Source organism: Citrus sinensis, chromosome 5 (genome assembly GCF_022201045.2).
Source record: "Citrus sinensis cultivar Valencia sweet orange chromosome 5, DVS_A1.0, whole genome shotgun sequence".
Taxonomy (NCBI): Eukaryota; Viridiplantae; Streptophyta; class Magnoliopsida; order Sapindales; family Rutaceae; genus Citrus; species Citrus sinensis.
The window spans coordinates 32653279-32782913 of NC_068560.1; the positions used below are offsets into that span (position 1 = coordinate 32653279).

A 129635-nucleotide genomic window follows, 5' to 3' on the forward strand; every position below is an offset into this window, starting at 1 on the left:
TTGAGCCATTAAAACGAAAAAAAAAAAAAAAAGGAAGAAAAAAAATCATCAAAAGCCATAAATTAAGTAGTATTGGAAATGTGTATTTAAAAGGCTGTAACTTTTCCGATGCACTTAAGTTGCCAAGTTTAAGCACCTTTTTCTTGGGTGGTTGTGAAATAACTGGGGGAAATATAAAGTTATCAGTTTTAATAACTAATTTAATGTGAATATAAATAAATGGTCGGGGGAGTGTTCCCTTTGAGTGGAACCTCATGTTGGGAACGAAATAGACCAGTAATGGACCAATGGCTGCAATTTTGTTTTCAAAGTTGGGACAGCTTAGCTTAGCCGGTACGGCCAGTAATCCAAGATGGGTACGCACGGCACACTTCTTTTGATCTTCAGGTTATTTTTTTTGCCCATCGCGAGTTGCCATCTCACGTGGACGTCAACACATCGTTCCCCTTCATTTATTATGTGATGTCGATATGGTCGATTATGGACAAAACAGACAATTCATATGTAAAATTACTGATAATATAATCTTAATACGGAGGAATTTATCCCTACGGTCTAGGTAGATGTTTCACAACATACGAAATTGAGTTTTACTTTTAATAATAATAATATGTGATGAATTATAATAAAATAATATTGTATTCCTAATGGTCGTCAATTTAACATCTACATATAAATGCTTGATTACTATTTTTTTTTTTTAAAAAAAAAAATGCATGTGGATTACTATAAAAAGTTCAAAAAATTATATTATGTTTTCATTTGATTTCGAGAAAACGTGTATTCATTTATTTGCATTCCTTTGTGCCAGTCACGTTTTTTTTTTTTAAATTTAATATCATGTCTCAACTAAAATTCATTGCACCATCTACAAATTTTAAATGATCAAGTCGTGACTACACGTAGAAGTCTGGTGCAACGCGAAATTCAAAACCGGCCTGCCTAATTATAGAATCGTTTACGTTTATGATTTAATTATCCAGTAGCATATACATTGATACCTGTCTTTTTGAAACAATAGGGACAGCATAATTAGGGTTTCAATTTCAATCTACTTTTTATTTTTCTTTTTTTGTCATTTATTTTTAGGGCATAATCTTCATTTGAGTTTGGTAGATAAAGTAAAATAATTATTGATTTGATATTTTATTAATTGAGAGGGAAGAGATTGTCCCCCTCCAAACGGAGCCTAATGTTGGGTACGATTGAGGCCCTTTCCCGACATATGGCCGCAACCCCAATTTAAGAAATTGAGACCGTTGACGGTTAGCTGCTTAATTGCTTATGCTGGTCACTATTTATTTTTATTTTTTTTTCCTGGGACTTCAGACATAATAAAAATGAGAGGTTGGTTGGTTACACGTTTCAAGACGTGCTTTAAACAACACTCCATGTTCCATGTTGAGCAACTCATTTTGTAACTTCTCCCACGGAGTTTTGCAAGAACACTCAACTCATTATTCCCCCATTTTTTTTAAAAAAAAGGAAAATAATTAATATTTGAAAGACACTGTCAAATAGACCAAATTAATGTTCCTCATTAATTTATAGATAAAAAAATAATTTATCCGAGACTAAATTACATAACAATAAAATGTAAAAATTGAAATTTTATGGGTTGATGAGTATGTAGAGGTTATTTTTAATAGATTTAACAGAAAACAAATTAAATAATAGTCAAATCAGGGACGTGGGTTTTTGTTTTTTAATTAAATTGTGGGTTTTTATAATTGTCAAAGTTAAGAATTTAAATTTTATGAGTTTACAAGCTATTTTTAATGGGACTACTTAACAGATTTAACGATGACTAATTATTAATCCAAATAATTTTCTCTTTAATTTTTTTTAAAATTATTTTCTTCAATAAGAACTTGAACACTCCAAGATTAGGAGGTGGATCCGCCTCTGTATGGATGGTAACAGCACATAAACATTGCTTTGATTTTAGGAGCAATAACAATGAAATATCTGCCTAGTAGTTCGATTTTGCTAGCTAGCTAAGCTTATTTGCCCACCAAATTACAACACACCATATTAATTGAATGGAGCCCAAACCACTGATAATTCTTTGATGAGAGTCTGGTTTGGGTGGATTTCAATGAGTTGTTTTTATTCATAAATGATATTATTAAAACAGACAATTAACTACTTGCATGTGTATAGTCCCCATCAATATTTAATCATTTTCATTATTATCAATATCACTCTTAGGTCCCGGCCATGATGTGCAAATCTACAATCGATTGGGAAACTTGCAAATAGAATTGATTTAGATACAAAAAGAGTTTTTTGGTGGAAATAAAGGACACTCGGCTCTTTTGCAACCTCTTCTATGATCCCCAACATAGAAAAATTCAACCAAGAATGTCAATCCTTAATGTCACAAAGAATATATAGTCGTAAAAATAAATAAATGGGTGCAATAATTAGTTAGAAAACAATTTTATTCATCACTGGCACAGTGTGGATCTCATAAAATGCATTTTACATATGCAATTCACGAATGAAAACCAAATCATAATGTACTCTGTAACTATACTTTGAAAAAAAAAAAAAAATTCTCTAACATGGACGTCCACATATTTTTAAAATAAGATTTTGAAACTTGTTATTATCGTCTAGTTATAATAAATTAATAAATATAACTAATTAATGACTGTGATTAACCTCAAATTTGTATTTTAAAACCTACAAATATCCACTCTTCACAAGGCATGAAGACTTTTGTTTTTTGGGAGGAACTTATGGGTGTGAAAGAGAAGAAAAACATGCATTACACAGAAACACGAACACAGAAAATGGGTGTTTTGAGAGGTGATTTTCATGAGAATAGCAAAAGCATTGAAATTAGGTAGCCGATACTTTGAAAATCAATGAAGGGTGACACTTTAAATAAATTCAATTAATACCTCACCTAAAAGTTAAAGATGATTCGCACCATCTGTTCTCTCAAAGGCATGAAAGTTGAAAATGTGCGTATCGATAGCTAGTAAAATTTTAGTTTAAAAATTAACATAAATTTCTGACCAATTTTCGGCAATCTTCTAGGAGTTATCTAATTTCGTACGTTAAATTCAAACCTTCTTCTGGCTCTTGAAATTAAGAGAAGTGACAATGCACGTACATGAACTACATCTTTTCGAACTATCTTTTCATTGTTGAATTAAAAAACAAAAAAAGCCTGCTAATTAATTAATCTAGACGTATTTAGAGTTAGTTAGCGTTAGTTTTCGTTGGAGACAAACTCCTCAATTAACCGACAATAATGTGTCAAATTGTCAAAGAGACAACATTTGTAGGATGCCACCAGGCAAAAATATGAGTCTGGCAAAATAAAAAGGGCAGTGGTAGGGTTAAGATTAATTGATCACTTGCTGTAAATTAAAACAGTGTGTGTCACGGTATTGTGTCTGCATGGCTCCAGATAGTACAGCAGAAATGAGCCGACGATAATGGATTTGTCACTTTTTATGGTAGCAGAAACGAACATGTTTGTTGTCGAATTAAAGGTTGGTTAGATGAGATTTTTAGGGCAGAGAATCAACGGGGATTTGTGGTACTGGTAATGTCGCATTAAGAAATGGGTCTCTCTTCTCTGTCTAATTATTGGATTGGATCGGAAGGCCACGTATTACACGAATATAAACTTTTTGTACAAATTATTAAATTAAGCAAATTGATCAATTACGAGATTACGTATAAGTTGGAGAGGATATTATGTGTTTTGGTTTGTAATCTATTAAGGTTTATTCAGTATTAAGATTAGGCAGTTGTATCTTTTAATATTTAACACTCTATTTTTTTTTAATAAATACAAACAGTAGTGACTTTTCTTTTTTTTTTTTTTGATGAAAGGAAATTTCATTAAACAAGAGAGTCAGTCAACAAAGGACATAACCATAGAGGTGGAACATCCCTCCACTCTTCAGGACCTGACATAGAACCCCCCACCCTATCTACACTGTGGACAGCGGCGTTCGCAGATCGACACGCAAAAGAGAATCTCACTTCTCCAATTAATTGAGTTATAACTCTACAATCCGCAATAATTAAATCAAATCTATTAGAACTAGCAAATTGAGAAATTAGAGCAGAATACACGTTTAAACAATCTATCTCAATAATAATATTAGATAACTGCAGATGCTTTATCCAACTAAGCACTTCACGGACAGCCAACGCTTCAGCCTCACGAGGGCGAAAAGAACCAGAGACCAGGGAAACTCTGACACTTTGTTGCAATAAAACCACCTCTTAGAGTCTCTAATCACCCCTCCAAAGCTAACAAACAGTAGTGACTTAGAAAATAAGATAATTTGATCACATACATGTACAACAAAAAAAATTATAATATCTTTATTATTTTAATTAAAATTATCAAAATTATTTTTATTACACACTACAACGTTAATTTCATAATTCTAATTTCTTTAACAATAATTGTGATTTAAAAGTTATAATAACTCAATACCAAATAAGACATAAGTCTCTGAATTTACATGGAACAAATTATATTCATATATTTGGGATGACAAGACACTTGAACTCATTCCTTATCAAATATCGCTAGCGGTTGCTCGCAAATATAGCTATTGTACATGTATTAATTGTTTTCAATTAATTACACACCAATTAATTGTAATAAAAGCTTAATATGTTCGAGTTCACGTATCGTTTCTTTGCATTGTGCCAATCCAAGAATTCAAGCATTTTTTAAATGAGTTAATGTCATATCTTCAAAATTCCAATTAATCTACTTGATCTTACATTCGCGATTAAAATGGTTGCTGATAGCCTGATACTAGGCTTGCTAGAATTTACGATTCAAGATTTGAAAATTGATAAAGCTTGCATTAAGATCATTTTATGGAATACACTATATTCTCATTCAAAATATTCAGATCCGAACAATTGTCGTATCTCACCCCATGTGCAACTCAAATATAATTAAATTCTCAATACACAAGCAAATCAAGATATTAATTAAATTCCCATAAATAAAAAGATATTAATTAAATTTAGTAATGCTACGTGCATGAAACGATCAGTCAAGAGGACTGCATGCACATCCCCGACCTCTGCATATGGAGATCACCATCTGATTCTCATAGATTTAATATTCTTTAATTAATTAATTCTATTTCATTTTAATAAATTGAACAAAGCTCAAAGCATCATTATTACAACCGGATATGTAAACGGGTCATTTAATAAACAAAACAAGAACTCGATTGAAGAGATCATTCATTCATTCAAACACAAACATGTCTGTCTGTCGCAGGCGGCCGATTCTGTCCGAAATAACATAAACAGAAATGTGACAGTTGGGTATCGTTTTGTTAATATAATAAATATTTGCTACAGTAAAAATATATATCTTAGCTTCTAACTTTTCAACGGTCCACAATTACAGACTGGAGCTTACTGTGCATGAATAAAAAAAATTGATTTAAATGGAAACTCTGTTTGCTCTGTACGATCTCTCATGTGATGTGGGTAAATGAGAGGATAGGGTTTGTATTTTTTACGCTTTTGAGGTATGCCAATGCCCACCTAGGCTTAGCTAGAAAAGTAGCAACGTATCCTCTTTACTGATATTAATTGCAGTACTACTTAGTGCCATAATTATCCAAGTCCTTATTAATTTTGAGAAACGTATGTTTCTAATTTTGTTAAATCTCTTGTTTGGTTAACGAGAAAGCAATGCATACAGTATGACAAAAGCTTTTTGTGATTAGGGTTTTGTTACTTGAGCCTGTGAGGACGGGATGGGGATACCTAAGAAGAAATATTATAGTTATTAATATATGTGGACAGTATTACGAGGGCCGCCAGACCATTTAAAGAAGACTGTTTATTCCTTAACATTAACCTATAATGGAGAAGACCCTATGTGTGTGTGTGTGTGTATCATTAGTGACATTTCATTAACCTCTGGAATATAGGATAAGTCATAAGTCAAATACTATAGAGCTTGTCTGGGAGAAATGAAAAGAAGAAATTTGACCAAAATAGATTATAACAACTAACAACAAATTAAAACTAAAAGGGATTTGATCATTTTTCACATTCATCAAGTCAACACCATAATTTAGTAAAAATTATATTTTACCACCAAGCATTTAAGTTATTAGTGCTTTACGCACCATTCTATTGATGTAGTTAAAAATTTACTGATGTCATAAGGGTAATTAAGAAATTTCACATTAAAGCCAAAACGCATCGTTCAATTGTGAAAGAGATATTATCATTTGTCCACTAAAATTTTTTTAATATATCAATTCAGCACTAAAATTTTTTAAACAAAACTACATTTTACCACTTAATATTTAAATTGCCATCACTTTACCATCAAACATTAACACAATAAAAAATTTGTGGATATTATAAGGGCATTCAAGGAATATCACCGTGAAGCAAAAACGTTAACACAATTGTTGAATGAGGAAGCATTAAATTTGGAATATTTGGTTGCCATTGCAGTGTTTGAATTAGCTTAGGTTTGCTGGTATTGAATGATATTATCAAAACTAAAGTGTTTGACTTGTATTACTTGGAATTTGATATTTGAATGCACAACAAAATGTTTATCTAATAAATTAAAAAAGTAGCCTTTTTTTAATATAATGGTAACTTTTCTAAAGTAATTTCTCTTATGTAATTTCTTTCTTTTGAAATGATAAAATTATCTTTTATACTCTAGGTTAAATATTTAATTATTTTCAACGTTTTTGTGGTAAAGTGATAACAACTAAAATATTAGGTGACAAAGTGTAGTTTTAGGAAATCTTAGTACTAAAATTAATACGTCATAAAACTTTTAGTGGACAAATGATAAATTTCATTTTTTTTTTGTAATTTCTTTCTTTTTAAAAGACAAAATCGTCTTCTGTGCTCCAAGATAAAAATGACTTTTAAGTCGTATTCGATAAATATTAACTTATTTTTAACGAAATTGTGATAAAGTACTAAGAGCATAAACATTTAGTGATAAAGTGCAGTTGTCAACAAATTATGGTACTGACTTAAGGTGTCAAAAAAATTTAATAGAAAAATGATAATATCCCAAACTATAATAACATGCAGGATTTCTTGTTTATGAAATGTGACGAGTTATGTGTTTTTTTTTATTGTTAAAGGGTAAGAATTGTGATTCCAATGGTAAATTATGCATCCATTTGAAATTAAGATTCGGAGTAGAGTTGACAAAACAAGACATGGGTTATGTTAATTTTATGCCATATTAAATATAGGTGGACTAAACACGACCTGTTTAATAATTAGGTCAAAATATTAAAATTTGAACCCGACTTAAAAAATGAAGGGTGACACAATACACTCATTTAATATTAAGATAATTGTGTCATCTAATATAATACAATCTAATATCCCGTTTAATACTTATTTAACACGATTTATATCAAACATTACACACCAATTTAACACAAATTGCACTATTTTATATCAAATAATATTATGTATTAATATTGCAAAATAAATGTATACTAAAATATAACATTTACATCATTAAAATTTTAAATCTATCTAGAAATTTTATAGAGGAACACCATATAAATGTTTAAAAAAAGGTAGCATTTGAGTTTGGATGACAGACTTTTGCAAATTATTTTAGAATTGAAAACATAAGTATACTTCAGTGTAAATATAAATTAATTTTGGTTAATTGTTTAATAGTAGTGTCTTAATCAAGTAAATGAATAAAGAAATTAAATTCTAATCCGACAAAAAATAATAATTATATTGAATCAAATCAAATTCATTTACTAATTGCATCAATTTTCATGATTCAAATTTATTTATTTATACCGTCTTTGTGTTTGATAAACAAAAAGTAATTAATTTGGTTAGCTCTAATTCAAGACAATAGGAGCAAACACTTTCCTCGTTAGTACTAAGTAGAAACCAAGTGGAGCGAACAGTTGACCTTAGTCCAAAATCAACGGTTAACTATAATTAAATGATGCAAGATGTAGGAGGAGGATTAAAGGGCAGTGGACCCACCAATCAGAGTGACAGAGGCGTGCCCAGGGTCTGAGTGAACAGACAATAGAAGGTCCCAAAAGAGAACAAGGTCAAAAAGAGAAACAAAATTCCACTGTTGAGAAAAGGGTTCGCTCTCCCAGTCCCAGCTGAGTGGGACTCCTCCTCACCCACGACAGGGCTACTGACTTTGACCTCTCCAGTACAATCCCGGCGCATTTTTCGAAGACTCATAGTAAATGACACGTTTACCCTCGTTGTAACTAGAATAACAGTTACTGCCATCTCGCCGGTGGGCCGTTACATTAGATTACCTCAAATTTGATGAATAAATATGTTTTTACTTTGCTTTTCTGTTTTACAAAGAGAAATAATAAAAAAAAAAATTGGGTAAAGAGGGCAAACAAAGTTGGGAAGAACAAGAAACTTTCTCTACTTTTCATGTATCAGCTCTAATCTGCCCAAATGCCCTCTGCAAAAAGCAAAGCAAAGGCCCCATTTTCATACAAGAGATAAAAAGAAGACAGTGTGTTCGAGAGATAGAGGCAGAGAGATCGCATTGAGATTGGGGCTTCTCTTCCAAGGAGATTCAAACATTTCTTTTTTGTCAAAATATCTCACAAAATTTTTTTATGAAATTCCATAACCTATCCCATCCTTTTTCTATAAGCTGTACACTTTCTTATTCAAAGTCTCCCCCCATTTTGAACTCTTTTTTTTTTACCCTCTCCTAGGGATTACATTTTCTCCGTTCCCTATACTTATCATTCAAATCTTGACAATTCACATTCCCAGGTACCCCACAAAATTTCACCTAAGAAATAAAATTAAAAAAAGGAAACCGAGAATTCAAATTTCCCTCCCTCCTTGGACTGTACAACCGCACCTGGCCTCCTCCCTTCAGCCTTATGGCTGATGCTCAAAATTCAGCCATGAACACCCCCAAAAAAAAGCCAACACCGAGCTTTCACACCACTCACAGTGGCTGCTTAAATCTGGCCAACAACATATTTGAAACCACAAACTGCAAAATTCCCAGAAATTTTCTCTACAAGGGTGTAGTCAAGATCACCTTGGCCAACTCTTCTTTTGATTCAACTGATGCAATCCTTATTCACAGACTCCGAACTGAAGGCTACCTGTCTTCTATGAAGATTCTTCCTATGAAATCACGGAACCTCTTTGAGTAGAGTTTGGGATCAACAGCTGAGATTGAAGTAGGATCAGCTTGCAATGATTTATATGCATGCTCTAATTTCTTGCTGATGTCATAGTCTTGCAATATGTCTATTATTCCGAAGTATAAGACCACCTCATAGATCTCACCACTGCGGGAAGGGGTCAAATGACTAACTCCACCCTGTGTGTATTGATCAAAGTCACTTCTTCTAGATTTCTGCTCTGCTCTTGCAGGCATATTTGCTCCTAATCTGATCAATGGTCTCCTGAAAAAAAACCCAAATTTCAATCTATTGCAGAACTTAATTCATCCACACAATATCAAAATTATTACATATAAATATTGCAAGGATTGCAGTTTTACAACCTATTTCAGTCCTCACGTCCTAAACATCTTGTTTACTTATCATTTTTCAACATAGGGAACAGTAGCAGATGTATCTGAACATTTTCTAATTCTTGCCACGTTGTCAATCATATTAAGGAAAAGGTAACAACAAAAACTGTTTCAATTTGAATTACTTCAGTCAGATAAATAATTATGACTGTCGTCTGTTAAAAAGGCAGAATTGCATCCCATTACATTCATGGCAACATAATTCACCAATCATTTTGTACAAGTAAAATCATGGGAAGCAACTATCAAGTTAAGCCTTATTAGTTCTTATCTAATAACATCACAAGGAGTCAGGGACCACATCCTGTACACACCCCACGACCAACTATTGCCTTCTGAATCACCCCCACAAAATCAGCAAGACAACCCAAGCCACTTTCAATTGTTCCAAAGGATATTATCAAAATCAAGTTATATATTATTGCCACCTTTCATGCAATCATAGCAGATTTAAAAAGTCCAACCAAACCATGTTTTTCCAGTTGTTAATATTTAAAGCAAAGGATTTCAAGTCCATGGGCATGTTTTCTTGATTATTTGATTCCCTAAAATAATAATTAAACTTTCAGATAAGCATTAATGGCTAGAAGTAAAGATGGAAAAAAGAAAAAACATACTGGCCAGATAAAATACGGTCCCTGTCCTGTAGCTCTGCCTCAAGGAAGCGACAGCCACGCATATACTTCTCATTTTGATAAGAATTCCTGTTGCCTGCAGAGAGGGATACAAAAATTAGACTCAACATCCACATTGCCGCAAAAGTTTAATTTGCCATAAGGTCCTTCAATTGAGAAAATACTGTGTTTATTTACCTGTACGCAAAACAAATGGCGACAACCCCATTTTGTCACCTGCAGTGTTGTCACGGAAGTGAAGGCCAACCAGAAGACTATAATCCATGATTTTCTCAGCCTCCAAGAACTCACAATCTCGTTCAATTTGCCTGAAAATTATTGAGATAACATTACAATAAATGTTATAATATTAAAAGAATAACCCATGGACATGCAAATGCCACCAAGCAGAAAAATGAAAATGAAGGGTCCACAAACTTACTTCATGAGTTCTTGGTACCAATTTCGTTGGAGGCGAAACACAAAATTGAGGTCCAAGTCCTTCAGGGTAGTGGTTTCATCAATCTCCTCTACAGGCTTATCTGTTGTGCGCCCATGTGAGGATCCTTTAAGGTCAAAACGTCGATGGATTCTATAATCCGAGCAGAACAAATTGCCCATAACAATGAAGCGGGTCTGATTTCCAAACACAAATGTTATCAGATGCATAGACCAATGAATCAGAACATACCTAAACAACTCAGCTTTATTATGCAACTTATACCTTCTGACCACCAATTGGCTTAACACAATGCACGCCATAGAATTTTGTCACAAGAGAATTCTCATACCGACAAACATGTTGGTAATAACTTGGAAGCATCCTCAGAAGCACCTGAAATCATAAAAACATTTTAAACCTAATCCAATTGGCTTACCTTGCAAATGTTTTATTAAGAAAGACCTAATCAACCAATTCCTAATTATGCCAATGAAATAAGATTTCACCAAATTTAAGATGGAAGTAGTCAAAGACAGAAGCAGCTAACCTTGACTTCTGATTTCTTCACTGTCTTTATCATAAATCTGTCATCCTGTGTAACATAAAAGAAGCTTCCACTCTTCCCAGGAGAAGAAAGCTCCCTAAGTGCATCATCTCCACAAATAGCTAACATGTAATTAGCAGGATCGACTTGGAATAGCTCCCTCAAATGTCTACAAACAGTTACCCCAAAATTCCAGTCACCAAAAATAGAATAACAAATGTAACAAAAATGCCACGGATAAGACATTCTAATCCTACTATTTTCAGCTAAAATATTTTAAGAATGCACATACACAGGCAATAAAACTAACGGTAAAACACGAATACTTAAAATCTTGGTCAAGCATTGAAAAAAGAAATACCTAAACACCATAGGACAATAGTCCTTCCAACGGAACTCAACTGACTGATGGGGCGGCGTAATCTTGGATCCCTCAGGCGCAAACCTCGTCCAGTATTTCTCCTTGGGATCAAAATCACTCGGCTTTAAGTCCCTCAATATTGAAGCATGCTTGCCAACCGAATACCTAACACAAGAAGACATCTCTTTGACATCAGAAACCAGAATGCTAAGAGAAAACACAAATCGATCAGAAATAACCAAAACAAAATCGTGAACATTACCTAATACCCAGCTGTAAATTTAGCATTAATTCATAATTCTTATGGCCTTTAGAAATTGTCTGGCCTGGTTTCTTCACTTCCCCATTAAAACAACAAGGACTCCTTCTAAATTGTCTAATCCCATCTCGATCAATATCAAACCCAAATCCCTCATAAATCATGGAAGCCTCCACATTATCAATAATATCACAAGTGATATCTCCAGCTTCGCCATCAGATTCCCAAATACAAATCCTAGGAAATATAATGTTCTTCTCGTTCAAGCTCGCCCTAGCTCCATCCACAGATGACCTTTTCCTCGACGTCACCACTAGATTCTGCTCTTTCCCATTACTACCATGGTAGTACGTTCCATTCAGCTGCTGTAACTTGACATCTTTGCTACTGATGTTCCAAGTTCCAATGTAGCAACTCCCGTCAGGCCACGTGAACACTCCGCTTCCCTTAGGAGTCCCGTTTTCCCACTGTCCCTCGTATTTATTTCCGTTTGCCCAGATCAACGTTCCTCTCCCGGAAATGACGCCGTTTTTCCACTCACCAACATATTCATTCCCGTTTTTCCAAACGTAACGCCCTTGTCCATCTTGTAGATTCTTCTTCCAACATCCTTCGTAAACGTCGCCGTTGGCGTAACGCTTCTCGCCGTACCCGTGCTTCCTATCGGAGCTCCACGCGCCACGGTATGTATCCCCATCGGATCCGGTGAAGGTCCCGAATCCTTCCATCCGACCCGACTTAAACTCGCCCTCGTAAGTCGCTCCCGACGGCCACGAGAACTTTCCTTTTCCCGACGCCTTGCCTCTCCGCCACTCGCCTTCATACATACAGCCATCCGTCCACAAATACTTGCCCGATCCGTGCGGCGCGTTACCAACGAAACTCCCTATGTACAGATCCCCGTTCGGTAGCGCCTTCTCTGTTACGACTCCCGTTCCTGTTCCTACTGTTCCCGTTCCGTTCGTCGAGCTCGTAGCCCGTCCGCTGATTTCCAAGGTCGGTGTAGCTATAGTCGTCGGTGTCACTCTTCGCGTGGCAGATTGGGATCGGCTGCGGCCGCCTACAGGCAGCGACGGTACAGCAGGTTTCAGGTCAGTGACAGTATGACCCTTGGTGTTATTAGTATTGTTATCCTCTTCGGCCTTTTTCTTCTTAATGTTACCGCAAACGGCGTCGTTCGGCTGCTCAACCAATATGGCTTCGTACATTTCTCCGTTCTCATATAACTCACACTCACTCTATTAGATTTCGTTTAAAACTTTTCACAGCATTTTTGCTTAGCGGCCGGAGAGAGCGAGCATTTTCCCGGCGATTTAGCTTCAGCTTGTCCTATTTTCTCTCTCTAAAAATTTCTTCTCTCTCTCTTTCTTTCTCTCTTTAGTGCTTTTGTGTTTAGGGAGAATAGGTGGGAATCCTACAAACACACAAGCCCAGCAACAGAAGAGAGAGAAACGAAGCTAAAAATACATAAATAAATAAAAAAACCGAAATTATTTTTTTTAATAAAATTGAACTAAATAAAGATAAGCGAGAAAAGAAAGAAAGGGGGAGAGAGAGTGAGTAAAAGAGCCGGCTTTTGCCTAGGGAACGTTGCTACGATGCAAGCAAGGCATGGTAATATACCCCCAACATGCCAGGTCAGCTTTATTTTTAATTTTTTTAATGACTAATATGCCCTCTTGTTGTCATCGTAATTCTTTTTGTTGGCGTTAAACTGTGCTGCTCAGTATATTCTCTCCGTTGCTCTCGTTATTGGTTTCATCGGTGACGTGACGGAATCACTAAGAACTCCGAGGGCATTGCTACGTAATTTTGCTATTATATTTTTCTACCCCCGTACATCCATTCTAAATACAAAAATGCCACTCTCCTTTTTTATCGTGCTTTTTGTTGGCTTGCGGTTGTGTTCCGCTGGGTCTATTCTATAGACTGCTGCTTGTTGCGGTGACTAGTCCAATGTGCAATGTTTGACGATTCTTTTTTTCTAATTTTTAATAAATCAGCTGCAGTGTATATTTTTTTTTCTTTAAGGCATTTGTACCACATCTCACGACCTTAATCATTAGATTATAATGTTAATGATATGAATCATATGAAGGACCAAATTAATAAGAGAGGTTACGCCGGTGAACTAAACTAGTCTTCAAATTATTCCATTAATTTTTTTTTTATTTCATACCAATTATTAAGCCTAAGCACATTAAACACAACATTCGTATCCTAGCTTAATGGGTTATTAATAATAATAATAATAATATGTGATTTGTTGAGGTTGTGTTTGATAACAACAACCGGAAGAGGATCTTGATTTTGTATTCAAACAATCCAATTTAATGAATTGTGGGTAGATTACATTCTATAATTGGGGTTTGGTGTCATGATTATTTAAAACCCAATCGGATCTCGATGGTGAAATACTTGCAAAAATGGGTAAAACGCCTTTTCAATCAGCGTCGAGTAGGGTTTGTTATATAATTATCATCATTGTTATTACTATTTTCTTTTTTGTTTCGAGTCTTAAATTTCAATCCACCAAATTATATTCTAAGATAAGCTGACAAAAAAAAAAAAGGGTAAATAAATAAAAACAATCTTTAATCATTCAATTCAAGCATTGGAAATGAATCATGGGGGCATATAGCATGGACCTATGTTATCTGAGGTGGCCCATCCACTTTTAAGATTTATCATTTATATTTTCGAAGAGGAGGATGACCTTAAAGCTAAAATTGGGAGTCCATATGAAAGGCTCAAAGATAAAGAAGCCATCGTTTTCATCGTCACTCGTCGCGGATTGCAATGAGTTCCGTTGCAAATTTGTTTTGATTATCCAACTGTTTATTCTCTCTTTTTTTTTGTTCTTTCTTTTTTTATTAGGTTTATCAAATTACCTACTTTCGCTAGAGCACAATCCACAGAATTTGGAAGTTGGAACGAGCACATGCTAATTGTGTAATTCTCTAATTTCTTTCACCGCCTCTCGCTTGTTAAACGACAAGATCCGTATTTAAGAGATAAAAATCACACTTATATAAAAATTACCTTTTATTATTATTATTATTTTTAAAGACCACTTACTCAATTGAGATATTTAATTTATTTTATCTTTTTAATTGAAAATAATAAAATTTAATAACTAACTACCACTTGCGTTTCAAATCAATAGAATTTCGTCATTTGAATCTTTTATTCATTTTCACTTATTATATAAACCAAACCCTTTCCCGTATAAATGGACTTCAAACCCTAAATTTTGTGTACCAATCAAAATGTCTTATTCATCAGCCAATTAGTAGGATATTATATGATATTATTTATAATTACAATAACATTTGTGTTTATTAGATTCCTCGTAGGCTAAAATACAAAATCTAAATCTCTGTGTAAATTTATGGGCTTTAAGAATGAGTTCTACTGACATTTGGTATTCGAGACACGCCACATATTAACTATGAGATCGGATCTGCCATGCTAAACATGTTACTAGAAATTGGTGTCACTTCATGGTTGTTGTTATGAACAAGCCTTGAGAGGGACAATTTATTCTTAGAAGACAAGATCTGAAAAATTACCCAACTAAAAATGATTGGCCATCTTGGATAGCAATTACAAAGCATGGTATAGATTTGTACAATTTACAGCGTTGGATTGTACACAGTACAAATCTAAATGAATAAGTAAGGGTATGAAATTGATATTACTAAGTAATGATTCGTGACAATTTGTTAAGGACAAGTACCTACCGCAATGACTCCATCAAATTAATTTACATTAATAATTTAACGTCAATTTAACTGCATAGTAGTGGTTATTTTTATATAATAAAAATAATAATATGCGCCATTAAGATGTTTCTAATGCCATAAATGAAATTATCTTGTAATAAAGATTCTACTTTTGCTTGAGCTTTTTAGCTTAGCGTGAAAGTTATTTCATGCGGGGTACGCTAGTTAAAACTTAAAACGTACTAATTTCTACATATAATCCTTAATTCACATATTAAATTCTTCAACTATGTACGAGTTGAGAGTTACGGCCACTGTGGCTACAGGAACTGCATTGGTGATAGAATGATTATGATACACAATGAATGATGTTGCACGATTTGGCCAAGATTTTACTCATTTCACCGACTCTTTTTAAAAGTTAATCAATAAATTCAATATCAAATTGACTTACCTTTGGTGACCCCTCTTATATTTATTAGTAAGGTGCGCTCCTCCTTCACGACCCATCCGGCCAGGTATGGAATTTAGATGCTTGCCTTCAACTAACGTATTAATCAAATACACCAATTAAAATAAATGATCACGTCAGGTCAAGAGATGAATCATCGCATATCCCCCCTATCATTCTGCTTATTTTTTTCATTTAATAACTTGTTATGGATTAAAAAAAAAAACTAAAAATTATTTAAATGATTGTTTACAAGATCTTAAAATATAATTAACTTCATTTCTCAATCATTCAAGGTCATACTAATTTAAAACACAATCAAATGATAATAATAAATATGATCGTGTGACAAATAAGAGAAAGATTGTATAGTTAAATCTCATTTTAAGTTAAAACATTTTATATCGTAGACCTATAATAATTGGGTCTTTATTTTAATTTCAACAACCACGCTCCTAAATAGATAACTTATTATGTTAATTGATAAGGTCGCATAAGATTAGTAATGTTTTCTTATGTAAATTGTAATTTAAGTGAGTTCTCGTAATAAAAGTTTTTTTTTTATTAAATGGCCATTTTGGTAATGTCAAGAACTTAATGTAATCAATCAATAGACAAAGATGATGTCCTAAGATCAAAATCCATGTGGAGAAGGACAATTAATTAATGGATTTCCCGGCATTGTCTTCTTCCATAATTTTGTTGTCAAACTTATAATAAAACCATAGCAATTAGATATTATTGATCCCCTATTCCTCACGACCGGATTAAAAAAACATTTCGATTGTGTGACAATGGTTATCCAATAACCTATGCTACCTTACCTTTCAATGCAAAATTAGAAAAACAAGTTTAGTTGGTGGATTGACCCATTGATATAATCTCCGTATTGTTTTTTCAATTATTAATATATATATATATATATATATATATTAGGACGAGATACCATAAGACCTTTGAATTTTGATTACGTAGTTCTATGATTATATTAAAAAATCGTGTCATTGAACTATTTGATGCACCAATTATTCGGTTAAGAAAATTATTTAAACTAATCAAGTTTATCAATTATCATTTCCTATCATAGAAGGTTATATATTTATAAAATCAACAATTATTATTGCAGAGAACCGTTGAATGTTGATATGCTTATTGTATTTTATTATTTATTTTAATATATCCATATTATTATATATATATATATATATATATATATTAAATTCAATTTTGTTTTGTTGGGTATTGTTTATGCTTCTAAGGAGTTCTCACGAATGAATACTGAACAGAGGCAATACAAACAGTCGCTTTCACAGTTGCACCGAGCGGCCTGAGCTGGCACGCTCGTGGGACCCACTCAACCAGGAGTTTTAGCTGTCCGTATGGCACGGCTGTGGGGTCACAAATACGGTGCGCTTAGGAACAGTTAGACGTGCGACAATGTCCCACCCCGCCCTGCCACCTCTCCGGTTCTAAAGGACTTATCCAAGCCCTCCACGTGTAACCTCAACAAATAAACCACCTGTATTTTCCCCCCCACGTTATAATAATTAGTATTCTAATCGTATTATATATTCGGTAACATAAACAACAAAAACTATGTAATAATAATAGTTGGACACAGAAGCTATTTACTGTAATAAAAAGAAAAATGGAGGAAAAAAAAAGGAAAGAAGAGAGGAGCAGTTAAGTTGGGGAACACGCCCAAAAATGGCTGCGGTGTCAGCTAAGAATGGAGCAGCAAGCATGTGAGAAATTTGAAAGACACACGGCAAAAATTGCGTTGGCGTGGCTTTGATTACATTACACAACAAACACAATAGCCAGCTTCTCTCTCTCTCTCTGGATTCTCGAATTTGAATGGTGAAGACGGAAGACAAGAGAAACATGCGCGTCGGTAGAGTCACGCGCGACGGGACAATATGCCTGCCTTGTCATGTTTTTTTACGGCATTAAATATTCTCTAATTTGTCCCTCACTCCCGTTTTGGCCCAAGAAATGTTTGTGATTGTGAAAAATATCAAGACCCCAAATGCCAAATATAAGTTTCATATTACACGTCAATTTTTTTTGTGAGGCCAGGCCAGGTGGGGTGGTGCATGTCGTATTGTGGATAATGGCCTTCAAGTCTTTGGCCGGTTTTAGGGTTTGAGTTTACAAGGAGAATATTAAAGCCAGACAGAGCTTGTAAATGAATTTTGTTTTTCTTTTTCTTTTTTTTTTAAAAGTCAAACAAGGTAGATACCAGATACAGCATACAGGTAAGCAGCTTAGTGCTGTGCCATTAATTTCTAGGTTTCAAGGAAGGAAATACTTGAAGAGTCTAGAAAATGTCCAGGTCTTTATTTATTCCAACGCAACGAATAAATGAAGAATCTTGTTAAGCTTAGGTTGTGCATATATATATAGATATTTTCAGTCCCAAATAAGGAAGGATCATCTCTTAATCATGTCCATTAATGAAAGCATACGGTTGATTTTTAGTTGATGATGACATTCATATGGTTGATTTTCTGGGTATAGGTATTGAAAGGGACTATGATGAGAATTTTACACAATGCTGTTTATAGATTCACGCTCTTTTTTTTTTTTTTGTAAATTATTGAGTACAAATTGGTTTAATAAATTTTGAGAATTACGCGACGATCGTACAGTAAAATTTGTATCCACACATTCTCCCCCCACCCAAAAAAAGGATATTAGATTGTGGCAATTGGAAATAATAGATTGACCATTGAGGGCCCTCTTAAATCAATCATTTATTAACCAAACAAGTGGACCTATTTCAGGCCCAAAATCCAAAACCCATTTAAGCCCAAATTTGAAGCCACCTGAAACTGCCGCTGACAGAGAACTCGGATCAGAGCAGAACAGAACAGAAAACAAAAACAGAACCTCTTTTTATTACGAGGCCTCAAACAAACTTCCCTGAATCGTGAGTAGGAACATTTTGTCTTGTAAAATAATTCAAGTAAAGCATAGGATCAAAACAATGTACTCAGAATGACAACTCACTGCTCACTTGAAAATTTGACAAAAGTCACTCTGTGCCCCTCATTTAATTATAAATTCGGTCTTTGGCGGAATGCCGATGCTGAATATTCCCTGCCAGCTTTACGCTTCCGTCTTATTAGTTCTTACTTGATAGAGTTTCAGTACCACTACTTCACGCTTTCTTTCTTTCTTTTATTTTTTTAATAAAGATGGGGATTCTTCATTTGTTTCAGTTTTCTCTTGATAGCTTTTAGCTAAAATAATAAAGAGTATTAAGAAGAGTTGATACTGTATTCGGGCTTCTTCTTTTGATGAGTTTATTACTCCACGCACCTGCTGCTACTTGATTGGCTAAAATTATCGGGAGTGGCTACTACAAGATTAGAGAGACATCAAGATATTTAATACTGATTTCGCAGCTTATTATTTGCTAGATGGAATGCATGTTACTATGATCACTTTTTTTTTTTTTTTTTTGGTTCATCATTTCTAAAATCTTTTTGTTGCACTCGTCGTTCTCAATTTGTTCGTGTAATGTTTTTTTATTCAAAAGCGGAACAAACAAATTTGTAATAGGTAAAAATTAAAAAAAAAAAAAAAGGCCTTGTACAGCATGCAACAAATGTATTCGATAATTGTATGAATTTTCTATTAAACGCTATCAATAATTTCATTTCACACGGGAGGATCGAGCTAAAGAAAAAGTGAATTTGAAACGTTTTATAGCATGGATTTGGAAACAGCAAAAGGGCAAGGCCATTTTATTATGCAGCGGGGGGGCAATGTCTAGTAGGTAACTTCAAAAGAAATGACTCAGCGAGCAGTCGCGTTTGCCTGAAGTTGCAATTACAAGATATAAATATAAAAAAAGAAATGGTCACAGCAATAAGCAAACAGCAGTCAAATCCGGACAAAAAGAACAAATGAAACGGAATATATCTCTATACTGGAAGATATTAGATATGGTGAAATGAAATCTCACAATATTTTACCCAAATATTTTGTCGTCTTATGCGATTGTTGGGCTGGGTTCAGCTGAGGTCATTTCAATGTAATTGAATGGTCAAGATTGATTGGACTGTTAGATCAGATTTTTTGGGGGGATTGAGGGGATGTTCATGGATTTGTTTAGCTCACCGCTCATCAATCCAACTATCAAAATCATTGCAGAAAAATAAAGTAGAAATGTACCTAGCAAACAACTAATGCGTAACTCGTGAGACCATCTTCTACTCTGCTTGTCAGAATATAAAAATAAACAATTCAGTTGCGTCAGTCACTCCACATGCCGCAAGCACTTTGGGACTTCAGGTTTTGAATGCAAACTTTGGAATTGCATTATCATAATTAAAAACTAAAAGAAATGGAAAGTGTGAATATCTCCACCGAAGAGGAACAAATATCGGCGGCCGATTAAACTTGCTGAGAAAATCGGGATGTAGTAGAAGGAGAATGAAGGCTGTAGAGAGTGAGAGGAAAGAAAGTAATGCTTAATATCTGTTAGTATCACAAGAATGACGCGATAAATCATTGCCAGGAGTTGCAGGTTTTGAGTTGAGAGATGGAAACATTTCTTTTACTATCGGCTAATCAATAAAAACTGGATAGACAGAGGGTATTTTTTTTTTTTTAAATCATTTTTTCTCTTCTAATTTTCTTACATGAATGATATGAGATAACTACAACTAGACAGCTTTCACTAGCAGTCCTCAGGGGACCACCCAAGGTAAAAAGAAAAATAGATGAAAAAGAATGGAGAAAACAAGACGAAAATATGTAAACTCAGTCCAACATCTGATCAGAAGGGATATGACCAAATATATCAGGACATAAGTTCCAATCTCCTGTTTCTCTCGCTTCCCAGTACCCGCCAATGTAGCGATATGTACCGGTTGCCCTATCCTTTGCAAACCATCTTGGCTTCCAGCCATTCTCTTGCATCTTCCGAGCCTGATATAAATTCAAAACAGTTATTCAACACCATCAGAATCTTATTAGCAACCGATGAGCAAGAAACAACGATACAAATTATCCAAGGCAGTAGACATATAAATTTGTAAGTTAAAGAGTCTACATGTATGTTAGGGACTAGACCATTGTCAAATTTTATAGTGGTCCCCTATTCTAGTTTTTCTCATTAGGCAACTGATAAGCATTTCCTTTGTAGCACCTATGTGTCTGCTTGGTGTATTATTTGCTGTTTCCCTTAAATAAACCAAAAAAGTGTTCTATTCATCTTGTTCTTGTTAATTCACTTTCCTGATGAGCTAACGGAAAATAGATGAAGGTCAGCCTCAAGAGGTGTCAAAATTTTGGGCACAGAAGTGGCCAGCACACTACGTCAATTAATGCAGTGAAACTATAGCGCAAGATTTACCTGCCGTTGTCGCTGCTCTAGCCGCAACTTTTCTGAATTTGCCATCTCATACTCCCCATTTTCCAAACACCTTTGGTCAGGTCTGAGCCTCGAATCTGTTGGAGGCAACTTTTCCTGCACAAAAATTTTATTATAAACCAATATATCCCAAAGAACTGTGAAATGCTAACACACATCCAGAAAGCACAATCCAAGCAGAATTGGGTACATAGTACATGTTTAATGATTTTACAATTCTTTGGGAATTCAAGAATTGCTACAAAACACAACCTTATAAACCATGCAAAGGATCTCTCTATCATATGTATTACAGTATTAGTGTGGCTGTACTTAGACAAGTTCGAGAACGTGAGCCATACAAAACATGCATGCAAATAATATGAACGTACCATGCAAGTATGTGAGAGACAAAGTGTGCATGTAGGAAAAATGCAATGATGCTGTCAAAATAATCACCTTCAGACCAGGGGTGACTTCATTCAATGTGATGGCAAAACGAGTGAAGTTATATCTGGTGGCATATTTGGGAGGCTTGCTCCGCTTCCAGAGCAGGCAAGCTTCTGATAAAGACTCAAGTTCTTTTCCCTTTCCAGAACATTCTCCAATCACGTAATGGATGCTCTCATCCCATTTTCCAAATAGGGTTGCCACTGTTTTTCCATTCCTGTCTTGAACTATGCCATGTACCTGGGGGGAAAAAAAAATTAAATTCATATGGTATGAAATGACAGTGCTCAATAACAATTAGAATAATTGACTGCAAATCAGAAATAATATTCTTGTGTTTTTCAGTATTTATTTATTTTATCTAAAATAAGCAATGAAGACTCTTCACACTTCTCTCTAAATTTCTTTACCTGTTACTATAATGTGTGATTTAGCACGAACAATGTAGCTCAGTCAAATGGACCTATGAAACTCGTATCAATCCATGTTGACCAAAACCATTATTACAACAGTTATGAAAACATTGTAAAATGCAAAATCGCACAGTGATGGCCTTAAGTCTAAGAAGGAAAAACCTGATGTGGATTTCTGTCAATGATAGACTGCTCTTTGAATTTCAGCTTACACGAGTACTCACGATTTCCCTCTATACGCATTGTACCATAGTGATCACAGTACAACTTTCCCAATATGAGATTATAGATTGATGAGGTAACCTGACAAAAAGAACATCCATGTCTAACTACCCTTCATCAAGAGTGAATGTTATTGGGGATTGATGGTAACATACCTTACTCCATTGGAAAACTTCTCCATCATCAAATTCCAAAGTTAAGACACCAACAGGGTCAAGCTGAATTGAACGACCCCAAAATTTGCTCTTGAGATTGCTATCTCCCCAAAATTTCCATCCTGTGCCCTGACAGTGACAGGCAACGATCATGGGATGATGACTGACCTGACACCAAAATAAAATGAGATCAGTTGCGTGATATATTTAGTATAAAAAGATGATAGACAAAATCATGAAGAAAATGCAGAAATATGTGGATAAACAGGTTATACACATGTGATCTCAGTGCAAAGCCAAGCGGAACACAAGAAGAAACTGCAATGGCACAGTTGATTGTATTCTTCCCAAGTCTTTATTTCACAATGCATTGGAAACAAAGCCAGTTTTTCATCTACGGGGTTATCTTCTTTAATTTTTCAATTGGGACTCCATTCAGAATAAGTGTCTCTAATCTCAGTGATTTGTTAATTTTAAAAACACTCATCACCTATTTTCTTGTTTTCATCTATCATATTTTTCCTTTGAGAATCCAACATTATGTTTTTCAGCGGATTCTCAATTATTCACCAAATTAGCTCATTTTTTTCAACTAATAATATTTAGGAAGCCTCTATCAGCAATGTTGAGGTATTCAGAATGATAAAAATCTTTTCTAATGGCACATATGAATGCAGATGACAAGAGAATAGAAGGTATAGATTGTATATTATTAACTTAATTTTGTGAAGACAAACCTTCTCTGAGAAAAATTGAAGGCCTTTATCAGGATAGTCGGCCTCATAAGTTTCCCCCAACAGCGGATTAAATGGTTTACAGATCCTTCCTTCAGTTGAAGCATAGCCGGATACAGCAAAGGCAGCCACATTTAAAATCCTCATCAAAGTATTACCCTGTAAAATTTCAAGAAAGCAAAAGTTCATGGAACTGCACCAAAGATCTAACTCGTCAAAGATGCTTATGACAGGCACACTCTAAAGAACACTGCAACAAGCCCATCTACCACAATGAAATCCAAGTTCAATACATATTAAGTATGAACAGAAGTCAGAGGCCTTGCAGAAATATGAGCCATGCAGCAATCTGTTGTTACTATTACATAATATAGAAGTATTTCCCGTATGATTGTATAATTGTATATACGTGCATGGGCGGGTGTGCATAGTGGTGCATGAGGGCAAGAGATCACTACCAAGGAAAACGACCAAATTTTTGAGTCAGGTACCTACCCTTTTCCCCCACTCATACGCCCGATCAATGAGATATGAATACTCCAATTCTTCAAAACATTTTTGTAGAGAAGAGAGAGGCTCATTGAAATATACAGGAAGACAAATTTTTGTGAGGTCCTTGCCAATGTTATCCTTGATCATTGCCCAAAGACTGACACCCTTCTCTTTTTCAACTGGGTCAGGCAATTTCTTACGTCGCTTAATGTAAGGATAGTTAGTTCCAACAAATCTGATAGAAGCATCAATGTCATTTTCAGATTCGACTATCTGAAGGCTTTCTTCATCTGAAGAGAAAGATGATGACCGGAAGTCAGATCCATTACTTTTAAGAGAACTTGATGACAGAAAGTCTCGAGTATCAAAGAAAGTATTTTCATCTTCATCTGTCTCGTCCTCTACACCATCAACTCTTTCATTGTCATCATCAGATTCAGTTGCACTGCCCTCTGCAGAAAGTAGGAAAAAAGAAAAACCAGTGAGTTTCAACAATACATATGGACAAAAAACTGAATATTTAATCTCTTAAGAATGGCTTGATGCTCCTCCCAATAAATGAAAAATGCAAAAGATTTAGCCATAGATTCTTTGCTAGTGACAATAATGAATAAGACAAAAAACCTTCTCAAGTGCAGTAAATTCAATAAAGAAATTTTCAAAGTTTATGGGCACCTCATTGGACTTTAAGATTGCAAAAGCAATTAGCAGGAGAATATATGGACCGAAACAAACTATAGAGGTTACTGAATAAACTTACCACTGAATTTGTCTTGCCTTAACGTAGAGGAAGCATCTTGATCAATCAACTGTCTCTGGCTCTCATCAACAACTGTATTCTCCAGATCAACCTTTTCTGTCTACAAAATACAATTTGAACAGCATTTTCAGAGGACCATGAAAAAGCTAATAGCAATGTCTTGTGCCTATGTAAAATTGAGATGTTTCTTAAGACAAGGGAAACTACAATTTGCACAAATTACTTAATTAATTGATGAAAATGAGAGAATAATTATTCAAAACAACTACTGCAGAAACGTTATTCTACAGTAAGGAAATCACCACGATGGGGTCTACAAGAATCTGAACCTTTCATTCATATGCAAGTCATATGGATTGCATGAAAACTGATCCAATTTTTAACATCAGTTGTCCTACCTGAAAATCTAAGAGAATCATTCGAATTTGATGGATTTTTATACACAAAGAGCGTCTTAATGGACCAAGATGCTCATACAACTGATTCTTTTCATCCTTAAAGAAAGTAGCATTGTTTTTCTTCACAGTTGGCTAAGGTCTAGAAAGTGAAAAAGTTTAGTAAGATAAAACTTGGCAAAATAAAACTGAGGACCAAATACATTTGCTAAGTGAAATATTTTGAGCAACACTTCAACACTCATCAAGGGTAGTTTTTCAAAAGTTTGGACACACATTAAAGTTTTAGATATAGATAAATATAACTGAAACCAAATAGATTATGCACAATTAGCTAACTCTGACAGGTTAAATGCAGAAAATCTTTTTTTATTTTTTAAACAAAGGTAAAAGATCACAACTAACCACCATGTATATATGCAAGTACACAACACCATATACTTATCCGGAGGTGTACCGTGCTAAACATAAAAATGGAGACTAAATTTCTTCCAGAAAGTCAGCCAGATTGTTAGTCTAAAACATCTGCTGGGTACCCCACTAGTATGTTGCAAGGATAATCCCATCAGATGGTAAAGGCATGTTTGGTTGTAATTATGAGGAAAGGAACCACAAAAGTTGCACTCTAAGCAGGCATGCATGAATAATAACCTGACTGAATATTGTATATCACTAAAATTCAATTGATCATCGACTTTGGAGAATCCATTTTTATGAGAATGATTTACCAAATCATTAACTGCTGCAACAAAACTCTCACAAAGTTAGTCCCTCTCCATTGACCTGCGCTCACAGAAAACCAACAAAACTGTAATACTGCCACTCTTCTTCCGCTGCATTACTCCTATTACCAAGAGCTGCACCCTTACACTCTCACCATCATCACTGCAGTTGCCATTATTTTTGCTGCCACCATAGCCATATTTCATCAACACAGTGAACACCAATCACTGAAATTTCTTCAACTCAGCATAACAACACTTTAATCTTAAACAAATTCCAGTTAGCGCCTCAACCAGATCACCTTCGCTCCAGTCATATCTCGTATGATGCTTACACATCATTAATCTTTTATAAACTCAACTTATTTCTTTTGTCTACTTTATGCCCTTCGGTCCCTCTTATAACAGTTAGCAATTGTTTAAGGATATATAAACTTTCTGTCAGATGATACTGCACTTGGTTATCAGTCAGCTATTGTTAGAGATGCTCCACTTCCTACGCACTCAGTTAAATGTTATCAACATTCATACAGTATAAAAGAAACATAAGAGAAAACATTAATGAGAGAATTAGATACTGAGAGCAAACATTTTATAAACATTGGAAAAAGAAATACTAACAGCAGCCTTCAATAAAACACAAACACTGAGTTCTAACTTGAAGTTATATGCTTCTTCTCATTCTAAGAGAGAATTGACGGTTTGCAGCAAAACCATAGGTCACATGAAATTTTCCAATAAACAAAATACAACAAAAATCGAGAGTTAACCAATTAGCCTTCTGCTTGTATGGCGTGCAAAGATTATAATTCCAAAGATTTTTTGTATTCCAAGAAAAAAATCGATTTTATTATGTCACTCTCTCATCTAGTGACTCAACGTGAAATCCTAAAAGTGGAAAAAGTGAGATAATACATTAACTGCCCCAACAAGAATTCCTACCCCAAGAACTAACAGCCTACATACAAAACTACAACAAACAAACTTAATTCACTAGCTTAACTTTTAATAAAAATCATTTTGCAACCGTAGGAGAATCCGAACAAATAGAGTTCCGAATTTGATTTCTAGTTTTCACTAAATGTACCTCTAACTGCCTTAACGTGTCAATTAGCAGCCACTGCTTCTGCTTAAGCAACAGCAGTTGGCTCTGCAGCGGCGCAAACTCGTTCCTCATAATCTGCTCGCTCTCCTGTATTACTTCCTCCCTTACTCCCTCTTCCGATAGGAGTTGCCTCAATTTCTCCGTCGACACTTGGATGCTGTCCATTGGAGCCATCAATTCGCTATTCGACATTCGCGGAAACATGTCTTTCACGGCCTGCAACGCCTCCATCCATGCAAATCGATCTTCCCGCGTTTCGGCCCGCAAATGCAGCCGTTTCGTGCCAGTAAATATCGAAAATCGTTTATCATCCGATTTGCTATCTCGGATTGATGAAACCTGTAAAATCCAGTACAACAAATGCTTAAAATTAAAAAAAATGAGAAGTTTTATTGATAAATAGTCAAATACGTACCTTGAGGTGGACTTCGCCGAAAGGCTTGCGGTTGAGAAGGCGTTGCGACGTCGTTTCCTTCTTATGTTTGCGTTTTGAGATAATTCTTGTGGACTCTTCGCCGATAACTTTGCAACCTCTCTCGGTCTCTTCACTAACAATGATCTTATCAGGTCCGTGGATTTTATAATACGACAAAACGCCGTCTTGCAAAACGAACCACCTTGGCCTCCAACCTTTCCCGTAATTCACCCACTTGTACAGCACTCCGGATATCCCATTCCCTACGATGTCGTTTATCTTCACATCCACCGGCTCTGCTCGCTGACTCAGCCTCGGTTCTGTATGATTGTTGTTATTCCCGTTATTACCGTTGCTGTGATTATGATGGTGGTGGTTCGCTTGGACGGTGGTGAATCGGACCGGCGGGTCAGGCCGGGTCGATGCTGTTACATTCGCTGAAGGAGGAGGAGGCATAGTGAATAAGTTGTCAGCGAAGGGATTATGAGGCGAGGGATTGTGATCAGATACTGCGGAGATGCAGCAGAAGGGATGCATAATCAAATCATTAACTACAAACAGACAGATCACAGGAATTGACGGTGTTAATACGGCGTCGGACCACGGTTGTGAACATGACGGTAGATTTCATGTTTTTTTTTAACTCTAGTTCCTCTTCTTCTTCCCCTTGCTATAATATTTTATTCAAAAGCGAGATTTCGTGGAATTGTCGGAATCTGTTTGGATAAATTAGGAGACGGTTATCGAATTTAACTGATGATTTTATTTACCATCAAAGAGATTTTATTCCGAGGAGTTCGGGAGAAGAAGAAAGAGATTGAGTGAACAAAAGAGATACGTATGTCCCGTGAGTTTTTGTCCGGTGACGGGTTTGTGTTTGAATTAAAACGACGATGGAATGGTTTTAATGTGAGCCGGCTTAAAATACAAGGCGGTTGTTGAGCGGTTTTATATGGTTTCCCAAATCTTAAATTATCGTTATCATTTATTAAGAAATGGGTTCTGTCTGGATGCGGAAGAGGATAAAGTTGGGGAGAGCCGCCGGCCGAGCGGAAGGGTGACAGCTGGAGAATAGAAGGGATGCTGATACGTGGAGATTATTTAGTGGTCGATATTGTTGACGCAAAGTTTGACTCTAGTTGGTTCTGTGCCGCCGAAAAGGGTCTGGACTTAACAGTTTACTGCTCTGATTGGATGTTAGAGGGATTTGATCACAGTGGTCCACGCAATTAGTGTGGTCCTCTTCCGTATGCAATCTTCTTCACCCTCTGCGATGCAATGTCCCAACTTCAGAGGAACAGAACTACAAGTAATTAATTAATCCAAAATTGATGTTTCAGCAAAAATTTAAAGCTGAAATAGTAAACTAAAATTATTTCTATAACATTTTATTTATTTATTTATTTATTTGAGAGAAAGATTTTCCTTTAAATTAATATCCTAAACTATGAGTGTAAATTGCTTACCAGATCAAACAGGGGATTAGTTTTTTATTACATGCAATATTTAAAAAAATTGCTGGCTTCTAGTTCTAGAATTGATTCTTTCAAACTCGCCATTCTTTTCTTTTAATTTCTTTTTGGCTTGAGCTTGCCAACTACTAATCAATCAAATACTTCGTCAAATCTAAGAAAAGAACCACAAAAAAGAAATCAAAAGGCTGATTACAAAACGAAAAGATGCCACCAATATTTGGAAAATCATGGTCCGTGAATTGGCTGGCGCTGGACCGAATGACCAAGAGAAAGTAGCACCGACTCACTGTCTCCCCATTTGCCCCAGGTCTTGACCGCACTGCACTACTTGCTGTGCGCTCCTAATTTGCTTTTAATCGTAATTGGCAAGCTGGCGAATCACGAATGTTAACGCATCTTCATCAATTAATTAATTGGACGGTAATGATTAATGCCACGTCAGATTTTCATAACGACCAGGAAGCTTCCTTAGTCGTTACCCCGTTAATTAATGCGTTAAATGCAGCCATTAGTTATTTACCCATTATTCGCTTGGTGGTACTACCAACCCAATTTATTAATTCAGTTGGTGAGAAACGAGAATTAAGATGGGTCCCGCGATCTCGAAGAGCTGACGTGACAAGGAAGAGAGAACGGATCGAAATTTTGGTTTGAAGTTTAAACAGAAGGGGAACAAAGTCTGCAGAACTTATGCGCATTACAGCGCAAGCCGATGGTACGACGTCGTGTAAAGTGAATTGTCACAATCCAAGGAAATCAGTTCTTGCACCGTGTCCCAGGTCCGTTTTCAGAGTTCCCCGTACCCGTGCTTATCCACGTGGTTGCTAGTTTGCTACTGCCTTAAGTGGATGCCGTTACCGTTGACGTTGACGTTGCGTTGAGTTCATATTGCTTCTCATACACACCAAAATTTGGATTGACAAAAAGAGTTGAAAAAGAGTTTGTTTACGTGGGAAACGGGTTATGCGAGAGCTTAGGTCCTCCAAATAAAAAGATCGATAGTTTGAATTTTGTAAAATAATAAACTCATTAGGGATTGTCAGGGGTATTACCGTCGTAGATCCTCTAGTTTTTAATTCAAAAATTCAAAGTAGTATGATAATAAATAAATAATAAGAAAGAAAAAAAAGAGTAAGATAAAATGATTTGAGGATATTATACTCCTCACCGCATATGCATATTTTTCATGTATACTTTTTAACTCCTTATTTTTGAGTGATAGTCTCTTTATATAAAAGAAATAATTTGAAATATAACTGAGTTAAGTAATTCATCTATTATCCTATAGGATTCGAGTTTGAAAATGATTAAAACTTGAATTGTTTATTCTTGTTTGGATTAGGGCATGTTATTAGATGTGGGTTTGTGGGCTCCGGTTTGGTAAAAATATGGGTATAACTATATAATGCGAAGTTGAAGAGAAAATGCTCATTATTGGACTATTGACTGTTTCCACTGTAACTTCTATTTAATAAATTTTCCTAACTTATATTTATAGTATCTTATAATTAGGTTTTTTTTTTATAGTACAAATATAAGTAATAGAGCACGAGAGATTAGTGGGCTAGTGGGTGAATATTAATCGGCTGTAGGAGGCCTCTTTCTAACGAGTATAAAACATGAAATTACAAATGAGGAAGTTGATGTCAATTCTCTCACTTATTTTTCAAACATGTTAAATGTATGGGTAAAAAGTTTGCTTTAGACCACACATAAGTATTCTCAAACTTTCGATCTCAATAATGAGTGAGGAAATACCAACAGCTCTATCAAGAAATGATTTTCAAAACATGTGAACACTAAGCAGTTACCTTATCGCATATATTTTCATATTAAAAATCAAGAGGAAGTCTTAAATCTAGTGCAAACTCTTTCATTTGTCGAACTTTGTTACATGTATCTCTCAACTAATTATGTGATGGCAAATGTACGATTGACCAAAATTCAATAGATGAGAAAGTTTTTTTTTTTAATAAATCAATTAATAAAATATACCAATATGGATGCAACATAAGAAGTTGTAAAATATGTTTGGAAAACTCTCAACACATTTTTAAAACCTAAATATTGTAATTGGTAGAATTTATTTATAATTACTAACCATAGACATGTAATGTTTTTATATTATAAATTTGATATAAGAATTCAATAATTATGATGTTCCATTTTGAATAAAAATTCCATACTTTAAAAAAAAAATGCTTATATCAACACTCAACCTATATTATAACCAAATCCTGAAGTGTAGCACTTTTGACTAACATGCCATGAAACTTCCACCAAATGTTAAAAAATAACTAGTCTATATGGATGGAATAGGTTGAAGTCAATTTTGCGCGTACCAAGTGATGAATTCCATTATTTGGTTCATTTGATTAGTTGCCTTATCTTGTTTTATTTTTTGAAATTATTAATTAAAAATTATTATAGGACTAGTAGTATGCGACATGCACAGTATCAATCCAGAGCAAAACAACAATGTTAAATAATCCCCCAGATCGAATCTTCCGTTGGCAAATTGGATTATACCTATATTTCCATTAATTTTATATCGTTTTAAAAAGTTTTTATTGGAGGAGTGGTCACCATTAGACTAGTACCTCGAATGAAGCCCGCCCTCTAAGCTAACATTGATGCCCACGAATAGAGATGACAAAATTTTTCATAAGTTTAGGGTCTTACGAGATTCCATTCTAAATGGATGAATTTTAAATAATTTTTACAGTGGGAAAGAGAGAAAAATAATATTTAAATTCTTAATAGAGTGTGATTTGGTTTTGTACTCTCCACCTCATCCCCACTCCAATCTCAATTATATAGAAATATTTTTTTTAATTTTTATTTATTAGTTTTTATTTTATCAATTACAATATTAGTTAATAAATTTTCTTTTTATTTTTACTTGATATAAATGGGTTATAACTAAAAGAAAACCCAACAATATAATTTTTATTCAACCTTAAAACATTGTTATGTTTTCTTTTCTCTCTCAAAATATTACTCTTTTCAAATATTTTTCAATTTTGATATCATTTCAAGATATTATTTCAAACATTTGGAGATTTTTTAAAATAATTTAAATACTTTATAATATGGTAATGATTTTATTTAAATCTTTAATTTTTAATTTATTGAAATCATGTATCTATATCCATTATAAAATAAATAAATGAGGAATAAGGTGGTGATAGGGAAATCACTCTCCGCCAATGGCGGATCTACACGTGGGCTAAATCTAGTCCATAAAAAATTGTTTATGCCCATTACTTTGTCATCAATTTAGTAAAATAATAGAGTGTTTATTTTATTTTCATATATGTCCCTAACTCAATTGCCCGTATGTTTTCATCAATTTAGTATAACAATAGAGTTTTTATTTTATATTCAAATATGTCCCTAACTCAATCACCCTTATGTTTTCATCAATTTTATATAATAATAGAGTTTTTATATTTTATTTACAAATATGTCCCTAATTCAATTATATTATTTTCAATTGAAATTAGTGACTTATTTTATAAAATGATTAAATTATATATTTATTGAATAGATTGAAAACATTAGGGAGCTAAAATTTTATTACCGGTTTAATTTATTTTACATAAACAACATATAGTAACAATTTTCAATATTTTCATAAAATTTTTATGTGAATTTTCATATTTTATTTATTAGTTATATTAAATAAGAGGATAAGTTAGAAAATAAGATTTGAGTATTTTACGAAGCTTTTGATAGAAGAATCATCAACACCCAGTTCTTTAAAGAGAGCCAGAGCACATGATAAAGAAACAACTACACCCAAATATGTTTTTGCTAAATTGAGTTTCATTTATTATTAAAACTTTTGACTAATAGTACTTTTGCAATTTTGAAATGATGAATAAATTTTAATTGTTTAATTTATTAAGTTTGGTAACTTAGTATTTCACTTCAAACATAAAGTTTAACTTGTAATTTTTAATTTATTAGAATTACATGTATTGATCTATTTTAATTTGAAATTCTTAACTGATTTTTTAATCCTTATATAATTACATGTTATTATAGGTTGCAATATCATATTCTATAATTGAAAATTAATGTTTTCATATTTGAGTTGCCTATTGTTTTCCATTCTTTTTTTATAATTATTTTTGTCTATAATACATATTTAGAGGGATAAGGTTCCTGGTGTTCCTCCTTATTTAATGTACTTCTTTCTATTTATAAATTTTTATGTTTGCTTCAAAATATAAATTTTTAAATTTAGCACGGGGTAATATTAAGTCATGGGTCTGCCTTTGCTCCTCACGCGGAGATTCTCCATCCCCACCCCATTAAACTTATTGGGAAATGAGGTGGTAAATGGAGACAAAATTTTTAATGGGGTGAGAAATGTGGTAGACCGCCCCATCGCCATCCTTATCTACCAGCGTATGAAACATTTCAAATGGTATTGATATATTTAAATAGTATATGAAAACAAAGGCAAGAACCAATAAAGTACTTGGAATTTCCTATTTAAAGATCCCAACATTCTCTTTTATTTATAGGCGCCATACCTTGCAATCGAATTCATGCTTGATTGAAATAGGAATCAACAAATGAGTACCAATTATATACAATGGTTACACACTTTCTAAAAGAAAATAATACAATGCACAATATTTTTATGACTTAGGTCTTATTTGGGATTGAGTATGAAACAGTTTGGTAAACACTAACTGCTGTAGCTTAAAAGTTATTTTGATATAATTTTTCTCTTGATAAAAAATCTATTACATCTTTTATAATTATATTAAAATTATTATTTAAAAATTATGTTTATTATATACTATTAATTTTTATTTTATAGTTACAATATTTTTCATAATAATTAGCTTAAAAAATATAGTAATTCAATTTTAAACAGGACCTTAATAATAAAATTCGATAACGGGACTCGTAACTACTCTTAAATTCTGCATGATTTATTATTAATTTATCATTTACCCTTTTATTCTGCTCTTCGTTAATGGATCAGACGGGGCACCACTTCAGCACGGGACTCGTCTTTGGTACCTCTGTAGAGTCTCTATACAACACGTGTCGGGAATTCGCTTTCTGTGGGTCAAAGGATAAACACAAACAAAGAAAAGAAGCGGACAATAGTACACTGGTCATTAACGTGGACCAGAGAAGGCAGATCACTGAGAAGGAGCTTCTGAAATGATGAGTTGCTTTGACCAAAACCCCAGTCAAAGTTTGCAGGAGCCGACGCCGATAACCATGGTGAACGCTGTGCTTGAACAGCAGTAGTAACAGAATCACGTTTTTACTGCTTAGGTTTGTACGCGCTATCGGCAATTACACGGTACTGTATCCGATTAAAATATTATTTTTATATTAACCCATGTTTAGCGGCAACTTAGTAATTAGATTGCACTGCATTAAAAAGATAGTTAATAGAGTTAAAGATATATAATATAAATTCATGGGGCTGTTCTTATTTTAGATATAAATTTTATTTTTATTTTTTAATAAATTATAATAATTTTAAATTTATTAAATATTATTTTAAATTTATATTTAAATAAAACTTTTAATTTAAATAATCATATAAGATAATAATAAATCTAAATAATTAATGAGTAAATGATAATACATTATTTTACTTTCATTACATAAAATCATATTAATTATTTTACTTTAAATATGTAAAAAAATTTAATTTTATTTAATCGTCGATAAAAATATTAAATTTAAATTAAATAATTATATTCAACATTAATAAATAAAAATAAGTTTATATAATTTTATATTATTATATGATGTAATATAATTTATAGTATATTATATAATTATATAGTATTATGTTTTCCGTATATTATATAATTATACAGCATTATGTTTTTCCAATATAATATTCCATTATACTATATTATAATATGATTATACTATATTATAGTAACTAATATATAGAAATAAGGCAAATATAATAATATTGATAACACAACATAATACTGTATTATTTTATTATATAATAATAGCATACTATTAAACAAATTTTATATTATAATTAATATTTTATTTAATACTTAATTTCAAAAATTAATAATAAAATCCTAAAATACTCTTAAGTTTAAATACTATTAATTTATTAATATAAAATAATATTATTTAATATAATACAATCTATATTATACTAAACATAGTATTGCATTACAACTTAATGTAATATATTATAATACAATACATCATAATATAATGTAGTTAATACAATATAATGCAATATAATATATCAAACACACCTTAAAGGAGCGCATTATCTTGTGGATCTAAATCTTAGATTTTTACCAAAAGATTGTGACCGATTGATCTAAATCTTAAAGTGTTTACGATTTCTTTAAAGCAAAATAGAATTATATCAAATTGCCAGCACATGTATAATTGTAGTGATTCACATAATACCCAAGGAATCATTGAACTTTCTTCAGTGACTAAAACTAACGAGTTTGTTGAATGGTTAAATTTGATATTTAGTATGATTCAAATACAACTAGTTTCATTATAGATTGACTATTTATTTTTAATAGCGTTCCATGATAAAACATTTTGAGATCGTTCTTTTTTGGATAGAAATAAAATTGAATTAAGCCATTGCAACAATTGAGAAACTTGGATAAAGTCATAAAACCAGAAAAAGTGGAGAGATGGAAACTAACAACAACAAAATTGTACACAAAAAAATAAATAAATTAGAAAGCTTATATTAGGTTTTGACGGATTTATAGAGTAAAATATAAAATTTCAAAATTTGAAAGTAGATTTATTGAGTATATGAGTTTCTTAGGTTCAAATAATCCTACTCACACAATAGTAACCATTTAAATTTAAAAAAAAAACGAAGATTATTTTATAATATGAATGAATATATTTATTTTGATGAATAAGAAATTTATCCGCATCTATTATGAAAATTCAACTCTTCTTGTAAAATTTGAGACTAAAAAAATATAATCCAAATAATAATAATAATAACAACGACGATGACTACCACGACAATGACCATACATAAAAACATTTGAACTGTCACATGCAAACTTGGGGGGTCAAAAAATTAGGAGGAAAAATCTAAATTTGTGGCCTAAGCTGGATCCTTGTGACAAATTTCCCAAAAGTATAGAAGCCGAAGTTATCAGTTGATGGTTAGTTGGCGGGTGCCGTGTGATGTGATTCTTGGCCCACACCTAATCAAAAAGCCAATTATTCTCAAAACAAATCTTTGCTTTTCCTACTGCCTCGCGGACGCAAAATAAAATCAAAAAGGTTGGGTTTTTCATCTTCCTCATTATTCAATTCACACTTGGTGATTTTGATTTCGGAAACAAGCCATTATTATCTCTATCACAACTGAGAATCTGGGATCCGCTTTGCGTTATTTTATTTTAATAGATTTATTTTCAATTCTTATTCAGGTATTTTTCATGGGGAAAAAAAAAAGTGTCTACTGAATTTAAGATTTATTTTCAATTTTTATAAAAAAAAAAAAAATGTGTCTACTGAATTTAAGAGAATCTAGATTCTAAAACTTGCGCACACTTCTAGACGCGTCTTTACCAGCAACGTGAGATCTGACAGTTTTCACTCGGACAATGCGAATGAAATATATGCTTCCGTAATCATTTGCAATCCGTTGGTGACTCAAGTCTTGCATCTTCTTTTTACTTTCTTAAAGTTAAAATCCACTCGTTAATAACTGTTTATGATTCTTTAATTTATTTTTTTATATATTAAAAAAAAAAAAAAAAAACTCCTTCACCTTCAGCACGTTGGTCCACCACGCATGGCAGCCATGTGATTATGCTAAGGATTTTTGACCGATCTCGTTCTTGGCTTTACTGTTCTTTCACTCTTTAATTAATTAAGAAATGATCAAATCATTAACCTTGCAGTACAAATCTTTTCAAAGCAGATGTATCAACGACTCCCGTCATTTTTGCTATCTCTCCCTCGTGATTAATTTAATGATTTGGATTCGGTTTCGTCACTTTTCTAGTCACATTTATGTACAGAAATTGCTACAGCTTAGAGAGTATCCAAGAGAAACTCTAATGACGCTAGAAATATTTAAACTCGGTCCTAATATGATAGAGTTGATAATAATAAGCACCAAAATCCAATCCCGCTTTTGGAAGACCACGTTCAATACGTAATTATTTATAGAATAATGATACAGTCACAAACTCTTGTACAAATTTATTTTGTATAAACTGACGTGACATTAATTCATTAGTTGAATGAAAATATAAATTAATAAAAACAAATCATGTGAGTCAAGTGATATTTAATTCAATCAATCTTATCATGCCACATCAGTTTGTACAAAATAAATTTGTACAAGAATTTGTGGTTGTATCATTACTCTTATTTATATGTGCATGTATATATTTCCCTCAATTTGCTACAGCTAATCACAAAAAAAGAAAAATAACTGACGAAACCTGAGACGAGATTAATATATAAAATTACTAGCACAAGTTTATGGGCGGTGTTAATTTGAGTTAAACAAAGATTTTGTCGTGGAACAACATTTATATATATATGTATAGAGTAATGCTACACATCCTAAATTTTTTTTCCCAAAAAATTATCCCAAATGATGTGTTATTTATCAATTAGTTGGTGAGATAATACAATTAATTCACTTGAATCTTGTAAAGAATTATCAACCACTCAATTAATGACACATCATTTGGGATAAAAAATTTGGGATGTGTAGCACTGCTCATATATATAAATTGATAATACAATGAATATATAATTGAATGAAGATAACACGATGAATATTTGTGTTCAAAGAAAAATATTATGTGAGTGGATCCCAATAAAATCATGTAAAAGGTCTTGGACTTCTTATAATATAATATTACAATCATGATTTTTTTTTAACATATTGATATATTATTACGATAAAAATGCTATTGATATTTATAATTAAAAATCAACCAGAACTTTTCTTAATAATTATATTATGGTACAATACGAAGTTCAACTCTCACTTAATATTAGAGAAATATCGAATCTCTCCCAAATATCGAGAAGACAAGTAAACCCTACCCAAAATTTATTTGGAGGAGAATTGAGTTTCAGCTATTGAACTTTGAGCGCATACGAGCCCACTGGCCAATAATGATTGATTAAATGAAAGCTTTACCATGCGCAAAAAAGCAGTTGGCTCCTCTCGATTGTGACAATGCCTGACGCGGTCACGTTACATTTACGCTCACAAGTCCAAACTCCAAAACAGCACGGCACAGAGTTTTCAACGTGCAACGAGCCAGAAACCTCGATGCAAATTGCAATGGGCGGGCTTACTTTGTACGTACTCCATGGCAATGGGCAGACAAAAACTGCAATCGAACAAGTGTTTTCCACATTTGGATGTATTGGGGGACCCTACAACGAAGGAGCCTTTTACAGAATAATTCCATTTTATGATGGAGATGGTGTCCGCCGATGGACCCCGGCCGGGCACCAACTCGAATTATACTTCGCTCATTGTTGAAAAGCTTTTGCATGCATGTGAATATTGTGGAGGCACGAATTTTCTTTTCCCCTTCCCACCTTTCGCCAAAACACAAATAGATAAAGACGCACGGACAGGCAAGCAGCAGAGGGTGTTTGTCATTCAGCAATTATATAATGGCAAACGGACGTATTCGCATCACAGTGTCAGTCAGTTTTTGTGAAAAACATATTAGCTTCCTTTAAATTTGAATTATTAATAGATAACAGTGACAGAATATCAATTATAGCTAGCAAAGGAAGACCAGATTTCCAACAAATGTTTGACTACCGTAAATATTCTCTCTCATTTCACAGATGTATTAAAAATGAAAAAAAATGAAAAGCATTATACAGAGGCCACAATTCATTAAATCTGAAGGAATTAAATAAAGGGTATAAAGTTTGACCAAGATTATAACTGATTTTGGGGGAAAAAAAGTAAGAAGGCACCAAAACGCTAGTAATTGAGAAGTTGAATAAGCGGTGGGACAAAAAAAAAAAAAACTAAATAAAATAACCTCTGGTCTTCACTGAACAAGTTGCGTGGCGGTGGCAAATTTCCACCAGGGGAAGGTACTCGGGTATCTTCTTTATTGAAGTTTTCTTCTGATCAGTCCTTTGAAGAAGTCTAAACTGTAGCCACATGAGAAACAATAGTACGATTATTTTTCATTTAGATCATATTCAAATTAAACAGACATTACATACGACCATTGCATCCGAAAGTAAAATAGTGTTATTATAAAGCTCCATTTTGCTTATGCAACCATAAAATTCAGAAGTCAAATGCAATGCAAATTCAATTTTGGAAGACTCCATTAAACAGCTTGTCTTCAGAAGTGAATGACTAAAAGCCTAAAGATTCAATAACTTTTTCCATCGATTGATGTCAATAAAACCTTAAAAATTTCAAGAGCCAATTGGGACTGAAAGGTGAAGCGAAAGCCCACGTCTAGCATCTTTAATTGACAGAGCGTGAGCATATGAGAAAGAGATATAGAGCAATCATTTGTCATCTTCCAGCACAGGGTTTGAATCTGTGGACCAATGAACCTTTCAGAGCATAATCTCCTGCTGGGCTCTTGCTCCAGCTCCTTTTAGATTTTACGATGATACATATGCAGATTTGGATTGTCATAACTATGCCCATATCATTATGCCGGCCTGTACTAATCCAAAGGTACTGACTTAGTGCCTTCCAGTGGTGTCATGGATACCCCAATTTTTTTGCTCTCTCAGTGGTACTTAGAACTCTTATCTCTCTTTGGATAATAGGTGGAACTTGCGAATAACAAATATGACAACCACAATTTTACCATAATTTCTTCATTGCTCATGGAATCAGTGCAAAATTTGTTTGCTATTACCCTACCTATTGCCATCAGGGTGAAGCTCGCACATTTGATTGTCATCTCCAATAGCTAACAAATACCCCGATGATGTCAACCCCTGCAGAAAGAGAATTGGAAAAAAAATACATTATATGCAGTTCTAGATCAACAGCATTACTCTATCTCCACTTATTTAGCATCCTAGCGATATGGAATGACAAACAAATTCTACATATTACTATTGGCACAAAAGTTGGCACAGAATATCATTTGCAATCTGCAAGCTTGCCGGTACTTCACATCAAGGATTTCCATGTATTTATGCCGATATAGAGAAAAACATCTATTATTAAATGAATGTCGTATTGTATTACCATAATAGCTTCAATACAGCAGTTGAAAAGAAAGAAAAAAAAAGGAAAAAAGGGGTGAAAGGGCACTTGTTGACTATGCATACTGTCCTGAAAAGCAGCTGCTTACAACCTTCCATACCTCAAGACAACTCGTTGCCTTGCTACCATACAGATTGTACAGTTCATAGACAACAGAAATGAGGAGAAACTGATGTAGACAAGCATTTTACTTGTTTCAGAAGAAAATTCCACATGGCATATTTTTTTGGGGAAAGGGAGAGAGGAGAGAGAGGGTGGGAACAAGCAGCTTTTCTTCTAAGAGACTAACTGAAAAGATCATAGATTCTCCCTGCATTAGTACTTTGCTGACCAAAATACAACAATGTTTTTATGGTAATTATTTCCATCAGAAACTAAAACTTGAACAAATAGGATTTGAAATATTTGACAATTAAGTCCCATTTTTCAAATTAAATAGACAATTCAAGATTTTTTCCTCAAATCCACGCAGTATGAATGTGAAAATATCAGCACTGGACATGCATCCACAACCAAATTACAGCAATGATCTTATCAGGAACCACTTATTGCAGCCATACCTGAATAGTCACCACATTTTCTACCACTTGGTCCTCATTTTTCTCCTGTACGATTACTCTCTGTCCGCTGCAGCACAAAAAACATAATCGGTACTCAATGAACAAGTATGACATATGCTTTCCTTAACAAAGGGACAATGCAACCAGAGAGTATGTGACTCCTCAATTTCTCACCCACCAACAGATAACTAGATAGGAACAGATCTCAGCTGCAGGCTTAACTTAAAGAAGCAGCCAGCTAAAGTGATTCAGAAAGCTCAACTTTAGTGACAGATCAGACAAGAAAGAATCAAGATTGAGCATTTTCATTCCTCATTATGGGTGAGGAAACTTTCTAATGGGTTTTCATACACTTGACTGCCATAAAAGGTTGAAAGCCAAAATTGTACTGACATGAACATGAAAACCTGCCAAAAAAACACTCATCTCTCAGTGATTTCTCTGCTTTACACAAATGCAAACAATAAGATTCAAACATGGCCTTTTGGATCATAAATGTGGACAAGTAAAAGTACCATCTATTTTTACAATTAATCCAGCGATAAGTTCCACAGATGTAAATGTGTCTGTAAACTCAGAACAGAATCATCAAAATATTCATGTCACCTGTGTAGCCAAGTCTTGTAATATAGCTCCTCGAGAGTTTGAAATCCTGCATGACATACAGCAAAGAAAATATCTATTAATCATTGGATATTTATTTTTGAGAATACAAATGCATTACTGCAAGTTGAAGCATTGATTCACCTTGATTTATAAAAGTATCATAAAAGGTCTCAAATTTATTAAAAAAGGCTGCAATAACATCTTCTCTTCGAAATTGGTAAGTAGAATCAGACAACTTTCTTAGAACTGCATTCAAGCATGTTGTTGGTTCCTCATTATTAACGTTCAAACCTATACCTGCATGAACAAGGGAAGATAGATTAAAATCTATCATTGACATATACCGAACATTTTCAAAAGCAACGGAACCAGAATAACCGTGAATAGGGATTCAACGAGAATAAAGCTCCGCAAGTTATGACTTCTGAAGCAAATATATTGAATTCAAATACTTTACTTTATCATCACTGAAAGGCAATCTACATTACCATCAAAAGAGAAGTCTATTTACCAATACTGACATTGAACTTCTTAGTTCTATAAGTTGAGGTGCACAAAATGCCTCCAACTTTAATCCCATTTAGGTACAGATCATTTGGCCACTTTATTTTAATGTCAAGACATGGTAGTCCCTGAAACAAACACGTTTTCAAAACAAGGAATCAATGGCTAAACCTTCAAATGTTAACAACGAACTTGCAACATAAATTTGTGTCATGAAAGGTGAAAGTATGGAAATGTAGAAAACAAAAAATAAAAATAAAAATGAAGAAACTCATAGTCATTCTTTCTTTATCATGCTCTCTAATTATTCCCTAAATCAAGGCCATCTATCGTCTTTGTCTCAGACACAAACCGTAACCATTGTGCAAAAACACTTACATCTCTGCTGCAAACATAGTTAATTGCCTCTGTTAATGCAAGGGATGCCACATATTGTAACAAAGGCACGACACGACCGTCCTCCATTTGTATGGTAAAAGAAAACATAAGGCAGCCCTTTGGAGACTCCCATGCATTCTTTGACCGACCTGCATGCAATACCATATCAATCAGTACATATTAGCCACATCATTAGTCAGGAAGATCACTCACAGCAACTTACACAGTAATAATTAAATGATTCACTCGGTTAATACACACCGGTTATTGACAATTTGACACAATAATTAACCTATCGTCCATACCTCGCCCTTTGAACTGAACATCAGCAACACAAACTGCACCAACTGGAAGCTCACAGAAGTTGCTGTTAAAAGAACTAAAATAATATCAAACTAGCAAGAAATGATACTGAACATTTTCATTGTTTTCAAATGCATAACTTAAAAAATAATCCAGTAAAAATAAAAATGTCGCGTTACTTACTGAGAAACGACGTCGTGCGTCGAAGGCAAACGTGGAGACCAAATCAGGAGCCGACCGAATCGATTAGTTGCAAGAGAATTCATGAACAATTCAACATCAAAAGACTCTTGCTTAACAATTTCTGATTGCAAGTGTATCGAGACTTCGCTATTATCAGGGAGTTTAAGGGTGCTATTACTCTTCAGTGATTCAGCAATTTCATTTTCAGCCAACGATTTCCCACTTAGTACCAGCATACAAGAAGAATTGCTATCCATGGCTGAAGGGGGGGGGGGGACAAAGTTTTGTTAATTCTTTTTTGTACGAGTAAATTAAAATAGAAAAAAGAAGAAAGCTTTAACATTCGAATTCAAACCTGCTGATGATGCAGAGAGACGGAAAGGCTTTGTATTTGCAGAAACGAGACTTCGTATAGAGGGGGAAGACGGATGAATTAACGGAGAGATTAAACGTAGGTGAGTGGTCGTGAATGGCATGAACTTAGCCGCTGTGTGAGCTTAATGAAAGCCGCCGAGTCGAAGCGGAATATATGCTCGAGTAGCTTAGGCGGATAAAACGATACGAGTCAGTATCACAAGCAGAGTCAATTTCTTACTGCGACAGACGACTTGGAAGCCGTAGATTTTCTAATGTATGCCACGTCACGCGTGGTGGACCGACTGTAAGGTCAAACGTTTCGGTGATCGAGCGGTTGTGACTGAATTATGTGAAACGCGCTGTGACCCGAGCATGTATATATCTATATAAAATTACTCGAACTTTAAAAGCTTGTCGTTTTAGTCTCCAGAGCTTACTGGACTCGCAGACAGTTTCGTGATTTTGTGCAACAATGGAGGAATTGCAGAGGGCTCTTCAAGACCGTGGCTTGACTGTCACCGGTTTACCAGAAAAAGGCCGCTGCCTCTATACCACCAAAGATTTTTATCCGGGTCTCTCATTTTATTGTATTTATTTTATCTTATTTTCACTGGGGAACTATTTTTGAATTGATTATGTTTAGCTTTCACGTCTCAGGAGAAGTGATTATAAGCCAAGAGCCTTATGTGTGCGTACCAAACAACTCGTCTTCTATCTCAAGGTGTGATGGATGTTTCGCTTCGAGTAATCTCAAGAAATGCTCAGCTTGTCAAGTTGTGTGGTACTGCGGAAGCAATTGCCAGGTACTTTCAATTGGGTCACCACGCATTGTCATTTCCAATCGTAAGTGTTTAGCGTCGCCGTGAAATATCAAGTTATCTTTGAGCTGAAATAATAGTGACTGTAATTAAATTCCAGAAATTGGACTGGAAGTTGCATCGCCTTGAATGCCAAGTTCTCTCTAGGCTCGACAAGGAGAAACGAAAATCAGTTACACCTTCTATACGTCTCATGCTGAAACTCTACCTTCGAAGAAAATTGCAAAATGATAATGTAACTAATTCCTCGGCTTGTTTCAACTAAGTTGCTTGGTTGATTTTGTGAGACTACTTTTACCAAGTTATTGGTTTGTTCGACTGCCAGGTTATCCCTTCTACCACCACAGACAACTATAGTTTAGTGGAGGCGTTGGTTGCTCGTATCCTTTTTGAATTAATTATTTGGTTCAATCAATTTGGTTTAGTGCTCTGTTTCAGTTACAACAAATCCCTAATGCCTGCTTTCGTTAACAATCTTTTTGGCAAAGACATGTCAGACATTGATGAGAAGCAACTGCTTTTATATGCTCAGATCGCCAACCTTGTCAACCTGATTCTTCAGTGGCCAGAGATTAGTATAAACGAGATTGCCGAAAACTTTTCCAAGGTATCTTGCCAAATTTATTGGTGTATATATATTATTAAGTGTAGTCAACCATAATTTCTTGAAGCACCCATAAATTCTTCTATGCCTTTATATCTAGATGCTAGAGAAATTCTCAAGCTTCTGATACCAAGCAGCTGTGCAATTGATTCGGGAATTTAATATTTAAACATCTCAGCTGCTTCAATTTGGCTGTGCAAAACATTAATAATGAAGATAAAAATTTAAAAATTAGGGTACTTGGAAACTTTTCCATAACTCAGGAAGGTGTTTAAATCATGCTGTTTACTGACTTTAAGGGTACGAAATTTAACTGCAATTTCTTTACCTTTGGGAATTGTGTAAATAGAAAGATAGACATCTAGGTGCAATCAGGTTACCAATTGATTTCTCATTATTTTGTTTATGAAAAGTATTTGTCATGTATCACATCATGGAAAAATGTCACAATTAAGATTCATCCTGTAGGAAAGCCTTGGTATCTGATGAATTGATACTGTTATCTGATCTATCAACTATCTGACACAGCTTGCTTGCAATGCACATACCATTTGCGACAGTGAACTAAGGCCCTTGGGGACCGGACTCTATCCTGTCATTTCTATTATTAATCATAGGTAAACTACTCAAGGAAAATATGTTTTTAATCCCTTAAGCTAGTGGTATCCTAAATGGTTCTAGTGTTGCAGCTGTTTGCCCAACGCTGTTTTAGTATTTGAGGGAAGGCTGGCTGTGGTGCGTGCAGTGCAGCATGTACCCAAAGGTGCAGAGGTGAGACATGATCTTTTTGGGTCATTTTGACATGTAGTACAAGAAAAAATACATTAACTAAATGCTTTGCTAGAATATCCCATATCATAAGGGTTAATAGATGATTACCTGGTTACCTGACATAACATATCCAAAAGTGATCTCCAAGTAGTGTTAATTGATTAGGAAAGTCTATTTAATGTGAAATGTAGGTGGTATAATGCTGCTTACTCTTCTTATTTCATGCGAAATCTGAATGTTATCTGTTCTGTTATATTCTGTTAGGTATTAATAAGTTATATAGAAACTGCTGGAAGCACTATGACTCGGCAAAAGGCACTAAAAGAACAGTACCTTTTTACTTGTACATGTCCTCGCTGCATTAAATTGGTACCTGTATTTTCATTTTAATTTGTTGCATTCTAGCTTTCATTCTGGATTTCCTCTGTTCCTCTCTCTCACAGCTGATTAATCGAGTTTATATATATATATATATTTTAAAGGGTCAGTTTGATGATATCCAAGAAAGTGCTATTCTAGAAGGTTACAGGTGCAAGGATGATGGCTGCAGTGGCTTCTTGCTTCGAGATTCTGGTAAGAAATAACTTTCAGTTTCATCATTGAGATGGCACTTGTGACTGATTCTTTCTTTTCTTTTTTTTTTGCGCTGCTTGAATCTGCAGATGACAAGGGATTTACATGCCAACAATGTGGCCTTGTTAGGAGTAAGGAAGAGATAAAAAAAATAGCAAGTGAAGTAAATATATTGTCAAAAAAAACTCTTGCATTAACATCCTGCGGCAGTATCCTTTTCTTTTTCTTTCCCCCATTCTGTTCCTGTAATATTTTTGCTTGAACTTTTTTTTTTCTTTTTTGGCTATCATTTGGATAAATATCCTTTCTTTCACAAGAGGAGCAATGACTATCTGTTTCTGTTATTTGTGAACAAATAGATCCTTGACTGACAACAGATCACCAGGAAGTTGTCTCTACATATAAGATGATTGAAAAACTCCAAAAGAAATTGTACCATCCCTTTTCAGTCAATTTGATGCAAACCCGGGAAAAACTTATAAAGGTACATTATGAATTAGTTTTTTTTTTTTTTTAAACCTCTCTAGAAAATTTGTTCTTTCATGATTGCCATTTCTTTTCAATCAGTAAGCATGCATCTCAGCCTTTCACATTTATGTTTGACTTAGTTAATCATTTAAAATGGTTTATCCTTGGTTTCGTCTGGATGCAATTTGTTAAGGTGTTATGGTGAGACAAGAAATGCTCTAATTGCTTCATTAGAAGAAAAATAGTCAGTACTTGGAAGGGTACATGGGTAAAGAAGTATAAATTGAACTACCATTCCTCTTCTTAGTCATTTGGGGCTGGATTTTCGAGACTAATAAGGATTTGTTGAGGTATGAGATCACATGAAATACTATTGAGATAAAACCGTTACATCCTCCTTCGGTTGGCATCCGAAATCAATCTACCCCAAAATCCAAATGTCCTTATAGATGAATCAACCAAATAACTTGTGTCACAATTTCATGACTTTTAGCAATGTATTTTGAGGTTAATGAATTTAGTAATGTCATATTATTTGTCTCTTCAGATACTGATGGAGCTGGAAGATTGGAAAGAAGCACTTGCATATTGCCGATTAACCATTCCAGTGTATCAAAGTATGTTGTGTTTTCAGCAAGCGAGTTTAAAGCCATCTATGAATGCTATTGTCTGCTACAGAATATCATGAAATTATAATAGGGAGCACAAATCTAGTTCAATGCATTCCTAAGTCCAAAATGCGTCTAAAATTTTACACTTAGGTTTTCTGTTCTACAATTGAGAATTTTGGATATTATTGCTACCAGAATCCTTAATTTTACTCTCTTTTGAATGCAGGGGTATATCCACAGTTCCATCCCTTGCTTGGGTTGCAGTATTATACCTGTGGGAAACTTGAATGGTTAGGATTGGGCTTTGCATTGTTCTTATTTCAACTCCCAAACTCCTTTTTATCCATCTCCATGTGCTAACCTGTTCTATCATCTGTTAAAGGTTTCTTGGTGACACAGAAAATGCAATCAAATCCATGACCGAGGCTGTGGAGATATTACGAATTACTCACGGGACAAATTCACCTTTCATGAAGGAACTCATTTTGAAGTTGGAGGAAGCACAGGCTGAAGCTTCTTATAAACTTTCATCCAAAGATGAGTAACAAATTCCATATCAGTCAGATTTTGTGGAACAAGACCTGCTACTGTTGCTACTGTGATTGTTACTGCCATGATAAATCCCTTACAAAAGGATGAGCTAACCCAGTAGATAAAGAATGTACAAGCTTTGCATGTGCATATTTATCTGAATTTGGCCCGCCACCATCCCAGAGTTGTTACAGTTTGTTTACACAATTGTTTTGAAGCCTGCACTGAAGACACAGAATTAGTGGAGTCCCGAACACTGAGCTTCTCCATTTCAGTTACTACGGTTGGATCTATTGTTTCCTTTTTATTGTTCATTTTAATTGATGAGAATTGTATTTAACTGTTCAACCAGAGTAGTATTAATATTTGTGGACGTCAGAGGGCTGCTGTACAAGTGTCTTTTCCTCCTCGCTTTCTGTTTAATTAATTTCCACTGCTGGGCAAGTTGGATTGCGTTCCTCATTCTTCAAGTAATGGCTAGATCATACGCCCTTAGATAAATAACTTTCTGTACTTACTGACACTGGTTAATATTTAGTGATCCTTGTATAACTGGAGTGAGAGGAAGAACATAAAGTGATTTGATATCCCGACTTTAATTCTTCAACAGCTTGTGGATACCGAATAGCCCTCACTTTCTGACCCATGACAGAAACCGAGGAGAAGTTTAGAATCGGTTTAGAAAACACATGATGGATTGATTGCTGATATAATGATATCAGACATGCATTCAGTTGTAAAGACTCCAGCAGAGAAAGCTTGGTCATTTATGGAGCATGGAAAAAAAGTATTGGTGTTTCCGTCCGATATGTCATTGCAATGAAAATTTGGTTTTGCTCCCAGGCCTGGATTTCACGGTTCTAAAGGTGAAATAAATTGGACAGGGTGCTTTCGTACATATACGCCCAAACTTGGACGAAAAAACATAATACTCAACAGCCAGCCAGTTCTCCAAGAGGGATGAAAGGCGCACAATTTGATTTTTGCTTTTACTCCCGAAGTCAAAAATCACAACAGAAATGATTACATTGTTATTTTACACAGGATGAAACAGGCTGCCGCTGATCAGAAAAATTCCTATTGCTAAAAACAGAACTTCGCAGTTGAAACACTCATAACACACTAATTTACACTCTCCAGTCTCTACTTATTCTCCCCAAGATTTGCTAGACGTTTCTGGAGTTCTAAGCAAAGCTTTGATAGTTTAAGAAGCAACTTACATTGCTGGTCTCGCAATGTTGACAACTGAGTTGTTGCCAGCATGACTGGATTCCTAATCAATTGACTCAGCTGACTGCATATTGCGGAAGCTTCATGATCACTGGCACTAGCTTCGGCTAGAAGTTGAAGCAGCTGATAGCTTTGGTCTTGAGATGACGATGGTTGTGTTGAGACTGGGGGAACAAGGAAAGGATGTTGAAGTAGCTGAGGAATCCTCCACCTTTCATTTCGATCCCATGCGAGGCACTTCTTCATAAGATCAAGAAGCCATGGATTGGGAACAGGTTCATAAGTTATTTCATGGTTAGGATCTGTGATAACTTTAAACTTCGCCCAGAAGGTTTTGTATTCCGAAAATGGGGTCCTCCCATATACCATTTGATAAAGGATGCAGCCAAGAGACCAAATATCTGAAGGCCGGCCACATTTTATAATATTTCCGTTTTCGTCACTCTCATTGCACATGAATGCTTCAGGAGACATGTAGCTCAGAGTACCTACCTGCAGCAATAGAATACTATCGAATCAAGCAGAGTAATAAAATCAGATATTTGATGTCAGCTAGAACTAGAAAGGTGTTGAAACATTCAGTGAATTATCCTCAACTCTTGCCAAAATACCAAGATAGAGATTATCAATACTAAACAAACAGAATGAAAGGCAGTGTTTGAAGTTCATGGCAGCATTCATCAGTCAAAATTGAGGCATGAACTGCATCATGTCATCTTGCATATAGTGACATTCTGAGGGAAAATAAGGAAAAGAATAATAAGAGCCATGAGTATTAATCACCTGTGAATCCCTTTGGATGTTGGTTGTATCACTCATAATGGCTTTGGCAATACCAAAATCAATTAGCTTCAGAGAACCTTTGACAAGTAGGAAATTTGCTGGCTTCAAATCGGAGTGGACAATACGTTCCTCATGGATGGTGTTGACAGCTTCAAGTATTTGCTACAAAATGTTTGAACACAAGTACGTCAGCCTTCTGCTTCTATCAGTGAAATTCAAGACTCAGAGAAAGGAATCTCTAAATTTAAGAGGCCCAACCCCTATATATATACATATATGCAGTTGTTTGTTAACCTCCTAGACACTAGGTTGAACACAGATAAACGTTGGGAAAAAAAATGCATCAAGTTAATAAAAGCTTATAAGAAAAACTTTATGTGAAAAGTGATATATGGAACCAGGAAACCAGGTTTCAAATTTAATAGAAGGGGGAAATCAAACTGACAACTTAAGTTGCAAGATATTTTCCATACAGTCCCTTTCATAGTCTTTAGAAAATAGTCATTGATTCACCCTTGAAAGATAATAAAACGTCTCTTTCCCTCCAAGATGAAAACAAAACAAAAATAGGAGGGGCAAACATCATTGTTTGCATTGAATAAATTAGCCAAAGTAAACCAGAAGGAAGTCATATAAGAGAACAGAAAATATATGAACAATTGATGTACACATAATTGGCAATAGCAAATTGAGCCATGGTCAAGCCAGAGGACCTGCCAGTAAAATCGAAGCCAGTTCTCATCCAAGGTCTGATTTGAGCCATCCATTTCCTTCCATTTCTGGGACAACATGTGAGCCAAATCAATTTCCCCGTATTCCAGTACCATGTATATATATCCGTCATCCTTGACTCTGCCATCTTTATTGTTCATGGAGCCATTCAAGACTTCACGAAGCAAAGCTTTCTCTGTCACCTAATACCAAGAGAGGATATCAGAAAGCCATTCACCAAATAAAACCTATGTCATGAATTCCAAAATTACAATTGCTCCAAATGGATCTGCACATTAATTATATACAGTAGTTTGGGTTGAACGTGAGTACCTCATAGTCTATTAGCTGTATGATATTGTTCTTTCCCTTCAACTTGTTTAAATACTCAATTTCCTGACAAAACCCATATGCAGTTGCATAATCACGACCTTTGAGCTTGATTTTCTTAAGTGCATAGATTGTGCAGTCTGATGAAATGACTTTGTGAACCTCACTGCTTCCTCCACTTCCTATCTTACCGAGCCTTTGATAGAGTTTTCCATTGACTTTAAAGAACAAGTCAGGATCATAATTCCGTTTACGAGGCGCAGATGCCCCTTTACTACTTACAGCCTTCTCCTGCTTTTCAGATTTAGAAGCCTCCAACTTCATGTCTGATGATGAGTTTTTTGACAATGGTGCCTGAGATTTCAGTTCTGGGCTATTACCTGTATGTTGACGCCCCTCCATTGATTTATGAGTAGAAGGATCATTTGGTATTCCACCTTCCTTCACCACACAGTCTTGTTGCTCCTTTGGCCATTCTTGTTTCTTAATTTCTGGTTTGGGGTCAATAACCGAAGTAGAAGCCTGTGGTGCCCTAACTGCCTGATCAACTGGAGTTTTGGTATCCTTTAGTGAAGAACATGATAGGTGTACCATATCTCCTCGGTTTGCAGGCTCAGGATTCCTACTGAAATCTTCCACAGGTTCTACAGCACCAAGAGTACTGCCTTCTTGATGAGAACGAGAACATTTGGTTGTAGAATTAAGCATGGGTGCTGAAGTAGAATGGATGTATGTTGAGGTAGGGCATGATGAGCCAACCATAGAAAACTGAGTAGCAGGCTGACCTAAAAAGTTTCTGAATTGGTGCAGCTGATCCTGGACAACAGTAGTTCTCTTTGCCAATGAAGAAGCACCATCAGGCCTCAAACTGATATCAGGTTCTGTGTTCCGAACTTGCTGAAGCTTTGAGTTATTATTGACAACAGTTGATACCTCTACTTGATTGCTTGCATCCCATTCCATTTCTGTCAATGCAAGTGAACCCATATGAGATGATAAATTCTCCATTCCAGTGGCCATTCGATCATCGGCCCCTGCATGTTGAAAAAAGACAATATATATTCGCAGAGCAGACTGACAAACTCAAGGATCATATAGATCACCTAAGTGCAGAAAACTTTTTCACCATGTCACAAAGAAAGCTGCCAAGGATAAAGCGAATCCCAAAAAGGGAAAAAAAAGAAAAGAAAAAGTTCTATAAACTGACAATTTAAACTTAAAGTAGCTGAGAAATTACCTTGACAACTGGTGCTGTTCCCAACTGAAAATCGAACTTTTCGCTGACCCTGATCATGTGGAGGCTCTAGATGGGCCAAAGTCAATGAATTATTTTCTTTACAACCAATAGTAAGTTTCGAATGATCTCTCTGTGCATCAAATGGGTTAAAATTCTCATCAAAGGTATTGGTCCTAGTGCCCAAAATTGAAGGTGGTGTAATGGATGCATCTTCTTGAGTTTCCGCAACAGCAGTCGCTGCTTCATTCTTAATCTGTGAAATTGGATCCTTCACTGCATGACCATGACTCAATGAAAACATATCTTTAGACTTATCTGTGTCCACATTAATATCCACATTCGTACCCAAGCACCTTGATGCTTCCCGTTTGGGAACTAATGAGCGTTTAGGCATTATACTATTTGACTGCATGCTACCTAATAATTCCTCACAGTTGACACAAGAAATAAATTAGGAAATGCCAAAAGCTATCAAATTCATAAAAATGATAATTCAATTTCAGAAAAGCCGTCTATTAAAAGCCTTCAATCCCCAAATTTCATAAATTTAACACTAATGACTAAACTGCTATATAAATTCAACGATACATACGACCCTAAATTTCAGCTTCTGAAATTACTAATACAATTAATAAACGGATTATTGAATCGACGAATAGGGAGAGAGAGGAGGCGTACCGAGAGGGCGGTGGCGCTTGAAGGCGGCTTGAACATGCCGGAAGAGGTCCGGCGGAGAAGATGAAGAAGTGAACGAAGACGAAGACGAAGATGACGTCGTGTCTGAAGTAACTGTCGGACGGAACCTTGACGATAGAGGTGGTGGGACCGGCAGACTAGCCTCCCTGTCCATTTGCGGATCTCAACCGCATTTCCGTCGAAGTGCAGTTTTAGGTTGTATAATGAAAAAAATAAAAAAAATAAAAGGAGGGAGCAGATTCAATTGGCAGAATTAGGGCTTCGATGATGAACGCTCAAATGAGCGAGTACTGGAACTGGGAGAGAGAGTGTTCGTACTCGAGCTCCAAGTAGCCATTCGCAAACCACAGCGTCTTTCTTCTTGCTCTTCACTGGAGAGAGATTTGGAATTTTGAATACCTTATTTCTGGCGCTCTTAATAGTTTTAATGGGGCCTGTTATTGGGCCTTTCCTTGAAAATTTGAAACTTTAGTTGGATTAGGCCTTTTGACACCCCCCTCAAACTTCTGAAATTACTTAAATAACATAGCACAAAATATTTTATTTTTTAATTGGGTGTAAATTCAATTAAGTATTTAGATAAATTATTTTTTTAACAAAATATTTTTACCTACCCATTTTATAATGCATATTTATATTTTGTTTTTAATAATTTTTTGAGAAAATTATAAGAGTTTAGAAATTTTATAGTAAAAAGAAAAAAATCAAGATAATCTTAATATTTTAATACTTGTGTACAATTTAAAAATAAAAAATTTTTAAGGTAAAATTTTATTGAAATGTGGTTAATTTTAATAAAATGGTTCATAATTTATCAATTAAACGGGGGTATTTTAGGAAATAGAGTAAGAAAGGGGTGTTATAAGAATTTTGTATCAGTTGTTAAAGCCTCCACTGCTTTTGTCATCCACCTGAATTTTCATCACTTTGGATATTTTGGTGTAATCAATAGACTAGTAGGGTGTCTACAGAGGTTTATCAATAGACTAGTAGGGTGTCTACGGAGGTTTTGCAAACATGAATTTTGGCATTGACAAGCCCATCGTTTCGTATGGGGCGCAGGCGTTAGGTATATTTCCGCTCGGTTTTACCAGGAGCCCATACGTATGTTGGATGCGTAACAGCAAAGGCTCTGCTGTTCCGTATATGTTAAAAATCTGTACACATGATACGATTTTGTAAGGTTATGTGAATAAATTTTAAGATCAGTTTTTTTTTTTTTAAAGCATGTTAGATTACGAAAGTAGATACCTCTTTGTACCTAATTATATATATATATATATATATATATATATATATAAGAAATTTAAGTTGTAACATAAAAATTAGGACTTAAACCTGTATCCTCATAGTTTTTACTTCGGTAAAGATATAATAGCTATAATAACTAAATAAATAATAAGATTGCCGACCCAATCACCTAATTTTTTTCATCTCAATCTTTGACACATTTGAAACAAAACACGAAATCATGAAAAAAAACCTTTTTTGACCCCAAAAAATTAAAAAAAAATTCATATGAGCCCAAACTACTCATAGTATCCCAAACTATGTACTAAATTTATATTTAATTTTCTTTGGCTGCTACTATACTTTTAAGTGGGGCATTAAATAGTGCCATTTGTCAGTACAAACCCTTTTCTTTTTCTTCCCCTTTAATTTAAACATGTTAATAAGCCGCTATATAACTTACATAATTTGTTCATTCAAAATTCAAATCATGCAACCTTATGCTTATAAAATTCAAGCCGATCGACAAATAGAGTTAATACGTTATAATATATTGATCTCGATCACTTCCTCATTTAAAGGAATACAAATAAAAGTATGTGGCACACTCAGCTTTACAATCCACTCATGTGGTTTTTTAATTTGATTGGTGAAAAAGTAATACAAAAAGCTTCCCAAACTTTATTTTTACAAGAGATAATAACGGTTACTGGAGAACTAAGTTTGTTTCATAAAGTACAAAATTTCAACACAGATGATGAACTTTCATAGCTTGTTTATGGATTTTTTTAATTATTATTATTTTTAAATAATTAAAAGTACAAAGCTTTATTCCATTAGCACGTGGGTCTCGCATAATTTTGATGCAAAAGGAATCAGGCAGGCTTTCCCCATAAGAAAGAGCCCATTATGGAGTAATTAGTGAGTCTCTACCTTGCTGTCGACGTGCGCACTATGCCCGAAAAATCCACCTTGGAACATTAACGGCCCAAGTTAACCCATGACTCGACCCGATTAAGCAATAATGATCGTGACCGTCCATTCCGTAGATAAGACCATGCACTGACCTTCTGAAATCTGAATATATTATCTGAGGCTGAATATATTAACTTTGACAATAAATCTCTGACGAGTATTTTAATTTATGGGACCATTAATATCTTGACCATTGATCCGTCTCTCAGGTAATTCTACGGTCGGATATTGATCGCTAAGATTCATGGACACAGCAGTAGATCCATTTCTATATATCAAACTTTTGTCCATATCAAAAGAGACCCCAAGAAGCTACAATTCTAGAATCACTTCTGAGAGGAGCTTCGGCTGCATAGTTGTCTTCAGTTCTTGTCTCTTTCAAGGCAGAGAAAATGATACCGTAAGTTAAAAAAAAAAAAAAAAAAAAGACCACCAAAAACATTTTTTCTGCGTAGCTGAAACATCGTTCAAGATTTATTTAACAATGGCAAAACCTAGAAACCAAAGAAAGCACTTGACGGAAATGCAGCAAAGCAAAAAGAACCAGCCACAGAAGTCAGAGAGGCCGCCACCTTCTTGGGCTGCTGTGAGAGGCATTTTCACTTGTAAAAATCTCCAAGCACCGCAGCAGCAGCAAAAGAAACCTGAGCAGCACCAGCAGCAAGAAAAGAAGCAGAAGCAAAAGCAGCAACAAGATCAAGCCACTGACGAAACAAGCAAGAAATGCAAGAAAATGAAGTGTTCAGGGTCATTATGCAGCAACACAAAGGTGATGCAGAGGCCAGAAGCTGCAGCTTCTCCAGAACTCCAAAGGAAAAGGGCTTCAATGGGTTCAAGTGGTAAGAATGAATCCTCAAGCAGATCCATGAAAACTCCTCTGTATGAACTCAATGGCGCCAATGGGGTTATTTCCTCTACCAATTCTTCACTTTCTGTGTCTTCAAATTCCTCCATTGCTGGTGGAGGATCGTTCAGAGGAATGCCATTTAGAAGACTTTCTGGCTGCTATGAGTGTAGAATGGTCGTTGACCCTGTTCTTGGATTTGCCAGAGACCCTTCTCTCAGAGGCAGTATTTGTTCTTGCCCTGAATGTGGTCAGATCTTCATGAAAGCTGAAACTTTGGAGCTTCATCAAGCTGTTAGACATGCAGGTACTTCACTATTATTACTTTTTCAATTTTCTTGTAATTTTGTCCTGTCTCCTATCCTTCCTAATTACAAAAAATTCTCAGTGTCTGAATTGGGTCCTGAGGACACAAGCAAGAACATTGTGGAAATCATATTCCAATCAAGCTGGCTAAAGAAACAAACACCCATTTGCAAGATCGACCGAATCCTGAAAGTCCACAACACTCAAAGAACCATAGCCAAGTTTGAAGAGTACAGAGACTCCATTAAGGCAAAGGCCACCAAGCTCCCAAAAAAGCACCCACGCTGCATAGCAGATGGCAATGAACTCCTTAGGTTTCACTGCACCACTTTCACATGTTCACTTGGCCTAAACGGATCCTCAAACTTGTGCAACTCAATACCACAATGCAATGTGTGTAGTATCATCAAGAATGGCTTCAAAGTTACACAAGAAACCAACAAAGGACTCCGTGGAAATGGCATTTTGACAACTGCAACAAGTGGGAAAGCTCATGATAAAGCTGGAGTTGAAGATGGGAGTGATGCAAGGGCAATGCTGGTGTGTAGGGTAATTGCGGGAAGAGTGAAGAAGAGCATGGAGGGTAACCTAGAAGAATATGATTCAGTGGCTGGTGCCATGGGCATGTACTCTAATTTGGATGAATTGTATGTGTTTAACCCTAAGGCTATATTGCCTTGTTTCGTTGTAATCTACAGTGGGTTCTAATAATTTGTTAAGTTTGTTAAAACATTTTGTTAATTAAGTTAATTACGTTTCTTGTTTCTTCTGGTTGTTTGATTCTGTAGAAACATACAAGAGCTTTGATTAGTTGCTTGTGTATGGGGAAAGCTTGATACAAAAACACCAGCAGCTTGAAGACACGGGATGGTGTGGCTAAACCGTGAATAATTAATTTGCGGGTCCAGTCCAGCTTCGAAATATCAACTTTATGAAGAATCAATTAAATTGTGACTCGCCGCGCTCGTTCACCCAATCCGAGACTTGGTATTAATTGCACGCATTGGGCATATAAATTGAGATGAGGATTCTAGTAATTAACATATATTTTCGTTTCGGTAAATGGTGCTCGTTTAAAAGCTGGGGAAAGGTGATAAAATATCATATATTATACCACCAAATGGATAAATTTATAAGACTATTTTCGAAATTACATTAAAAGTCACAAGTAAAATAATTTATTCTCACCTTTTCCAAAAGCTTCATTTTTTAAAAAAATTTAATAGATATTTTATTAAGACTGAAATCTATTCATATTAAAATTAAGAAAATAATTATTTTAGAGCTGTTATAAAATGAGAGAATAAATCACAAATACACATGTAAAGTAATAAATAATAAAAAATATATTATAATTTTGATCGTATAATTATAAAAACATGTTTTATATTAAAACAATTCTAACATAGTCTAACCCTAGAGTTAAAAGGTGAACTAAATCCAATAAATAAAGCATGGGTTGAAGGTCTGTTATGCAGGTCTATTAAACCTAACTTGAAAATTTGGGCCGAGATGAAGAGACGAGTTTATTGAGATTACTTTAAAAATGTACGTCAATTAAGATGAGACCTACTCTCATAAAATTAAGATTACACCGTCCTCAAAACCCAGGTGTACATGGAGGTGAGAAACGTCCAACTAATGATGACTTAATTAAAAGGGTAAAAAAAAAAAAGAGCTTATGAAAAAAATAGCACCTAAATGGCTTTGTGACATGTCCAGATCAATTATGTTACTCAGCAGAATCCGTTCTTCGCAGTACTAAACATCGCTGGAGTTAGATACTGAAACACTGAACTTGTATTACAAATGTTCTCTACTAGTTCTGAAAAATTATCAGGGGGTAGAGCCTATATAGAGACCATTTTTATTATTCTGCGGAAGTAGTAGTGGTACAGCGTGTGCAGTGTGCTGCCGTTTTGATCACTGGCCTTGTTTTGTAGCCTGTGGCGACGGTCGCGCCTGAGTTCTTGATGCGAGAGCACAATTCCTCCCCTAGATTTTGCCATCTATTTTGACTCTTGTTCTGTACTCATTACCTCATGATTTGTAGTGGTTTCTTGATCTTAGATACATTAAAAGTATAAGCATAATTCAGTATGGGCTTAAGAAGCACTGCTAATAGCCTAATACTATACTAATAAACAAATTCCACTCATTAATATTTTAAAGAACATGATTTATCGTGCACTAATCTTTTGGATTGAGACCACGTAAGCAAGGCCACGTAAACTTTCTTGTTAGGCCATGTAAATGTAACTGGTAATCACTGCTCTAGCATGATGAATGATGATGGGGCAGCTTTGGCGCCAAAAATTGTGTGGGCCGTAGGTAGTTTTTTTTATGCAGCTTTTGTGGCAATGCTGTTGGTTATTACAGTCGTTGAAAGGAGTAAAAAGAAAGAAAACACACACGCTTGAAAGAGGAAGTTCAGCTGCCCAAGCATCGCTCACTGTGAGGATTGTGGGGAAAGTGAGAGAGGAGTCTGTGTTCATGAAATGATTGAAGATGAAAGCAACGTAACAAGAGAAAGAATAATGTTTATAACTGAAGGGGAAAAAAATGCAACATAGCAAGTGCAATTACGGGTTATATTTTCTAAATTTCATAAAGAAGCGAAATAGTAATAGACCACGTAATGCCGTAAGTCCGGATTTTTACAAAATAAAGAAATGAAATAAAAAATTTGGTGATCTTATCTTTATCATAGATGTACCCAACTCTAGTAATCTATCTGTAAGACAGCCCACTGGCTGAGCTCAGACGCATGGCACACAGCAAGAGAGATGACAAAGTTGCTGGGCATGGGGCTATTTTTTGACTGACTACATGAACCTGGTGGAGCCTGGCCATTTTCTTGTTATTTGACATAATGACATGTCCCCGATTGCGGGGCTAATTGGCTAAAAGGCTGAGCCAAGGGTAACTGGTAACTGCTTAGAACCACCTTTACCTCATCGTCTACCACTACCTTGAAGGATCTTTCTTGTTGGGGACAATAGGATTAAACAAATGTGCATGCATTCGGAGGAGTATTAGGGCTTGCTTATAGATACCATTAAGCTCTAGCTTTTCGAAACGAAATGACAATAAGATTAGTTTGACCTCGCCCATTTTAGGGGCGGCCTAAGCGGCTAAGCCTAATGCCTGCCACTAGAAAACCAAGCATATAGTGCACACCATAAAAACCTAACAAAAAAATACATTTACCATAATTTCAGTTTGTAATTGTAATTAAATGTAGGGATGAAGCACTGTTTTACTCTTGCCCCATGATTGATTCGTACAGTGTCACTTTTCTAATCCCTCTCTACTACCTGCTCCGACAAAAGTTGAGTTGTGTAGGGAAGCCTTCAGAAGGAATCCTGAATTGAACCTGACTTGCCACTTGCCACTGAAAGAACACCATGTTTAAAACAATGGAACCGTGACAGAACAAAACAAAACCAAAAATAGACTTATACAAGTATAGCCGCTGTCAAACATATCAGCACACATGTAGAACTAGTAAAAAAATATGAGAGAAGTTGCTAACCTCCGTAAAATTGTTTTAGGTGTGTGATGAATGGATGATAGATCAGCTAAATGGAAGCGCCCTAAAGGCGCTGCTCTCCCCCATTCTAATTCTAACTCTCTTTTCTTGCAGGGTTCACTTTTCAAGTGGTCCTCTCTTTTTCTATTTTTTTCTAAATGCCTCGTGCTTGCCACAATGGATCCTGTTTGAAGACAGCAGGAAAATGAATCTCAGCAGCATCATTCAACAAGTAAATATTTGCAAATATATACATTCACACTCAAGACAATAAGAAACCATAACTCAGCACACGCCAAATGATCAGAGAAGAATAGGTATGGGAAACTAATGCCAAGAGCACAAATGAAAAAGTAAAATGAACAAATGTGGAAAACCATTTGCTTAAATTACTTTTATTTCCATTTTTCTTGAAATGTTCATAAAAGGTTTGCCTTTCCTGTATATAAAATTTCAACTTTGAGTGAAGGATAGAAATCAACATCAGATATAAAACGAAAGAAAGAAAGTCAGCATACCCACAAACTGAACGTGAGATCTTTTACAATTTTCAATAATTGAGATCCTCCAACTGTAATATATATCACAATTTTCCTGCATCTCCAAGTTTCATTACCATGTAGTACCTTGGCAGCTCAGAACGAAACAGTTCTGTGCATAATTATCAATGTGGATCCAATTAATTACAATATTTTGACAGGATCCAGTAAAATATATGATGAAACATAGGAAGAATTGTTAACTTGAAACCTCAATCCAGCTCATTCCAGCTTTTTTCTCGCCCAGTTTCTTACCAGCTTTTCTCACTTTGCTTAAACTATCCCACATTCCCAATGTAGCATAAACATTTGAAAGCATAACATATTTGGAAGGGTCTTCCGGTGATGTTGCAAGAAGTTGCTCAGCAATAATACTAACAAGTTTAGTATTATTGTGAGTTTCACAGGCCTTAAGCATGGAGGCCCATATGGTTTTATCGGGTTTAAATGGCATCTCAGCAATCAGTTGTTCTGCATCGTCGAAGCATCCAGCTTGACCAAGAAGATCAACCATGCAATAATAATGTTCTAAATGAGGTTCTAGTCCATATTCAGGTTTCATAGATGTAAATATGGTCCATGCCTCTTCAACCAAACCAGCATGCCTGCAGGCAGAAAGAACACCTAGAAAGGTGATTTCATTTGGCTTCAATCTGGATTGTATCATCTCTTGGAAATATGCAATAGCTTCTTTTGCTCTGCCATTCTGCCCACACCCTACAATGATCCCAGTCCAAGACACAACATCTCTTTCTGGCATAAATTTGAACAGAGCTAAACCATCGTCAATTTCACCACATTTTAAATACATATCAATAAGAGATGTTAGTGTAATGTCCTCTTTTTCAAACCCTCTCTTGACACAGAAAGCATGAACCTGCTTGCCCCTTCGAAGAGACGCTAAACATGAACAAACTTTCAGAACACTTGAAATAATAAATTGGTTTACATCCTGATTCGAGTTAATCATGTCTCTGAACAGCAAATAAGCTAATGAGTTCAGTCCATGTTTAGTACAGCCCATGATCAAACCAGACCAAGCTACAACATCTTTCTTGGGAAGCCTATGAAAAAGTTCCAATGCACTTTTAACATTCCCCAGTCTTGCATAAAGGTCAATGAGATTGCTTCCAACAATATAATCTAACTCATAACCGCTAGTGACAATCAAGCCATGTACTTGAAGTGCAAATCTAGAGTTAAAGTTGAGTAAGTTGATGCAGGCCTTCAGAGCACTAGTGAAAGTGTAAGAATCAATACACATACCAGAGCTATGGATGTGTGAAAGCAGAGTGATAGCTTCTTCATTCTGTTCGTTAAGAACATACCCAGAAATCATAGAATTCCAAAGTGCCACATTGCCATATGCAGAGGCAGCCCAACTTGAATATTGATCAAATAGCTTTCTTGCTTCACATAAAACATTACAATTTGAATACATATCAACCAATGCTGACAGGGTGAAACAACTACATTCAAAACCTGACTTAATAACATAACAATGAATTTGTTTTCCCATCTGCAACAAATTTTGATAACTGCATACTTTAAGACTACATGGTATCGTGAAGTCATCAAGCCTTAAATCTTCTTTGTGCATCATAACAACAAATTCCAAGGCTTGCAGACTTCCATTATCTGCAAAACCGGCAACTATAATATTCCAAGACACATCATTCCTTACGGGCATTTGATGAAACAAACTCACTGCTTCCTCCATTAAGCCCTTTTGACAACACCCTGAAATGATAGTGTTCCAAGAAGTGATATTCGCACTCGAAAGCTTATCAAAAACTTTCTTAGCATGACTTAAACTCCCACATTTCACATACATGTCCAAAAGGGTATTCATCAAAACCGTGTCGTACTCCAACTTCTCTCTAGTGATTCTTTCATGTATCAATCTACCCAGGTCAAGATCACCCGAAAGAGAACATGCTTTTAAAACTGCAGAGTACATAAACCCATTCGGCTCCACTGAACCATATTCTAACATGTGATTGTATAACCTGATAGCCCAGTTAGGTCTTTTGTTGCTTGTATATGCAGTAACCATGGTGGTCCATGAGACAATATTCTTGCGGGCCATTTCATCGAACAGTTTATGCGCATCATTTAAGGACGTGAAATCCGCATACATCGAGAGCAAATTGTTGCCGGTGAAGATATCTTGAGACAGCCCATATTTGATTATTCTACAGTGAAGTGACTTCCCTTGTTTGATAGATCGACGTTGGCCGCAGTGTCGCAAGGCTTCCACGATACGCCTTAAGTCCATGGTTGGCCATGAAGAGTAGGGAGCGCGTAGGTTGACATTAATATGGATGTTGAGGAGTTAGCTGGGTAATTGTTATATTATTAGTAATTACAATATTTTTTAACTTCAAAAACAAAGATGAATTTAGATATGCCTAATAAAATGGAGCAAGGGATTCTTGGGTGCACTTAAGGGGTTAAATATTTTATTACATGTTTGGCTACTTTGTTTGAATTGAATTAGAGAGAACTAAATTTAAATTTACTCCTCAAATCTTGGGATTAATAATCCCAATTTATAAGTGGGTTTAGATGGGATTAAAATAAGAGAAAAAAATTTATTCATATTTCTTTCATAAATAACAATATTTTTTATTTGTAACAAAAATTTAATTACTTAATTAATTATTTTATTCATGATTTACTTGAATTTATTTTTTATTTTGTTTTTATAGTCTAATTAAATTGGTACTTTTACTACAATAAAATTAACTATTTAATAATTTGTTATAATAATTGATTGTATTAAATTTAATAATCACCAATGTAATTTTAAAAATAATCATGGAAATTAATAATACAAGTAAATAATTGATTTTATATATACATTATTTGCTAACTTTTTGATAAAATAAAATAAATCTAAAATATCTGATAAAAATTAATTAAATAATTAAATAATTTTATTAATTTATATTTGTTTACTACAATTATGACTACCCAATAACTAATTTACTACATATTTAATGGTCTTGTTAATTACCTTTAAATTAATTTTAATTATTATTATTAAATATTCATAAATATTATTTTGTATTTAAATATAATTTAACATTGTCCAATCCGATATTATGCCAAACATAGTACAAGATATAATACAATTCAATTTAATCCAATCTAACTTAATCCAATCCTAATAATTAGTTCAATTCAATCTTGCATATGAAACGTAATCTTATGTCGTTAGATTGCTAGGGTAGTGAGGACGTGGGATGATGTGATTTAGATTTTTGAGCAATTGGGATAAAAGTCACAGTGGTCAAGGAAAAGTTCATGTGTAATAATAATTAGTTTCAATTCATCTATTTAACAACTACAAAAAGATTACAAGAAGCAAAACAAATGGTAAATCTGTTACTAGTAATAGGAATTTTGAGAAAATCTAGTCTGCTCAGCTAGTTTTAGTTATCAATAAATTTTGGAAAGATACAAGTAATTCTGTAATTAGGAAAAATTGCCACACCAAATATCAGGAAAAAGTTAAAAAGAAAGAAAAAGAAAGCGGGAACTTCAGACATAATAATCTATCGAACAAGACTATATTATTGGGGGGGATTGTGATTTGATTGGATTGGAGCCGGCAAGTTGATTTGATTTCCACTTTATACTTGAATTCTCAGTATTAACTTCTGCACAACACACCAAACAGTTCTTTTCGCAATCCAGCTCCTATATGCACAGCTTGCAGTTCAATTCTGGATCTTGTTAAACTTCAAACGTCACATAGAATAGCTTGGATACCTCTATGCAAGAAGCAAAATAATTACTTGGGATGAGGAATTCCGTGGACGATAAAAATTGGAAGACCAGCATCCATCCTGGATAATACTCAAACCTTCAAAACTATACAAGTATACCATTTGATATCTGCACCAGATGAAGGAAACTAGAAAAATCTCCAGATTGTTATCTTGCTGGCTGTGTCAATTGGAGTGTTGTATTATGTGATTGCTGGAGACACCGACATTCTGGCAAAGGGTATGTGTAAATGGAAGTTTTCCTATTGATTTTTCTAACTCTAGGTACCATAATTCCCTTGCGGTCATTTTCAGAGAGCATTATTTCCATCTGATCCTTGAATGTTACCCAGCTGCGAAACCAATCAACAGATATTTTATGAATCAGTGACCAATCAAAAATGTACTGGAATCTGCTGAAAGTCCAAAGATTTATAAACCGAGAAGTTGCAATTTCAATGCATTTGGACCCAAAACATTTCATGTTTCTGCACACTTTAAGACTCTCCTCACTTAACACCAATATTCTTTCAATCACCTATCAATTTACTTTATAATTAGTTAGATCAGTACAATCTATATACATATCTTATATTTCTCAAGTGGAGCGGTGCAATTTTTTATGCTCGTGGCACAAGGCCGTGTAAAATCAAAAGGTCCTTCATCAGGAATTTTTTTTGCTTCAACAAACAAGGAACTTGTTTCCATTTGCAACCTATTTTCTACAAAACTACTATCTGTTTAAACATTACTAAATCTCAAATAAGCAGATTTAGAATTTCAAGACCATCATACTGGGACAAATTCCAACATGTTATTCTAATGATGGGAAGAAAGATAAAAATACAAAGGAAAAATACCTGATATTCATGTCCTGAAATAGAAGAACAAGCTTGCGTTTATCAGGATTAATAGTCTTTGAGTGTCCATCAAAAAGGAATCTTCTATGGCCCATTAAAAAATGGGGAAAGTTCCCACCATGAGTTGTTACAAAAACTTCACTAAACAAACAAACAGTGTAGTCCAGAGCAGCCAGCCTTGAAGAATACCCCTGCCAACAATCATAAAACAGGATCAATGGTCTGCAATGGTCAGTAGGAAAATAAGCTGCTATAGTGCCATCTGAAAAATTAGTTGTGTCAGACACTCAGATTAATTGGAAATTTTTTCAAAGACATTCAGTTGACCCTCTCATTCACTCAGCAAACTAACTTGGAAAGCAAGACATACTAAAACTGAACAGAACCACAAACACTGAGTGGATATGGTCACTGTTTGATATTCCATTAGCTGTTGCAACATCTCTCCATTACAAATCAATAGTTTTACTTGAAATCATTATTATAGCATCAAGTCAAACATCTGGTCCAAGTACTAACACACCGGCTTCATATATTGACCACAATGCTCTACCAGAGATGAAGAAAGAATGGAAGTGAAGTCTCTGACAGGGGAAGGGCAAAATGAGATGGAATCAGCTGGAACTAGTAACCACATCTCTGGCTTTGAAACACAGGCTCTTAAAAATAGGGATAGGCAAGGGAATCATTTTCCAGACCTACAGAGTCGGGGTATGGCATGTCAAAATAATTCCATTGATAATAAATATATTGTACCGCAAGTCAATTAGCCAAATAACTGGATGCACTCTATTCAATACTCAAACAGGTTTATGGAGAGGGAGCAAGTATATTTACCTCAAAAGGAGCAAGTTCATCAGGTGTTGCAAGAGATTCCTTGGTATAAACAAGGGGAAACATCTTAAGTAATGAAGCCAAGTGTCTTTCTGCCTGGTAAATTTTTCCCGAGGCTAAATAAATTGAAGTATTATTATCAAATCCCATACCACGTAGCATCATCCCAACCTATGCTGACAAGAAAAACATTTTGAGAGAGTTTATTATCTGGACTATCTGTACAGGCTTGTACAGACAAATGTATATACAGTAAAAATGCATGCAGAATTAAGCATAAGACTGTTCTCCATTCTGGACTGCAGTAGAACCAAGACATCAGAAATAATTTAGATGGGAAGTAAAGAAAATTTGAATGGAAAGTGAATATGCAAAATCAAGTACCAACTCCATACAACATGCAGAGTAAATTTATTGTGTAGAAATAATACAACTCAAAAGAGGATTTTAATTTTAATCATCTTCTCTTGAGATTTTTCTCTATATAATATATACCTCTCTTCGTTTTAAATTAATGGCGATAGTATTTCTTGATCAGAACTATAGATCAAATTTTGTAAGGTACTTCCTCTACTCTTGTCGAATCTCAAACCATGTACTTATTAAAGATGCTACTAGAATAAGGTGAAGACCAAAAAAGACCTGTGGACACTGTAAGTAAAGCATGATAGCATTGGTTGTAAAGAATAAAAGTGAATAAACCAGACAGTCAGATGATGCTCACATCAGTATTCCAGATTCCAAAAGCAAAAAGGAGAGGTAGAATAATGAGGTACCTCCAAGGGGGTTAGAGGACATTTTCCATTTATTCGATTAAGACCAGGTAAGATGACACGATCTTTTCTCTTAAACTTCCCCTTCCACCATTTTTCTCGAAACATATCCATTTCCAATTTTTCAGCCTTTCCCCCATCATACAAACAGCATGAGAAGGCTACCATGTCCTAAAAGTGCACATGATTGTTAGACAAAGTACTCATAATTGTTATTGAATATTGAACATTATAAAATAACTAGTATAGATGTAACAAACAGTATGCATACCTCCTCAAACCGAAGGTGAATGGAAACATACTTTCCACCAGTCCCTGAACTCTTCTCAATCATTCGCTTAACTAGCTTTTCTGCCAGTGTTGATATTGGATCAGAGAACCTCAATGCTTTATAATTAGCCATGCATCTTAGCAATTGAATATGAGGTGGGACATTCATTGCCAATCTATTAGCAAATGGGGCAATGCGGATAACCCTGCACCAAATGTGACCAATAAGAAACAATCTAGAAATATCATTCAACAGGTTTTTGGTTGGGAATAAAGAGTTCCGGAAGGTTGGGATCATTCAGTAATTTGCTTGCTTTATTCTCAGCTCACAAATTTAACTGATTTTCGGGGATAAAAGTGAACCCATTTAGTTGAACATGAAGAAAATTTAATAAGGGAATTAATGACTCAGAACAAACCCTTGCTCTCGCAAAACAGGATAAACTTCTCCCATATAATAACTAGCAGGAGCCCAAGCTTGGACACGGAAGGTTGGAATATTAGTCATATTGTAATCATATCTTTCCATCAAAAGATCAGGTAACTCTCTAACCACCTTTATGTAGCCATCAAGTGTTGCTACAAAGTGATCTTCATCATATATATCTCCAAACTCACTGTCAAAGAAAATAAATTTTATGCTGTAAATGGGTGTATCTAAGGAAAAATACACTCCAGAAGAAAATCATATTAATTAATATAGGGGGAATAATATGCATATTATGAATTCTCCCTTCAGAGAACACCTAAATTCTTGCTAAAAATACATTGTAGATTGCATTTGTTTAAATGTTTAGTTGAACAGAAGGATGCTTGGCTAAACTAGACAATGAGAATATCAATATTTTGATCAAGGATCCTCATGCATTTGGCTGAGCAATTTAAAAAATAAGATCTCTGCAAGCTCTATATGAATAAAGTTTTGCTTGTAAAACAATCATAACATCTACACTATAGAAGAGTTCTCAGCCGTCAGCAGAGTCTATCCTCATGTCTCCATCACTTAACAATAACAATAGTAATTATATCAAAACTTGATCATAACTAACAAAACAAAAAATATTTTTTGGCTAAAAGTAAAAACATAATGAAACAGGAATATTAACAAAAAGATATCCAATATGTAAACCAGAATCTAGCACAAATATCCTTTTACTGAAGTTTGAGACAGAAACAAATAATGGCTCATTCGCTAACTACCTTGGATCCTTCCAAACACTGTTAAACTCAAAACGAGGGATGACAAGTATTGCATTTAAAAGTCCAGCTACAGCCACTGCATTGCAGATCTGCAAATGATAAAAAACTTTGAAGATACACTTAACGAGAAACAGAATCTATTAAGCATGTGAGTGTCTGTGTATTATGTTGTTATATTGTGAAACTATGGTAAATCCATTTGGTTTCTTGGAAGATGGATGAGAAATTTTGGGGAAAAAAAAGAAAAGGAAAATCTAGAACAAATAGCACAAAGATTAGTAATCAACATCAAAAGTAACAACTTACTGCAGAACGCTGTTGGTTAAGACCACCATTAGCTTCGACAATCAAGAAACCGCTAGGGCCAGGGGACTCTGAAATTTAATGGATATATATATATATATATAAGCTCTCAGCACCACTTCTATCAAACTATCAATTTTCATGGGAAGACCATGCCTTAACATGTTAAAGCAGACCTTAATCAGGATGAAAGATAAGAAATCACATTACCTTTTTCAATGCCGAAATATCTTCCAACAGTTGAATTCAGGCAAGGTTTCTGCACCTTCAGTCTCTTGTATTTCCATACAGAGGACAACTACAAGTAGAAACAGAGAGAATTTTAGCCTACTACTGAAACATCTTAATTTACGCCATAATATCCATTCATCAATCAACATATAATCACCAACTACATTTTGGTTCTCTACTTGATTATGAATATAAAGCCACATCTCTCAATTAACCCATTTGAGAGGAACTCAAATTCCCACTTTTAACCTAACAAACAAGAATGAGAAGCACCGATTTTTATCTAATTCTAAATTTCAAATTCAAGAAAAGCAAGGAAATTAATAGCTCGCTTTACTTTAGTCACATTAACCGTTAACAAATTTAATCCAGTCAAGAACTAAGTTTTCAATTTTAGTCTTTTAAATGCCAAAAATAAAGAAGTAAATTTCGAAAACATAAAATTTCATTCTCGGTGCTTTCTTTTCCTCACCATATTTTCTAAGCAAACAAACAGAAAAAAAATAAATAAATAAAGTGAGGAAAAGAGAAACGAACATCAATGGCTGACGAATTATCGGACTGAATTTGATCCCAAAGCTTCCCAAATATCTCGTGACTTCTGTAAACTGAACCTGGAACGGGAGTGTGGCCCACAAGTCCGGCAAACGGGCCCACGCACATGATGAGGCCCAAAACGTACAACAGACACAGCAGCACCAAATACCGGAGGTTTCGACGGAAAATAAAACTGACAGTGAGGGCGAAGCTATCACGGCGAAAGAACGAGAAAGACTTGGTTCGGAGCCGGCGTCGGCTATGGGAAATGCTAGCGTGACGACGCGGCGACGGAGGCGGACTCGGTGAGTTGCTGCCGCCGTTGCTACTCTCGCTACTATAACCGCCGCCTCCTCCGCCAGAGGCAGCGGCATTTGTATTCTGTTGGTGGTAGTAGGGCTTCGCTTTCATGTTTTTGTTAGTGGCCATGCAAGTCTCCACTATACACACTCTCTTTGTTGCATATGCTTTATGCGCGAAGGCTTAAAAAAGTGACCTGTTTGTTCTGATCTCGGGAGATTTTTTAACGGGCAACAGTGAAGAAAGAGAGAGAGGGACACAGAGCGTGGTGGCTTGGCTTGTAGCTATGAAGATGGCGTACGTTCCTTGTTCGTGCTGCCAGTGATATTTTATCATCCATAAATTTTATTTGGAGTCATAATATAGAGGTCCCTAACGTTTTGCTAAATTACTTATTAAAACAAAGTTTGCATCCTCTTATACAAACCTTTGCTTTTAAATTCTAGGGTTGATCAAGTGAGTGACAACACTTATTAGATCACTTATCTTAAATTTTATTTAAAAATAATTAATTAAATATTTAATTTAATGAGAATTCTATTGAAAATCTAAACTCAAAATTGACATGGACAAAAAGGTTGAATATAGTTTAATAACCTTTAAATTAATTCACATTAAATTTTTGTTCGTGATTAATTCAATATAATTCTCATTTTTTTGGTTAAATTTTATCTAAGTCATGCCTTAATTTCTCTATGATTTGTCAGTGAAAATAAAACCAATATTTTAAAAAATATATACATACATACATACATACATATAACAAACCGATTAATTTAACTCAATTTAGTTAATTATTAATCTCAATATATAACTATTAAATCATTGATAGTTAATTTTACTAATTTTTTAATAGAATCTATGCAATTTTTTTAATTTACTTCCATAACCAAATCTTATTTTAAAAGCATCCAAATTAACATCAGTAGATGCAAAAGGAGATCATATCCCTACGACCTTTACTATCGTTTTAAACTTCCTTACTTCCTATAAGAAAAGAAATGATGTCTTAAACTTAAAAAGATGTGTACTCTTGCTACACCTTTATACTAACTTGAGTTTCTCTTCCTTACCACAATCATATGTCTAATAAAGTAAGACTAACCAGTACTAGCAGAGATTTATTCCTCACTTGCTTATACTCATGAGGCCGTGAAGTGTCTTCAGTAGTGGGGAGATTTGAACCATCCACCGTAAACATAAGAAAAAGTATCAAGTATCAACCAATTCAATTGATAATATAGACTTGCATGAAAAGAATTATAATTTATACATGTAATTGTAATTTTTAAAAAATCAGGGCCTGAATGGCTTACTCCGATATTTTCTTTCCCGCGCTAAAAGCGTTTAACGTGTCTTAATTCTTATTTAACCACTACTCTGAAAAAGTCCAACAGACCACAAGGGTATCTTTGGTGTTTACAATTACAATTTTTTTTTTTTTTAGCTCAACCAATCAGCAACAATTTCTTAGCTGCACCTGTCCCCTACTCAAAAGCGAACGTGCTTCACGGACTAGAGTCTGGAGGGCAGAGCAAGTCCAATCGGCGCTTGGTCACTTAGCCGAGCTGCGCTGATCGGATCCTAATGATCTTAATCATAATCATGATTCCTTATTCAAAAGCACCAAATTGGAAAAGGAAAAGGAACAAAAGAGCACTTAGGAGATACCGTATTAAATTGGGTGCACTGATGACAAATCCTAAATTAAAATCCAAAACGGTGCACTTAACGGAGAATGGTTTTGCCAGATAAGCAAAGACGAGACGAGCGGCTACAGCCGGTCAGTGTCAGCAAAGTGCGTCGCCTCGGGCACTGCTGCGTGACCCCACTTCGAAATCACTAACGGACAATTTTATTGTAAAGATTAGACAATTTTACCCCCCCACGCATCTGACAATAACTTTTTCTGTGACCCGTTTTGGCACCATCCAATTTAATACACTTTGGAGTTTGCTAGCATGGATCCTTCTCATTTTTTATTTTTTTTTCATCTATTTGCTCACAACCAGGTCCACCACACTATTTTTATTTATTTATTGTATTTTATCTTAATTTTAACTTCATCTCATAATGGGTCCCTATGTTTTCATCAAGATAATAATTTATAACAATGTTGAGTAAATGTGGTTAGTTGAGGAAGAGCAACACCATAAAGACTAAAGTATAAAAATGTTGAAAGTTATGGAGCTAATGTACCTGAAGTGAATTTAAAGGCTTTAAGCCTTTTCAACGTTTTTTAATGCTCGAATAGAATTAATTCAACACCAAACGTAGATGATCCATTACTTCAAAAGACTTCTAAGTTTCTTTCATGGCAAAAGTCATGTGAATTTCCAATTATCAATTCGCATTCTTATACGTATGGGACTCTGCTAGTGGATAATTTATATTAAATAATGATTTCAAAATAATATATCATGATAATACATGTATAGCACACAAAAAGCTAAGCTCAAATCCTAAAACATTTTTATATAAGATTTGATGTAAACTAGTTTCAGTAATTATGTGATTGTAAATACCACTTATAGTATCTTGAGCAATAGCCTCACGTAATAAAAAAAATCGTAAAACATTTCATAATGACAACTAATTTTATTGAATTTCAATTTTGATAAAATAATAATATTAATAGAGATTTATTTTTTCTTTAATTTATTAATTATTAAGGTAACGATAGAATAAAATATTATGAGTGCAAATTGTAGAGTGAGAGGCTCTAACACAATTAGGTTGTGAAGAAATTAAAAATAAGATCTGTATAAGATTAAAAAAAAAAAAGAGTTGAAAGAGTTCATACCTTTATTTTTTCATCCAATAGAATTTTATTTCATTTACATATATATTTTTCTTAAAAAAATTGTGCTTGCATATATTAGAAAAAGGGATGAAAATGTGACAATGATTTTAATTGACAGTTAATAACCTACATGGTATGTTCCTCTAAATAACAAGAAATTGGAGGTCCAGTGGCAGTGAGCGACGCGAGAAAAGAGGAGGAGAGAGAGAAAACAAGCGCTGAAATCACATGGTGGGGACTGGGGACACAAGGATCTTTTGGTGTGGGTATGATGCCGAAAAATGACATAAAAAGGAGGGTCCCGAAATCTCCTCCGAGACACACGCTCCTTCCTCCCTTTCGGGTCGCATGTTCACTTGTTGTGGGTTGTGCTTTACAAGCTGAATTTCATAGTTTAGTCCCTTGCCAAAGAATGTTTGCTCTATTGTTATTGACTCACAGAGGGCATTTCTGACAAATAGACCCAACAATCTTCGTTATTATTTCATCCTAATCTCATTTCTACAACCAAATTCAAGGGATAAGCCTAGTTGTAATAACGTGCAAACTACCCAGATAAATTAAGCTAAGCCGTAATGTATGATTAAAAAATTACAGTTTTTTTTTTCAATTATTTTCTTTTCGTTTTGTGGGCAGTGGGCGCAAATGAAAAAAAAGAAAAAATGGTTTCTATATTAAGTTGAAGGTGTTCTTACGTCTCCAAGATTCTTCCATATAATGGGAGACTTGGGCACGTGCTATTTTCATATATTAAACGAAAACACTGAATTTGCAAATACCCACTTGGACAAGAGCACGACCTTTTTATCTTTCAACGTCTCACTCTATTATTATTATTATTATTTTTCTTTTCCCGAATTCCTCAAGTATCGAAGACCCAGAAGCAATACCCAAATCTTTCAAAGTGGCATTATTGGTGCAAACCCCATTAATAACACTAAAAATGTTGTGAAATAAAAGTTTTCCTCTAAATACGTAGAAGTCCTATTGATTTCCATTGAGAGTTGAGACGTGGCACTGTTTTCAGAAAACTAAGATCGAAGCATATGCTGCTTTTCTGGAAGTCGTTGTTACTTGCAGCTGGAAAACGAATAAGTTGTCTTTTTGTTTCTTCCACAAACTTTAGTAGGAGACGCATTAAGTAATGTGCCAATTTTGGATCAGAGAGATTCAAAGCTACTTTTGGTAGATGAAGTGCTAAATGAACTTGTCCCCACTAGATGAGAGGTTTGGCTACGTTATTGTTGGGCGGCGCATTACAGTTTCAAACTAGTGTGGGTTGCCTAAAAGACTCAGGTTAGGTCGGCAGTACAATAGTAATACAGCGGTGCAGATGGTTGGTAGATTTTTGGAGTCTTGAAAACGAGATTCTCAACCACAACCAGAATAATTGGCGAATCCCTTACCATTTATAGTTCGTATCATATAACAGAAGGATCAACGCATACATACAAATAAGTAAGAGATATCTGGGAGGAATATGACGGATGGTTCAGCAAAGCAAGTTAGTTACTGTAATGAGCTAAAAAAGCATGCAAAAGGTACCACTTTCCCTTTGCATTTCAAGATTGAAAGCAACTGCATTAAACTATCACGATGACCAACTGTTACGCTTAAGGCTTGCATCATGAAACTCCAGATTCAGTTAGTTCTGGTATTTGGTACTTAAACCAGGCAAACGTACTGCAATCAAAAGTCTCTGCCTGCTCAAAGCTTATTGACTGTGTCTTCAACCCATAAATAACATCTAATATGAGGCCCTAAATTGGCATTGTGAGTCATTCTATTATTTATTTATTGAAATGATTACGGTGGTCATTACAGAAATATTCATGCCTCATAGTTTCTTCCATTCTTTCAAAACTACAAATACTTTGCCTTTCACAACACAAGGATAATCTTTACCCAAGAAGTATGATGCATAAGATATAACTAATTAACTATGCCCCCAACATGATGAAAACTAAAGCAATGGATTCAAATTAATCCAGGTGAACCGGTCGCTTCACTCCAACAATGATGCAGCTCCCACCATCCTTGAAGCACCAACCCTGTCACGGGGAATCAACCGAAGCTCGGAACCATGTTTGAGGAAGACATTGCCTGACAAAACCAGTGAAATTTATGTTTCACACAACCTTATTACATTCAATATTCCAACTGTCCGAAGCTAGTGTCAATAAGCCTACACAAAGAGGAACTTCTAGCTCATGTAACGCACAATCTTTACCAATGAAGTAAAGGAATGCAATACTCAAACTAAAACTCCCCTGTATATAACAGCCTCTAAGTAAATCCTGCAGAAATGGCCAGTCCGTTTCCGTCCTAAGTGATGGTAAAAAATTGTTTAAATTTCATCCAGGCCTCATACTTCTTCTTCTGGGTTCCTGATGGAATACTATTATGAACTGAAATCAGATGCTAGCAGGGTGGGGATCTTTAATAGGCCCAGCAAATTTTTTAAATAAGTATGTATGAATTTGAGCATCTTAGGATAAGACTTTTTTATCACTTCAGCCACTTGGCTCCTGCAGTTTCTAACCTTGACATTTTAGCCCCACAACAGCAATGCTGGCTCCACCCTTGAATTCTAGGTTAAGGATAGAGGGAAATCAATCATATTTAACAGGTGAAGTTTACAAAACAAGCAGAAGCTATGCTAGTCATTGATAATTTTAGAGAACAGTCAACATGCTGAAAACAGATATAGTGACTGTGTCTGTAATCTAAACCTTGTTTCTTATAATGCTAATGCTTCAAATTTTGTAAAATACCTTATTAGTTAGGGCAGGGAGTGCACAAATGATAATCCAATAGAGTAAAGCTTAATACAAAAGAAACAAAATCAAGAAAAATAAATAAAATACCTGCACTTTGCTGAGGATTGATTCCCACACCATCTGCAAATTACAGACAATGAATTTTGAGTGAGATTGGTAGAAGAACCACAGTGAAAACATTTGAAAATCTCAAACTAAACAATTGAAAATCCATTTTTAATAATAATTACAGGTGTGCAAATCTTACCTTACTGAGTTTGATTACCTAGACTTGTAAAATGAAAATCTTCAGTTACTGGAGATAAAAAATAACTAGAATGTTTGTCTTGGTGACATCAATCGTGTTTATCTAGGTCACATCAATCGCAAAGGGTAACCAGAAAAAACCAAATAGACATCCTTGATCAAAATTTTCAAATGTCCATTATGTTTATATTCTCTTATGCTTTTCAGGGTTATCAGATGGAAGAATAGTATCATTGCAACAGATTTTTTATCCAAAAGAAGCTCCTCCCCCATATTACAGAAGACACACCGTAAATAGCCTTTGTTTCATATTACAAATGCCAAATAAAACACTAGCACCGGCAGATCAATTTCCTATTTGCAGGGGCCACATACCATCGATAAAATCACGCTAATGTATAAAACTTTACAGAAATTGAATAAAAACCAATCTACTGAACATCAAATCGACAACCTTGAACCCTAAGAAAGGGAAAAATATAATACGAGGAATCAGGAATCATTAACAACATGTAATCTCTATATTATTAACACATACAAAATAAAAGTAAATATAACTATGAATATCAATAGAATTAAAGTAATACAAAATAAGATTTACCGTTGGTGATGATAGCGCTAGTTTGAGGAGGGACTTTGAATTCCTCGGCTGCGAATTTCAAAACGGCGGTAAACGGAGCCGCTTCAGGAACGCTAAACCTGCGATTAAATTGAAAAACGAAAAAAAGTTTATGAAAATTGAGAGAATTAGTTTAAGAAACATACTTAGAATATTGTATGAATTTACGCACACTTTGAAGGGAAGCTTAGGATCGGAGGTGAGCGTAACCTTGAAGGAGACCTTTCCACCAGACGCCATTTTTTTTAAATTAGTATTTTTCTTTTTCAGATATTAATCAAGGGTTTTTTTGGCTTTCTATGGAGGAAGAAATAATTTAAATTTCTGAATTGCGTATTTATAGCGAACGAAAACGCAAAAACAGAAAATGCATTGGGCCTGCCTCTGCTCATCTTCGATTTTGGTCCAGCTCGGTCCATTAAGGATTAATAAAATTATGGACGAGTTCAACTATTAGCATCCCTTTAAATAACTTTTAAAACCCTTCAGGTATTTAAGAATATAACCAATATTCAAACTAGGGCAGAGCTATTGGCAACCCCCATAGCTTCCTTTAGAAACCCCGTTTCTGAGCACACACCTATGAAGCATGAACCACTTTCCAAAAACCCCTCTTTTTTTTTTTTGAGACGACCAAAACCCCTCATTAATTTCAAAATTGCTCTTATCTCTTTATTTTTTATTTCAATTACTGATTTTCACTTTTCATCTTTCCTTTTCCATTCTAAAGAAAAGGATCACAATTGCAATCGTTGTGCTCCTGACAGTGCTCCCACTCAAAAGTCATTGGCATAGATCCTAATTGAAATGATTGTACATTGAGAAATTCTTATTATTTAACTTGTCCAATCCCTTTTGATATCATATCATTCTATCAATGATTTGCTCAACCTTGACTTAAATATAGTTGATTCGTTACCACACAACTAGACTTATATGCTATCTTTTTTAATATAAAGAATAAAGAAAGATTAGTCAATAAATAAGATAGATAAAAGATTATTATATATAAAAAATAAATAAAATCAAGGCCAGAGAGAGAGAGAGAGAGAGCTATTTGGAAAAGAAGTAGAATGAGATTAGTTTTTGAATAAAAAAGGGTTCAAAACTATTTTGAAATTGCAATTTATTTTGGGTTGTGGGAAAAAAAAAACAGGTTATTTTAGGAAGTAAGAGGTGTGACAATAGTACCACTCTAAAATTTTATGCAAAAAAATAAAAATGAATTCTAATTAAACCCACACTTGAAACACAAACAATTACTATGCTTAAAACTCTAAACGCCCACAAACATGCAGATTTTTTTTTAATTTTATTTTCTTGTTCTTGACAACCTTTGACACCCATGTATCATCATCAACATTCTTTTCTTTCTTAAACCATAACTTAACTACATTTATTTTTTAAAAAAAATTAGACTGAGACGCAGTAATCATGCAAGGGAGGAAGTTGATCATAAAAAAGCTAAGATTTTTTTTTTCCCTGAATGGTAACTTCATTGAGAGCAAAAGAAAATTAACAAGTAAATGCTGAGGAAAAGTCCTTAAGTCAAAACGCATGCTGTTGCTAAGGAAAAAAAAAAAAACATGTTGAAGATTTTTTCATCTGGTTGCTTTCCACTTATGATGAGGGTTTTATTCGCAATTTCCAACTATACTAACAGAAAAAAATAAAATAAATCTAAATACTAAACAGTTCCCACCATTCTCATCACTCATTAAGTTTTTTCAAAATTAAGTTTTTTTTTTTTTTAGTTACATGCAAATCTAAAACACCAATCTAGACATTGATCGACATGGTTTAGTTTGTTAATTATATGATCATAAAGTAGTGGCTAATAGAGCGAAAAGAGAATAAGGTGAAAGGAAATCTAAAGAGGTATAATAAAGTAATAAGGAGAAAGAAAGAAAAATGTTGAAGGGGTTATTCAAGAATAAATCAGGGTTATTTTTTGAATTAAAGGGATTTCATGAGAAACTTTGTAATCTCTATACAATTTTAATAAGGTAAATAAAAAAATTAAAGGTATTTAAAGGAGTGACAATAGTCAAACTCATTATGAACGCAAAAAAAAAAAAAAAAAGTGTGTCAGAACACTTAAAGCCGTTATATTGAGATCCATTTATAAATTAAAAAAAAATCGTATATTTACTGTATAGGTATCCATCATTAATACAACGAGGTGCATAGGTGATAATCACTAAACTAAGAGTTATCTGCCTCATAATTAAAATATAGTTAAACCTCCAACATACAACAACTCAGCAGGTAATGTGGAGAATTGACAACCACCAAACTGAACAATATAGTTAGAAGTTGAAATAGAATTTAAATTTGGCTCTACTTAAAAACAGTTTTTACTTCTAGTCAAACTATAATAAGAATTCTACACTTAAAAAAAATTGGGAAATTTATTTGTTTTCTCCAATTGATTTGATAAATAGACAAGTAGCAATCAAATGACAATATAAACGACCATTTGACACTCGACAATTTATGACACAAATCCATGTTACGTACCACAAATTATTTGTATATTTAATACTACCGTCCGTGAGTTTATTAGTTTTAGTTAAAGTCCATCTGGGAGTGCCATGCTGTGGCAGCCGAGCAACAAACTTTGAATTTGGTTAGTATTTTTAAGTTATAATTTCTTTTTTTTTTATAATATAAACTCATGTATCCTCTTCGGCAGAAATCATAATCTTGAATTGCCTTCCCTCCTCTCTTATCAAGGTTTAAACCCAGTAATAAATGATTGCAATTGACATAATATGATTATATGGTTTTCATTGAGCGCCGAATCAATGCAAAGTTATATAGTTAACAAATTCATATTTACAACCACTTCGAACACGTATCTTGTGAAGAAACGGATACATTCTTCCCCAAGTTAAGAATTAAAAAAATTTCTTCGAACGTCAAAAACAAATTAAGATTTTCAAGAAACGATCCACAAGGCAACCATTATCATTATTCCAAGCATCGCCCGCCAAAGCACACCAGTCAACCCTTTCACGCCGTTCGATTTCGATCCGCTGCATACCAACTTGTTGTTGTGATACGTGCACACCGGCTGCTTCCTGTTATCAAAGAAACAAGCAAAGATCGTTCCATTAGCTAACACACTTCATATTCTAAGTTTTGAGCGTAAATTTAAAATGTCGATGGAGATAATTAATTGTTGCTCACTAACCTGGGGGAGCAAAAGGTGATTACATAATCAGTTCCCGCGCACGTAAAAATGCTAGTGGGATCATCATATGCATAGCTATAAGCCGTGGGGCAAGCGTCCTTGAACTTCTTGGAATAATATGTTGGTTGACATACTACGGGGTTGCCATAGACACCCCGGCAACAGTACTCATCGGTGTTGAACACGTCACACGCGCTCCGGCAGGCAACAGTCTTGCCTTTTGATTTTACGGAGAGCTCCGAGGGGCAGGTAAGCCTCAGGTCGCCGTCACAACCAGCAACGCTGCAGTTTCCCTTGCCATTTATAGGTTTAACGGACATTGGTAGGTTAAACCCATCAACAAGGCTAACATCGTAAAAATCAAGAGCGGAAAGGGTAAATTCGGCAAGTGTGGCCGGGGGTGCACCCGAGGCTGAGCATTTGAGGGACGTCCCACAGGCCCCGGTCAGGCATGAACCGTTACCGTTTTTATCAAACTTGCAGCCGCTTCGACCCCAAATCCGGCCGCTCCACCCGACCGGGGCGTTGAATACAATAGATTGGCCTGATTTTAGTGGAAAACCCCCGTTATTGAAGTTCTCACCTGGGGTAATCGCGGGCCAAATTGTTTCTTTGCAATCATTAACAATAGTGAAAACTCTTGCACTCTCGCCCATTCTTGCCCCTGCCAGTTCATCAAAATTACAATATTAGAGATTTCTCTCCATGTGGCAATAAGATAATTGCAGTACATTATGCAAAAAATAGTACCTGATGAGATTATGACTGAAATCATTACAAATGGCAAAAGGAAACTGAAACGTGAGGCCATATCTTTGTGTGAATCTTTCTTGCTGGGAGTTTGTGGGGTAGATAGAAACTGAAAGCAATGTATGCATATAAAGGGAAAAGAGGTTAAAGGAGAATACGTGTAGCCGGGGGAGATAGTAAAAAAATGAAAGCAGCATTGGAGACATTTCTTGGAGGGCTTTTTTGAGTTAGTGTGATTCTTTTCCTAATCCTTTCCAGTAAGTTTGTTCAGGTTCTATAAACTTTTTGTGCATCCGGCTTATTTACTTTCTTCCTTCAGTTGACACACTAGACCGACCGAATCTGCCTACTGACTCGAGGCTTGCTTTCTTCTCTTTTTTATTTTTATTTTTTTCTTCCAAGGAAAAGTTATTAAAACACAAGTTGGGCTCAGATAGCACAGTTCAAATTGTTAGAAAAAGCCCAAGCTTGGATCTAAAATTGCTTCAGCTTAAGTCCCAAAATTTTAGACAGGCTAAAGGAAATAGGCCTAAATTTTACGTTGTCATGGTGCTGTCTGGGGTCTTAGAAGTTCATGAATGGAAATGATCACGTGGGCCGCTTTCTAATCTTTTATTTGAGGGAGATTTGGATGTTGCTCATGAAAGACGTATTTATATAATTATATGATATCATTCACGAGCATGGCATGGCACCATCAGAATTCAGTTTTAATTTTTGCACGGCTGTTTTGGTTGAAAGCCATCTCGGATGACCCCATCCCTTATCATGGACACATAATTTTCTCAGCGTCCAAACAAGCTAAAGAATCCTCTCACGATCACATTGGAACTTGATAAAAATTGCTGTCTCTATAAAACCTAAACCAATTGGTCAAACTGTTGATCTCATTACCACTTGTGATCTTTAGGTGGCTCTTTGGTCCCCATTTTTTTTTTCCTTTTTAGACTTTTTTTTCTCGCAAAGAAAATAATGGTCTGTTATTCTCATAGTTGCACATGAAAGGTTAGGCCTATGAACTTTCGGACCTACCCACATGGACAAGTACCAATCACCTTATCAATTATTAGCTACTTCCCTAATTTCCATAAGGGCCACTGATGAAATGATTATAACCATCCGATTGACTTATGATCATTTCTAATTTTGTGATCGAACATGCTCATTATTGTATTAATTATAGGGGGATTCTCAATTTTCCTCTTGCTAAAATGAATATGATCACTCATCCTTTTTATTATTTTTCTAATTATTAATAATTTCATGACAACATAATTTTATGGTATTACTCTTATTTTCAAATACACTTTTATTTATATTTATTATAAATTAAACAAATCAATAAATAAAAAATTAAACACTAAAAATAAGAAATATATTGTCAATGTGAATAAAAAATTAATAATAAGATATTTTCTTGTATTTTTTTTGTTATTCTTTAACTTTTTTCTTATAATATATATATATATAATTTTTTATTCCCAAATAGATGATCAAACAAATGAGCTATTTACTCCGTTTTTCCTTTAAAGATTTGATGCTAGAAGGATTTTTGGATATTATAAAAATAATAGGGGGAGATATCAATCCGCCTTCAACGTATTGTATCATTCTGGAGCTCGAGTTTAAATTACCACGATAAACAGGTTATTTGCAAAATGAAGACATGATTCATGTTGCGTGATCGAAAGAATACATGTTTGGTTGAAAGCAATCAACATTTAAGCAGTGTATTATCATTAGCAAGCTGGCTTATTATTTGTTGTCTCACTCAGTTTCTGGTGCAAAAGCATATTATAAAGATAAAGTGGTGTTGAAACATAAATATTTACAGATGTAAAAGAAGAAGTGTTGTCTCTCTATATGGCTTATGGACTACAAAATTTAAAACAAATTTGTGCGAAGTTAAATTCATTATGGCTTACTAATGGACTTTTGGGCCAATGGGAAAAGTCTTGCACTTATAATGTTGAGTGCAAGAGTTTAAACTTCCATAAAAGTATTATGGAGATTAGTTTCAATTCTTCCTCAATTATCAACTAATTGAGTGGAGACATTCTTTCCCTTACGAAATGTGAGTGGAGTAGACATCCCTCGAATATTAGAGAGGACTTAGAGTATTTGAGATTTTGAGCAAGTGTTTCAGTGGGTTAATGTATGGGCGATGATCACAGTTATTTAATATGACTGTAAAAAAAAATTCATTATAGCTTATTGCATGAATTCGGGCCCCATCTCACTCAATTCACATATATGAAACTTGTTTGCTTTCGATGCTTTTTTTTAAATATATATATATATATATATATATATGCAAGCATTATTTTCGGATTCGTTGATCTATTTTACTTTCTGAATTCGGCCACCTAATGGTGACTCCACCATGCATCCCAGGTCATGATTGGTGATACTCTAAGCCAGAAAAGTGTTTTTACATAAGAAGAAAAAAAGGGCCTAATCAATTCTATCAACTTTTTATTTTTTATTTTTTATTTTTATTTTTTACTTTAATCATTTCTTTGACATTTTAAAGACCAAACATGTATAGATCTTTTTGTATAAGCCAGTTGGCACACGTGTGGTACTAATCATGTTTAGCACCAAGCCCACTCCTAAGTAATCATTCCCTTCATATCTAGACTCCCCAAAGACACTAGCACTCACATTCACATAGGCTAAACCTATAATTTTTTTAATTCGTCCTACAGTGTGGAATTAAAAAAAAAATCTTATTTTCTTACTTTTTTCCCTTTTAATTATAAATTATAAGTGGCTGTCAATTAGATTAGTTGAAAAAATCTCTTAAATAAAAATAAGAGATATAAGGAAATAAAAAAAATATAAATTATATAAATCTTTGTTTATGATGAATTATACATGCATGGCACATGAGTTCTTTGTTCTTTCAAAGAAATTAAAAAATAAAGTACCTGGTTCCCTGTTAAAATTAAATAAACAAAGCTGATGGCGGGCCACCCCGCTCGTGCGATCATGAGAACCTGGCCCATTACCCCCTGGCAAGCACACATAACCCAAGAACAGTGCAATATGAGTTCCACCCGCGGGTGACAGAGATTCATCACTTACCAATGCAAAAGCTACACACAGACCCACAAATAACTTTGAAAAGAGCAAGATGGTATGGTAAATGTAATATCTAAATATCTAATGTAACAGGTATGCCATCACATTCCTGAAGGAGACCATAGCTTGGTCCACACAAGGGTGACTCAATTATTGCTCACAAGTTTATAAAAGCAACATAACAAGCAAAGCGAGAACGTAAAAGAAGCATTTTATTTTATCTATTTATAGATTCTCAAATTGCTTCATTGATCCCCCAACTTAATTGATCGGTATATACTTATAAGTGCTATAGCAATGGCGTCAGAGAAAGTTGAGACTGTTGTAGCTGGAAACTACATTGAAATGGAAAGAGAAGAGGAGGATTCCAAGTCTTCCAAGAGCAAACTTTCAAGCTTCTTTTGGCATGGTGGTTCAGTTTATGATGCATGGTTTAGCTGTGCTTCTAACCAGGCAATTTTTTTTATTTTTAATAACAGCTTTCACTTATACTTTTTTAGTTTGGTTAATTTAGAAAATGATGCATTGTATTAAGTGTTTTGTACCTTTGTTTCAGGTCGCACAAGTGCTACTCACACTGCCATATTCATTTTCACAACTTGGGTTGTTATCTGGGATTCTACTTCAGCTGTTTTATGGGTTAATGGGAAGCTGGACTGCTTATCTTATAAGCATACTTTATGTTGAGTACAGAACTAGAAAGGAGAGAGAAAAGGTTGATTTCAGGAATCACGTAATTCAGGTAACGTTTGTGTTCAGATTTATCTTTAATACTATTATCGGGCACTTATCTATCGCTTTAAGCTTTTTGGATCAAGTAAAATATTACAGAGGAAAGGAGGAGGAACCAAAAAAAAAAAAAGGCGGCCCCTAGAAAAAATATTAAGTTTCGTTTTCAAATTTCTGTGCAGTGGTTTGAAGTTCTTGATGGGCTACTGGGGAAGCACTGGAGGAATATAGGCCTATTTTTCAACTGCACTTTTCTGCTATTTGGATCCGTAATCCAGTTAATCGCCTGTGCAAGGTAACCCTTAATAATATTAATACGATACTACACGTAGATCATTTACAAGTTGGTTAGATTGATTATAAAAATAAACTTGAGTAATATATTTTGTTAATTCTGGCTAATATAACATTCATTATTAATGCTGATGCAGCAACATATACTACATAAATGACAATTTGGACAAGAGAACTTGGACCTACATCTTTGGAGCATGTTGTGCGACAACTGTGTTCATCCCTTCATTCCATAATTACAGAATTTGGTCGTTTTTAGGCCTTATAATGACTTCCTTCACCGCATGGTATCTCACCATTGCTTCCCTTGTGCATGGACAGGTACATATATATTTTAATTACATTTCATAAGGTTTCAAATTTGGCCTTTATTTATTTTCCGTACCATATTGTTAATAATCTTTCAAATATGTAATAATTTGCAGGTTGAGGGAGTGAAGCACTCCGGCCCAACCAAAATGGTTCTCTATTTTACAGGAGCTACTAACATTCTCTACACCTTTGGCGGACATGCTGTCACAGTGTGAGAATCTACAATAATGTTACCAATCACATACAAATTAGCAAGTTAATGCACGTATGATTAATGAGAATAATTATCTTTGTATAGGGAGATCATGCATGCAATGTGGAAGCCACAAAAATTCAAGTCAATTTACTTGTTGGCAACACTTTATGTGTTAACTCTAACTTTACCATCAGCTTCTGCTGTATATTGGGCTTTTGGAGACATGCTTCTCACTCATTCCAATGCTTTTTCATTGCTCCCGAGGACTGGTTTCAGAGACACTGCTGTAATCCTCATGCTCATTCATCAGGTCAACTAACCGCAAGGGATTTTGTTAAAAATGTATTGCATAATTGGTCCTTATTATGTGAACTATTGTAATCAATTTGCAAGAATATAACGTTTTTGTTGTTTTTATATTTGCAGTTCATAACATTTGGATTTGCCTGCACTCCTCTATACTTTGTGTGGGAGAAATTCATTGGGGTGCATAACACAAAGAGCACCTTCAAGAGAGCTTTGGCCAGACTCCCAGTTGTGATCCCAATATGGTTCTTGGCAATCATCTTCCCTTTCTTTGGCCCCATCAACTCCACTGTTGGATCTCTTCTTGTTAGCTTCACTGTTTACATCATTCCTGCCTTAGCACATATGATCACTTTCGCTCCTGCTGCAGCCAGAGAGGTCAGCCTTTTTCGAATTCAATTACTATATACTAATTAACACTTGGATGTGATTATTCATATACATTACTAATTTAAGTCTATTAATTATTTGTATGTTCTTAATTTATCTACAGAATGCAGTAGAGAGGCCTCCAAAGTGTTTAGGAGGGTGGGCAGGATTGTACTCATTGAATATTTTTGTGGTGGTGTGGGTTTTAGTGGTGGGATTTGGGTTTGGAGGATGGGCAAGCATGCTCAATTTCATACAACAAGTTGATGCATTTGGATTATTTACCAAGTGCTATCAGTGTCCACCTCACAAGGTTTAAGAATTAATTAAGAAAAGTTTCCCATTTCCTAAATTGTTAACAGATTAAGATACATATGTAAGTGTGTAAAGAGATTGGCAATTTGGCATTTGTAACTCTTCTTTTTTTCTTTATCTTTTTCCCCCTTCTGGGATCTTTTTTTTTTTTAATTTGTTAGAGTACTTATTGTTGATGGTTTTCGGATTATAAGGTGTGATGGCAATTTCATGGCCACCCCTACACGGATCTGCAGTTGTGTGTTGGTTAATCTCTTTAAAAAAAATTAGTGCAAAATTCCCTTGCTTTTTGGTGGGATTTATATTTCTCTCTTCGTTTCCTTCTTCTAACATCACTCCAACTGTTCTATGAAGTGCATTCCATTATTTTATATAAGTTCTATTTGATTGTGTGGATTTTTCCCTTTTTTTTTTTATAGAAAAACACATACACTTATTACGTGTTTCATCAGAAAACTATTTTTAATTCATTTATGTTCAGTCACACGCATCTTTAAATTGAAGGCGGACAATCGGAAGAGCCAAACTGAAAGTGCCATTTACATGATGAACGTGACTGCCCGAACGACGACTTTAGCACCAAACATGAATGAAAACGACGATGCGAAAACAAATGTGCATATTAATGCCATCACTACTAGGCGGTTCTGCTGCTGTGCATGTCGGCCGCAAGGCCCTGTTGTGGTACTAGCTACCCATGGCCTTGTTGATTTTGATGGCATTTCAGATTTTCATTGCCATTTCTTTTTTCTTTTACAGGGCTCTTATCACATAACTCAAATTATTGGACGGTTGCCTAATCTGATGTGCTTCTCTTTGTACATATCTTAAAACGACAAATGCAAATGTTTATTTCGTGTTTGAAACAATTCGACCTTTTTCCCATTTGGCTTAAGTATTTGAATGAAACATAAATTATTGGTATTTCTTAACACTCCACCCCCAAAAAAAAATAAATAATAATAATAACATTCATTTTTTATCATTAAAAATGTTCGATGTAAAAATCTAGCATGGTTTAAGTAGAGTAATAAATTTATAGGATGTGATACGGATTTGCATTGTCACCTCGCCATTCTGACCCCCTTCGCCGAGTGAATCAAAAGGAAGGGGAGTGACAATGGTGAAAGTAATATGTGGGTCTATGAGCTTTGGTGTGCTTATAATGACATGCTATCTTCCTGGCTAATTAAAGTGACTTTGATTCATTTCTTCTGAAAAGAGAAATGGTCACAACATGGAGAAAAAGTTACAAAAGGCAATCAATACTCGATGCCCACTACTCATCTCCTTAAAGCCTCTTGCAACTCAAAAGCACTTTTTCACTTTTTCTAAGCTTAACAACTCCGAGAGAAAATCAACAGCTTCCAAAGAAGAGAGGCATGCATAAAGAGAGAGTGAAAGGATACGTTAAAGAGCTGAGGTTGGGTGCGAAACAGTGATTTAATATCGTGGTATATATGTAAGGACTTTAGTCTGACCAAAATGGTTGGCTAATCAACTGGATCAAAGTTAAACTGTGGGGTGAGTTTAGATTAACTTAAGAAAGTGCTTTTTTAAAAGATAAGCATTATTAGGCACTATCTGGCGTCTAGTCAATAGTCATTGTCCCGGGATTTTTAGTTTCAATTATATCTTCTTTCTTCAAGATCAATGAACCTGGCTAATGGCTATTGCTTTTGACCAATTATTCTGACCTTCCAAGATTAATGGGGACTCGAATCTACTAACTAGTTGCTGGGCAAAGCTTGGGCTTCTGGTCATGTTTTCTTTATTTGTCGTTTTGTCTAAGAAAACATTTTTTTTTCACAATAGTAATATTATATAATCAGCAAGAAATAACATGACAAGTGTAATGACCCTCATCATATTATTCTCAGCTAGTGTATGCTTGTGTGATTTAAATTTTTTTTTTATTTAGACATCCCAATTTGAATTTTAGGATAAATATGAAGTTGAAAAATTAATTTAAAATTTACCTACCCCATATTAAAAAAAAAAACTTATGTTAGCAATATTATAATCCAAAATTAATCGTTCTATCTCCTTCATAGTAAGTTAGATCTTTAATTAATTTCCTTTTAATGTTAAAAAAAATATTCTTGCAAAGAGATGGAAGACAGCTGAACCATTATGTTTTAACAAGCATAACTCCATCTCGCAATTCAAACCTCTGTAGTTTCTACTCGTTATATTTTGTTTTTGGATTTGTCTACCCTAATATACATCCAAGCTGAAATATACGACGGAAGATGGACCGAAGTGGGCCAGTCATCGCTCCGTTTTATTAGGGGCTATCAGGCATTTTTGCAAGCTCGTGAAGAAGGAATCAAATCTTGATCAAAATTTCCAAGCAAAATCAATCGGTGCCGATAAGGCACACGTGTGTGGGTCCTGTTGTGACTCAAATACCTTTTTGACATAAAGTCCCGACTTGACTCTGATGAACACCGAAACCACGGAGTGTCATCACGTGGTTGGAGGATTATGGGCATCGGCTTTTAGTCCACCTCGCGGCCTATGATCACCATCATTCTGTAATGCCAAAACGCGGCATCTTGGTAAACATGTTTACTATAATTTGATCTAATTTTCTTTATATTTCTATTATAATCTAAGACGAAATTCAATCAAATAAAAGATGTCATCAACCTGATCTGAAGTCTACTAGATTCCAACTTGCTAAAAGCCAGCTGCGTGGCCCATTCTGGCATGTAAATCGTCCTTTTCATCCATCTTTTTTCTTTTTTTCAGTGACCAATGAATCTACATCAGATAAAGATGCAGAGACATACAGAGTGAAGTCCGCAAGAGGAAACGGAGGTGACTGCAGAAGTGGGTGTTGGTCAAAACTCTAAAAAAGGGGTCCATGGAAGTTTCTCATATGATACATAAAGGCTGCCATTTTGCAATTTCTAAAGGAAATAAAGGCTGCCATTTCTAAAGTCCACTGAAATATTGCTTGATCAGGAATCAGGACTTGTCCCTGTCATTTTGACTGTGGTTCACCAGTGTTCTTACCTTTAGGGCGATTCTTTGGCGGGTTGCACTCTATTGTCCGTAGTCTGCACTGACTCCCCGAAGAAGCAATCTGAGCATCCATTATTCCCTAGTTAATGCCCCCATGGTACAAATGAGTACTAACATTACATTACCTATATGATACTACTGTTTACTCATTATGTTCTCACGTTTCCTATCACCAATTTCATAGCAAAGAAATTATTCAGAAAATAAGAATTACAGAACAAAGAATTAAAAAAATCATAAGAAAAGAGCATGATTAGGATCAAATTATGAGGAGCTGTATTTAGGTTTTGACAGAAATCTCTGAATAGAAAACAGAGTAAAGAAACCGCAGAGATATTATGTATCGTGGATGATCAAACTTAGTTACCATAAACATGCTGCATCGTGAGCCTCGTACTCCCAAGGCAATGTTAGCAAATAGCAATAAAAGGAAAGAAGTTAAGAACTTATTTTATTAGATGGCCACAGACAAGCACGAATTTTGAACCTACTATTCTGTCAAAAATCATGCATCTATTGATGCGAACTGAATTTTTTCTTTTGGTATAAGAGTACTCAGCCAAAGGCGTGTCACAGATGAATATAGTCTCATAATGGTTTACATCCTGAAAATTGAATTTCATTCACTACTAAATCGTTTACATCCTGAAAGTACAAGCAAAGAAGAACGATGATAAACTTGGTTGTCCTGATGAAATAGAACAAAAATGAATATGAGGTGATCTGGGATTGCTGCAGAGCCCAGGGTATAGCAAGGGCAAATCTCATTTCTTATTCTTCTTACTGTTTGGGATTTGGGATTCCTTTGACACAATATATACCAGCTTCTATGTTGGCAATGACAGTCAAATATGGGTGTCGAGCAACCTAGTAAATCGAGAAGCTAAGTAAGTCCAGGTTACACTGCATTAATATTGATCAGTTCTTTTATGCATTTCATACACTTCTAATCCCAACTCCTGAAACATGAAGCATAAGTTCACTTCATACACTCATTAATGATGAAACTAGATTGCTAGAGAGAAAGGGCGAATAGGCGTTCGATTCTGGTCAGTAAATTATAAAGTCTATTAATGCACACAATGAATCTATGAGAGATGGTTAAATAGTCCTGACCAGAGAACTAGCAGAAGCATTCAATTTTCCACAAGAAGATGACCTACATGATACACATTTTGACATTGAACTAGTGAAACCAAAATGATCACCCCAAGTAAAATAACAGTTGAAATTTAGAGGCATGAATCTCATTCCAGAGTTTAAATCCTGGAAATAAGTGAATGGAACCTCTCTCTTATTGCCCCAAAGTTTCTTCGTAAACAAATTTATAAATGCTAATTTGAAGAACTTGCCATTTAGAAGGCTACAGAATTAGATGGATTTAAGATGAGTGTATGTACTGCTTAGAAAAGCCTGATGACCGATGGAGTTTGCTCTTACATAAGCACAAATATCAATCATGAAACATGTCAAGTGAGGCAATGTAATTGCTGGTGTCTCTTGATAAGATCATACAAATAATCACTTCCAGCATACATGGTATAATTGGTATTCTGCATTCACTTATAAAACGTCAAGGGAAAAATATATTGTTAGACTGATGACTGATTGAATTGCGGCACAAAGTCTTAATTTTCAAATCGATAGCTGCTTTTTCCTTCCTTTAGGAACACAAATGATGGTGATTAGTCCAGACACAGTACTGTGTCACCCTAAGTTTCATATTTTCATTATTATAAATTCACTTTTAGGAGTATCAACTCCACTATTAAGAAGCCAACCTCCTATCTGTTACATGTTGCTAACAAGATTTAACTAATAGTAAATTAGGTGTAATTTTCAGTTCTCTTTTCGATAGTCAAACCAAAGCAGTCACTATAGAAGAAGAAAATCTAGATAGCAGTTAAAGACTGGCCACAAAACGAACCAACAGATACATCTCACATGCTAACGCTAAAAAGGAGAGCACAAGCAATCTTAGCCAGCCCAATGTCCGCCTCTCACCGGTTAGATGGTTACTAAACATGGATAAGGATGATGTGAATTCAAGGCCCACCAGAAATGAATGACTTGGTTCTTCTGCCTTAAGCAAGATAAATAGATAAGATGAGTCTAGGAATATGTTGGGACATTTTTGTCTGGCCATCAAAGCATTGAAGGCGATTGACACATTATATAGATGCAATATACAAGACCAGAAAAACTCTAAAATGAGTCTTAAGATCGCTCTATTTTCTTGACATTCGTATCTTCAGCAAATTGAATAAGAAACTAACTAAAAGAACAACCACAGTATTTCTAATTTTTACCGCAATGTTTCTATGTTCTATCCAATATAAATTTACACAAAATTTAATTATTGCAAGCATTTGATTTTAACATCTCTGTTTTAAGGACCATAAAATTGACGGATGTATATTTTTCCTTGTATGGACCAAATTCTACAAAGCAAAAAATGGAACATAAAATTAAAGGTGAGTAACAAAGAAGTAAGAATTACAATTGCAAGCAACAAATTTGCATAAGCAGCAAAATAACAAATATTATGCCTTTTCATTTCATAATGAACAAAAAGTAAAACAAGCAAATCAATTGATGGGAAAACAATTTTGAAAAAAATCACCCGCGTTAACACATAATTAACCAAGAACAAAAACGGAAACAATCTCACCGGGCACCTCTTTTTCCCTCTCATTTCTGTTAATAATTCGGGCAATCTCTCGCAAAATGCCCTTCCTCTCCACAATTATAACACCCTCCTCCGCCTCTTCCGCCGCCGTAACCCCGACCACCTCCGCGGCCACGGCTATAACATTCCCGAGCTATATGGCCAGTTCTTCCACAGTTAAAGCAAGCGCCACTGCCGGCACCGCCACCACTTCCAACTGACCGACCTCCTCTCCCACCTCTACCATAACCACCGCCTCTTCCCCTCCCGCCGTAAAATCCACCGCTTCTCCCGCCGCGACTTCCGAAACGGCGGGATCTGGAGGCGGCCTCCACGTCGACTGCTTTTGTGCGGCCGTCTTCTCCGACATCCACGGAAAACTCAACGGTTTGGCCTTCAGAGAGAGTCCTGAAACCCTCGGACTTGATTGAGGTCTGGTGGACAAAGAGATCCTCGCCGCCGTCTTCCGGAGCGATGAAACCGAAGCCTTTCTGTGCACTGAACCACTTTACCGTTCCGCTGGATCTCTGAACCTCAGCCATTGAGTGGAAGTTCTAGAAACCAAGTTCCTGCTTTTTCCAGAACGTTCTAGAAGATCAATGGCTGATTTGGGTGAGGTGTGAAATGAGATCCAGGTGTGTCAGAGCTGAGTGAGTGTGGTTTATTTGTTTTTTCAGTTCGTTGGGCGGGGACCAAACGAGTAGGAGATCGGACGGTGAGGAGGTCGTTACCTAAAGTCGTATATTGTATCTGACGGTTCATATATTTTGTTGATTTATCCGTTTCGAGGTTTGACTTCTTATTAGAGGAACAGTGGCGGGATTATCCCCTCGAGTACAAAATTTTGTGTGTCAGTGTGTGTGTGTATATAGCTGACAAAACCGAGTCGTGTCCGTGCCTCGTCAATTTCGCGGCGTCTCAAATTTATATAGACTCATTTAATAAATATATTAAAATATTAATATTTAAATTCAATATAAAAAATAAATAAATTATTTAATAACTCGTTTAATAGCTATATATTTAATAAATATTACACATTCCTCTAAACTATTTTATATTTATATTATTTAAAATTTAAATTATATATGTAAATAATATTATATATTGATATCATAAACTATATATGTGTATCAATATTTTACACACACTTATATTATTAAAATTTTAAATTTATAAAAAAAATTATAAATAAAACACTATGTATATGTCCATCAGCTCAAAAAAATTAAAAAAGGATAATCATGTCCAATATTTTAATTTGATGACAAAAACTTAAAAATTAATATAAAATATAAAATATAATTATGTCATTGTTCGGGTAAATGGGTCAAGAACTTTAATCCTAACCCAACATGAAAAAAAATGTCAACCTAAACCTGGTCAATTTAATAATTATGTCAAATTTGACTACTCATACTCATTTACTCATGTTGTATTTGTATCGGTTAATCAGATCATGTTAAATTTTGCTAGCTATATATATATAATGAATGTTATAGTATTGTTGCAAAGTCGCAAAGTCGCAAAGTCCTACGGTGTTATCTCAACTTTTTTATATCTTTAATTTTCGTGAGATTTGTTAACTAATAACTATCTCAAATTCAGTTAATTTGAAAAGCGCCTCCCAAATAATTTATTTTCATTTTTACTTTTGATGGGCAAATAATTTTTCTTTCTCAAACCATGCAATCAGGTTACATTATCATAAAAAAAAACTTTTCTAATTTAACTTTTTAAATATTTATTTGTTTACTTATATGGCAAATAGAAGGGTAAAAAGAGAAGTTATTTCTCAATACACTCTTCAAATAAAAATACGTATATATTATATTAATTAAAAATTTTATATAAAAGTAATAACAATTATAACACTCTTCTCTCTTTATGAATTAAGAGATAAAAATAATAATATAATACTAAATTAAAATCTCTAAAAAAATTTTCAAATAAGATTATTCAAATGAGATTATGTTTTTCTCTCTTCAATATTGAAGAGAAATAAATACTATCTCATTTGAAAAGTCTTTTATAACTGTTTTTGTTTATGTGATTGTTTAAATAAGAAGTAAATTAAATATCATTTGAAAAGCCTTTTGATGATTTTCTTAAACTTAACTTTTTAAAGGATAAAATAAATAAAATTTTATGTGTACTTGAGTTTATGGTATATATTTTTTCATCTATTATTCTTAGCGTATGTGTTAATATGGCATTTGAAAAGGCTATAAGTATTTTTTTTTCTTTTTTTTTTAGTTCATAAACAATTACCAAAGTTTTTTTTTGTGGTGTTTACAAAAAAAATAAAATAAAGGATGGGGCTATTTGAACCCACCAATTTACTCAATAAACCTATTTACTAAATAAGCCCACCTTTAAATTTTAAAATTTTAAATTTTACTCAATAAACCCACTAAAATACCTAATATACCCTTTCTAAACCCAGTTTTTATAATAATAGTGATTTTACTCATTAAACCCCTAATATTCATTTATAAACCCATTAGATTGGAAATTGATTATTAATTGAAAATTTAATAATCAATTTTGAGTGAATGGCCCTCGTTCAAGGACAAATGAATCAAAACATTCTAAATGGAGAAAATAGTTGTCATCATGAAATTATTTTTTTGAGTTATATTATATTGGTGAGAAAAAATCTTGTATGATGGAATAACGTGGTGACCCGCCTGCATAATATGAAGAATATTATATATATTTCTAACGAATACTATGAAATTGTTTTGTTTAAAAATTGTAGCCAATCCCTCTCTTAAAATGCAAGCATTCAAGTGTGCAAGGAAATTTTATGCAATAAGACGAAAAGTCAAAGAACAGCCAACTTTGTTCGTGATTCAAATAAAGGGAAAATTTGTCAACATAGTCTATCAATTTTGAAAGGAAAAGGGAAAAAAACAAAAATTAAATATAAAAAAAATCATAACTGTTCATGATTGTCAATATTATTTTGTTCCTCCATAAAATCAATATCCATCAAATCAATAACAACTAATTTTGTTACTCTGAATTAAATCACACGTGCCTATTTAACAAAATATATGGCTTGAGAGAAGAATCACATCTCTTGATTGATTAGAGTTTAATGAAAATTTGATTAGGGTTCTATAAAACTATGTTGAATATAAAGATGGGTTTAAAGAGTTAAAATTCAGTTTTTTGTAAAAATTATATTCTAGTGTCCATAACTGTAATTTAATTTAGGGGTATTTTAATGATAAAAAATTATTTTTAAAAATGGGTTTATTGAGTAAATTAGTGGGTTCAAATAGCCCCACCCTAAAATAAAATAGAGCTTTTGGGGTCTTTAAAAGCTATTTTGTCTCTACTTCGGAAAATTCAAATTTTAGATTTTTGGAGTAGAGATAAAATATTTTTTTTTATTTTGTATGAAATGTCAAAATTACCCTAACATAATTTCACTAATTTCATAATAACCTTATATGTATATATATATATATACACACCCTAAAAAAATAAAATGTTGAACCACCCACACCCATTTTTTTTGGGGCCATTTTTAATGCATGCCTCATGGTTATGCCTGTTTACTGGCCGAGTCTAGCGTTTTCTACGGTTTCTTCAATTATTGAGGAAACTAATGGGTCTTCGTTGTGGGATTTCATGACTCCTACTGTTACGTTTTACATGAAGATGATATGGAGTTGCTGTTTATGCTTTTGTGGCTATGAGGAGGCTTTGTTAGTTTGGAATGGGGCTGCTAGTTTCTTAAAGAATTTTTGGTAATTTAATTATACGAAAGCATTTTTAGAATTATAGAAACAAACAATCTAATAATTGGAAAAAAAATTAATTGAAAACTAAACATTTAACGACCTTCGTCAAAAATTTTACTCTAAATGCTTAACCAAATTGGACCTTAGCAAGCATACATTTACTTTTACAAAGATTGATTGAGATTCATGCAAGATGCAAATGCACAAGAAATGAGGGAAGCATCCAAAACTATCTTATAAAATAGATTAACTGCTTCTTAGTTAATTATTGAATTGTCTAAAAACATTAAATTGTCCGTAAATAGGCAGTTGCATAGGCGCAAGTAAGGACGACCAATCGTTCATAAAAGGAACATCATTTCGACATGTCGTTTTTACAACACCGAGTCCGCGTGATGACATGAAATGAAGAGAGGATCACACGATCTCCATGACTCCATCGTACCGCGTGATTTTATAATTTATCCTCCTCCTCCTCCGTTAGCCAATCACACCATCCCACGCGGCCTTGCTACGGAGATAGCCTATGCTTTTGGGCATTGACTTGTCGTATTGATTCAGTGGCTAATAGTTGGGAAGCAAGGCAAGAAATGACTTGACGAGCAAGCGAAGAAAGATTCAATGGTTCAACTTCTATGTTCTCCAGCTGCCATTCAAGTAGCATTCAAGAAAAAAAGAGAATATGCCTTCTCAGCCTCTCAACCTTTGATATTGTACTTTTACTGTTAGCAAGTCCATTGCACCACACCAGGAATAATAAATAAGACTCGTCGATGACTCGATAATACAATGTGCTTGGACTATTATCCTCTTTATTTTTATTTTTATTTTTAAAAGGAAATTTGACTACCGTTAGATGCAACGAGGAATCGAAGCAATTATATGCTTTGGTCTCTGCTTTCAGTATTCTTGTTGACATTAGGATTTCACATTATTATCGCCGAAGTCGTTTGCTATACCAACTACAACTCGTACGTTAGTCATATATTGCAGCGGCAAGTCGTCTACTAAAAAACCCGACGAACGCAGATAAAAGAAACAAGAGAAATATTATGTTCAGTCGAACTCTTGAGGCGAACAAGTGTACTTCTCTCTCTTCTAATTATCGCGGAAGGTACGTTGCTTGAAATTGTGGGGGTGCAACACGTATCCTTGCCCTGAATCCAGGCCCAGCGGCGCCGAAACGACCATAACTAACCTCCGCTCATTTTTAAATCGAACAAAACAAGAGAAACGCCGAAACAACAAAAACAAAGACAAAAAGAGTGCCGCTTTTTTTCAGATCTGCTTTTCGCTCCCGCGAACGCCATCGACTCCTCTTTCTATTTCGTTCAATCACCCTGAGAGTCACGGTTCGCAACCCTAGGATACGATCCTCATTTCCACACTTCGTCTTGGAATCAGCTGTTTTGCTCCGTCAACAACTTACGGAAGACTTTTTGGACGGTCGGCTCCTGGTAAGTACAAAATATGAATCTTCGTTCACATGCAAATATTCATTAATTATTTTAATTTTAGTCTTACTTTATATTTTGACTCCCCCCCCCCCCGGGCACCCATTTTTTTTTTATAATCGGGTTTTAATGTTTGCTTTTAACTTTTAGCTGCTGTTTTATTTGAATCATTCCGTCCGTAGCCGTGAAATTGCTCAACTTACATGTTTAATTATTGATTATTATAATGTGAAAAAGGCACCGAAAAGTTTCTTTGCTCACATATTGCTCATTTGTTTGTTTACGCGTTTGATTCTAAGGAGGCTTAGCTGACATCAAATCAAATTTGAAGTGGGCCTTGTATTTTTGTGTTGTGCGTACTGCGTATATATATATAGCTTAAATTCTGGAGGGCACATCTTAAATTCTGAAAAAAAATCTAAAAAGAAAAAAAAAAGTTGCTTTCATGTCTTTTCTACTTCTTATTTGCTACTGCTAAATGGTTTGATTTCTATAATGCCCATAGTGTGTTTTATTAACAGGAAAATATTAAAAAATATATTAAATGCTTCTTTCTCTCTTTCTCTCTTTTTTAATCTTTTACTTTTCTATTTTTCATGGTCTCACTATAGCTCTCAAAGGTATCATCCAGGCATCCATAAACTTGTTGATACGTTCACATGCTATGCTTGATACTTACAGTTTGTGGACTGCAATCAATCAGAGACATGGTTACCGTCCAGATATAATATAATAAAGGGGAAAACAGATTCTTTTTACCTGGACTACTGTCTTTTTTATTTAGTTATTTAAGAGGGGTTTTATTACGATATGTTTTATTTGTTAAACAGTTCCTCGCCAGCTTCTCTGTCACCACGTGGGTACATGTCTACTTGAAGAAAAATATTTCTTCCACTGTCGACAGCTACAGGAGTTTAACAACACAAATTTGCATTTACTTTGTTTTTCTTATTTCAATAGAAGTCCTCTTATTTTGTTATGATCCGTAATTATTTACTGAGTAAATTTGAATAGCATATTGTGTGTCAGATTGTAATCTCAAAAAAGAAAAAAGGAAATATGCTTTCAATAAAACTCTGGCAAGGTTTTTTCACTCCACTTTTGCCGTTCTGCTTTACTGTGGCCTTTTTAGTCTTTTTATGATGATTTTGTTGCCGTATAGTTTGGTCAATCTTGCACTTAAAAGAAAGAAACTATATTTACTGTTATAGTTGTACGTGTGAATGGTGATTGCTGACTTGGGAGGTCTAGGTACTTCTAATTTGTTCTGCTAAATTACCTAGACTGCATTTGCAAATTTCAGATTGGGTTTCCTTTACATATCATATAAAGCTACCTTTTTTTGTTTGACATTGTTTCCATCTTTTGTTTTTTTCTCTTTGGAATTTTATTATTTGGTTAAATATGAATGATAAGTCATTTCATCGCACTCACATAGTGAGTTAGAATTCTAATAAATATGAAGTTCTGGTAGTGCCGACAAGATTTACTGATTTAGCTAATTATTAGTGGCTTTATGGTTAAAGAGCTGTGGTCTACCACTAAAGTGATCTAAAATGGCTCGCATCTGAATCTATCCTAGATTTTCCTGTAGCAGCATACATACTTATTTGAGCTCTTGATTTGCTTGTAAACGAGAGGATCTTTTTTTATCATGCTCAATGAATTTCAAAACAGGGTCCGTGTAAGATGATTCATGATCAGCAGAAAGTCAATATGTGCCAAATGTTTTCTGAAATCCATGGCATCATTCATGAGGTCAACATAGTCTGCATGTAAACTATTTTAAAATTTGATAAGAAAAAAATTGAAGATATAGCTTTTGGTTCCTTATGTATGATGATTTCATTTATATGAGTCTCTGTCTGTCTTACATCACTTGGAGCAGACTTGGATGCAGATAACGGTTTTATGCTTGTATCCTTGAATTTTGAAGCTTGAATTTTCTGTTAAAAATATTTGTGCAGGTGGCATCACTTGTTCTTTTGCGTACATATGTACGTTTATCAAAAGAGGAGTGGTTGGGATTGGGAATCACTTACAGAACCTGCAAATAAATTGTTGTCATTATTAGCGTTTAAATCACTATTATTGCATATATTCTTGGTTTCTGAACCAACGCCATAACTTAATTGCAGTTGCCTCTGATAACTTGCAAAAAGCTCGTGGCCGGTGGAGTGGCATGGATCAAGGAACAACTCATGATTCTAAATTTAGAACAAGTGGATCATTCGGTCGGACAATCAGTGTAAGTTCTTCATTGAGGAGGCGCTCTTTAAGTTTATCCAGTGCCGTGGCCTCTCAAATTGATGATGAAATTGAAAGTGAGTCTGTTTCGGAAGCAGGCGATATTGGGGATCGAGCACTTCCGAGCAAGAGACACAGCGAGAGTGGAAGCCTATGCTTGTCTATTAATAATGTATTAGAGGATGGAATGGAATTTCCCATTCCAGAGAATAATCTATTGCAACATTCATCTCGTGATCCTGTGGCATTAAATACAGGCTCTGCTGTGACACCTTTGCCAGAGAAAATCGTATCTCCTATTTCCACCGAGCCATTAGTGTGTCCTGAGTACAAAAACCAAGTGAGCGTGGACCTGATATTTTCTCTTGATTTCTTAAGCATCACACGAGTAATTTAAATTTCACATTATAGATGGTGCTGTTTCTGGTCTGCATGGTGTTGGGTGATCATATTTATATCAGACTTGTTTATTTCCTATGCTTCACAAGTCACAGATAACTGAGGTGACTCATGCTTTTGCTTGCAGGAAAGCAAGAAAACACTGCCGGAGTCATTGGAGTATATATCATGTCTAGTCCATCTAGCTGTTTTTGGAATTCTAGGGGTAATCTACATGACCTTCATTTCCTGAAACGTTTACATTGGCAATTGACAATGCTTATTTCGGTTTTGACATGCAAAATTTTCATTAGCTTTTAACAGTAATTTTGCCTCTGTCTTCTGGTTTTGCATTGGCTTCCCTTTAGGAGTAACCTTACTGCAAATACCTTTTTCGGCACTAACTCTCTAAGAAAATTTTGGGTTTTTATTGTTCTTCTGTAGGAGGATATATATCGTTAGTCTTTTCAAATAAAATACAAAAAAAAAAAAAAAACCACATAATAATTCATTAGTTAAAAACAATGTGTAAAAAAGTGTTTTGCAGGTTTTATCAAGATATTTGCTTGAAAAGCTTTTTGGTCCTAGCGTTGCTGGTGTGACAAGTGACGGAAGCATTCTATACCTTGACCTTCCTTCTAATATGGTATTTCTTTCTCTCTCTCTCTCTCTCTCTCTCACCCACACACACACACAAACACAGAGAACTGGAGAAACATACTCATTGAGGTTACACTTGCTCTTGTCTGCAAATTTGACATTCCTGCCTCCTGTTTCCTTCCAATTTCAGTAATTTTAAACCTTCTATGTCCCATAATTTTGCTAAAAGAGACTTTAGGACTGATTAATGCAATGCTGTATGCATGTTTGGGTTTTGTTTGAAGATCAAGAAGTTCTGATTCGGATGAGGGACACCATGAAACCTCATGTGATCCAATCTTGTAAATAATAAAGGACGAATGCTTTTGGAATTAAAGGTGTTTTAATTCTTTCTTTTTCTAAAAAGAAAATGAGTGCTCATTCATGAGTTAGAAAATGACATCAGTTGCACTATTTGAAAATTAAGCAAAGCTTAGGTACTTTTTAAATATCGATTAAATTTGTTTCCGGAAGTTGGGACTTCTGGGCATTTGGATTTCACCCCAGCTAAATTAGCGTTGTGGTGGATTTGAAGTCATAGGCTTTGGATCTACCTACCACTCAAGAGGCTTTCTGCTTTTCAGATAGTAAGCATATTAGGTGAGCCTTCATAATTTGTTTCTTGCCACACCAACGCAACTGGTTATTGTACCAGTTTGCTTAAAGTAATAATCGGAATTTTTTAGTATGCCTGGAATAGGCTTTTGATGCTTTATAAATTGCCCTTTTTTATTTTATTTTGTTGTTTATAATCTTGTTGAAAAGTTTTCTTCTGATGCTAATTAATTCATATGCCTTTCAGGTTGGTTCTTTCTTGATGGGGTGGTGGGGTGTTGTTTTCAAAGGAGACATATCAAAAGTATCTGATTATTTGGTTATAGGGTTGAACACTGGCTACTTGGGAAGCCTCACGACTTTCAGTGGTTGGAATCAGAAAATGCTCGATCTCACTGTTGATGGCCATTGGGTTTTAGCTTTCCTCGGCTTTTTCATAGGTAATGAGGGTCACTTTCTAGTAAAAAAAAAATCCTCTAACATAGAGCTGCAAATAACGGGCTTTCAAATGAAAATTAACATGTTTCAGCTTCATTTTTTCTGCAGGTCTTGCTTTTCGTCCCGTTCTGATTTAATAACACTTTACTCACTGTCCTTATTTTTCCGTTATGATTCTTTGCAGGCTTGTTTCTTGCGTCCCATTCTATTATATTTGGGATTGAGACAGCCAAGGGTTTCAGGTGGCTTCTAAAAAGATATAGCACAAGCTCAGGCAAAGAAACACCAAAATCTGGCAGCAACTGGAAGGTGGACAGCTGCAAGCGTCACTTGGCAGTAATATTAGCATTGACGCTGCTCCTATGCGCTTTGTGGATTGTAAGTGCGGTGCTCTCAAAGGAAGAGTTCGATGGTGGTGGCAGGGCGGCTGAGCTGTGGCTTGGCTGCATTGTTGGGCCAATTGGCGTGTGGATCAGATGGTTCTTAGCACGACTCAACGGACGTGGATTAGGAAAAGCCGGTACTTTGAGATGGGTTCCGTTTGGTACTCTGATTGCCAACGTCTCAGCAGCTTGTGTCATGGCTGCTCTAGCTACAGTGAAGAAAGCGGTGGATACCAAGACTTGCAACACTGTGGCATCCGGAATTCAGTTTGGTTTGTTGGGTTGTTTGAGCACTGTTTCTACTTTTATGGCCGAATTCAATGCGATGAGAGAAAGCACGTCCCCTTGGAGAGCGTATGCGTATGCCTTAATCACAATACTTATCTCGTTTGGTCTGGGAATTCTGATATACTCTGTACCTGTTTGGACGAAGGGCTACAACTAAAAGCATGCTAAGGCCAGCATTATTAATTTTATGCTTAATTTTGTTGTGCTTGCTGCTGAAGACCAGTTTTGTGCCGGTTAGTTGGGTGAACTTGAGTCATGAGGGTTCGGTGCTCCGCGTACATCGGGGCAATATTATCCCGGGTTGAATTTGAAAACTGCCAAATCCTGCGGGTAGCCCGATAGAATTGCCCGATATTAGCAAAGAAATGTACAGAATTACAAAATATCGTTCCAGAACCGAGCTTTATTTTTTTATTATAATGTTGACGCCAAAATAGTAAATACAGATGAGTTGGTTAGTAACTCGATTTCAGATCCCTGCATCAGCATTAAATTTGTTTGGTGGGAAGTTATTGGTTGATCTCGAAGAAAATCCTCCGACTATGAGCAAAATATTCATGAGCATATAAACTTCAAGCTGATGATCACCAAGTACTTGAAATTACAGAGAATGGTCAGAGCCGCTGAAAGTTTTTCCGGCGTAAACCCTCAAACGCTCAAATCAGTTATTGAATTTACAGGAAAAACCAAATATGTGATTTCTAGTTTTTATGAATAAATATTCTTAAGTAAATGTAATAAAAGAATAAAATAAAAATTAAGAAATAAAGTTCCTCCCTTGGCGTGATTGTGGATTCATTCTCCTGGCCTGTTGGGTCACTAAACGTTCAAATTGGGTTTGCCCTGCCAACTCTCCATTTCACTCAAATAGTTTCTTTAGACGAACATTCAACATATATATAAATGTAGCTGTCAAAAAAAAGAAGAAGAAAAGACATATAAAATGTAAAACAGTCCATTTATTCCACCAAAATTCATTACAATATCAGTAAAATAATAATCAGTAGACCGCAGACAAGATCAACATATCAATTGTACAATTGCATAAACATTTGAAATCATCCGGACAATCGGGGAGAACACTAGTGTAGAAATAAACCGGTATAATGAGTGATTTCGCCAACGGCCAACTCGCGAGAGACTGACTCAATTATTCACCCTACACCGGCATAGTGATAGCAGGCTCCACCATCTCGTACCATCATACAGCAGAGATACGACAACCAATCATTTTACACTCAAAATGAATTGACAAAAAAAAAAATTCAAATTCACTCCAATTTCCTTTCGCACTCCCTCTCTAACAAATCCTCACACCAACATAATTTCCTTGGCACCAATGGAGTAGTAAATGGTCTCGAGGACAAGGAAGGACCAAAAGGAATAGCAAACGAAAAGAATCTCATTCTTTCAGTATTCAAAAAAGAATTAACCTTCTTTTTAAAAAATTGCTGCCACCACTGGTGTCTTCGAGTCACTTTGTTTCCGTATAACTCCTTGAAATCAAATCATATTTTCCTAGCCATAAACCTAATTATCAGCGTAATTACCACTGGTATTAAATTAATAGTAGTTAATTAATAAGAATTTCGTCTCCAATTACTCCAGTTAATTAATACTGTTTACTGGGGAATCTTGTTCAACTTGCAATAAGCATAGTCACTATATTCTTTGGTCTTGAATTTAGCAGGATTCTCTTCGTTAACGAGCTTAGGATGAGGCCCTACTTCTTGGTCCGGTGGTGGCTCTAAGAATACCGGCCAAGACATTCTTGTCTTGTCCTTGCTCACTGTCGTCCTGTGAAGCACGCTCTTGTACTTTCCATTGCTCAAAATCTGCCACATAAAAGTTTATAAAGACCAAAAAGGAAAAAAATTGTAAATTAACTATTCATGCTCTTGTAGGTATTTGGGAATTGATGATCTCGGTTTCCTTTGATCTCCCTCTATTCGATTATTGTCACGTGTACATTCACTCTTTCAATTATATAATTCGTCAGAAACTACATGCCACAAAAATTCTAATAAAATGGGTTTACAGACAAAGTATACCCTTTTTTTTTTTTTCATTTTCCTTTAAAAGACAAAGTACGAAAGCAAAAATGTACCTCCATTTGATCCCCAATGTGGATGACAAGGGCATTTGGGATGTACTTTACATCATACCAATGGCCATCTCTTGAAGCCTGAAGGCCCTGCACGTCGTTGGGCACAAGAAGGGTGATGGAGCTCATATCCGTATGAGCCACCACGCCAAGAGCAAGCTCCGGCTGCGGACACGGCGGATAGTAGTTTATCTTGAGAAGGTAAATCAAGTTGTCACCTCCCAGAGCTTCTTTCATATCATTTTCTTCTAACCCTAACCCTAACGAGAGACACTTCAGAAGCTTGTCTGCCACCCCATGCAGATATTTTCTATATTCCTCGTTAGCTTCCCTGACAATATTCAAAACCAATAAATAAATAAATAAATAACCTAAAGCCTGTAAGGCGTGACATTTGAATTATTAGAATGCGGTTAATATCATTTTACTATCTTTTCAATACTGTTGATTAAAGTTATATATTTATTCTAAAATTTGATCTTTCTGATGTATTCAAGTTCTAATTTGATCTAAATAGATGAAGATGAATTGTTTTATGACATATGGTATTGTAATTCCACGCATCATGTCATTGAAAAGTTATTTTTTTAATATTAAATTAGATTTAAACCTAATTGAAGTTGGAATCAGGAAAGCATCCTTTTAAATTTTCATATAGCTCCACGTACCTGTAAGAAGGAATGTTCTCAGGCCAAAACCGGTAGTCAATAGCAGAAGGAGGCCATATTTTGTGAAACAAATGATCAACCCAACCTTTCTTGCCTTCTAATTCTTTTTGAAGCTTTGAACCATATCCTTGTATATCCTTAGAATCAGGAGGCTTTGCATATTTCTCTTTCTCCTCTTGTGGAAGCTCAAAAAACATTTTTCCAACTTTTTGAAGCTCTCTTATAACCTCGCCAGGTATCCCATGATTCACAACCTGGAACATGCCCCACTGCTGGCTCGCATCAACGATCGAACGGTGGACCTTTTCCTGATCTGGGTCGTTGAGATCGATAACCGGAACCTCGAGAACAGCCCCATGGACGGTGGTAATCCCAGGTTGCTCATTCTCTGACCTAATGAACTGTTGAGGGATTGTGTCATTGTGCTTAAGAGCAACGTCTTGCACTCTCACCTCTCCCTCCATTCATATGCACAATTGATTTAATTTGTGCAACTCTGAAGTTTAAAAACACAAAAGGTGTCCCTTGAGTAATTTAGCTCTCTGTGGACAACACACGTATCTCTCTCTTTTTATGGAGTTAACGGAAAACCAAAATTTCTGGTGCCTAGCTAGAAAATAGGATGAGAAAGAATAATGAAGAATATGGACGTGATATTTTGTTCATTTTGATTTTTTTGATCATTTATCAACAGAATCTATTTATAGAAACAATAGGCTGATTTTTCTCTTGTATTTCGGAAATATTTTGTTTCTAGATACTCGTCGTTCGGATAAAAATAGTCAAGCTATCATCGAAGAACAACAACAAAAATGTCAATTTCGCCATGAGAGATAGTCAGTCTCTTGACTCTTGAGCGGCTGAGAATGTTATGTAAAAAAAAAAAGGACATGTTATTACAACAACTAAAGTAACCTTCTTTTATTTATTGATGGAAAAATATCCACCGTCCACCTGTTTTTTCTAACTTTTTCAAAAATACACAATTCTTTTTCTTTTTTTTTGCTGGAATCCACCTAGAATTACATTTTGTTTCACTTTTCCACTTCCGTTTGGAATCCGTTAAGAAAACTAACGGAAACTTAAAAAAATAACAATTTTACCCCCAAAACGAAAATTATAATTTCACCTTAAAAATGCTAAAAATAATCAGATTTAATGATAATTTTACTTTCTTTATTAACCAATAGGGAAAATATTTAGATTTAATTTGATTATTTTTGGCAATTTTAGGGTGAAATTATTATTTTCGTTTTGGGGAGTAAAATAGTCATTTTTTTAATTTTCTGTTAGTTTTCTTAACGGATTCCAAACGAAAGTGGAAAAGTGAAACAAAATGTAATTTTAGGTGGATTTCAGCAAAAAAAAAAAATTGTGTATTTTTTAAAAAATTAAAAAAAACAGATGGACGGTGAATATTTTCTCTTTATTTATTTATTTATTTATTTATCCATCTATCTTTTCCTCTTTCGTTTGTGTATTCCAAAGCTACCATTATCATACTTTTATTAAATCAGCTTGCAGCTTTTGATTTGTAATTTGTAAACATTTTTCAGCTCATCTGAAAATGTTCTTCAACGTTTTGGCTTGTTTCTTATTCTTTTCCTTCTATTTTCTTTCAGCTTCTGTAAAACGGACGATATGCGACTGCCGTTTTGTGTGAACTTTTGTCCTTTCTAGCAATTACGTTTGAACAAAAAATTGTATCTAAAATTATGTAATTATAGGTGTTCGTTAAGATTAAAGGTGGGATTCCCCTCCTCAATTAGGTGTTCGTTAAGATTAAAGGTGGGATTCCCCTCCTCAAAAAACAAAAGGGGGGGGATTGAATTCCTCAATCAAATAACCATATATCTTGCTTTATTAACCCAAAAATATTATACAGTGATGCTGATTTACAGAAAATCAAAGTTCAACTAGCATATTAAAGAGCTTCCATTCGTTTAACATTGAAGATTAAAATACAATATATCGGCTTTTAAAACTTCTACTGACGTGACAGTTTCAAAGTAAGCGTTTTCAGACCCGATGGTAAATGTGAAAGGAAAAGGAGCCACTCTTAGCCACCACAGCAGGAGCCACAGGCAGGTAAGGAGCCTAAAAGATAAGCAATTAAAATAGTAAGCAAATTAGGGAAACAGTGAGACATAAAAATATATCTGGAAATTCGAAGAACTGGAAATGTATTCAGGATTTTCAAACTCACTATGGTCATTGCCACGGACATCATTTAGCCCTCGCACATTGTCAAGTCCGCGGGATGGCCCACGTGGACCACCGCCACCATATGGTCCACTTCCTGGACCACCTGGGCCGCCATCCCATTTCTTACTAGAACGAGAGCCTTTTCTGTAATTATCAGACTTTTCCATCTACGGCACAAAGGACATTAAGAATAGAAGTTTTTAGACAAACTGCCATCTGTATTTCTGAAGAACATACATGCTAACAAGAAGGGAAAATCAAAACATTACCGAAAACATAGTTGCAAAAAATACGCGTATGAAATTGATAATGCTCCAGAAAAAATCAGTGATTGTACTGATACGCCATATCGATCGCTTGGATTTGACAACACCTAAACAAATATTCAGATGAGTTCAGAGTCAGCTATGCTCATACAAGTAGCAAGATGATGAACATCCCTGAAATCTGCCATAAGTTTGTTTCAATTTTAAGTACAGTCATTGCAGAAGACCAAGCAATTTCAGCATCCCAATTCTGCTTATAATCAAGCAACACACACAGAAACTCACAAACAAACAACACCAAGTAAAAAATGGAATCATAATGGAAGACACAGGGGCTTAGATCCCAATGTCAATAGTTAAATTGCATGATGCCCAGAAAATTAAGGCCAACAAGCTTTGACAAAATGGATGATTTATAATTATTACCCGTCAATCAAAATTTAATGAAATCACTTTCTGTTTCAGCAAGAAAGAGAATGTAGGGGATAAGAACTCCAAGTTGTCCAAAGGGGTTCGAAGAAAGTAAGCATCATATCCTACAAACAGATTTTCAATATACCAATTCCTGTGGACCTCAGAAAGAAAAAAACTACTTTACAATCAGGAGAAGAACACTTGATGGATAAAATTAAATTTGAAAACTGGGCATATCAAAAGGTAAAACAAAAAAGAAAAGAAGCATCAAAATAGGAATGTAACTAAAAGAAAAACAAAATCAATGCTTAATTTAAGCTCACTGCTAACTAGTGTTCCAGATTTCAAACAGAAAAATAGCTAAATAATCCTCAGATCGTTTCACAAGGAAGCCTGTTAATAATTAACTAAAAACTAAGCAACCAATAAGACATAAGTACATTGTGGTCAATGTTAGCGTTGACTATCATCATTGGATGAAACCATCAATCGGATCATGTTTACGGAAACGCTGATCCCTCAAAAACAAGCAATATATACAAAAAAATTTTACAAGTCAAAACACCATTCATTGACATTGACGATCAAAGAATAAGACAAAAGAGAAAAAGTAACACAGAAAACATTAATAGAATAATTAGCCAAGAATAGAACCCCTAAATTCGAATCTCTCACAGAACTCTAATCAACAAATTAACGATACAAAGGCGGGAAAATAATAGCCCTATATTCAGAACAGAACTTAGAATCTTAGATTGAAAACCCTAATTTATAGATCAGATGATCAAAATAAATTACAAAAATTTAAAAATCCAAATTAAAAAAATTAGAGAGTGTGTGTTCTGAGTCCTGACCTCGCTCGACGTAAGCCATGAGAGCTGCTGTTCCACGGTCTTCTCCGAATTAAGGAGGCGCAAACTTATTGAAATTTCTGGTCCTTTTTATCTCACTTGCGTGTTCGGGCGATTTTGGTTGGCTCATGAAAGTCGCATCTCAAAGTCGTTGGCTAGCGTGGCATGCTGTGATTCGACTTGTATAGAATTTTGTCCAATCGGCGTAAGTTCGAGAACCTGAATATTTAATTAGAGTTGATTTGTGGGCCTATTCTTAATCTGGTACGATTTTAATAGAAGCCCAACCCGACCCAATATGAAGGTGGAGTGGACTTGGCAATCCATCTGAGTTGTGACTTGTAGCCCTACCGAAATAGTGATTGATGCCATGCCTAGTTTCCTTGTTGAATACTAATTTTCAGCTTGGCTGTTAACGAGGAGACTGAAGGGAGCACCACCATAACATCGATTATTCAATATTTTACTCCTCGAAAGTCTTGAACATAATTCCTCTTCATTTCACATTTCAGAGGTCACATTATCTTCAACTACTCTGTTGTGGATTGCGACATAAAACTCTGGTTACAAAATAAGCAAAACCGAACAAGCTCGTTGAGCACATATATCACAAACTTCGAACTTCTTAAGGGTATTTGGAGAATGCCATTAGATTTCAAGTACCCAAACCAGCTATTGAGCCCTTCTGCTCCGATTTTTAGAGTAGGGACAGATGCCTTCTTCATGCTTGGCTTTGGCGATACTTCAATGAGATCATATGAGGCTAGGTTTTAAGCTTATGAGTTGGTAAGCCGAAGCTTCTTTACACAGTAGGTATACGCCAGGTCGTTCGTTAGTTAAAAGAGTAAAGGACTTGTCGTCTATACGTTATAGAACAAGATGTCATTTCATTACGGATCTACATGTCGTTATTTTAAGCAAAACACGACTTGCATTTACTAAGTAGCTAGATGTTACGTCATTTTAAAACCATATTTAGACGATTGTCATAACATATCAATCGACGCATACCTTTTCGAATGCCGTTTGTTATTTTAATACAGAAAATTATTATTCATTCGCGAACTGAGTAATTAGATGTTATGTCATTTTAAAATTATATTTAAATAACTTGTCATAAAAATTAAACATTGACGCATATTTGTTTTGAATGTTATCTTTTCCGTTCAAGATAAATGATGAGTTGATAACTTCTTGTTCATCGGTTTAAGATTTAAGATTTTAAGATTTAGGGTTTAAGGTTTTTAGGGTTTAAAATTTAAGGTTTGGGCACGACTTTGTCGATGTGGATTGTTTTAAGCCACTTATTTTATGCAACCTCTCGTGGCTTGTTTGCTTTACTCCCTTCCTCCTCTCCTCTGTTGTGAAAATTTATTTACTAAATATCATATGGAACTTTTGTTCCAGGATTTGAGCAATGGGAAATACAAGAGTGTTCTTCACAGTAATGTCGTGAACAAGGAACGTATGCCCATGTGTTGGGCAGTGTAATTTAAAGTAATAATAATAATAATAACATTGATTGATTGATTAATGAAGAAAAACTTACTGAGAAGCATCCAATGAATGCTAAAAAATAGTTTTAAAAAAAAAAACACAGAGAACACTAAAAACGATCAACACATTCTATCACGTATCCTTTTTAGAAATATTTTTCACAAGCTGATGTGGGAGCTTAGTCGCCCATCTTTCCATATGTTCACATGCTTCCCGTATCTTGCTTTCTTTTTCCCAGTCCCATATATCCTTCATACTTGAGTCTACGCCTCCTTGGTTCAGTTCGTCGAACCCTCCAAGTCCCTAGAAACAGAATTTTTAAACTCAAGAAGAATTTACAAAATATGCAGAAGTAATAGTGTAACATGAAGTAGAAAATTTCAAAGAAGAGAAAAAAATATCCACTTGGAGCCGCAAGGTCTGAGAATTTTGAATGCATGGTAAAAGAAGTTGATTAAAAATAGGATTTTTCAAATTGCTCCTGATACTAGAAAAACTATAATATTAGACAGAAGGGCAAAAAATTTTACCTTGGAGAAAGACAAAAGGTACAAAAGCCTATCTGCGTATTTTTTCCCATCATCACGTAGATCAAGCGGTTGTTTCAAAACCCAAAGCGCTGTTTCAATGTCAATAAAACCTGCTTCCACCATCCTTTTCAAAACTCTTGCTTGGAAGGTCTTCCCTCTATTAAAAATTGAGAAGTTAATACTTTAGTGTACAAAATTTTCCTTAAAAATAACAGAATCAGTAACTAACACAAAAGTAAAACCACATAAAAGTCATGAGCATCCAGCTCAGAAACTTTTGAAAACGCTTTAAAAGAGTCAAATCAGAAAATGACTTTTTTTTTTGGGGGGGAGGATGATCAAATTGAACAATATCAGCCCAGACAAACCTGCTACAGTCCTTGAGCGGTGATCGAAGATCTGGAGCAGGTATCATCCCTGCAAGCATTGCGGCCTCTGCCATACTCAGAAGAGATGGATGCTTTCCGAAATAGAAAATAGATGCTGATTCAATGCCATAGATACCATGGCCCCAGTATATCTGCAACATTCCATGACAACATCTGCAAATATTATTTGCACTTTACATCTTTTACTTTTTCACTCCCTCTGCATATTCTATAACCTAGACTTCATAAAATAACTTTGAAAATTTTTCTTAGCTCTGGGAATGAAACACATGATCCGAATTCAGAACCAATTATTCTTGATTCCTCTTCCCAGAGTCTAGAATATAAATGCACCTGTTATCATCTCCATACAAATATTCCTGCATCATTCTTCTTGATTAAGATGTCAAGAATGCATTTTAAGCTGACAAGTCTCTATCAAGAAATGTAGTTTGGTTAAATTCAGTTAAAAGGAAAAGAAAGCTCAGCATGGACACCCCTTACACAAGACATTAGGAGAGTGCTTGAGGAGGAAGCATATTTACCTTACTCACATACGAGCTCAATATTTCCCATTTTGATATTGCCCGCTCCAGAGCAAGTGCTAGCACCATCTCAACAATCTTTCTTGAAATAGTGCGTTCATTTTTTAGGAAAGTATTCTTGACAAGCTGCCATGTGGCTTGAAACATGTTAAGAAACCCAGAGAACTCCAATTGATAAAAAGCAAAACGTTTAAAAATCAACCAGAGGAAGAGAGAGAACTACGAATCAAGGTTCAAAAAATTTAGCAAAGTATTCTTGACAAGCTGCAATGTGGATTGAAACATCTTAAGAAACACAAAAAACTCCAATTGATAAAAAGCGAAACGTTTAAAAATCAACCAGAAGAAGAGAGAGAACTACAAAGCAAGGTTCATATTTCCTACAAAGCATGCAATGGTCAAGTCTTAGGCTAGCTGAAACAAAACTCTCCTTGAATCCCTAATAACAAATATTCCTAAGAAAAAAAAAATCAAAAATCAAGTGCAGGGGAAGAGGGAAGATTGGAGCCATCTCATCATTGCATAAGTTCTAGTAGCCAAAAATTAGAAAATCAACAACAGAAGATTTTTCTTTCCTGTCATCATGTGTCATAACTAGTGACATAGTGTTTATTTCAACCAGCACATTTACACTATTGTTTTACATTCAATTTTATGCTTTGAGTAAACTAATGTTAAGTCAACTAAAAGTGCATAAAAGAAAGATCAAGAACACAAGCCATAAAGTAGCAGTATTAATAGTTGAATTCCTATCAATGGCCAAAAAGACATAAAAAGCAAATAGATTGAGTTAAAAAGGAGCTATCACCAACAAAGCTGTTCGAGTCGATTTAGACAAAACAAACATTATATTTCTACTGTCCCTTTTGCCTTTCATGCTCTTGGACCTTCGTCTAGAACCAGAATCAGTATCATTCAACACCTATAAATAAAAATAAATGAGTATTGAAATTAACAGAAAAGCCTATTAACTACTAAGCTAGTTTCGCAGTATTCCTACTGGCAGCTTCTGATAATAAATCTCAGACCAATTCTCAGTTTTTGATATCCCACACTGCTAGCAATGGTGTTCCTGGACTGGTCAGTAGGTCCTCAAAAGAAGAAGTATGCAATATCCCACATCGCCAGGCTAGATTGATTTATAAGTCATGGGCCCTTCCTTTTTCTACTTGGTTGTTGGGCTCGGGCTGTTACAATTGGTACCAGAGCCGACTGCGACCTGATGTGTGAATAGATATGTTTATAATATAGTTGTGGACCTTATGTGTGGATGACTATGTTGTGGACCCAATGTGTGGATGGATATGTTTACTATATGGTTTCGTGTATGTAATATCACACAAATAAACTAAGAATAAATAGAGTCCCCTGAAGAGATCAATTACATCTATCCGAAGGCAGAAATATTATTTCAGCAGCCAAGTTTCAGTGGTCAAAAGGTCTGAAATTGAAAACCAGTTGTCTCTAGTTTAGAAGAACCACCACCAAAGTATTTCAACAGAATAAGATATACAAATTACACAGGTGTTTCTACAAAGAAAATAAAAGTTAAAATTCAATACCCTTAGACCTTATAGTCGTTCATTCATAATCAACATTATCTTGGACCAGAAATCTGATGTGAAGAGACATAAGAAAAACAAGTAGGGAAGCCAGTTGTTGTGCTAGTGAGAGAAGCATTTGCTCGTGGAATAATCATAACATCGCTTTGCCCATTTTCCTCTTCTATCATGGAAGCCTCAGTAAATCTACGCCCGTAAAAACGCAAGAAATTCAAAGACTCAACTCTTGGCTGACCTACAGGGATCCCTCCTTCCAACATGCCAACAACGCTAACCATATTCGGTCTTATTGCTGGTTCCTCATGAACACAGCACAAAGCAATACGCACTAATTTTTCCACCTCCTCATTTGTAACTCTGCCCTCTAATCTTGGGTCAGCAAGCTCCAAGTACTTCCCTTGCTCATGCATTTCCAATGCCAATAGTGGAAAATAAACAAGTGCTGAGGCTGACGACGATGAAGAGGGAACCCCACTACTATTACTATCCATGCTATGACTTTGTGATCGTGGTGAGCAATTTCTCCTCCCACTCACAAGTTCAAGCAGTACCATTCCAAAACTATAAACATCAGTTTTTTCTGATATTGCAGAGTTTGTAAGCCATTCAGGTGCAAGGTAGCCACGAGTGCCTCTCATTGTTGTGAACAGGCTAGACTGCTCAGGAGTTAGAAGCTTTGAGAGCCCAAAATCAGATATCTTTGCCTGAAAATGATAGTGCAAAAGAATGTTTTCTGGTTTGATATCACAATGAATGATCTTTTGTTCACAACCACTGTGCAAATATGCAAGCCCCCGAGCAGTTCCCAGTGCTATATCAAACCTCTCTTGCCATTCCAAGACAGGACCATTTCCAAAGAGGATACGGTCCAGTGAGCCGTGATTCATATACTCATATACCAGTAGGCGTTGTCTCCCTTGAGCACAAAACCCTTTCAATTTGACCAAATTGACATGGTGTATGTTTCCAATAATTGCAATTTCAGTGCAGAAATCCTTTTTCCCTTGTACACCTACATTTGTAATCTTTTTCACCGCTACAATAGTTTTATCATTCAATATACCCTTATAGACAGCACCAAACCCACCTGACCCAATAAGGTTCTTAAAATTATCAGTAGCCACCTCCAGCTCTTCATAGTCAAACCTTTGAGGTAAGCCTGGGATGTAGAAGGCCTCCAGGTCTCCTGAAGACAGTGTGTTGTTGGGGTTGCCTGATTTGGAATCTATACTCTTGTGAAGTTTCCATCTTCTCCACCAGAGGAAACCCAGAGCAGAGAAAAGAAAGAACCCAGTGAATGGTAAAAGCACTAAAGCAACTAAAGGAAAATCTTGATTTTGATTGCTGGAACTGTTGTTAGGATTTAAGTCTGCTTGAGTAGGCCCAACAAGAACTTTGATGTAGCCCACAAGATCACTATCAACTGTATTGCTTGACATAATGGAGCCCAACACATTCCCAAGCATGTAGCAAGATCCTGATGAATTTTTAAAGAAAATTCCCAAGCAAGAGCAGTCATCCGAGCACAACTCTTGACAGAATGACAGATTCACATCATATGTGCTAGGCTGGAAGAAATGATTAGCAAAGTAATCCATGCCATAGCCAAGCCTCAAATATGAAACGACAGAGGCATTCAACAGGCTTTCTTTCCTAGTTGAATTACAAGCGACTGGCAGAGAATGAGAAGCATCACTTGGCACACAACCACTTGTATTCTGTGAAGCTAAGTGGAATCCTGCTGGACATGAACAAGAGGGGGACCCCGATGTAGCGTCATCAGCACACATTCCCATTCTGCCACAGATGAATGGGATTTGACAACCATCATCAGGTCCCATATATTCCTGTTCCAAGTCACTGCCAGAAAGCCTAAGGACAGTAAACTGGCCAGAGGCATCCAACTTAGCAATTCGGAAGTTGGAGGGTGGCAAGACCACACGGATTACCACCGCTGATCCATTGTTACCAAACAAATAAACTCCTGTTCTGTTTATTGCCATATAATCCACGATATATCTTGAGTCCACATAAGCCTTGGTATCCATTGATAATTTCCAATACATCTGTCCTTGCCATTGCAGTTCTGCATCAGAAGCTCCAACTGTGAGGCTATAATCACCTGTTGCCAAATTGTAATCTGATACAGCACTTGACAGCGATTCTCCAGCAGGTAATTGTTGGCCAATCACAATTGTGTCTGTCGGGTGATGGAAGCTCTCCCAAAGAGAGCCATTAAAGCCATCAAGTAAAACAAGGTTACCCATCTCAGTCAGCCGTAGTGCACTTACTGATGATTTCAGTGGTGGTGTTGACCATTTGAGATTGCCATTTTCATCGGAAATTATAATTCCTTTTGGCGTAAGATTCATTTTACCGGAACCGGAAATGGGAGTATCACGATTAGCAGACCAGATAATGGTGTTGGACAAAACATGGATGATGCATAAGTAAAAGCTATTTTGCTGTGACCGAGTATTGACGATAGCAGCCTTAAACGTTCCATTATGAGAGGTCAGGAAGGAGCCACCATAATCAATGAATTTAACATGTGAAGCAGTGAAATTTGGATGGATAAACTCCGAGAAAGAAATGCTGGAGGCAGGTGCAATAAACAAGAAAATGGTAGCTACAAACAAGAGAGGTTCCATAAACGTAAGGAGGATTGATGAACGGAAGATTATAGAGAAGTAAGAAGAATGGTATAATGAAGGGGAATTGGTAAGGGTGGAACTGGTCCATTTCTTTTCTCCAACTCAGTTTCTGCATCTAGCGTTGACTACTGAATCTCTCTCTCTCTCTCTCTCTCTCTCTCTCTCCCTCTCCCTCTCTACACGAACTAAATCCTTATTGGTGGCCCAAGTTAGAAGCTAATCTTTTACTCAGTGCCAGCATAGATGTAAGATATTAAAATTTAATGCAGGTCAAACCTACAGAATTGTTATTTATTCTAACAAGGTGGGTGATTCGTGTCCTAAAACCTCTCTCCCCCTCCACTTTATTATTCCCTTTCAACATCTTCTTTTCTCCAAATGCTAGCTATATGCAGAACTACCATCCCATCTTCTTTAATTAAATCATTCTACGGTAAACAACTCCAAATATTTAAATATGCAAATACACAGGTTCCAGCCTGACCTAGGCAATGCGTTTTGTAATGCGATTTATTTACGCTAAAATTGTTGGCGTTCATATTATAAATTATTTATAGGAAAATGATGTTCTATTCACTGAATCATTCGTCAAAACAGCATTAAACAACATCCATCACTTACCACATCCAAAATATAACCCAAATAAACAATGTAAACATAAAGTACAAATAACAACCACCAACCTACCAAACAAAACAAGCAAAATCCAACTTGGTTCAGTAAAAACATCGAACATTTGGCAAGCAATAAACAGAAGGGAAAAAACAAACAATATAACAAAACAGTGACCTGCTGGGTTATAGTGCTTCCGCCCCCGCGAGCCGAGAGAGACAAAACTGCACGAGAAATCCCAACTGGGTCGACTCCAAAATGCAAAAAAAAACGCTTGTCTTCATAGGCAACAACGGCTTGCCATAAATGTGAAGGGTAACCTCGCGTTGTGGGTTCATTTTGTTGAGAGAAAGCTACCAGATTGCGCCAACGAAGAGGGAAACTCGGCAAAAGAGCGTTGGAGATGAGGCGGAATAAGAGAAGAGTTATGGAGAATGTGAAGAGAATGAATAATTCTTGAATGGGCTGGGTTCTTTTGAAGGGGTGATTTTGAGAGGATGACTTTGCTGGGCCGAGAGAGTTGACTCGGGCGTGGAGTGAGCTCGAACGAGTTGAGAGCGGGTGAGTGATATTAATATACAAGTACTGAGTTGGGTGTGAGTTGAAGCTGCAGTGATTTGGTGAGTTTTGGTCGTTGCTGAGCGGGAAAATCGGTTTCTTTGTGAGAAGTGTACTGTAAATGGCAGAGAAGGTCATTTTCTGATTTCATCGGGGCTCAATTTGTTAGTTAACATCGTCAAATACGCTCTTTTAAAACTGTGAAATCACTGTTCAGGACCTGAATGCTTTGGAAATTCTCCAGACTTCACAGAGGTCGCTTCAGTAATTTTCTATTTTTATTTTTGAACGAAGGTCACCTTCGGTATTTGAAACACAAACACAGTTGAGTGAGATACTTGTTAGGAAACATATAACCACTAATCTTCAAAACATGCTTCAAAATTAATTTACAGCAAACTAAGACTTAATATCTTTGGGTGAATTTAAAGTTTAATACCATGAGATGCGAATAGCATCTTATGCATCAACTTAAGATCCGTTTGGGGCAGCTGCGCTGCTTAAACTCATTTAGATTAGTGGAGTTGAATAAATTATCAGAATTACAAAAATTACAACAAAGTTCTATTAATGAAGTTGAAACTTATGTTTATTTTTGCGACACAAAATTATTAACATTGTGTAAACATGGTAAAGTATACGTATATAATCTGCTTGAATATTACCGTTAAAATCTCAATTCAACATTTAAGTTAAAATCTCAATTCAACATTTAAAAATAATATAGATTTTGCAACCAGAAACTTATGCAGAATGGTGATTATAAAATCTTCAAGAAATTGATGAAATTAATGGTTGAATCCTGCGCTAATTAATTTTTTTAATTCTTTAATTATCCAATTATTTACATTCTGGAAGGTAGTTGGCAAGTGAACTGCTACTATTTTATTTTATTTTATTTTCATCAACTGAATGATCCAACTCATTCCAGCTACAATTTGTCTAAAATAATACTATATAACATAAATTTAACGAGCGGTTCACATGGACAATGAATCTTCGAGGTTCATTTAATGTGTGGGTTCTTGAATTCCTTTGAATCCCGTGACAACCAAGCCTGATCCACTCTCCACGAATGGTTGAATGCTTCGTCTCCTTTTAATTCTTAATTTTAATTTTGCATATCTCCTCCTGTTTTAATTTGATTTGTTTCTTCTAAATTTTGAATATTTGACAAATTTATTCATCTATTTAGGTTTATGTTCTCTTTTAATATCTGGATTCGTGCTCGATGTTATTCTGACTTATGACTTGAAATTTTAGCATTAATAGGTAATTGTGACTTTTTAGTATACAGAACATCTAACTAACTATTTTTTTAACAGACATATCACATTAGATCGGTGCCATAATAATTTTAAAAAAATTAAGAAAAAATATGTTTTTTTTTTTTTTTCAGTTACTGTCTGACGTTGAATAAGCGATAATGAAGTACCGAAATTTTTTTTTTCAAGTGGTATGTAATGTTGGATTAAAATATATGATAATGTTCATATTAAACCAATATTTTTTGTCCTTCCTTTTCAAGTGTTAGAATCAGCCAACAACTTGGAATAAATTTTGGCCGACCACCATGACTTGGCCGTATAAAAACTTTAAAAGAACCTTAAAATATATTAAAACGATTATTAAACTTTTGTATTTGGGATTGAAGAACAATCTACTTGGCCTAATAAGGACAATTTTTGGTTCATAATAAAAGATTTCAAACTCGCAACTGTCAGTTCTATCTTTTAATCAAAGATCACGCTTCGGATTAAGACTTTTTATAATGTGATTGTTGTAATGTAACAATTAACTTATATTTAAAGTGAAAGAAAAATAGGGATTCTAAAAATATCTTTCTTTTCAAATTAAGCAACGGAATAATTGAATATTGGATTACGTTAATGGTCGAAAAAAAATCACAAGCGAAAATCATTCTCTGATCAAATATAAATGCCTTTTTTATAAATTGTTTAATGTTCTTAATTTTTGAATCTTCACGAAGAAGATAAAGATTCTCTTTCAATTCCTCATTACCCCAAATGGTAACTGCTTACCATGTGTGGATCAAGTTGGATTGGCTTATCATGGGCGACCCACCAATCTAACATAAAGGGACAACTAAAATTAAAAATAATAATAATAATAATAACTTAGGAAATTTGAAATAAAATTATTCAACAAATCTAGAGGGGGAATTCATTGATAAATGGTTAAAAAAATTAAAATTTGTAATAAATTCAAATGGTTAGACTTATATAGACATTAAAAATACACACACATTAATAAAAGGAAAAAAAAAATCGATAACGTACGTATTAAGATTAGCATCATTTGTTAGACATATAACGTCGGCCACCCCTAACATGTGAAGATTTATTGTAACTGAATTGTAAGTTTCTGAACATATTTTTATTAATTGTCAACGATTAAAAAAAAAAAAGAAAAGAAAAATGGCCATACATATTGAATAAGATCTACAATTTAGTCTACTGTCCATGTGAATCTATGTGTATGTATGTGTGTGCATTAAACTTTTTTTAATTTTTCCAGAAAAATAAAAAAAAGCAATAACATTAATGAGCGTTATCTCCAAAATTTAAAACATTGATTTCTTGTCCCTTTTTTTCCAGAAAAATAAAAAACAATAACATTAATGAGCGTTATCTCCAATATTTAAAACATTTTTCGTTTTTAAATTGAAATTGATCCGAACTTAGGAAGACTGGATTTCCAATTATGAAGCCCAATAATAGTGTTAGTGTAAAGCCATTTATTGAAGCCCAATAATGATAGCCATACACATAGGCTCGAATAGAACTTCTTCGGGAAGCACAAAGCCATTTATTGAAGAGGTTTATGTAAAGCAATGATGCTGGTGTCCATTTCTTTTGGTTAATGATCATGTGATAATCCAGAGTTCCACACGTGAAAATGTTGTCCGCAATCCACCATATTTTTTTTTCTTTGCTTTTTAAATCTTTCGGTTGCACTTTCTGTTTTCAAATAATCTTTAGACTTACCAAAAGTTTTACCATCAGTTCTACGGGTGGGTGCTTCCAGTTTTGGTTCGGATTGCAACTCCATTCAATTTTGAGAATTTATTTCAAATGGCTTCAAAAGTTAGTTCGGTTGGGATTCAAGTTCAATTCGTGTTCAGGTTATAATTTCAGGTCAAATTTTAATTTGAGTTGAGATTTGAGGGAAATGAATTTTTTTTATTTGATTTATTTTTTTAGGAAAATTATTATTTTACTACTAAAATTATTCTGACATATCATGTCAGTACTATGGTTTACCGAAAAATATATTTTACTACCAAATGTTTGCGTCGTTATCAATTCACTAATATTCCATTAAGAAAACGTTAATATTTAGCAGAAATTGAGTTAAAAATCGATTTTACCCTCAAGAGTTTAAAAGACAATTTTACTCGTTGTAAATTAAGCATTATGTATCATAATAACTTTGATAGTAAAATGATAATTCCCTAAAAACTTGGTAGTAAAATGATAATTTATTTATCAAATTAACAGAAAATTTTACTCTTACAGTTGGAAATGTCTTTGATGCCCTTACGACGACATCAACAAATTTTTAACATTCTTAACGGAATAGTAGTGAATTGATAACGGCTCAAACGTTTAGTAGTAAAATACATTTTTCAGCAAACCATGATACTGACATGATATGTCAAAATAACTTTGGTAGTAAAATGATAATATTTTTTTTTAAGTTTTTATATTTAAATGTAATATGATCAATCTTGATTTTCGATTCGGTCTAAATCGAGCTGAATCCAAACTTGAGCAATTTTCAATTCTTAATCCAATCAAATTTTAGAGTCAAATCGAACTAAACCGAAAATCGAAATAAATTTCAGACCTGATTTCGATTTGACCAAGCTATGCCCCAACCCCCACTCAATTATATTTGATTTATTATACTTTGTAATTCAACTAACTGGTTTAGTTGGCTTAATTTAGTACATTCATAATAAGTTTCGAAAAATACAATCCAACTAACTTTATATTTTATTTGGTATAACTTTTCAAATAAAGTTTTCTTACGTAAAACTTTTATCCAATAGAAAATAGTTATTGAAAGAATGAAATAAAATTTTAAAATAAGTGAAGGACATTTAAAAAAAATCCAATCTCTATTCCCAAAAACTCAAAATTTAATCATTTTTAATATAGACAAAATAACTTATATTATCATTAAAAGTTCTACTCAAAATCCAACATAATCCAACTGAACAATTTCGTGCATATTTAATATGACTTATTTAATAATAATAAGTATTTATTTAAGCCCATAAAAAATTTTCAAATTTTTTGTTATTTGCTTATTCTTTTAGAAGAACTTTTGAATATTAAATAAGTTATTCTATCATTAGTAGCAAAGACTCAAATTTTGGGTTTTTATAAGTACATATTAATTTTTTCTAATATTAAAATATATAAAATATTCTTTACTTGTTTGGCAATTTTATTTCATTCCTTTCATAACTTTTTTTAAAAAAATTATCTATTAAAATAATTTTATAATATTGAATAAAAACTCTCATAAGCAACCAAACAACTAATTTTTCTTTTTTTATAAAAGTTTTACTGACAAAAGCTCAAGTAGTTATATTTGAAAAACTACACCAAATAGAGTCATTAAAAATTGTGAAAGAACTTTTAGTCACTAGATAAATCATACTAGATATTCACTTATTGCAAGACTCTTCAATTGTGATAATTCCTAAATTCTCACAAAACTCTATGAAACAGTAAACTTTTGATACTATAAGAGGTTTTTTTTTTAATTCATTTTTATTTTAATTTTTGAAGTTTTTAATTATATGGTTTATAATAAATTCCATTAAAAATAGAACTTTAATCGAATCAATTGAAGGTTAGTGGGAAAACATCGCACACTTTTGTGGTACATATTTTATTTTTATTTTTTTTAAAAGAAAGTACAAGAAGAAAAACCACTAGTGTAAATACTAATTACAAAAGTCAATAAAAATAAAATTTCCAGGATGTGGGCTTGTAAAGATAAAGTTGACCCAACATCACATTTTGCTTGTTTTAGGCCTTAGCATATATAGATTTGATTGCCCATTTCGCTTGACTAATGAGTAATGAACATAATTATTATCGACACGTGAATGTGTACGAGTCTTCACTCCACTGTCCTGGTGCTTTCTTTCTTCAGCTTTCGGTTTATAGTCATAGCCCATAGTCTTACCAAAGCTTATTGACCAATTATTCAATTTGATTTGTTGTCGTTTATGCATTAAATCAACGGACGGATAAATTGATTCCTCGTGGTTTCTATGTTATATTAACGGATGCCAATCATGACAAACAATCTCAATCTTAGCCACAACTATATTATTTATTTTGGGTGAATTTGGCACCTCCTAATGACTTTTGAAAAATCAAACACAACCAAACTTTATTAATTCAATCAATTGAAATTTTGAAATGAATGAGGTTGGTTGAAAAGCATCACACCCCTTTTCTTTTTTCTCTTTTGTATTTTTTAAACATTGCATCACTTTACAAGCATTCATATCAACTCTAAAATAGCACCATATACATACGCGAGTCCAATACTTTGAAATATTTTTTATGAAAAAGCTTCCACCACTAATGCACACATGCCTGGAAAGATAAAGTGATTTTTCTAGCCAATTAGATGTTGATTCCCTGAAACATAACAAAAATGGAAAAGAAAAAGCAGAAATGAGAAAGGACTGTTACGCCCCTGAAAATTTTGAGAAAATAATTATGAAAGGGAGCTGCTACCTTACATGCAATGTAAGGTACAGCCTCTATCTGGGTCTCATTTGGGCCCACAAGCCTTGTAAAAGACTGTACCTTACGTGCATGTAAGGTAGCAAAAGTCATTATAAAAATGTCTTAAGTTCGCAATACCAAGATTCCCTCTCTCTCTCTCTCTCTTTAATCATAATATCATGGGAAATTATCATTCGTATACCTTAAATTTATACTTTTATCATAAATACTATAATATTTTAAGGGTGTATCAATCGTCTACCCTAAATTGACAAAAGTTATATGCCGTCCACTAAATCGTTAACTGCTGTTTGAAAGTTAACGGAATAGTAACAAATTGACGATTTTACCTTAAAAAATTATCACTTGTATACCCTTAAATTATCACTTATATCATATAAAAAGACTAGATTACCCCTCTAACATCATCATATTTAAATGGCAACTAACAGTTTGGTGGACGACATATATATTTTGTCAACTTAGGGTGGATGACTGATAATGTTGTAGTAAATTTGATAACGGAGTAAACTAAGGGTATACGATTGATAATTTCTCTAATATCATTTATATACAGTGACTAAAAAATTAATTTTAAAATTTTTAATGGATACAAATATAATTTAAGTAGTTTAATTTGTTTATTAGACTAATAATATTATAATATTTTTAACATACAAAATAAAATTTTGAAATAAAAATTTTTATATTTATTTTAGTAATATATATTGTATTTATTGTAAAATTTTTAAATAAATCTTTGGGTTAAATAGATTTATAATTAATAAAATATACCTTGTGTATTAATACTATTAAAATTATTCTATATAATATTGAAAATAATTTAAAATTTTTATATACTTATTTTAATATTATCTTTCCATTTGTTATAATTTTTATTTAACATTATATAAGATTATAAAGTATTAAGACTTTTTTAAATATTAATTTTTTTAAAAATGTATATATTGTTACATTTATTTTAATATTATATTTCTATTTGTTGTCAAATACTAAATTTAATTTTTTCAGTTAATAGAGTCAAAGGATATTATGATTAAAATATAGTGTCTCTTTTTTAATATAGAGATCTACATAATTATTTTCGCAAATCTTGAATGTGTAAGTGTCTTTTTTTTATAAAAAAAATAGCACAATTAATGTCACAATTCTAAGAGTATATTTCGAAAACAATCATGGATCTTTCACAAAATGAATGGAATATATTCAATAATAATGGAAACCACAAAAAACTTTTAGAAGCTAATGCATATAAACTGATGCGGCACCAAGAGATTGACCGAAAAATAATAATTTTTTTTTTATTTTGTGGATCCTTGATAGTTTCATATAATTAACCTCATCGTGTCACATCGGTCATTAGTTTGTATACACTTATTTGTATAAAATGATCACGGTTCAATTGTTACTCCATATGTATATGTTTTCTATTCTATTACTATTATCATTATTTTTAAATATTCCATGAGTTTTCTGACTTTCTCGGCTATACAAAATATTTTGACACATCGGCAACAAAATTCATAAAACACCTAAAATTTACAAATTCTATATATAAAAATCTATTCAATGGTGTAGACACATTCAAGAAAATTCCTAATTGATTTATTATCCTACAATTGGGATTGATATTTGATATTCTTAGTCTTAGCTTAAACGTTAGAAGACTTATTTGGTAGGTGTCATCGAAATAAACATTAAATTTTTTTTTTTATCAAAAGTAAAAACGATCATAATGCTTATGGGTAAAGATGGATAAAGATTGAATTTTTTTAATATAAAATTTTATATCTAAATTTGAGCTATCAATTAAGCAATCAAGATTAAAAAAAAATGTAGGGTGGGAAAGGGCCAAATTAATTTTGTAACCGTATTTCAGGGTTTTAATCGTATACATTTTTTAATTAATTTTTTTGTCAAAACATTATGAATCCTCAAATAATGAGCAAAATTATAGTGCAGCACAACTACACTCACTCATTGAATCAACCTACAATTATCATTATAGTTAAATTTAATGACTAAATGCAATTGTGGTGAGGTACCACAGTTGTACATAGCTGGATCCAAATAATGACATTAATTTTTTAATCACGTGACTATTATAACTCGGAAGAAAGTAGGCGGGGGGGGGGGGCGCAATTGAGCATCTAGCGGTGACAAATTGTTAACAGTAATTATGAAAAAAATAAAAGAATAGTTAGAGTCAGAAAGAAGCACAACACGTGGCATAAGATCCAGCTACCCTAGCATCTTACTCCAAATAAAATAATATATAAAAAAGGCAAAAAAAATAAAAGGAAGTGAGGAAGAGAAAAGAAAAAAGAAAAAAAGAAAAATGAAAAAAGAAAAAAAATTACATAAAGAAAAGGAAAGCGAGAGAAAAGAAAGATAAGAGGGAAGACAAAGTAATCGAAAGTCGGCGCCTTATGTCTACGCCGAGTCGCCGACCAATCATCACGTCCTTTTCTCACCACAAACACACACACACAGACACAGACTCTCTCTCATAGACTCATATAAATCCCTAAGCCTAACCCCTCTCTTATCTTCCCTTGGCCTTCTAAATTCATCTTTCAGATTCACCTAGTTTCTCCTCATTAACATCTCAATTCCTGCTGCTTCTTCCGTTTTGATACTTTTTTTCATCTATTCGGAAGATGCCACGACTTGAGTTTTTAATCTGATCTAGGTTTTTGTTTTATTTTTGATTTGTCTCGATATTTCTTTTGAATTTTGTTGTTTGGTTAAATTATGAGAGGAGGGAGCGCCGTTGAGCAATCTCAACCTATGGTGGTCGATGAGGTTGTTGACAAGGAAAAGAAGAAGAAGAATCGCCGATCTAATCGCCGATCCAATAAGAACTCTTCAGGTACGTACTTACTATCTTTTTTTATTTAATTTTTATTTTATGAAAATTACTATTCGATTTGGATTTTTATTTATATTTCTTTTACCGCGAGTTTCGTAAAATTCGCGGGTTGCATGATGTCTGTTGTCGTTTTCTGATTTGGCTTTTGTCAGTACGTTATAATATGGGTCTGTTTGGCTGCTGCGTGGTTCATAACTTTAGAAGCACTGGAATCTTTGAAAAAAAAAACTATTCTCTTTCTGCATATGGCAACCGAGTTTAATGTGTTCGTTATATATTAATTACACTGGGATGCAAGTGATGTTCTTGATTTTTGAATTGTTTGATAAATGTGACAAAATTTAAGTTTAGTGTAAGCTTAATTCTGTTGTATGATATATGGATGTTTTTGGTCATGCATTAAGGCGATTATTCTTTGCCTCTGACTTCAGTTTGGTTATGTTAAATGATTGATCGTGCATTTTGTAATTCAGTAAATGAAATACGTGGAGAAGCAACACAGACAAAAAATGGTTACAAAACAAAGAATCTCACCTCATCCATGAACTGCTCTTCTACAAAACAGCAGGATTTAGACTTGCATCCTTTGAGTGAGCAGGATCCTACCGGAGCATCCACCGTTACCTTCAGTTCAATGCCAACTATGCATATAAATGAAGAAGAATCAGCTGAGTCAGGAAGCACACAAAGTCAGCTTCTGTTAGCAACCGATCTTTGCGGAAGTATAATATCAAGGTCATGTCCTGAACCGATTGCCAATGACAGTTCTTGTTGGGCATATACAAACAAGGATGATAATCCATCCCATCAGTCTGAGGGTCGATGTAAAATTTTTGCTCCGCATTGGTCCATGGAGGCTGTTAATGAGGCATTAGAGGTTAGCTACAACTACAGATTATAGTTACTTATACATCGTTATGCTTACCAGTATATAGAATTTTCCTGCCCTTACGAGCTCAATTTTTTGTGTTTTTTTTGTTGCCCTATATCTGCCAGAAAGGAGATGCTTTTAAAGCCTTGTATCGTGTGAATGCACACAATCGACTTGAGGTTTGTAATTTTCCTCTGTATGGGGATTTGGTGCTTTTCTTGCATTTTCTTCTCAGCAAGTGTCTGTATTGTAGGCCTATTGCAAAATTGAGGGAGTGCAAACAGATGTTCTCATTACTGGGATTGCTGCTCAAAACAGAGCTGTAAGTCTGGAGTTCTTCTAGCATTACTCATGTTCATTCTTTAAACCGAGCTGTAAAAGTGGATTTCCTTTTTCATCCCCATTTAGCCAATTTACTCTTTTAGCTTTTTCCATGGACTTGATCTATATTTCTAGCTAGATTCTTGATGAAGTGCAATTCTCTTTCTCTTTCTGTATATGAAGCATTTGTGATGGTAGATGCTTAGGATTAGGAAACTGCTTCTAATTGTTGAAAAAATCACTTGTTTAGGTGGAGGGAGATTTTGTGCTGATTAAAGTTGACCGTTTGTCACTATGGGCCAAGATGAAAGGTTTTTCAAACAATTCTTCCATAGTAGAAGATAGTAACTTGCCTACAGAAGCAAATGGGATGCACAGTGATATTTGCAAAGGTAAAAGTAAAGTAGATGTGAGTTATGAGTACTCTAATTGTACTTTGCTTTCTGAGAAGGGCATCCATCATGACGATGATTCATCTAGCGAAGCTTATAATCAAGAAATGATTGAACGAGAGGGTTATAATTATATCAATGGACATCATCCCTCCACATCGGACTCTACAGAGAAAGTTTCTTCGAGTCAGCAGAATGATGGCATGAATGCAATTGAGAGATTGTCTGCCATGATTAGTTCATATCCAACAAAACGACCGACAGGCAGGGTTGTGTCCATCATTGAAAGGTCCCCTCGTCGGGATGGTATTGTCGGATTCCTAAATGTCAACCAATGGTTTAATTACAAGGGAGGTTCCAGAAAAGATGCGAAGAAGAACAGGAGCTCTTTGTCGGTTCCTGATCGTGAGTATATCCAGCTGACTCCAACCCATCCAAAATATCCCAAAATGGTGGTCCTTGTGAAAGACTTGCCTGACAGCATCAAGAAAAGATTAGAGGAAGGTGATGCAACTATTGAAATGGAACTGGTGGCTGCACGAATTGATGAATGGAATGAAGAAAGTCCTTTTCCTCAAGCCCATGTCTTGCATGTTTTTGGACGAGGTGGTGAAGTGGAGCCCCAGATCAATGCCATTTTATATGAAAATGCTATTTGTTGTTCTGGATTTTCTCCTGAATCGCTCTCCTGCCTTCCGTGCGTTCCTTGGGAGATGCCACAGGAGGAACTACTTAGCAGAAAAGATCTTAGAAATTTTTGCATATTTACTATTGACCCTTCCACTGCCACTGATCTTGATGATGCTCTATCAATTGAAAGGCTATCAGATGGCATTTCTAGAGTCGGTGTCCACATTGCGGATGTGTCATATTTTGTTTTACCTGGCACAGCCTTGGACATAGAAGCTCAAGTTCGCTCAACTAGTGTCTATATGCTGCAACGCAAAATTCCAATGTTGCCCGTTTTGCTTTCAGAAGAAGTAGGTTCACTTAATCCTGGAGTAGACAGACTTGCATTTTCTATTTTCTGGGATTTAAATAGCGCTGGGGATGTTGTGGATCGCTGGATTGGTCGCACTGTAATAAGATCTTGTTGCAAGCTTTCATATGAACATGCTCAGGATATCATTGATGGGAAATTTGATGTGGAGAGTTCCAATACCTTAGGAGAAGGCTGGCCACAGTTGTATGGCCAGTTTGAATGGTCTGATGTTGTTAGATCTATTAAAAGTCTTTATGAAGTTTCAAAAATACTGAAAGATAAGAGGTTTACAGATGGGGCTCTACGACTTGAAAATTCCAAACCTGTTTTCTTATTTGATGAATATGGAACTCCATACGACAGTGTGCTTTCGGGAAGAGAGGACTTAAATTTTCTTTTTGAGGAATTTATGCTGTTAGCAAATAAGACAGCTGCTGAAGTTATCGCTAGAGCTTTTCCAGATAGTGCATTATTGAGGAGGCATCCTGCACCTAACATGCGTAAACTCAGAGAGTTTGAAGCCTTTTGTTCTAAGCATGGCTTGCAATTAGACACTTCTTCGTCTGGTCAGTTCCATCAGTCACTGGAGCAAGCCCGGGAAAAGCTCAAGGATGATTATGTTCTGTTTGATATTCTTATCAATTATGCTACAAGACCAATGCAATTGGCCTCCTACTTTTGTAGTGGTGATTTCAAAGATGATACAGATTGGGGTCATTATGCACTTGCTTTTCCTGTTTATACGCATTTTACTTCACCACTGCGCCGGTATCCTGATCTTGTAGTACACAGGACATTGAATGCAGCTTTAGAAGCTGAGAAGTTGTACTGGAAGCATAGAAGAACGTTGCCAAAAAATAACCATAGGGAGGGAGTGAGAGGAAGATTTTTAACTGGTATTTTTTACAATAAAGATGCTGCAGAATCTCTTGAAGGCAGGGAAGCATTATCAGTTGCAGCATTAAAATATGGAGTTCCCTGTGCTGATATACTCGTGAATGTTGCTACACATTGTAATGATCGAAAGCTCGCTTGTAGGAATGTTAAGGATGCCTGTGTGAAACTCTATATGTGGATTTTGCTGAAGAAAAAAGAGGTATTATTTAGTTGCCTAATTTTATATCTCACCTCTTTTTCTATCATCTATGTATAGCTGCAACTATGACATGTGCTAAACTTAGTAACAAGGAATTGATATGAGGGATAGCTGAATTAATCAAATTTAAAATAAATTTCAGCCTGCTATTGAGTATAGAAATGGTTAGGGTAAACAATAAAGGAATAAATTTCTATTTTAAATCTTTTTAGGTATAATTCAGTTGATTTATCAATAATGAGGCCATCAGGCATACGAGTCGGGTTTTTTGTTTTTTTTTTGTTTGGGGGGGGGGGGGGGGGGTTTTTGTTACAATAGACTAGATAATACTATTTGACCATTGTTTCGATATGACAGACTTCATGTTATTGCTGGGACCTATGATATGTTGTTTCTGTGGTGTTGCAATATATTTGCTGTGCATTGTGAACTTACTATAGTTAAATATTAAACGTGATAATGCTATCTCTTAGTGTTTTGATCCATTGTATCATTTTATAATCTGTGTTGCTGTGAATTGTCACATTTCTACACCCAACTTCCAAGACATATGGTTATGATATGCTATTTCTTACTGTCTTGTTCCATTTATCTGTGTTGTTCTGCATTGTCACATTTGGACAGTTCCTAACTTCCAAAAAAGATGGGCAATCTCTGATTAATTAAGCATTTTGGTTGATGTGGCTCACCAACAACCATTCAGATTGCTGATTGTGGTTTTGTGTGTAAACTTTTAGAGTAGATGAGTGCATGACATTTGAATTTGAGGAAAGGTCTTGTAATTTTCAATCTGATGCTTGCTTCCATTTGATTAAGCCTGGTTGCATATCTTTCGTGTTAAATTTGATGTCTTTGTTTTTTGTATTAAAATTTCAGGTTTTATTGTCGGAAGCAAGAGTGTTGGCTCTTGGGCCAAGATTTATGACCGTATACATTGAGAAGCTGGCTGTAAGGAGTTCATAGCCTTGTGTATTCCGTGATTTCTATTGTATTTTAAATGTCTTTTTTAGCCTCATGCACCGTTTCTTCTTTTGTCAGATTGAACGGCGAATATATTATGATGAAGTTGAAGGTTTGATAGTAGAATGGCTTGACACTACTTCTACATTGGTGCTTAGTTTATGTGCTCAAAAACGTTCATTTAAGAGAGGTAGTCCTGGTAACTATAAAGCTCTTGAAGAAGTTGCATTGGTTGTTAGACCTAATGACCTGAAAGAGGAACATGGCATGTTTGGAGGCAGTGTTAACAAGTGCTTTACAACTGATGCAAATGCTAAACGACAGTGTTCCGGATCCTCTTCAAACTCTGGAGTTGATCCTGGGGTATTCCCTTTAACTATACCTCTCCTCTCTACAATTCCTGTGGCACTTAATGCAATCGGTGGGGGTGATGGACCGCTTGAAATTGGTGTGCGGCTCTACATGAGCTCCTACATGAGGTAAAATGTGTTTGAAAGTGACAAATCTAGTATTAGCCCTGTACTTAAGGAGGATAGAGTGTTTTCTACAGAATGGTCAAATGCTGTAACCAGATGTAGATAGACAATGTATAGTTGAATTAGAGTTTTAGGGATGAAAAAAAAATGATAATTTATGGGTTTCATTTGGAAATGCTTGGTGAATCTGATTGATGCCAAGACATTGGGTGGGAGTTGTAAATAACGGGTGGGTCTTCAATGACTCCGAGCTTTGGTGGCTGTTTTTAAGAAAAGCTACTTCCTGGAATTGCCCCTTGTTTTTGTATGGTGTCAGTTCCAGTCTAATTCACACCCGAATCCAGTGCTTCAATTGTGAGCGTCAGAGCTCTCGGATTTTATATTTCATTTTCACATGTAATATCGGACTGCTGCATCCCGATAATTTTTGGTAAGGGTGGGCAGATGGACCTTATTTTAGCTCTCTCTATTTTTGTTCTTTACACCGTTTGCAGTGACGTATGAC

At 34.8% G+C, this 129635-nt stretch overlaps 18 protein-coding genes and 1 long non-coding RNA gene across 37 annotated transcripts in view; 6 read left to right on the top strand and 13 right to left on the bottom strand.

Annotated features, from left to right (window-relative positions):
• Positions 1–8573: 8573 nt before the first annotated feature.
• LOC102612552 (phosphatidylinositol 4-phosphate 5-kinase 1) lies at positions 8574–13339 on the bottom strand. Its single transcript, XM_006472651.4, has 8 exons — positions 11801–13339; positions 11539–11703; positions 11181–11346; positions 10916–11026; positions 10634–10827; positions 10390–10520; positions 10195–10288; positions 8574–9446 (listed from the first exon to the last, which is right to left on the bottom strand). The coding sequence occupies exons 1-8, from the start codon at positions 13003–13005 to the stop codon at positions 9137–9139; spliced, it is 2376 nt and encodes a 791-aa protein (XP_006472714.2). The 5' UTR covers positions 13006–13339; the 3' UTR covers positions 8574–9136.
• Positions 13340–20433: 7094 nt separating this feature from the next.
• LOC102612854 (oxysterol-binding protein-related protein 1C) lies at positions 20434–28146 on the bottom strand. 3 transcript variants are annotated; one of them, XM_006472652.4, is made up of 10 exons: positions 27202–28144; positions 26769–27125; positions 24565–24664; positions 23808–24256; positions 23316–23471; positions 22579–22746; positions 22364–22504; positions 21798–22028; positions 21342–21455; positions 20434–20914 (listed from the first exon to the last, which is right to left on the bottom strand). In XM_006472652.4, exons 1-10 carry the CDS (start codon positions 27736–27738, stop codon positions 20747–20749), a joined length of 2421 nt encoding a protein of 806 aa, XP_006472715.2. In that variant the 5' UTR covers positions 27739–28144; the 3' UTR covers positions 20434–20746. The 3 variants fall into 3 exon arrangements, with proteins under 3 accessions (XP_006472715.2, XP_052298519.1, XP_006472716.2); XM_052442559.1 differs by lacking the exons at positions 26769–27125; positions 27202–28144 and adding an exon at positions 25688–25852; XM_006472653.4 differs by lacking the exons at positions 20434–20914; positions 21342–21455 and adding an exon at positions 22199–22251 and having other exon boundaries at positions 21879–22028; positions 27202–28146.
• Positions 28147–38487: 10341 nt separating this feature from the next.
• LOC102613353 (biotin--protein ligase 2-like) lies at positions 38488–43049 on the bottom strand. 4 transcript variants are annotated; one of them, XM_052440959.1, is made up of 10 exons: positions 42820–43046; positions 42465–42723; positions 42284–42357; positions 41979–42127; positions 41608–41728; positions 41238–41393; positions 41097–41142; positions 40491–40557; positions 39580–39656; positions 38488–38840 (listed from the first exon to the last, which is right to left on the bottom strand). In XM_052440959.1, exons 1-10 carry the CDS (start codon positions 42938–42940, stop codon positions 38798–38800), a joined length of 1113 nt encoding a protein of 370 aa, XP_052296919.1. In that variant the 5' UTR covers positions 42941–43046; the 3' UTR covers positions 38488–38797. The 4 variants fall into 4 exon arrangements, 2 of the variants coding, with proteins under 2 accessions (XP_052296919.1, XP_006472717.2); XM_006472654.4 differs by having other exon boundaries at positions 42284–42345; positions 42820–43043; XR_008054711.1 differs by lacking the exons at positions 38488–38840; positions 39580–39656 and having other exon boundaries at positions 40669–41142; positions 42820–43049.
• A 72-nt stretch (positions 43050–43121) lies between these two features.
• On the top strand, positions 43122–47654 carry LOC102613642 (histone-lysine N-methyltransferase ASHR1). The gene is made up of 14 exons (XM_006472655.4): positions 43122–43393; positions 43479–43624; positions 43740–43874; positions 43965–44019; positions 44128–44246; positions 44772–44860; positions 44933–45014; positions 45279–45383; positions 45497–45587; positions 45677–45796; positions 45965–46071; positions 46603–46672; positions 46893–46956; positions 47049–47654. Exons 1-14 carry the CDS (start codon positions 43294–43296, stop codon positions 47209–47211), a joined length of 1446 nt encoding a protein of 481 aa, XP_006472718.2. The 5' UTR covers positions 43122–43293; the 3' UTR covers positions 47212–47654.
• Positions 47655–48162: 508 nt separating this feature from the next.
• On the bottom strand, positions 48163–52593 carry LOC102613936 (serine/threonine-protein kinase MPS1). Of its 3 annotated transcripts, none has more exons than XM_025096162.2 (6): positions 52167–52593; positions 51489–51761; positions 50255–51285; positions 49924–50124; positions 49211–49372; positions 48163–48919 (listed from the first exon to the last, which is right to left on the bottom strand). In XM_025096162.2, exons 1-6 carry the CDS (start codon positions 52336–52338, stop codon positions 48341–48343), a joined length of 2418 nt encoding a protein of 805 aa, XP_024951930.2. In that variant the 5' UTR covers positions 52339–52593; the 3' UTR covers positions 48163–48340. The 3 variants fall into 3 exon arrangements, with proteins under 3 accessions (XP_024951930.2, XP_006472719.2, XP_006472720.2); XM_006472656.4 differs by having other exon boundaries at positions 51489–51905; positions 52167–52592; XM_006472657.4 differs by having other exon boundaries at positions 50255–51216; positions 51489–51905; positions 52167–52591.
• A 2084-nt stretch (positions 52594–54677) lies between these two features.
• On the top strand, positions 54678–56303 carry LOC102614418 (uncharacterized). The gene is made up of 2 exons (XM_006472658.4): positions 54678–55540; positions 55622–56303. Exons 1-2 carry the CDS (start codon positions 54874–54876, stop codon positions 56245–56247), a joined length of 1293 nt encoding a protein of 430 aa, XP_006472721.2. The 5' UTR covers positions 54678–54873; the 3' UTR covers positions 56248–56303.
• A 1757-nt stretch (positions 56304–58060) lies between these two features.
• LOC102614705 (pentatricopeptide repeat-containing protein At4g08210) lies at positions 58061–62097 on the bottom strand. Its single transcript, XM_006472659.4, has 3 exons — positions 59590–62097; positions 59075–59255; positions 58061–58933 (listed from the first exon to the last, which is right to left on the bottom strand). The coding sequence occupies exon 1, from the start codon at positions 61886–61888 to the stop codon at positions 59810–59812; it is 2079 nt and encodes a 692-aa protein (XP_006472722.2). The 5' UTR covers positions 61889–62097; the 3' UTR covers positions 58061–58933; positions 59075–59255; positions 59590–59809.
• An 890-nt stretch (positions 62098–62987) lies between these two features.
• LOC102615007 (O-fucosyltransferase 10) lies at positions 62988–69000 on the bottom strand. Of its 3 annotated transcripts, none has more exons than XM_006472660.4 (10): positions 68392–68998; positions 67834–67921; positions 67627–67694; positions 67321–67409; positions 66540–66737; positions 66122–66326; positions 65854–66021; positions 65081–65248; positions 64244–64434; positions 62988–63736 (listed from the first exon to the last, which is right to left on the bottom strand). In XM_006472660.4, the coding sequence occupies exons 1-10, from the start codon at positions 68818–68820 to the stop codon at positions 63553–63555; spliced, it is 1788 nt and encodes a 595-aa protein (XP_006472723.2). In that variant the 5' UTR covers positions 68821–68998; the 3' UTR covers positions 62988–63552. The 3 variants fall into 3 exon arrangements, 2 of the variants coding, with proteins under 2 accessions (XP_006472723.2, XP_006472724.2); XR_370164.4 differs by lacking the exon at positions 62988–63736 and adding an exon at positions 64767–64941 and having other exon boundaries at positions 64290–64434; positions 68392–69000; XM_006472661.4 differs by lacking the exon at positions 66540–66737.
• A 4247-nt stretch (positions 69001–73247) lies between these two features.
• LOC102615587 (ubiquitin-fold modifier 1) lies at positions 73248–75474 on the bottom strand. 4 transcript variants are annotated; one of them, XM_025096932.2, is made up of 5 exons: positions 75312–75474; positions 75122–75219; positions 74362–74394; positions 74037–74084; positions 73248–73597 (listed from the first exon to the last, which is right to left on the bottom strand). In XM_025096932.2, the coding sequence occupies exons 1-5, from the start codon at positions 75377–75379 to the stop codon at positions 73500–73502; spliced, it is 345 nt and encodes a 114-aa protein (XP_024952700.2). In that variant the 5' UTR covers positions 75380–75474; the 3' UTR covers positions 73248–73499. The 4 variants fall into 4 exon arrangements, with proteins under 4 accessions (XP_024952700.2, XP_006472726.1, XP_006472727.2 ...); XM_006472664.4 differs by lacking the exon at positions 73248–73597 and adding an exon at positions 73615–73892; XM_025096933.2 differs by lacking the exon at positions 73248–73597 and adding an exon at positions 73616–73881.
• A 2403-nt stretch (positions 75475–77877) lies between these two features.
• Positions 77878–79352, bottom strand: LOC102616563 (pathogenesis-related thaumatin-like protein 3.5). Its single transcript, XM_006472666.4, has 3 exons — positions 79086–79352; positions 78336–78999; positions 77878–78222 (listed from the first exon to the last, which is right to left on the bottom strand). The coding sequence occupies exons 1-3, from the start codon at positions 79144–79146 to the stop codon at positions 78081–78083; spliced, it is 867 nt and encodes a 288-aa protein (XP_006472729.2). The 5' UTR covers positions 79147–79352; the 3' UTR covers positions 77878–78080.
• Positions 79353–82363: 3011 nt separating this feature from the next.
• Positions 82364–84994, top strand: LOC102616273 (auxin transporter-like protein 3). Its single transcript, XM_006472665.3, has 8 exons — positions 82364–82622; positions 82726–82911; positions 83081–83193; positions 83330–83513; positions 83618–83715; positions 83803–84010; positions 84127–84384; positions 84500–84994. The coding sequence occupies exons 1-8, from the start codon at positions 82467–82469 to the stop codon at positions 84692–84694; spliced, it is 1398 nt and encodes a 465-aa protein (XP_006472728.2). The 5' UTR covers positions 82364–82466; the 3' UTR covers positions 84695–84994.
• A 1817-nt stretch (positions 84995–86811) lies between these two features.
• Positions 86812–87635, top strand: LOC112497716 (uncharacterized). The gene is made up of 2 exons (XR_003064643.2): positions 86812–87251; positions 87445–87635. It is a non-coding gene; the product is annotated as an uncharacterized LOC112497716 (long non-coding RNA).
• Positions 87636–88213: 578 nt separating this feature from the next.
• LOC102616860 (glycine-rich protein 2) lies at positions 88214–91224 on the bottom strand. The gene is made up of 2 exons (XM_006472667.4): positions 90392–91224; positions 88214–88587 (listed from the first exon to the last, which is right to left on the bottom strand). The coding sequence occupies exon 1, from the start codon at positions 90928–90930 to the stop codon at positions 90421–90423; it is 510 nt and encodes a 169-aa protein (XP_006472730.1). The 5' UTR covers positions 90931–91224; the 3' UTR covers positions 88214–88587; positions 90392–90420.
• Positions 91225–94807: 3583 nt separating this feature from the next.
• On the top strand, positions 94808–101001 carry LOC102617171 (uncharacterized). 4 transcript variants are annotated; one of them, XM_052442593.1, is made up of 7 exons: positions 94808–95600; positions 96209–96848; positions 97736–98184; positions 98371–98448; positions 98770–98868; positions 99664–99856; positions 100039–101001. In XM_052442593.1, exons 2-7 carry the CDS (start codon positions 96821–96823, stop codon positions 100680–100682), a joined length of 1491 nt encoding a protein of 496 aa, XP_052298553.1. In that variant the 5' UTR covers positions 94808–95600; positions 96209–96820; the 3' UTR covers positions 100683–101001. The 4 variants fall into 4 exon arrangements, with proteins under 4 accessions (XP_052298553.1, XP_006472733.2, XP_052298552.1 ...); XM_006472670.4 differs by lacking the exon at positions 96209–96848 and having other exon boundaries at positions 94810–95600; XM_052442592.1 differs by lacking the exon at positions 94808–95600 and having other exon boundaries at positions 95739–96848.
• A 910-nt stretch (positions 101002–101911) lies between these two features.
• Positions 101912–103799, bottom strand: LOC102618406 (flavonol synthase/flavanone 3-hydroxylase-like). The gene is made up of 3 exons (XM_006472674.2): positions 103298–103799; positions 102633–102960; positions 101912–102360 (listed from the first exon to the last, which is right to left on the bottom strand). Exons 1-3 carry the CDS (start codon positions 103759–103761, stop codon positions 102148–102150), a joined length of 1005 nt encoding a protein of 334 aa, XP_006472737.2. The 5' UTR covers positions 103762–103799; the 3' UTR covers positions 101912–102147.
• Positions 103800–105135: 1336 nt separating this feature from the next.
• Positions 105136–107201, bottom strand: LOC102618683 (uncharacterized). Its single transcript, XM_006472675.3, has 4 exons — positions 107037–107201; positions 105772–105875; positions 105504–105669; positions 105136–105394 (listed from the first exon to the last, which is right to left on the bottom strand). The coding sequence occupies exons 1-4, from the start codon at positions 107053–107055 to the stop codon at positions 105357–105359; spliced, it is 327 nt and encodes a 108-aa protein (XP_006472738.2). The 5' UTR covers positions 107056–107201; the 3' UTR covers positions 105136–105356.
• A 1285-nt stretch (positions 107202–108486) lies between these two features.
• On the bottom strand, positions 108487–115623 carry LOC102618982 (uncharacterized). Of its 3 annotated transcripts, none has more exons than XM_025096950.2 (5): positions 114979–115623; positions 109974–110138; positions 109429–109580; positions 109061–109217; positions 108487–108833 (listed from the first exon to the last, which is right to left on the bottom strand). In XM_025096950.2, exons 1-5 carry the CDS (start codon positions 115495–115497, stop codon positions 108663–108665), a joined length of 1164 nt encoding a protein of 387 aa, XP_024952718.2. In that variant the 5' UTR covers positions 115498–115623; the 3' UTR covers positions 108487–108662. The 3 variants fall into 3 exon arrangements, with proteins under 3 accessions (XP_024952718.2, XP_024952719.2, XP_024952721.2); XM_025096951.2 differs by having other exon boundaries at positions 109974–110099; positions 114979–115621; XM_025096953.2 differs by having other exon boundaries at positions 109974–110237; positions 114979–115616.
• LOC112497724 (G-type lectin S-receptor-like serine/threonine-protein kinase At5g35370) lies at positions 111416–114982 on the bottom strand. Its single transcript, XM_025096949.2, has one exon. It carries the CDS (start codon positions 114184–114186, stop codon positions 111571–111573), a length of 2616 nt encoding a protein of 871 aa, XP_024952717.2. The 5' UTR covers positions 114187–114982; the 3' UTR covers positions 111416–111570.
• A 7879-nt stretch (positions 115624–123502) lies between the features above and the next one.
• Positions 123503–129635, top strand: part of LOC102619579 (DIS3-like exonuclease 2) — a 6242-nt gene continuing 109 nt past the window's right edge. Inside the window, exons 1-7 of one of the 2 annotated variants that reach the window (XM_006472678.4) lie at positions 123503–124032; positions 124494–124909; positions 125029–125082; positions 125157–125225; positions 125475–127694; positions 128571–128642; positions 128733–129635. The exon at positions 128733–129635 is cut by the window's right edge and continues 109 nt beyond it. In XM_006472678.4, the coding sequence (XP_006472741.2) occupies positions 123915–124032; positions 124494–124909; positions 125029–125082; positions 125157–125225; positions 125475–127694; positions 128571–128642; positions 128733–129137 (3354 nt within the window). In that variant the 5' untranslated portion in view covers positions 123503–123914 and the 3' untranslated portion in view covers positions 129138–129635. The remainder of the gene's footprint in view (positions 124033–124493; positions 124910–125028; positions 125083–125156; positions 125226–125474; positions 127695–128570; positions 128643–128732) is intronic. The other variant, XM_006472679.4, reaches the window with a different exon arrangement.

Coding starts and splice junctions, on each gene's coding strand:
- LOC102613936 (XM_006472656.4), bottom strand. CDS start 52,338: ATGGACAGGGAGGCTAGTCTGCCGGTCCCACCACCTCTATCGTCAAGG. Junction 50,125..50,254: donor TACAGCTAATAGACTATGAG/GTACTCACGTTC, acceptor TCTTGGTATTAG/GTGACAGAGAAAGCTTTGCT. Junction 49,373..49,923: donor GGCTTCGATTTTACTGGCAG/GTCCTCTGGCTT, acceptor AACATTTTGTAG/CAAATACTTGAAGCTGTCAA.
- LOC102614418 (XM_006472658.4), top strand. CDS start 54,874: ATGGCAAAACCTAGAAACCAAAGAAAGCACTTGACGGAAATGCAGCAA. Junction 55,541..55,621: donor TCAAGCTGTTAGACATGCAG/GTACTTCACTAT, acceptor AAAAATTCTCAG/TGTCTGAATTGGGTCCTGAG.
- LOC102618982 (XM_025096950.2), bottom strand. CDS start 115,497: ATGACCTTCTCTGCCATTTACAGTACACTTCTCACAAAGAAACCGATT. Junction 109,581..109,973: donor TGAGCTCGTATGTGAGTAAG/GTAAATATGCTT, acceptor GGAATGTTGCAG/ATATACTGGGGCCATGGTAT. Junction 108,834..109,060: donor ACCTTTTGTCTTTCTCCAAG/GTAAAATTTTTT, acceptor TTCTGTTTCTAG/GGACTTGGAGGGTTCGACGA.
- LOC102616563 (XM_006472666.4), bottom strand. CDS start 79,146: ATGGCCTCACGTTTCAGTTTCCTTTTGCCATTTGTAATGATTTCAGTC. Junction 79,000..79,085: donor TTCAGTCATAATCTCATCAG/GTACTATTTTTT, acceptor ATGAACTGGCAG/GGGCAAGAATGGGCGAGAGT. Junction 78,223..78,335: donor ATCACCTTTTGCTCCCCCAG/GTTAGTGAGCAA, acceptor CTTTGATAACAG/GAAGCAGCCGGTGTGCACGT.
- LOC102612552 (XM_006472651.4), bottom strand. CDS start 13,005: ATGTACGAAGCCATATTGGTTGAGCAGCCGAACGACGCCGTTTGCGGT. Junction 10,828..10,915: donor AGCCAATTGGTGGTCAGAAG/GTATAAGTTGCA, acceptor TTTGGAAATCAG/ACCCGCTTCATTGTTATGGG. Junction 10,521..10,633: donor TGGTACCAAGAACTCATGAA/GTAAGTTTGTGG, acceptor AATAATTTTCAG/GCAAATTGAACGAGATTGTG.
- LOC102615007 (XM_006472660.4), bottom strand. CDS start 68,820: ATGGCCACTAACAAAAACATGAAAGCGAAGCCCTACTACCACCAACAG. Junction 66,327..66,539: donor CCTGTTTTGCGAGAGCAAGG/GTTTGTTCTGAG, acceptor CATTTGGTGCAG/GGTTATCCGCATTGCCCCAT. Junction 66,022..66,121: donor TTCACCTTCGGTTTGAGGAG/GTATGCATACTG, acceptor GTGCACTTTTAG/GACATGGTAGCCTTCTCATG.
- LOC102615587 (XM_025096932.2), bottom strand. CDS start 75,379: ATGGCGTCTGGTGGAAAGGTCTCCTTCAAGGTTACGCTCACCTCCGAT. Junction 74,395..75,121: donor TAGCGCTATCATCACCAACG/GTAAATCTTATT, acceptor TGTAATTTGCAG/ATGGTGTGGGAATCAATCCT. Junction 73,598..74,036: donor TGTGGGGCTAAAATGTCAAG/GTTAGAAACTGC, acceptor TGGTTTTGTCAG/GCAATGTCTTCCTCAAACAT.
- LOC102612854 (XM_006472652.4), bottom strand. CDS start 27,738: ATGCATCCCTTCTGCTGCATCTCCGCAGTATCTGATCACAATCCCTCG. Junction 22,747..23,315: donor TTCAATTTTTCTCAGAGAAG/GTTTGTCTTCAC, acceptor TTTTGGTGTCAG/GTCAGTCATCATCCCATGAT. Junction 22,029..22,363: donor TTGACAGAAATCCACATCAG/GTTTTTCCTTCT, acceptor TTTTCCCCCCAG/GTACATGGCATAGTTCAAGA.
- LOC102618683 (XM_006472675.3), bottom strand. Junction 105,670..105,771: donor TTTTTGCAACTATGTTTTCG/GTAATGTTTTGA, acceptor TTTGTGCCGTAG/ATGGAAAAGTCTGATAATTA. Junction 105,395..105,503: donor TGTCCGTGGCAATGACCATA/GTGAGTTTGAAA, acceptor CTTATCTTTTAG/GCTCCTTACCTGCCTGTGGC.
- LOC102616273 (XM_006472665.3), top strand. CDS start 82,467: ATGGCGTCAGAGAAAGTTGAGACTGTTGTAGCTGGAAACTACATTGAA. Junction 82,623..82,725: donor TTAGCTGTGCTTCTAACCAG/GCAATTTTTTTT, acceptor CCTTTGTTTCAG/GTCGCACAAGTGCTACTCAC. Junction 83,514..83,617: donor CTTCCCTTGTGCATGGACAG/GTACATATATAT, acceptor AATAATTTGCAG/GTTGAGGGAGTGAAGCACTC.
- LOC102617171 (XM_052442593.1), top strand. CDS start 96,821: ATGGTGATTGCTGACTTGGGAGGTCTAG. Junction 98,185..98,370: donor GTCCTGAGTACAAAAACCAA/GTGAGCGTGGAC, acceptor TTTTGCTTGCAG/GAAAGCAAGAAAACACTGCC. Junction 98,449..98,769: donor CTGTTTTTGGAATTCTAGGG/GTAATCTACATG, acceptor AGTGTTTTGCAG/GTTTTATCAAGATATTTGCT.
- LOC102616860 (XM_006472667.4), bottom strand. CDS start 90,930: ATGGCTGAGGTTCAGAGATCCAGCGGAACGGTAAAGTGGTTCAGTGCA.
- LOC102614705 (XM_006472659.4), bottom strand. CDS start 61,888: ATGGACTTAAGGCGTATCGTGGAAGCCTTGCGACACTGCGGCCAACGT.
- LOC102618406 (XM_006472674.2), bottom strand. CDS start 103,761: ATGGAGGGAGAGGTGAGAGTGCAAGACGTTGCTCTTAAGCACAATGAC. Junction 102,961..103,297: donor GAGAACATTCCTTCTTACAG/GTACGTGGAGCT, acceptor GAATATTGTCAG/GGAAGCTAACGAGGAATATA. Junction 102,361..102,632: donor ACATTGGGGATCAAATGGAG/GTACATTTTTGC, acceptor TTTATGTGGCAG/ATTTTGAGCAATGGAAAGTA.
- LOC102613353 (XM_052440959.1), bottom strand. CDS start 42,940: ATGCCATTCACGACCACTCACCTACGTTTAATCTCTCCGTTAATTCAT. Junction 41,394..41,607: donor GAAGTTCAATGTCAGTATTG/GTAAATAGACTT, acceptor TTGTTCATGCAG/GTATAGGTTTGAACGTTAAT. Junction 41,143..41,237: donor TGATACTTTTATAAATCAAG/GTGAATCAATGC, acceptor TATGTCATGCAG/GATTTCAAACTCTCGAGGAG.
- LOC102613642 (XM_006472655.4), top strand. CDS start 43,294: ATGGAGGAATTGCAGAGGGCTCTTCAAGACCGTGGCTTGACTGTCACC. Junction 44,247..44,771: donor TTGCCGAAAACTTTTCCAAG/GTATCTTGCCAA, acceptor TATCTGACACAG/CTTGCTTGCAATGCACATAC. Junction 46,673..46,892: donor AACCATTCCAGTGTATCAAA/GTATGTTGTGTT, acceptor TTTTGAATGCAG/GGGTATATCCACAGTTCCAT.
- LOC112497724 (XM_025096949.2), bottom strand. CDS start 114,186: ATGGAACCTCTCTTGTTTGTAGCTACCATTTTCTTGTTTATTGCACCT.